Raw genomic sequence first — 131,895 nt, 5'->3', positions numbered from 1 at the left:
TCAAGTTCTCCCTGTTTGGTTCTTGATGTGCTAAGTTTCAGAAACCTGCCTCTTCCTCATAAAGTTTGTCATGCAAGCCTACTGCCTTAATGCAAAATCCTGTTTGATATGGCAGAAATTGAATGTTAATTCTTTCTTTCTCTTTATATTCCTACTGTAATAATCCTATAACCTCATCTCCACCCTCAGCCATATGAATCCATCAGTCTGTAGAAGAAAAACACATGGAAGGAGACGAAAAAGAAAAACACAACATATTTTTAAGAATATTATCCTAGTTGCACTCATATTTAACATCTATAAATATGTGCATATTTTCATGATTCTTGTATGGAAATATTGCTTCTACTTTTTTTTCTTTAAAATGTTTTCCGATTCAACCTTGGAGACGTCCTTTTATCACATATGCCACTTATGAGCTATTAATTTGATCTTTCTCTTGATTAATAATAGGTATATATAAATCTTTACTACTGATATAAAATTACAAGAAATAATTACATTAATGCCAGAAAGTGCTCTTCATCTTATTTTCATCATTTAGCAACAGTTTGCATTAGGTATCATTTCATTTCCGAGGCATTTTTACAATGGTTACTGTCTATATTTTACAGTGTATTCAGTTGGTGTGCATATCCATGGATGAGAAATTATCTCCACAGTTTCTCCCAGTGTCAGCAACAACAATAGCAAGCCAGAAGTAAATGCCTAAGATCTTAACTCTTCTGAAGACAGAAAAATGAATACAAGGCACCAAAGAGAAGCAGCATGATCAACAGTCACTAACCATCAGGGAAATGCAAATCAAAACTACAATGGGATATCACCTCATGCTGTCAGAATGGCTAGTGTCAAAAAGACAACAAACAACAAATGTTGGCAAGGATGTGGAGAAAAGGGAGCCATAGTACACTGCTTTTGGGAATGCAATTGGTGCAACCATTATGGAAAACAGTATGGAGATTCCTCAAAAAATTAAAAATAGAACTATCTTATGATCCAGCAATTCCACTTCTGGGTATTTATCCAAAGAAAATGAAAACACTAATTCAAAAAGATACACACACCCCTATATTCATTGTGGCATTATTCACAAAAGCCAAGGTATGGCAGAAACCAAAGTGCCCATCAATAGATGAATGGATAAAGAAGATGTGCTCCTGCAACTATAGGTAGAAAATGTACAAAAATCCTTAAATTTATGTAAGTTCCCTGTCACATGTTAGCCCATAGCCCAAACAAAATCTCTATAGGGAAGTATTGATAGATGTAGCCTTTCCCCTTCCACTTTCCTGCTGGGCTTTTACTCAGATTAGCACTTTCCTATGTTTCAGCTTCACTCTCCTAACCACACAGAGAAGTCGCCATAATTGTTCCCTTCCATCACTGCTGCCTCATTCTCTCAGCAAAGTGTGGGGGAGTAAAATAAACAGAGTTCTCAGGACTTCCCTGGTGGTGCAGTGGTTAAGAATCCGCCTGCCAATGCAGGGGACACGGGTTTGATCCCTGGTCCGGGAAGATCCCACATGCCGTGGAGCAACTAAGCCTGTGTGCCACAACTACTGAGCCTGCGCTCTATAGCCCGCGAGCCACAACTACTGAAGCCCGCACGCCTAGAGCCCATGCTCCGCAACAAGAGACGCCACCGCAATGAGAAGCCTGCGCACCACAATGAAGAGTAGTCCCCGCTCGCCGCAACTAGAGAAAGCCTGTGCACAGCAACGAAGACCCAACGCAGCCAAAAATAAATAAATTTAAAAAAAAAATAAGGCCACATCTCGATATAATTTAACAAGTGTTTTAAGAAAACAAATACTGAAGTAAACGGAGCTCTCACTTCCTAACAAAGCCTGGAGGCAGGCCCACGTCAGGGACTGTTGGGCACTTGAACCTAAGCTACCTCCTGAAACACTGAAAACTAAGTCAAGAAGATCAGTTAGGAAAGTCAAACCAAGCAACACTTTCAAAAGCTGATTGGAAACACACTAATCTGAGAAAGATTTTGTCATCAGAAAAAAAATTTTAACTAGCATTAATTTACAGGTTCTGTGCTTCAGACTACCAGGTTGTGCCCAGTTTTTCTACTCAAACACTTGAGAATATTCTCCTTTCTCTCATGCTGGGACACTCTTCAAGGAAGGAAAGGTTAACCCAAATACGAATACACAATGCTCCAACCACAAATTGTAGATGTGTATTTTTCATGGTAAAAATACTAAGCTCTCAAACAGACGTTTGTGAGCTCACATTCATAGCAGCATTATTCACAATAGCCAAAAGTTGGAAGCAAACCAAGCATCCACTGATGGATGGATTAACAAATTATGGTATGTATGTATGTATGTGTATATATATATATAAAATGAAATATTATTCAACCTTAAAAATGAAGGAAATTGTGACATGCTACAACATGGATGCACCTTAAAGACATGAAATAGGCCATCCACAAACAGGCAATTATTGGTATGATTCCACTTCTATGAAGTATCCAGAATAGTCAAATTCATAGAGACAGAAAGCAGAACGGTGGTTGCCAGGGACTGAGGAAAAGAAAGAATGGGGAGTCATTATCTAATGGGTACAGAGTTTCAATTTGGGATGAGGAAAAGTTCTGGAGATGCATAGTGGTGATAGTTGCACAGTACTGTGAATGTACCTAGTGCCACTGAACTGTACACTGAAAAACTGTTAAAATGGAAAATTTCATGTGGGATATACATTTTACCACAACATAATCACACATGCGCGTGTGTGTGCATGTGTATGCCCGTGCATGCGCGCGCGCGCACACACACACACACACACACACACACACACACGGCTGTGTCCTTGCTCTGAATATAAAAACTTCCTCAGCCATGCTCCTATACTTGCTGTGTACTACTTAGGAACTGATTTTCTTTTTAGAAAAATTGAGGCATACTTTCACCAGTTGCAAACCCCCCCTTCCTCTGTCTCGAGGTCATGCTTTATGACCATGCGCATTGGCAGCCTGATCTTCATCCTGGATTGGAGGAGGCAGAGGAGGACCCCAGGACCTCAGCTTGTCCAGCTAAAGCATCTCATTCCACTTGTGCTACCTCCCTGTTTTCCCCAGATGACGGATTCCATTCTTGGTGCCAGCTGAACTTGGTGAACTCCTTGTCCGCTCAGAAAACATCCTGACTGTGAGATGGTATCACGTGGACATGCATAAAAGATTCTGAACAAGTTGAAACTTTACAGTGTGAAGCAGGGAGGGAGGAGAGCCAAGATCTCCCAATGCTCATCCCAGCTCCTGACTGAGGAAGGGAAGTAAAGGGTCCTGATCATGAAGTTAGAGACTCCTCTAGGTCTCCCTTCAACACCTGTCCTTGCACCAGACCACATGAATTCCTTCAGGCTTGGACTCTGACCTGTTCTGGAAGTATTATATCACCTCTGGGCTCAAATGCCTTTCCACATGAGTTGGAGTAAGGGTTAAAAACTGAGGCAGTAAGTCCTCTTACCTGCAGCCTTGAGAAAGGGCTTTCTATCTGGAATTAGAACAGAAATATATGTTGAGGTCCAGTCATCCAGAAAGCCCCACATACCTGATCTTCATTCTGGCCCCTCTGTCAACATATCATCTGAATGAAGGACTCAGAGTTAAGTTTCAGAGACGCACTTCTCCACTGTCATAAAATATTATTACATGCATCCTCATATCTGTTATTCTTTCTTAAGGGTTTTATGCACTCCTCCACTGTCATAAAATATTATTGCATGCATCCTCATATCTGGTTATTCTTTCTTAAGGGTTTTTATAAGCAGCTTGTAAATTTCAAAAGAAGTATGGGATGCAAATTTCTTAGCTAAACCAGTGTAACAAATGGACTTCTTGACAAGGGTAGGTCAGTCCTGGTGTCTGTAGAGTTTGTACGTTTCAAATATGTCTTCATTGTTCGAGTGCTCACAGTGACAAGGTCTCAGACCTGAGACCTGTTGTAGGAGATTCAAGGAAAGAGGTAAAAACAACACAATCTGAACTGGAATAGGAACGCATATGAGATTGATTCAGCTCAGTCTTGAATTAAACCTCTGAATTAAAGCTCTGAATTTCCTCTAAGCATTTGGCAGCAATTTCACCCACAAATGGCTTGCAGTATCACTTAATTTCCTATTGGAACTTTGGGGGAAATAATGATGCTAACAATAAAGTGAAATAATACATGTGCAAGAACCTAACTCAGTGCCTAGTAACATGTCAGTGCTTGGATGAATTTGAAAAACAAAAATAACTTCTTGTATTAAACCAGCTGTAAAACATTTTTCTATACTTTATAGCAGTGTTGAATGGGGATGATCATTTGTCTGTTGGTTGCTTCATCTGCTTCAAAGTGTTCAGGCTGTAAGAGTGGATCAGTCTCAAATAGATATGACTCCTGGATGTGGGAGGGAAGGCATGCGCAGGGCTCCTACACCCTACCAGCAGAAAGTAAACTTAGAGGATTCGATTCAACTCTCTTTCCTCAATTCCAAAAATGGTAATGCTCCAGAAATGGGACAAGTCTAAGTCTGGGCAACAGGATGAAAAAAATAATATGAATCCACTCTCCCTCCTCCCCAGTCCGATCCAAAATAGAATTAAAAATGCTAAAAAGTACTGTAGACCCCATGGAATCACAACCAACTTGTATTACTGACTTAGGGAGAGAGCTTCGGCCTCCTTTCACATCATTTGCACTCTGAGTGCCATCCCAAGTGAAAGAAAATTGACAGAGCAAGGCACCTTTATTGATAAAGTCTTGTTTTTTCAAAAGATTAAACCTTAAATGACAGAGCTTGGTTTATGAGTCCTAAATGGAAAAAGATTCACAAACAGGTGTTGAATTCCTCCCTATTCACAACTTGCTCAGCTTTATGACATGCCTCTTGTGTTCCCTGAACTGCTTGAAAGTTTTTATTTTTAATTTAGTCTTTTTGCTTTGAAACAGGCTTCATTTACTGTGTGCTTTTGGCATTATTTATTTTTCTAAATTTTATTTTCTAAGACACTGTGGTCCTAAGATTCTACTCTACCCTGGAGCCCATTTTTATGTTTTAAAACTGATTAGGTGGTTTATTTCATTTGTTTGCTTCTGTTTCCTGATTTTATGTTTAGTAGAAATAAAGCATCATGTTAGGGTATCTGATGAGATAAGCTGGTGTCCTCTTATTATTCACATTCTTACTTCAGAAGCCTCTAGAACTACTCTAGAGAATGTGCAAGCAGAGAAGAGAGAAACTGCAATGAAGTCATCACTTGTGCAGGATCTGCAGAGGAGACAGATGTCTGAATATGTTCAGAACTTCTCTCCTGATCACCAGAAGCACACTTATTTTCTAGGGTAAGACATCTTTCTTTATCCCATAACTGTGTTCTCACCTTCTTGAGAAGGTAAGAAGTTTGCATCCCATAACTTCTTTTGAAATTTACAAGCTGTTTATAAAACCCTTAAGAAAGAACCATTTTAAGAAGAGATTGGAGCCTCGAGGAATGGCTCTGAGTTTGTGTTGGAGCATACCTTCAACACTCAAGAAGTTACAACTCTGCCTTAGCCTTCACTTTCTGCTTGCCCATGGCCTCAAAGGCAGCCAGAGGGGAGGAAATGAGGCCCTCTCTGGCCTTTCCTGGATATGCTCACAGTCCCACACATGCACATGGCATTCTAGATTACCAGAAATAAATTAGAGTTTTTCAAAACCCCCTATACATATTTTGTTTCCCAGATTTTCCTCTAAAGTTTCTGGCCAGGCTTGTTTGCCCCAACTGGCATTGTAGCTTCAGGCAGCTGAGATGTTAAAGACTTGCTGCTTATTGTTTTTGTCAAATGCCTTGGGGACAGAGCATTTCCCAATAGATTAAGTTCCTGAGTCAGGTCAAGTCATAACAATGCCAGTCATCTCACTAATTGTATTTTGTTTGAAATACACATAAGTATGCTATTTATGTTAAAATGTAACTAGTAATTTTTCAATGAAGTAATACAATTATTTTTTAATCTTTTTTTCAGTTTTAATATCAATTGCATTAAATATTGATAGACATAATCCACAAAAACAGTATCTCTTTAGAGTCCTCAATGATTTTTAAGAATGCAAAGGAGTTCTGAGATCAAAAAGTTTTAGAACAAACAGTTTAGCTAAAAATAAAATTCTAAGTCTAAAGGATTTTTCCTTTAACATTTTGAAGACACTACTTCATTATGTTCTTGCATTCCATGTCATTGAAGAGAAGTTCAGCATTAAATTTACTCTTACCCTTGTACTGTTATGACTTATCTGCTCTTTCTTTCTAGAAGCTTTTAGAATTTTCTCTGGTTCTTATTTGTTCTTAAAGTTTATGATAGTATGTCTAGGTATAGGTATCTTCTTATCTATCCTTTTTTATACTCAGTGAATTCTTTCCACTTTCTCTCATTCTGGAAAATTCTCAGTCATTATTTCTTAAAATATTTACTTCTCTGCTTATTTTTTTCTCTCCTTTGGGGCCTCCTATTTTTATACAGATGTTAACACAGTTCCTTCTACTATTCATATCTCTTGGCTTTCTGTTTATATTTCTTACCTTTTTATCTTTTCCTAACCAGTGTGAGCTCCTCAAAGTAATCATATTGAGTTTTAATTCATTCTTCGTTATTTTTGAGTTCCCATTTTATTCAGTTATTTTACTTGTTTATTATGAAACATAGCAAACAGAAGAAAGTGCATAAAACATAAACACCTAGCTTAACAAATTATTATAGAGTGAATACTCATCCAATCACCGCCAAGGCTGACTCATATGCAGTTACACAGAGACCCATACTAAGGTCCCCATGGTTGATCTAATGTCACTGTCTTGAGATTTTTAATAATCTTTAAAACAAGGGACTCCACATTTTCATTTTGCAATGGCTCTGCAAATTATGTAGCCCATCCTGATCACCATCCATGTCAAGAAACAAAAAAATTGCCACACTTCAGAAGCCCCCAAATTGTCCCTTCCCAATTACAATCCCTTCCCTCCCCACAAAGATAAAATCTATCCTGACTGTTATGGTAACCACTTCATTGCTTTTCTTATAGTTTCATCACCTACATATGATCCTGAATACTGTAGTTTAGTTTTCCCTGCCTTATGAATGTCTCACGTTGTTGCTCATCAATAAGATGGAGTATACAGAAGCTACTAAAATTTAATTATGAAAGTCACAGGGAATGGAAATAGGGAATTCCTTGTTCCTGACAAGATGGCTAATTATCATAGGCTCTTACTTCCTCCTCCAACTCAACTCTGAAGATAACACATAGAAAAGAGCAGTGAATGAAGCCAAGGCATTAATGTAAAAAGAAGGGGGGAAAAGGCTACAATGTCCCAGGTGGCATGCTGCAATAGTGCACCTAGTAGATAGGGTTCCTGCACAAACACTGAAAAAACGATCACACAAGGTATATGTCTCATAAATGTTCAAAGAAAAATACCTCGTGCAATAAAAGCACATAGTGGGGATTTGACCAAGCCTGAAAATCTGAGAAGGCTCCAGGAGTAACTTTTGCTCTGAAATCTGAAGATGTGGACTGAGGTGAGCCCTGCTGTGGGAAGGAGCACATCTCAGACGAAGGATTTTAAGACAGTGTGCAGCAAGTGAAGAGGAGGTGTCAGAAAAACCTGGACAGGCAAGCAGGGGCCAGATCAAACAGACTTTTATGCCAACAGCAAAGATTTGAAATAGGTCAGGGATGTAATCCAACTTGGTTTTAAAGGGTCTCTTGAGTTGCAGAAGGTGGATTGGAATGGAAAAATGGAAATGAAGAGACCAATTAGATGGCTACTGAAGTACTCCAGGTAAAATGTGAGGATGGCTTGTCCAGGGCAGTGACAATGAAGATGGAGAGAAACAGATGGATTTGAAAGATATTAAGAAGTAAAATGGTCAGTTGTGGCTGTAGAAGGTGAGGCAGAGGGATGTATCCAGATTAAGAATAACCCCTTGCTCCTGGCACATGCATCCGAATGAACTGGGGTGCCATTTGCTGAGTTAGTAAATCAAAAATGAGGAACACCTGGAGGGGGTTGTGGAGTGGGGGAAGGGGGCATCCAAATAGCGAACTTGGTAGTTTTAGACATGGTGATTTGTTTCCTTGGAGACATCCAGTGAAAATAGGCAGTGTGGACCTTAAGCCTTTCATATGGCCTCTGATCACACTTGGAAGTTTACCAAAGAAAAAAAGAAAGAAAGAAAAAGGCACCCAAACAATATTCTTTTCATGTACCTATCTTACTCCTTTCTCCATTTTCCAAGGAAATTAATGAAGCCAGATGTATGATTCTTACTAGGACAGCCTCATTCTCAAGCCATGACTCTATCTGAAGAGCACTACAACCTATAATCTCTGATAAACAAAGATTCCTGATCCCTGGACATTAAATAATAATTATAATAAAATATTTAATGCAAAACAACTTGAGGAAGCTCTTTAAAAAGCATTGTATACATTCTGAACTCTTATTACTGGGTGCCTACAATTGTACTGAACATTGGGTAACTTATTGAGAATGATTCCTTACTAAAGGAGAGGGATTATGTAGAAGAATATGACTTTGTACAGCAACAATTTTTCAGAGACAATATAAGTATCGCTTTTCCTTAAAAGGCTGCAGATGTATTCTGCATGAATTTAATACTTAAGCACTAATCATTAACAATAATTCAGGAGTTCCCATAATATCATTATTCTAATAAAGCAAGATAACTTCCATAGCATCAGTGATCAGTGTTTAAATGAACAAGACTTATTTTATCATCACAAATGGTGGGAGGTAATCAATCTAATATGCCAGTATGTTAGCCAAGGTCCAATCACCCTTGAAACTTTTCTTTTGTTCTAATTGCGTGTCCCTTATAGACGCATGTGTTTCTGACTTGCTGCTTCTGATTCTCCTTTCATGATACATTAAACTCCCTTAGCAACAATTATTAATTTATTAATTATCACCAAGTAAGAATTTGTTAAAAATGCCCGGAGGATATGTACTGTAGGTTCACAGCTGTAGATCCAGCAGAGCTTATGAACTCATTTTCAGTGAATTAGGAGACTTCTATATGCTCAGAGGCCATTATTTGAACCAAAAATAAAATTTCTAATTATTTCCATCTATAAAATGTCCAGCAGAATGCTATGCTATGCTAATTTTAAGAATATAGAGTAATGTAACAGGTGTCATGGGTGGGCTACCACCTAGGAGAGACAAAATCCTTCAGTGAAGGAAGCTTTCTTTTTGGCATTATCATATTTCATTACTTATGAGCTCTAACCACTGAATTAGCAACAATAGTATATTACTAGGATGCCCTCTCTGTCCCAGACTCTGAACCAGTTGTTTTCTGTGAAATGCTGTTTAATCCTTACAACAAGCTTATGAGGTATATATTATCTGCATTTTACAAAGGCAAAACCTGAACACATTGGGAAACTTGCCCCAGGTCACACAGATAAGTAAAGGCAGAGCCATAAATTAATACCTTGCCTTTGGACTACAGAATCTCTATAGGAAACGATGGTAAGGAACAACTGGTAACCTGTGTACACCAGAAATCCTAGAAGCAGAAAAAGAAAACACCCAATAACAAAGATTTTCAATATGATTTTCACCTCCAGTCAACTCTTGATCATCTCAGGATACAGAAAACAGAAATTACCTAAACGATGGGAATTATAGGAAAAGCTTCAAATTTGCTTCACCAGTTCCTTTTCTTACTTAGTGTAAAAACGTGTTTAGGTTGCAGAGAACTAATGCCACAAAGATCTAACATTAATTATAGGGAAACAATAATCAAACAGAATTAAACTATGTGTATTAGAAAATGACTTCAGAAATTTTTCATTTTTCCTCTTTCTCCATGTCCAGACCAGGAATCAGACATTTCCTCAAGATATAATAGCACTGACTAGTACCACATTTTCACCATTAATTTATTTCTTGATCATTTTATTGTCAAATCTACTTGCTTTAGAATATCTCTGCCACAACCTCCATTTTCCCTTTTTGGAATTTTGGGTTTTTATTTTTTATTTTTCTGCCTTTCCATAGAAACCTAGGCTTAATATAAAACTTAATATAAAACTCATTAACTCTCTATTGTATAAACATTGTTTCTGTAAGGTAATCTCTTAGGATCCTGGTCATTCTGAAAATTATCCTAGTCTGGGAGCAGATCTTAAACAATAAAGACTGTGTAGGTACATGGTCCCTTTTAACATCATCTCCCTTGTTTTTGGGAATAGAAACATGCTGCAGTCAAGGTCCTCCCTACTTCTCCTTGATCCACCCATAGGATTAATCCTTACTGCATCAAGTTAAAGGTTACTAGTGGGGCTCTTTTTAATCCACTAATTTACATTTTGAAATCTGCCAATTTCCCAATATCAGAGGATATAGGAGTCAGCTCTGAGCATCCTTTTTCAATTTAGTTCAAATGATGTTATATCTAGAAGATATTCCTTCATCTGTGATGTGGAATTTAGCTGTTACCTAGTTTCCTCTATATTTTTTCCTCTACATTTGATTCTTTTTGTTCATTTTGTGGCTTCAGGGAGAGGAATAAGGCAAACCTACTTTTATTTTACTATCCTTCCAGAAACTTATCTAATTCGAATATTTAAATACCTTATCCAATATTCATCAAAATATTGATTAAATAATGCATATTTAAATTGATAGAGGTATATTCTATGGAATTAAAAAAAAAATTCAAACATCTAAAGCCTCTTCTGATATTCATTGTTAAGAGTACTTACCCAAGCTTTGTTCAAAATGTGAACCTTTGACACAGATATGAGAAATCACATCACTCACTCCCTTACTAACCACTGGTTAATAGGAGTCTTGGTCTTCTCTACATTACACTAGGACCCTATAAGAACACGGAGATAACAGGGGGGTAACTACTTAACCTGTACATAGTATGCATATCGACTGGCATGGTGAGTAGGTAGGTAAATTTGTTTGAACTATGAGCAGGAACCACAAATGATGGTTTGCACATGATTTAGGAAGAAATAACTTAAAGAGCAGCAGCAATACTTTTTTTTTTTTTTTTTTTTTTGTGGTATGCGGGCCTCTCACTGTTGTGGCCTCTCCCACTGCGGAGCACAGGCTCCGGATGCGCAGGCTCAGCGGCAATGGCTCACGGGCCCAGCCGCTCCGCGGCATGTGGGATCTTCCCGGACCAGGGCAGGAGCCCGTGTCCCCTGCATCGGCAGGTGGACTCTCAACCACTGCGCCACCAGGGAAGCCCAACAATACTTTTTAAGAGTATGAATTCCATGGTTAGGCACTACTTATTAACAGTGCCTGGACCACAATATGAACTAGCCCCAAGACCACTTGGCCTGGGTCACCAGACTACCCCATAACTCTTGTCACAATGGACTACTCATTCCTTTATATGTTGCACAAAAGTGCCTTTCCCCACAAAAGTCTCTCTACCTGAACATTTCTGATTCTGCCTGCCAGTTTTACCCATTGCAATGTCCAATGTAAATGCTTTCTCTTCCATGAAGCCTTTATCATTGTTTTCTCCAGTCAAAATTAACCTTTCCCTACTTTGCATTTCTATTTTTCCATCTGCCCTTTGTCCTCATTCATTAATTATTATTCAGCATCTACTATATGCCAAGCACTATTCTAAGGATTATGGATATAGTACTTTAAAGGGTACAATTATTGATCTATTAGCTCATATTCAAGTGGATGATACAAAGTAACAAACAAAAATAATTGAATTTCAAGTACAGTTTGGTGTTATAAAGAAAAATTAAACTAGTTAAAGAGTTAGGTGAGTAGAATGACTGTATGGAAAGGCTTGGGGAAGAACCCTCTGACTAAGTGACATTTGAGCAGAGACCCACGTAGTGAGGGAGTGATCATGGTAAAATGAGGGAAGAGCCTCCCAAGCAAAGAGAACAGGTGCAAAGGCCCCACGGCAGGAATTAAATGCTTAGCATACTTAAGGAACAGCAGGAAGGCTAGCGTGGCCTAGAATGTTGGGGAGGGGGACAGTGGAAGGAGATGAAGTTTAGAAAGATAGAGGCCAGGTCAAGTACAGCCTTGTCGGCAATAATAAGTACTTTAGTAACAAGGACTGCATCTCCAACTGCACCAGACATCTCATCATCCTTTTCTTTGGTGAACTCTCACCCTCCCCCATAGGGTTCTGTTAAATCTCCGTCACAACACCTTGCCAGTTCCCCTGCTGCAAAGTACATGATCCAGGTCAGGTCCAGCACTATCCCCTCCCATCCAGTCCCCAGAGAGTAGATGGTCATGTGACTCAAGCAAGGTCAAAGTTTTAACAACTGCATTGCTACCTTGTGCCAGGGGCTATCTGCGTTCCATTTACCACCAGTCATGAGAGTCCTTTTTGTCAACCAAATGGTGCATAATCCAGATCCAACATCTTCTGCCAGCATCTACATTTTTGGATCACTCCTGGCACCAAATGTCACAGGTTGGACCCAACTCTGAGAAGGATTATGGCATGCAGGAGTGTTCTTGTGATAAATACCTGAAGAGGGGAAGCAAAGAAGCAGAGTTGGGCAGAGGGAGAAGATGAGCCACCATGCAATCTCAGTGGAGGTCTCAGCCCTCTCTACAGAAAGTCTTGAAGCTGGAATGACCCTTCAGAGTTGTCTCAAGTTGGGACAAGAGGCCTAAACATTTATACCCCAAACGTCAATCAGTCACTGGAGATGGGCCACCCTGGAAAGCAGGCATGGCTTGGGCAAGGCAGTTCTCTTCAACTGAGGCAGTACCCACAAGGGGCTGACATCTGAGGGCTTTCTGCCAGCAGCCCAGGCAGAAAGGGGACCTGTTTCCTTCCTAAACAGGTATCTGGGTAACATACCAGAGTGCCTACATAGAAACTATGACTAGCAGTAAATAATGGATTTTTATGATAGTATTTTAAAACACACATACAAATACATACACAGTAAAAAATGTCAATGTTCAACTATTATGTTAATGCCTAAAAAGTTTCAGCTATAAAGCCCTCAGTTCAACCTAGAGGGTTGTGATGAGGATAATACATAATGAGAAACTGAAGTGCCTCATTTTGTCAGGGAGGGGAAACTTTACCCTTACCCCTCTTGGTTCTTTTGGCTGGTCTAATAATTAAACTGACATAAGGCAGATTAACAGGAGGAAGGAAAAAAAAAACAAATTTAATTTTATATTTAGGGTGGTCCCATAGATATATGATCCATAAAAGTGACAAAAGCAGGCAGCTTTTACACCTTTTAGACAAAGAAACAGTAAATTCATGAAGAAATGACAGGACAAAGGGATTTGGGCTTGGAGTAGTAAATTAGTAAAGAAGTAACAAGGTTTGTTTATACAGCCTTCTTGGCCCTGAATTCCCTGTCTCTAGTGATCAGGATGTCTCTCTCCCTCCTGGTACAGTGATGGTACCTTTCACAAGGGAGATTTATTTCCTGCTTTCAGGGGGACAAATGGAAATCAAAGTGTCCTTCTTGCACCAGCTGTGTCTTAAATAACTTTAATTCAAAATGATTAATATGCCAAAGGGCATATTTTGAGGCAGCATGGCCTAAGCCTCATCAATGCCATACCAGTAAATGTTTTCAAATTAAATCTAATAAAACTTGACCATTAATGCTCCAATTTGAAAATTCACATATAAATCCATCATCACAGATGTTAAGAAGGAATCTCATACTACAGAAATTCAATAAAGTTTCATTGAACAGGTCAGGGTTTTGACTGAAAACAGATGGAAATATTGAAGAGATTTTTATGAAGTGCCTATTTACAAAGGACTCAGGGTTAAGGAAAAACAACAAGGGGGAATGAAGTACCCAATGACTGGCAAGAGCAGGAGGCTACTACCACCCCTAGACCAGATGGAGCAAAGGAAGGAACAAGAAGTCGCTGGAAACCAGAAAGTCCCAGCTGTAGGATAGAGCTATCTGACAGGAGCTGTGGCTTTTAGCAGAAGATCAAGGACACAGAGAACCTGCCCAATGACCTAGCAGACGGATGTAGGGAAATAAATTCTCAGCTCTCTATCTTCTCACCTTCCCATTTCTCACTGTTGCCTTCCATTGGCCAAGCCCAACAAGAAGTCAGAGGACATAAAAGCCAGTATCCTGGGCACAAAGGAGAGTGATCTGTAGAGTCAAGGTCTATCCATCATAGCAACCTTCACAATTGCTCACTATAATTTAAGACACAACATTGAGTTTTAGATATAGTTAGGTATGTTTATCAGTGCAAATGAAAAGATTATTCTTTTAAAGGACACTTTATTGACTCAATATTAGCTTCAGTGGAAAGAGGTGTGAACAGTGAGCACTTTAGTTCCTGTCTTGGCTGGAGTGTGGCTGAGGATATTACCAAAGTCAGAAAGGACTGGAGGAAAAAGAGAACAAGGAAGTAGAGGGGAAAATAGCACATCTTTTGGAGATTTAGGCACTTCAAGAATTTGGGGGGAAAAAGGGGAATTCCCTGGCTGTCCAGTGGTTAGGACTTGGTGCTTTCACTGCCCTGAGCCCAGGTTCCATCCCTGGCCAGGGAATTATTTAGATCCTGCAAGCCACGCAGTCTTGGCAAAAAAAAAAAAAAAAAAAAAAAGAATTTTGGGGAAAGGAATATGGAAGGGTTATACTCTAGAGAGGTGGGTCCTGAGCACATGCCACGGCTCTTCTTCATGCCTTTGTTTAATGGTTTGTACACAAGGGATGCTGCAGAGAATCTGTATAGCCACTTTGCCCAAGTGGTCTCCCCATTTGACTTGGGTTTTCTCTCTCTTCATGTCTGAGGACTCCAAACACCAGTATTTATAATATGTTCCTTATGTGTCATCAATCCTCCGTATCCACACATTTATAGTGTTACCTTTGGCTGTGGAGAGAACATAAAGCACATAACTATAAGGTACGTGAAGGGGGTAGGGAAGGTTAGTTACAAGGAAGGCTCTGGGCAAGCTCCCTCCCTAACCAAAGCCTCTCAGCATTACTAGGACCCCTTCTGCCTCAAGGGAGAAGGACCGGCTTTTAAGTCATGATTGTAACTGAAATATAGACATGTCTCAGAGCCAAAGAATCCAAGTCCACAACCAGTATCACCCTGGTCCCTCAGCAGCCAGAGGCATATCCTTAAAGTATGTTACGACTGAAGAAGAGCCCCAGCTCCAAGTGTTCCTCCCCATCAGGGCATCCTTTTGACTTTTCCAAAGTCCTGTTTTCCGTCAAAGCTCTCCCTTAACCTTTGGGCATTAGGTTCTTCAACTGTTAAAAAAAAAATCATGCACTTTGTGATTTCTTAAATTCCTTCCAACCCTAAAATGTTCTTGAGAACGTGCCATTTAAATCACTGCACTTTTTCATTCTCGTCTATAAAGCTTACGATTGAAGTTTGAAAGCACCATGCAATACCACCATCTAGTGGAAAAAAGGAAATAATACTAGGGATAATTAATACAAACAAAATGAAATTTCACAAGGAGGAAGTAATTATGTAGAACATTCCAGGCAGTTTTTATTTTTAATTATTTGTTTTTGGTTGAATTGGGTCTTTGTTGCTGTGCGCGGGCTTTAGTTGCAGAGAGCGGGGGCTACTCTTCAATGCAGCTGGGCGGGCTTCTCATTGCCGTGGCTTCTCTTGTTGTGGAGCACAGGCTCTAGAGCGCAGGCTCAGTAGTTGTGGCACACGGGCTTAGTTGCTCCGCGGCATGTGGGATCTTCCTGGACCAAGGGCTCTAACCCGTGTCCCCTGCATGGGTAGGCGGATTCTTAACCACTGTGCTACCAGGGAAGCGCCTGTATTTCTTAACTTTTTATACATTGTGGGCCTCTTGGAGATTCCCCCCAAAATGATAAAGTCATATATACCTAAATTCTGCATACAATTTCAGGGAACATATGGCCCTGTCGAGGCCTCTCCAATCATGCATGGGCCACAGGTTAAGAACCTCCACTGTTTACATTATTTCAACCATTGGGAAAATAAAAAATGATACTATAATCATCAGGAATCAGTAGATGCTATAACAGATCTATGTCTCCCTTAAAAAAAAAAAAATCTAACCATAATTCAAACCTCCTTGTTCTTGGGAGGGATACTTCATTGTATTTGGGTGGTTGGGAGGCAGGGTCCCACTGTCCATGGCAGAAGAGGCTAGATGCTTCTGCTTCCTACTCTTTGACAGGAAGGTTACCCACTTGGCCAGTCATTCGCTCCCACCAATTTTGATTCTTGAGAGGGTGGGGAAAAGATACAGGGGAGACTGGGAAAGTCATTGAAGAAAGAAGTGGGAATCTAGCATTGTCAGTGTCCAGTGGCAGCAAAGCCAGTGGTAAGATCCTGGACTGACTTTTCCTTGGCTCTAACTCCATCTACACACTCCCCTGCCCATTTCCATATATTTAATCCTATCAGTTCTCTAAACTGTTTTGACATCCTTCAAATAAATTCCTTTACGGCTTAAGTCAGAATGTGTTGCTTACAATTAAGTTACACCAAACTTTTTGATTGATACACACACCAAATTCTTAGGGGTGACCCAAAAGTTAACTTTCATTCAATACAACATATTTTATCATTTACTTACCAGCACTTCTACTTAAAACAAAAGACTGAAAACTAAAATTTCCAGAAGCCACATCTCTAAAGATGATCAAGTATTGACAGCGCATTACAGCAGTATAAGTCAGTCTTATATGCACACTTCTCTTAACTGATGACCCTATGTTTTGCTGTTTATACAATAAGTCATTTCTTATTTTGTTATTTTCCCCTCTGTTTCACACCAGGATTTGTTTAGTACAATCTCAAATACACTTTGGAACAAGATAAAGGATTCTATATATTTACACACTCACATAAGTGTTTCGGATGGTTAACTAGGATGAATTAAGGGTAAATGAAACATGTTCTGAGAAAAATTAATTGTAACTATAGAATCATTTTTTAAGAAACTGCCACACGAAAGGGAAAGAACCACCAACAGGTTTGTGTGTGTTTTTCAAACCCAAACAGAATAGGACTAATTTTTAAAAAGATTATTTCCCTGATTTAAAAATAAAATTTTTTGTTCACTAAACTTATTGTGATAATCACTTCAAGATGTATGTAAGTCAAATCATTATGCTGTACGCCTTAAACTTATACAGTGCTATATATCGATTACATCTCAATAAAACTAGAACAAAAAATAAATAAAAGAAATTAAAAAAAAAGTATCCAGGTATAGCTAAGACCATTTCCATACCCAAATCATTCTGTTTAAGGAACTATATCCTCCACTTGTAGCTAAGTATACCTTGAAATACATAGTAGAATTGTTCATACCCTCTCATCTAGTAATATTACTCCTGGGTATCTGTCCTAATGAAATTATTTAAAATAAGAAAATATTTGCAATAATACTATTCACAATAGGGAAAAATAAATAATTTTATTCTAAAAAAATGAAATGTATTCAATATTATATAGCCATTACTATGAATGAATCAGAAGTCTGCAATACCATGGGGGAAAATCATCATATAATTTTAAGTGAAAATAAAATATTATACTGTACTATAAAAAAGACTAGGTAAAATTCATATTCAATAATGACTTTTTCTCATTGCTATTTTCATTATTGCTAAGTAATTTCTTAGCAAATATTTATTAAATGCTTACTAAACACTGGGCAAGAAACTCGGCATATAAAATTGAAAGATTCCTCACCTCCAAGGAATGTCTGTGGACAGAGAAGAAGGCAGACATGAAAACAGTGAATCATAAAGCAATTAAAGTATCTGATAATAACTATAATTAAAATATGCAAAACAGTGAGGAAAAATTATGTCAATACCTAGGACTGGAATGTGGTAAGTGTATGTTTAAAATTTTAAGAAAATGCCAAACTATTTTCTAAAATGGTTGTATCATTTTACATTGGACTGAGAAATCCAATTTCTCCCTGTCCTTGCCAACATTTGCATGGCCAGTCTTTATCATTTTAGCTATTCTACTAGATACATAATTGTATCTCATTGCGGTTTTAACTTCCTAATGACTAATGGTATTGTGCATCTTTTTCATGTGCTTATTTGGCTTCTCTGTATCTTCTTTGGTGAACTACCTGTTGAAATGGCCCAATTTTTAAATTGGGTTGTTTTTCCTATTATAGATTTTGGAGAATTTAAGTGTTCTGGATACCAGTCCTTTATTAAATGTATGTCTTCCAAATGTTTTCTCACGGTCTACAGCTTGTGTTTTCATTCTCTTAATAGTGTCTTTTAAAGAAGAGAAGTTTTAAATTTTGATGAAGCCAAATTAATCCTTTTGTTCTTTTAGAGATAGTGGATCTAAAAATTCTGGAAAACCAAGAAAGATTTTCTCCTGTTTTCTTCTACAAGTTCTATAGTTTTAGCTCTTATATTTTAATCTTATGATCCATTAGGAGTTAATTTTTATATATTATGTGAAGTATGGATCTAAGTTCATTATTTTGTATATGGATACCCAATTGTTCCATCACATTTATTGAAAGGGGTATACTTTCTCCACAATATTGCCTTTGTGCCCTTGATTTATTTATTTATTTTAACATCTTTATTGGAGTATAATTGCTTCACAATGGTGTGTTAATTTCTGCTTTATAACAAAGTGATTCAACTATACATATACATACATCTCCATATCTCTTCCATCTTGCGCCCTATCCCACCTCTCTAGGTGGTCACAAAGTACTGAGCTGATCTCCCTGTGCTATGAAGCTGCTTCCCACTACCTCTCTATTTTACATTTGGTAGTATATATAAGTCCATGCCACTCTCTCACTTCGTCCCAGCTTACCTTTCTCCCTCCTGGCGTCCTCAAGTCCATTCTCTACATCTGTGTATTTATTCCTGTCCTGCCCCTAGGTTCTTCAGAAACGTATTATTTTTTTTGTTTTACATTCCATATATATGTGTCAGCATACAGTATTTGTTTTTCTCTTTCTGACTTACTTCACTCTGTATGACGGACTCTAGGTCCATCCACCTCATTACAAATAACTCAATTTCGTTTCTTTTTATGTCTCAGTAATATTCCATGGTGTATATGTGCCACATCTTCTTTATCCGTTCATCTGTCGATGGACACTTAGGTTGCTTCCATGTTCTGGCTATTGTAAATAGAGCTGCAATGAACATTGTGGTACATGATTCTTTCTGAATTATGGTTTTTTCAGGGTATATGCCCAGTAGTGGGATTGCTGGGTTGTATGGTAGTTCTATTTTTAGTTTTTAAGGAACCTCCATACTGTTCTCCATAGTGGTTGTATCAATTTACATTCCCACCAACAGTGCAAGAGAGTTCCCTTTTCTCCACACCCTCTCCAGCATTTATTGTTTGTAGATTTTTTGATGATGGCTATTCTGACTGGTGTGAGGTGGTATCTCATTGTAGTATGGATTTGCATTTCTCTAATGATTAGTGATGTTGAGCATTCTTTCATGTGTTTGTTGGCAATCTGTATATCTTCTTTGGAGAAATGTCTGTTTAGATCATCTGCCCATTTTTGGATTGGGTTGTTTGGTTTTTTGATATTGAGCTGCATGAGGTGCCTGTAAATTTTGGAGATTAATCCTTTGTCAGTTGCTTCATTTGCAAATATTTTCTCCCATTCTAAGGGTTGTCTTTTTGTCTTGTTTATGGTTTCCTTTGCTGTGCAAAAGCCCTTAACTTTCATTAGGTCCCATTTGTTTATTTTTTTAATTTCCATTTCTCTAGGAGGTGGGTCAAAAAGGATCTTGCTGCGATTTATGTCAGAGAATGTTCTGCCTATGTTTTCCTCTAAGAGTTTTATAGTGTCTGGCCTTACGTTTAGGTCTTTAATCCATTTTGAGTTTATTTTTCTGTATGGTGTTAGGGAATGTTCTAAGTTCATTCTTTGACATGCAGCTGTCCAGTTTTCCCAGCACCACTTATTGGAGAGGCTGTCTTTTCTTCATTGTATAATCTTGCCTCCTTTATCAAAAATAAGGTGACCATATGTGCATGGGTTTAATTCTGGGCTTTGTATCCTGTTTTATTGCTCTATATTTCTGTTTTTGTGCCAGTACCATACTGTCTTCATTACTGTAGCTTTGTAGTACAGTCTGAAGTCAGGGAGCCGGATTCCTCCAGCTCTGTTTTTCTTTCTCAAGACTGCTTTGGCTATTCAGGGTCTTTTGTGTTTCCATACAAATTGTGAAATTTTTTGTTCTCGTTCTGTGAAAAATGCCAGTGGTAGTTTGATAGGGATTGCATTGAATCTGTAGATTGCTTTGTGTAGTATAGTCAATTTCACAATGTTGATTCCTCCAGTCCAAGGACATGGTATATTGTCATTTGTTTGTATCATCTTTAATTTCTTTCATCAGTGTCTTATAGTTTTCTGCATACAGGTATTTTGTCTCCTTAGGTAGGTTTATTCCTAGGTATTTTATTCTTTTTGTTGCAATGGTAGATCAGAGTGTTTCCTTAATTTATGTTTCAGAGTTTTCATCATTAGTGTATAGAAATACAACAGATTTCTGTGCGTTAATTTTGTATCTTGCTACTATACCAAATTCATTGATTAGTTCTAGTAATTTTCTGGTAGAGTCTTTAGGATTCTCTATGTATAGTATCATGTCATCTGCAAACAGTGACAGCTTTACTTCTTCTTTTCCAATTTGGATTCCTTTTATTTATTTTTCTTTTGTGATTGCTGTGGCTAAAACTTCCAAAACTATGTTGAATAATAGTGGTGAGAGTGGACAACCTTGTTTTGTTCCTGATCTTAGAAGAAATGGTTTCAGTTTTTCACCCTTGAGAACAAGGTTAGCTGTAGGTTTGTCATATATGGCCTTTATTATATTGATGTAAGTTCCCTGTATGCCTACTTTCTGGATGGTTTTTATCATAAATGGGTGTTGAATTTTGTCGAAAGCTTTTCCTGCATCTATTGAGATGATCATATGGTTTTTCTCCTTTAATTTGTTACTATGGTGTATCACATTGATTGATTTGCATATATTGAGGAATCCTTGCATTCCTGGGATAAACCCCACTTGATCATGGCATGTGATCCTTTTAATGTGCTGTTGGATTCTGTTTGCTAGTATTTTGTTGAGGATTTTGCATCTATGTTCATCAGTGATATCGGCCTGCAGTTTTCTTTCTTTGTGACATCTTTGTCTGGTTTTGGTATCAGGGTGATGGTGGTCTCATAGAAGGAGTTTGGGAGTGTTCCTCCCTCTGCTATATTTTGGAAGAGTTTGAGAAGGATAGGTGTTAGCCCTTCTCTAAATGTTTGATAGAATTCACCTGTGATACCACCTGGTCCTGGGCTTTTGTTTTTTGGAAGATTTTTAATCACAGTCTCAATTTCAGTGCTTGTGATTGGTGTGTTTATATTTTCTATTTCTTCCTGGTTCAGTCTCAGAAGGTTGTGCTTTTCTAAGAATTTGTCTATTTCTTCCAGGTTGTCCATTTTTGGCATAGAGTTGCTTGTAGTAATCTCTCCTGATCCTTCGTATTTCTGCAGTGTCCGTTGTTACTTCTTTTTCATTTCTAATTCTATTGATTTGAGTCTTCTCCCATTTATTCTTGATTAGTCTGGCTAATGGTTTATCAAAATTTTGTTTATCTTCTCAAAGAACCATCTTTTAGTTTTACTGATCTTTACGATTGTTTCCTTCATTTCTTCTTCATTTATTTCTGATCTGATCTTTATGGTTTCTTTCCTTCTGCTAACTTTGAGGATTTTTGTTCATCTTTCTCTAATTGCTTTAGGTGTAGGGTTAGGTTGTTTATTTGAGATGTTTCTTGTTTCTTGAGGTAGGATTGTATTGCTATAAACTTCCCTCTTAGAACTACATTTGCTACATCCATAGGTTTTCAGGTGTCATGTTTTTATTGTCATTTGTTTCTAGGTATTTTTTGATTTCCTCTTCGATATCTTCAGTGATCTCTTGGTTATTAAGTAGTGTATTGTTTAGCCTCCATGTGTTTGTATTTTTTCACAGATTTTTTTCCTGTAATTGATATCTAGTCTCATAGCATTATGGTCAGAAAATATACTTGATATGATTTCAATTTTCTTAAATTTACCAGGCTTGATTTGTGACCCAAGATATGATCTATCCTGGAGAATGTTCCATGAGCACTTGAGAAGAAACTGTATTCTGTTGTTTTTGGATGGAATGTCCTATAAATATCAATTAAGTCCATCTTGCTTAATGTATCATTTAAAGCTTGTGTTTCCTTATTTATTTTCATTTTGGATGATCTGTCCATTGGTGAAAGTGGGGTGTTAAAGTCCCCTACTATGATGGTGTTACTATTGATTTCCCCTTTTATGGCTGTTAGCATTTGCCTTATGTATTGAGGTGCTCCTATGTTGGGTGCATAAATATTTACAATTGTTATATCTTCTTCTTAGATTGACCCCTTGATCATTACGTAGTGTCCTTTCTTGTCTCTTGTGATAGTCTTTATTTTAAAGTCTATTTTGTTTGATAGGAGAATTACTACTCCAGCTTTCTTTTAGTTTCCACTTGCATGGAATATCTTTTTCCACCCCCTCACTTTCAGTCTGTATGTGTTCCTAGGTCTGAAGTGGGTCTCTTGTAGACAGCAAACATATGGGTCTTGTTTTTGTATCCATTCAGCCAGTCTGAGTCTTTTGGTTGGAGCATTTAATCCATTTACTTTTAAGATAATTATCAATATGTATGTTCCTATTACCATTTTCTTAATTGTTTTCAGTTTGTTATTGTAGATCTTTTCCTTCTCTTGTGTTTCCCGCCTAGAGAAGTTCCTTTAGCATTTGTTGTAAAGCTGGTTTGGGGCTGATGAATTCTCTTAGGTTTTGCTTGTCTGTAAAGGTTTTAATTTCTCCATCAAATCTGAATGAGATCCTTGCTGGGTAGAGTAATCTTGGTTGTAGGTTTTTCCCTTTCATCACTTTAAATATGTCTTGCCACTCCCTTCTGGCTTCCAGAGTTTCTGCTGAAAGATCAGCTGTTAACCTTATGGGGTTTCCTTGTATGTTATTTGTTTTTTTTCCCTTGCTGCTTTTAATATTTTTTGTGTTTAATTTTTGATAGCTTGATTAATATGTGTCTTGGCGTGTTTCTCCTTGGATTTATCCTGTATGGGACTCTCTGTGCTTCCTGGACTTGATTGATCATTTCCTTTCCCATGTTAGGGAAGTTTCCAACTATAATCTCATCAAATATTTTCTCAGTCTCTTTCTTTTTCTCTTCTTTTCTGGGACCCCTATAATTCGAATGTTGGTGCCTTTAATGTTGTCCCAGAGGCCTCTGAGACTGTCCTCAGTTCCTTTCATTCTTTTTTCTTTATTCTGCTCTGCAGTAGTTATTTCCACTATTTTATCTTCTAGGTCACTTATCTGTTCTTCAGCCTCAGTTATTCTGCTATTGATTCCTTCTAGAGAATTTTAAATTTCATTTATTGTGTTGTTCATCATTGTTTGTTTGTTCTTTAGTTCCTCTAGGTCCTTGTTAAATGTTTCTTGTATTTTCTCCATTCTATTTCCAATATTTTGGATCTTATTATCATTACTCTGAATGCTTTTTCAGGTACACTGCTTATTTCCTCTTCATTTCTTTGGTCTGGTGACTTTTTGCCTTGCTCCTTCATCTGCTGTGTGTTTCTCTGTCTTGTCATTTTGCCTAACTTACTGTATTTGGGGTCTCCTTTTCACAGGCTGCAGGTTCGTAGTTCCTGTTGTTTTTGGTGTCTGCCCCCAGTGGCTTAGGTTGATTCAGTGGGTTGCATAGGCTTCCTGGTGGAGGGGACTAGTGACTGTGTTCTGATGGATGAAGCTGGATCTTGTCTTTCTGGTGGGCAGGACTGTGTCCAGTGGTGTGTTTTGGGGTGTCTGTGACCTTATTATTTTAGGCAGCCTCTCTGTTAATGGGTGGGGTTGTGTTCTCGTCTTGCTAGTTGTTTGGCATAGGGTGTCCAGCACTGTAGCTTGCTGGTCATTGATTGGAGCTGGGTCTTAGCATTGAGGTGGAGATCTCTGGGAGAGCTTTTGCCATTTGGTATTACGTGGCACCGGAAGGTCTTTGGTTGACCAATGTCCTGAACTCAGCTCTCCCACCTCAGAGGCACAGGCCGGACACCCAGCTGAAGCACCAAGACCCTGTCAGCCCCATGGCTTCATTTCTATAGATTAGGGCTTTCCAGATGGTAGAATTATAGATGTCCCTCAATATATTCGGTCTTCTTATCCTTTGGGAAGTCCAGGCAAGTAGCTTGATCCTGAGCTTCTCAAATTTGGGGCTGGCTTAAAGTCAGGCAGGCTGGAGATGTTGGGCTGCAATGTGTCTCCTCTGGATAGTGGTTCTCCAAGTGTGATCCCCAGACCCTCAGCCTCAGCCTCACCTGCGCATTTCTGTGCCCTTGTTTTTTTTTAAAAAATCAGTTATCCCTAGATGTTGGCTTTACTTCTGGACTCTCTATTATGTTCCATTGATCTACCTGTCTATCTGTATGCCAATATCAAGCTGTTTTATGTACTATAGTTTTTTATGAATCTTGAAATCAGGTACTGTGAGTCCTCTGAAGTTGTTCCTTTTCAGAGTTGTTTTGGCTACTCTAGATCCTTTGCAATCCACATGAATTTTGTCAATATCTACAAAAAAGGCTTATGGGATTTTGATTGAGATTTTGTTAAATAAAGAGTTTGAAGAGATCTGACATCTTAACAATACTGAGTCTTCCAACCCATGAACAAGTTTAAGTCGCAAGTTGCTTTTTAGGTCTTCTTTCTCTCAGCAATATTTTGTACTTTTCAGAGTACAAGTTTTTCCACATCTTTTGTCAGTTATTCCTAGGTATTTGATATTTTTAATGTTACTATAAATGTTATTTCTTTTAATCTACAATTGTATAGAAATACACTTTTTAAAAACTGACCCTGTATCCTGCAACCTCGTTAAACACACTAATTATTTCTAGCAGCTTTTGGTAGTGGATAGCTAATAATTTTGCCTTCCCCAGAATGCTTATTCTGGTAATATTACTTTGATATCCCTTTAGAGGATCATTTCTCTTCTAGTCTTGGTCCATGTGTTTGGGGTGAATATTTGACACAGATTTGGCCAATTAGCATAGTGATTGGTATAGAGATAAGCACATGACCAATTGATCCAATGAGAGTCAATCCTGGAGCTTATGAGGAAACTAGTGAGAAAACGTTGCTTTTTCTAGCTGGTTTAAAGTAGGACGTTACTCATTTCTAATTTAAGTCCATTGTGGTTAGAGAACATACTTTGTATGACCGGAAACATTTTTAAATTTATTGAGATTTCTCAAAAATAGAATTATCATATGAGCCAGCAATGCCACTTCTGGATATATTCAAGAGAACTGAAATCAGGATCTCAAAGAGGCGTGCACTCTGTGTTTACTATATTATTATTCACAATAGCCAAGATAGAGAAACAACCTAAATGTCTATCAAAAGATGAATGGATAAAGAAAATGTGGTACATACCTACAATGAAATATTATCCAGCCTTGAAAAGGAAGGAAATCCTGCCAAACACAACACCATGAATGAACCTGGAGAACATTATGCTAACTAAAATAAACCAGTTACAGGAGGACAAATACTACATCATTCACTTTATGAGGTATTTAAAGTAGTCAAAATCATAGAGACAGAGAATACAATAATGGTTGCCAGGGAACAGGGGGAGTGGGAAATGGAGATGAATAAGTTCTAGAAATCTGCTGTACAACACCATGCCTATAGTTAACATTATTGTATTGTACACTTAAAAATTTGGTGAGGGTAGACCTCATGTTAAATGCTCTTACCACAAGAAAAAATAAATTAATAAATAAATGTATTGAGATTTGTGTCATGGTCCACAAAGTGGTCTATCATGATATTCTGTGTGTACTTGAAAAGAGTGTATATCCTGCTGCTGTTGGTTGGTAAGTTCTATAAATGTTAATTAGGTCAATTTGGTTGATAGTGTTCTTCAAGTCTACAATATATTTGCTGATTTTTTGCTTACTTTTTCTATCAACTATTGAGAGAGAGGTATTGAAATCTGACAATATTGTGAATTTATCCTTTCAATTCTATCAACTTTCACTTAAGTATTTTGAAGCTCTTTTAATTAGGTGCCTAAATATTTAGGATTATGTCAATTGATCCTTTTATTATTACTAACTGCCTGTCTTCAACCCTGTCTTTATAGTCATTGCTCTGAATTCTACTGCCATTCTAGGTTTTTGTTTGTTTGTTTACTAATAGTAGCATGGTATAACTTCTCCCATTTTTTAAAACTTTTAACCTATTTGTTTTCATATTTAAAGTATATTTCTTGTAGGCATCATGTAATTGAGTCTTGATTTTTTTTATCCAGTCTGACAAGCTCTCCCTTTTAACTGGGATTTTTAGACATTAATATGATTATTGCTTTTGTTATGTTTGAGTCTATCATCTCATTATTTGTTTTCTATTTATTTTGTTTCCATTTGTTATTTCCATTTGTTCTTTTTTCCTCTTTTCTGCCTTCTTTCTAATTTTTACAAGTCTGGCTAGTGAGAAGAGTTACTATTACTAGCCTTTTATAAGCACCAGGCACTATTCCCTTTAATCCTTTCAGATGGTTCTTTTCCTGACCTCAGGCAGTTTCTGTGCATGCATGACCTGATCGGCACTCTGATGAGTGTTCCACGGAGACCGACAGATCTCTGGGGTTCACCTGCTATGCAGTTCTACCCTCTCTGGTCTTCTGTTCTATGAACTCTAGCTGCTCTGGTTTCCCCACTCTAACCTCTGTCTCCTCAACTCAGAAACTTCCAAGTTCTGCTTCAGTTCCCCTCCCTATGCCACAGCCTGGAAACGCTCTGAGGCAGTAAGCTTGGGCAATTGTAGGACTCACCTTGTTTGTTTCCTATGTCTCAGGAATTACTGTCCTTCACCTGATGTCCAGTGTCTTGAAAACCGCAGCTTCATGTATTTTGTCTTATTTTTTTAATGTTGTTTCAGGAAAGAAGGTAAATACGGTCCATGTTACTCCCCATCTTGGTTAGAAGTGCAAGTCCTCACTACCCAATTTTTAAAAATTACTCTAAAACACCAATAATCAAGACTTCAGTATTGAAGGACAAATATATAAATCAATGGGACATAATAGAGAGTCCAGAAATAGAGCCAAAGAAATAGGCAAACTGATTTTTGTCAAAGGTGCAAAGACAATTCAATAAAGGTAAAGTTTTCAACAATGGTGTTGAAACCACTGGACATTCATATGCATTAAAAATAAACCTCAACCTAAATATCACAACCTGTACAAATATTAACCCAAAATGGATCATGAATCTAAATATAAGACATATAACTACAGAACTTTTAGAAGGAAACATAGGAGAAAATCTTCATGACTAAGGATTAGGCAAAAGACTTCTTAGATATGACACCTAAATCATGATTCATAAAAGAAAAAAAACTGATTTTTTAAAAAAATTTAAAAATACAAAAAATACTGTTATGAGAATTAAAAGCTACAGAGAGAAAAATAAATTTTTAATCACATATCTGACAAAGAACTTGTATTCCAAAAATATAATGAAATCCCCAAACTCAAGAGTAAGAAAACAAATGATTTAATTTTTAAATGGTCAAAACACTTGGACAGGCACTTCACCAAAGATGGAGGGTGACTGCTAGAGGCTGAATGTTTGTGTGCCCTCAAAATTCTTATGTTGAAATTCTAATGCCCAATGTGATGATATTAGGAATCTTTCTGGGACCTTTGGCAGGTGATTAGACGATGAGGGCTGAGCCCTTATGAATGAGATTAGTGACTTTAAAATCCCCTTCTACCATGTGAAGACACAGTAAGAAGTCAGCAATCTGCAAGCAGGAAGAGGGCTTGCACCCAAACTCAACCATGTTGGCACCTTGATCTTGGCCTTCCAGGCTCCAGAACTATGAGAAATAAATTTTGGTTGTTTACAAGCCACACAATTTGTAGTACTTTGTTATAGCATCCTAAAGAGACTAAGAGAGCACATGAAAAGATGGTCAACATTAAAAGCCATTAGAGACATACAACTTAAAACGATGATCAGATGCTATCACACACCTAATAGAATGATGAAAATAAAATATACTAGCAATAGTAAGTACTGTCAAGTATGTGGAGCAACCAGGAACTCTAAGACATCGCTGGTAGGAATGAAAAATGGTACAGCCACTCTGGAAAACAGTTTGGCAGTTTCTTATAAAATAAAACATACACTTACCATATGCTCCAGCAATCCCAGTCCTAGGTATTTACTCAAGAAATGGAAACATATTTCCACACAAAATACTGTACACAAATGTTCAGCTGTTTTACTTATAATCACACACACACACAAAATGGAAAACAATCTAAATACCATTTGACAAGTAAATGGTTAAAAACAAAATGTGGCACATTCTATACAATGTAATACTACTCACGATAAAAAGAAATGAACTTCGATATACACAACTTGGATCACTCTTAAAGGCATTATGATGAGCGAAAGAAACCAGACCCAAAAGGTTACATACTGTATGATTTAAATGATATTCTCAAAAGGAGAAAGCTAGAAATGTCAGAGAACAGACCAATGGCTGGCAGGTGTTAAGGGTATATAACTACAAAGGGGTAGCATGAGGGAGTTTTGGGGGTGATGGAACTGTATCTTGATTGTGGTGGAAGTTACATAAATCTGTACATGTGTTAAAATTCATAAAGCTATACATCTAAGAAAAATTTGATTTTACTGTTTGTTAATTCTAGAAGTTAAATAAATTTTAAAAAAATTTACAGTAAACCTAACACTGAATGATGACACAACTAACTGGCCAAACAGATATTCTGAGAAGAGTAGGCAGAGTGAATAGCTAAAACTAGTCTCTGATGCTGGAAGGTGCCTGGTATATTCAAGGAATAGTGAGGAGGTCAATGTGGCTAAAGTGGAATGAGCAGAGGAGAGTAGAGAAGTTCAGAGATGTAACGGGGGACCAGATCATAAAAGGTGCTTATACCATTATAAGGACTTTGGCTTTGAGCGAAATGGGGAGCTGCTGAAGGGTTTTGAGCAACAGAGTAATATGAACTGATTTAATGTTTTTAAAGGACTACTGATTTCTGTGTTGAAAACAGATTGGTGGCATGAGGAACAGGAGAAAAGGGAAGACATCTTAGGAATGATGGTGGCTCAGTCCACAGTAGTTATGACACATGTGGTGAGAAACAGCTGGAGTCTAGATATATTTTGAAGGTGAAGCCAAGAAAATTTTCTGATGGATTAGTTTGAGAGAAATAAAGGAATCATGGATGACTCCAAGTTTTCTGGTCTGAACAACCAAAAGAATGAAACTGGCATCAATTGAAAATAGGACAGCTTTAAGTGGAATAGACTGTGGGGAAAGAACTGTAGTTCAATTTTGAATATACATAATTTGACATTTTATTAGACAGCCAAGTAGAAATTCATTTTTGGCTAGAAAGACCATGATGCATCCAGTGGCCTTGGCTATACTGACTGCACTGTATGGTCCTCTGGGTAGAGAGGAATCATGGAGAATTCAGGAGCACAGTGAGGATCTGTGCTGCGGGAAGCTCATTCGGACTGAGAGGTGTGGCCACTTGTGAATTATGTGTCCAGTTTTTCACCCTGGTGTTGATTCAGGGGTTAAGTTCATTTGACTTATTCCTTAACACTTTCTCTGTCTCAGGATATAAGATTTTAAATGGTGAAGAATGAGTCTCTGAGCATAAATTCTTAAATGAACATGTCTTTTCTTGAAGTACTCATTTGAGATTATTCTTTCCTTATTGTCTATCTTTGCTGTAATTGGTAGAGTGAAGCTGGGTTGTTCGGTGGATGCAATAATGCAGTACCATCATGCAGTGTCCTGAGAACAAAAGGTCCACGGCTACATATTCTATTAATAAGCAAAGGATTTTATATAAAAACACGTCTTGGGATTTTCCCCATTCCCCTGTCGTAATAAGGCAATTTTTTTGAAGGGGAGGTATTGATATGAGGCCATCACCTTCTTTTTTTTTTTTTTTTTTTTTTTTTGCGGTACGTGGGCCTCTCACTGCTGTGGCCTCTCCCGTTGCGGAGCACAGGCTCCGGACGCGCAGGCTCAGCGGCCATGGCTCACGGGCCCAGCCAATCAGCGGCATGTGGGATCTTCCCGGACTGGGGCACGAACCCGCGTCCCCTGCATCGGCAGGCGGACTCTCAACCACTGCGCCACCAGGGAAGCCCAAGGCCATCACCTTCTATTGCAATTTAGTATTCTTCAAAGTGTATGAAATTCATTAATATCTCAAGGGGTATTGTTGATCATTGTTACCTTAGTCCTACTATATAGTGTCAGAAATAACAAAATTTTAATGATTTAACAGAACTTCATTTAATAAGTATGTTTAAAGTTCATCTCTTCCAAAAAACAGCATTTTAATTACATTCAAATTGTGTTCATCTTAAATATCAACAAACTCATCATTTACATACAGGGATATATATTAGAAAACAGATGGAAATTAAAACAACTTCTATTTTTTAGAAGTTCTTACTTCCAAATTAGGACACTGTGAACTGCTAAATATGTGCCTAAACAAAATGTATCCATTATCAGAAAACCACAACTTGCTCTAATAGGAAAAGAAGCGTAATATACATATAGTGGAACATAATTCACATAGGCTTAATTTACAGGTATGTTTCAAAGTATAAAACAAACAAAAATCCTGTACCTACAAATACAGGCAAAAGTCACAGCCGACATTTTAAACTAATGCACCAACATATAATGCTTTCCCAGAGAAAGTAGAAGAGTTCCCAAGATTTTATGTTGACCCATGATTTTTCACTTCTTTGTTATCAAATACAGAAGAAGAGGACTTAGAGTTTTCTTTTTGTCTTTAAATCATATTCATGTTGGTTTTTTGTTACATGGCAATGACCCAACTGCATCATGAGAAGTGCTATCAAACCAGATAGAACTCAGTAACCAAGACATTTCTTTGATTTCTCCCTGTACCTCCATTTCTCTTCAGAAAGCGTCTAAGGAAACTTCATAGACAATTGTGGTAAAGAGAGCAAACCAAATAATTCTGAGATGGCAAAGAAATATATGAGAGTTGGCACTAACATGGGTTTACAAAAAGTTACCCACCATTTATTAAACCACAAATGCAAACAAAGAGAAATCTTACCTGGAAACATAAGTAGAATAAAAAGTACTAGAAAACAAATAGAAGGCATTTAGAATTGTGGCGTTTGGAGGCTTCAGTTTGGAAGACATAGAGAAACCAAGCTACCAGTAACTGTTAAGAGCATTTCTTTTCAACTTGTATAATTTACTTAAATTTTTAACTTGTCTAAATCAACTTTCTCTAGCCAAAACAAAAAGATCATAATCACTGTTTTTATATCAGAGATGTGTGACTGTAATGTAGGAGAAAAGAATGTTTGGGACACATCAGGTTAAAAGAGGTAGCACCAGGAATAAAACTAAGCACTTAATCTGATCAAAGTCAGGGAGGAATTCTGCCTTTCTTCAGTTTTTACTGCATTTCATAGTTGCAAAAAAAGAACATCCTTTCTTTTTTTTTTTCCTTAATGTGCCTCAGGTTAAAAATGGCACAATGAATAGTCCTTAATCAGCACACATTATTTTTGAAAGGGACATTTTTAGATTTTGGTCATTTGCTTTTCTTTGCTTGTTTTTTAATGATAAATCTTTAGAGTCGACTCTTCTAAAATGTTGCTCAGATGGACAGATATAGTCAGACCTTTCTTAAAAGTAAACAATTTACTCTGCATTAAAAAAAATCACCAATAAGAGTTCTAAGTCAGTGTTTCAAACAAATGAAATGTTTAACTTCAAATTAAGTATGTTTAACTGCTATTGTGTTAAATAATGAAACTAACTCTATTTCATTCAATTATAAACATATTAACAAACATATAATCATTCCCTATGATCACTATAAAAATTAAATTATCCTTTTCTCTTTTATATGAAGATGGTGGTTCTAAAGCAACACTTTCAACCAGAAAAGCCCATTCAGAATAACACACAACCCCATTTCAGTTTTTGGAAGTCAGTGCATTCAGTGGTTATGAGTAGGCATGATGTTCTTCTGAAGCTAAGAAGTCTGGAAGGGTTAAAAAAAAAGAAGAAGAAGAAGAGGAAGAAAAAGAAGAAAAAAAGAAAAGATAAATAATCTGAAAGATATCCTTAATGATCACAAATACTGCCAGTACTCAAAGTCAAGTATGTTATAACCTGAATGTCAATCAGTTGTGGTTTTTTCTCCCAATGAAAGGCGTTCCCATAACTGGAGCAACTGTTCACCAACCTGAGGTTCTAGTTCCTAGATAAACCAAAAGTCAGAATGAACATAAAAAGGACCAGACTGAATTTTTTATCATCAAAACCTATACTGATAAAAATGTAAGAAAATCAACTCAAATTCCATGTTTCTACAAGAACATGCTAAACTCCTATGCTATGCATTGCTCTAATTCTTTTCGTTAAGATTCAGAGTTGACTTCCAGATTTCCAAGATTGTAGTTAACCTGAAAATATTGCAACTATCTGTGACAAAATGGTGAGAAATTTCCAGGGAGTTCTTCTGCAATTTTTTCTATCTGGAAATAATGAATTTTGTTTTCGTGGAGATTTAGCAAAAGCACTCAGCTTAAACTTCCAAAGGTTTATGGTGATACTTAGCATATTAGATGTTTGGGGTATTTTTCTCAAGAAAGTATCTTGGATGACTATAAGGAATGTGACTTATTTCAAAATCATTATTATAGAATAAAAATGAAAATATTTTTATATATTTGAAAAGAGCATTTATAGTCCCCTTGTGACATCATGTGCACTTAAAAGGAACCCTAACACTTTTCATATGGTGATTTGAACTGAGTCACACTTGTTCAAATAAAGTATTAGATGTGACCTTAGTCAAGACTAGATAGATTCTCTGAATCTATTTTCTCCTATAAAATATTTGGCTAATGACTCATTTTAGGCCTAAGAATTGAACTACCTCATATAAAGAAGCTAGCACAGTAGTCAATATATCAATATATGTTAATTCCCATCACCTTAACTAGTTTAAAATACATAGCAGCATCATGAAGGCAAAGCAAAGCATAATAGAAATAAAACAAGCCACAAAAATATTAAAAGGTTATTATTTATGTTATATTATTAGTTAAAGCCACAAAGAACTTAGATACTGTTGTTATCCTTAGACTTTAGTGAAATTACTTCAGAATTACACTAGGTTTTGATCATATCTTTAGTTAAACAGGAACCTCCAAGAATTGACTTATGAAAGATTTTATATATGCAATGACAGAGAGAAGTCAAATTTACAAAATGTTAAAAAAAACAATGAGCTCTGTCAGGCACATTTGAAAGTAGGCTTTTAACTAGCTCTTTTACAAATCTGAACCATTATCTCCCCATGTGCACATAGAATATACAATTTGTATTCTTGCATTTGCTCCTCAAACAAATCACTGAATAACAGCCAAACAAAACAAAAAGAAGAGTGGAAGAAAAATATTAAATGCCATTGCATACCTGCCCATCTCTGCTTATCTGGACTTTCTTGTTGTCATTCCAAGGATTGAGTAAATGGTGTGCAAACTGAAAGGGAAGACTTTCTTTTCGTATCCACTCCACCTTAAACACTCCTCCTAGTCCAGCTGAACCCCAGTCCTGACTCTTCTCCCTTCCTATCTCAGAAGACATTCTAGAAAATCCCTGTGGGTAAAATGAGGGGAAATGGTGAAGGTGAGGATGACATTAAGACTCTGAATTCAATTTATCTGAGAAACTCTGAGTTGTTTTTTTTTATTTTAAGGTAAAAATGTAATATAAAAATAATAGATATATAACAAAAATCCAGAAAGCCACCCATTGTTTTTTATAAAAAGATGAATTAGCAAATTTTAGAGGAAAGACCAATTCCAGCCTTCTAATATAATTTCAAATACAAACAGATATTTTCTAAATAATATATCATAGTTCTAAACCCACATTTATCCATTACAAATGGATACAATCTTACTTCTAGGTTTATAATTCCAAAAATGATAATAATATCAAATAATAATTCATTATTTTATAAATTCAGATATACATCAAGTAAAGATGAGTTAAGAAACACACTCAGTTTCCTGACAGTCAAAACTAATCTCTTTGGCCTATTTAAAATAAACATTTTATCAAAAAGCCACACTTCTCATTACTTTTAATCCACCTGAGAAATAGTAAAATCTAAAGTCGTCTCAAAAGGAAAAATTGTTTATCTGGAAAAGCTCTGGTAAAACAAGGCAAAAGTAAAGGGATCCCTATACATCATTCCTTTGAAGAGGTGCAATATATTCCTCATCCAAGCACAATGTATTCTTGCATTCCAATGCAATAAAAAGCCAGCTTCTTTTTAACCTCTATGATTTAAATGATCTAATCTGCAGACAGAAGAACAATGCCCTTTTACTGCTTCAGGATGGCTCACCTGGAAATGTCCAGATCCTTGAACAGAAAATATCAAGTAAACCATGCTGCTTTCCCAAAAGGCTCGGTTTAGCTTCCTCTCATTACTAGAGGTTGTAGACCAGATACCCTTCTGTTGAGAAATTTCAAGGTTTCTCAGATTGCTACTCTTCATTATGAAGTATCGAATAGGCATGTTTGGTCTTGGTGAAGGAGATTTTGAGCCCTAAAAAAGGAAGTACAAATTCTTGAAAGGTAATTTGACCTTTCAAAATCAATAGGCTCCATTAAACATCAATATAAACCAAAATATTTTACCAAATAGTCAACAAATGCAAATAGCTCTATAATGCCTGAAAACCTACACAAGGCTCAGTCAAAATGAGGTTAAAGAGCCAAAACCAAGCACTCATTTTCAGAGTATTCAAAATCCCTTATCAAGAAAGGATCCTGGGCTTCCCTGGTGGCACAGTGGTTGAGAGTCCGCCTGCTGATGCAGGGGACACGGGTTCGTGCCCTGGTCCGGGAAGATCTCACATGCCACGGAGCGGCTGGGGCCGTGAGCCATGGCCGCTGAGCCTGTGCATCCAGAGCCTGTGCTCCACAACAGGAGAGGCCACAACAGTGAGAGGCCCACACACCACAAAAAAAAAAAAGAAAGAAAGAAAGAAAGGATCCTGGTTTGCCAACTTTGATTTACACTCCAAATGTACTTTCAGAAAATATTTTAATAAACTTGCGAAGTCTGAAAACAAAACAAAAATTGCTCCAGCTTACTGCCTCCATACAGTTTCCAGGCGGCAATGCGGGAAGGGAAACACAAACAGAATCCAATGGTCTTACTGAATTGCAGACATAGACCTTAGAGTTTAGAGGCCAAGGTAACTAGATTTTCCACGGCAGTGTACTATATAGAAGGAAGCTTCATGGGAAGAGAACTCCCAGGGAACTGCAGAAGGGGTTCCCAGAAGTTTTGGGGTAAGTAGTGACCTGCACATAGGTAAGAAAAAATGACCTGAGGCCAGGAAAGATCCAAAGGAAAAGAGTTCTTAGAGCTCACACACGGTTGGGAATATTTCATCTTATTCCAGAGAGAAGAGAAAGAACTTGTAATACATAGTGCATTAGCCCACAGAAGGATCATACTTTAGTACTGGAACTAAATTAGTATCAGAATAAAAACTGCCCTGGATCCACCCTAACACTGCTTAAAAGCAAATCCCGAAAGGATTACACTGATTGCAACTAACTTAACTGTGTATCAGAAAAATGTCTAACACTATTTAAAGAAATAGGACAAAAATATAGCAGCCAAACAAAATTTTAAGGAATGCAAACAACAGGAGAATATGACACACAACCGGAAAAAGATTAATCAACAGGAACAGAGTGAGATCTGACAGATGATGATATTAGGAGATAAGAATTTAAAGCAGCTATCCTAAATCTATGTGCTATGTTCAAGAAGGTGGAGGAAACATAAATGTGATGGGTGGGGAAATAGAAGGTATTTTTTTAAAGACCCAAAAGAAGTTCTGGAGATTAAAATATAATATATGAAGTAAAAATACACTAAAAAGAATGCACATCAGATTAAACATTACAAATAAAAACATCAGTGAATTTAAAGATGTAGCAATAGAAATGATCTCAAATGAAGGAAAGAGACAAAAACAACTGAAAAAAATGAAGAGAATATCAGTGACCCATGGAACAATATCAAGTAGTCTTACATTTGTATACCTAGAGTTCCAGAGAAGAAGGGGGAGAGATGAGATACAAAAAAATATATGAAAAATAATGGTGTTAAATTTCCCAAAATTGATGGAAACTATAAATATACAGATTAAACAGGAAATATAAAGAGAACCAGACCGAGTCATATCAAAATCAAATTGCTGAAAACCAGTGAGAAAAAGAAAATCTTAAAAGCAGCTAGGGAAAAAAAGACAAATTATATATGGAGAAAGAAAGATAAGAATGATAGTAGACATCCCATGAGAAACTATGTAAATTACTAATACAGTATTATAATAATGAAAGAAAATCACTGTCAACCTAGAATTATATACACAGTAAAAATATCTTTCAAAAATAAAAGTGAAAAAGAATTTTCACACAAAAGCTAAAAGAATTCATTTCCTGCAGATCTGTACTTAAAGAAATGTTAAAAGAAGGTTTTCAGCCAGAAGAATATGATCCAAGACAGAAATTCGTGTCAACACAAAAGAATAAAAAGCACAGGAAACTGTAAATATTGAGTAAATATAAAGGACATTTTCCTAACTTTTGCTAAAAAGATAATTGACTATGTAAGTAAAAAGCAATACATTGTGGCATTTATAACATATGTTGAAAAAAATGTATGAAACCAATAACATAATGGATTGAAGGGTAAAATAAAAGTACATTGTTGCAAGGTTCTCAAACTGTAACTGAAAGGGCATAATACTGATTCAGGATACATTAGGGTAAGGTAAAAATGACTTAACTAGTGAATTCTATCAAACATTTAAGGAAGAAACAATACCAAATCTATACATCTCTTCCAAAAATTGAAGTGGAAGGAACACTTCCCAACTAATCTTTAAGAGTACAGCATTATTCTGATACCGAAACCATCCAAAGATAACATAAGAAAAGATAACTAGAGAATAATATCTCTCATAAACAAAGATCCCTCATTTAACAAAATTTTTGATTGAACAAAATCAAATCTAGCAATATTTTAAAAGGATAATAGATTATGACCAAGAGAGGTATAAACATTAGAAAATCAATCAATGAAATCCATTATATTAACAGACCAAAAAAAAAAAAAGAATTGTGTTATCATTTCAATAGATGTAAAAAAAAAAAACACTGAGTATAATTCAATGCTTATTCCTAACAAACCTTCTTATCAAACTAGATCCAAAAGAAAACATCCCACTAAATGGTGGAAGACTTAAGATTTACCCTCTAAGGTCAAGACAAAGAGGAGGACTATCAGCATCTTTATTAAATATTTTATTGCAGGTTCTAGCCATAGATATAAGGCAAGAAAAGAAATAAACAGCGTTCACTTTGGAAAGGAAAGAAGTAAAACTACCTTTATTAACACCATGATTGTCCATGTAGAAAATCCTGAGAAATCTACCTAAAAAGCTAATAGAATTAATAAGTGAAGTAAGGTCATAGGATATAGGATAAATATACAAAAATCAAATGCATTTCTATATGATACCAATGAACTGAAACTTAAAATTTAAAAAAAACAACAGCATCAAAAATATAAACTATTTAGGAATAAATGTAACAAAAAAACTGTAATATTTGAACTCTGAAATTTACAAAACACTGTTGAGAGAAATTAAAGAATATTTAAATAAATGCAGCTATGCTTATGGATTGGAAGATTAAAAATTGTTAATTGTAGATTTTCAAGTTGATCTATAGATTTAATGCAATTCCACTCAAAATACAAAAAGTTTTTCTGTAGAAATTGACAAGCTTCTTCTAAGTTTATACAAAAGCACAAAGATTGTAGAAGAGCCAAAACAATTTTGCAAAAGAAGAACAAAGTTGGAGAAAAATCATTAACTGATTTCAAGACTTACTAGGAAGCTATTATATAATCAAGTCACTGTAGCACTGGCAAAGAAGAAGTATGCAGACCAATGAAATAGAGTCCAATAAGTAGAAAACATATTTATGGTCAATTGATTCTTGACAAAGGTGCCAAGGTAATTCAATGAAAAAAAGATCTTTTCAACAGATGGCTCTGGAACAACTGTATAGGCAAACACCAAAAAATTATTGTTCACCCACCCATATTATAAACAAAAATTAACTTGAAATTAATTAATTCAAGGTATATGAAATAGATCATATACCTATCAATACATGTAAAAGTTCCAACTGTAAAATCTCTAGAAGAAAGCACAGGAGAAAATCTTGGGTTAGGCAAGGACTTCTTAGGACACCAAAAATATGAACCCTAATACAAAAAACAGATGAAACCAAAATAGAAAAAAATAGATTAAATGGATTTCCATCAATATTTGTTCTTTAAAAGACAACTGAATCACTTTGCTGTACACCTGAACCTAATACAATATTGTAAATCAACTATACTCCAACATATAATAAAAATTAAATTAAAAATATAAAAAATAAAATAAAGTAAATAAGCAACAAGGATACATTGTACAGCACAGGGAAATACAGCCATTATTTTGTAACAACTTTAAGTGGAGTATGATCTATAAAAATATTGAATCACTATGTTGTACACATAAAACTAATATACTATTGTAAATCAAGCATACCTCAATAAAAAATAAAAAAATTTTAAAAACACTCATAAATAAATAAAGTGATGGGTTACATGAGAAAAAAAAAAGACACCATTAAGAAAATGTAAATGCAAGCACAGACTATTAGAAAAAATGTTCAAAACATAAAATTAAGACTTGTATCCAGAATATACTAAGAAACTCTTACAACTAAATAAAAAAAGACAACCAATAAACAATGTAAAGAGGTTAACAAAAATTTGCACAGATATTTCACCAAAGAAGATTCAGAAATAGCAAAAAAGCACATGAAATGATGCTCAACATCCTTAGTCACTGGGGAAATGAAAATTAAAACTACAGTGGAGTATCACTATATACCCACGAGAATGGCTAAAATTAAGAGACTAGTAATGTTAAGTATTGTTATGAATACTGAACAAATGGAATTCTCATAGATTATTGAAGGGAATAGAAAAGGTACAGCTATTTCAGAAAACAGTTGAGTAGTTTCTTGTAAAGTTATACTTACCATACAACCCAACAAACCTACTCCTGGGTATGTACCCAAGATTAGAAAACATATCTATACGTAAAGATTTGTACCTGAATATTATTCATAATAGTCAAAAAGTAGAAAAGATCCAAATGTCCATCAATGGTAAATAGATAAACATACTGTGGCATATCCATACAATGGAATACTACTCAGCAATAAAAATAAACTAATAATACACTCAATAATACAGATGAATTTCAAAAGTGAAATAGCCAGTCATAAAAAGCTATATACATTCCATTTACAGGAAGTTCCAAAAAAAGCAAAATTCCCAGAACAAAGAGCAGTTCAGTGGTTGCCAGAATCTAGGGGTGATGCGCATGTTCTCTACATGACTATAGTACAGTTACATGATCGTATACATTTGTCAAAATTCACTCAATTGTACAGTTTAAATTCGTGAATTTTATTGTGTAAATTATGCCTTAATAAAGGCACTTTAAAATTAAAAACAAAAAAATCTTAAAACCTAAGAATGCAAATCTGCAAAAACACTGCTTTTCCTCTTATTTAACAAGAGTAGTTCAGCAGACATTTTCACCAGAACCACATCATATAGCTAACGAACACTAAACGAATACTCAGGTACTAACAATGCAGGAAAGTAAATGTAAACATATCCTAGACATTTGAAGTCATTCGTATTACAAATTTTTTAAAAGATACATAGTTCTCAATTCTTTATCAACATTTCCTATCTTCCTAACCCCATCCAGTCTTGTGTTTTTTAATATAACCATTGAATTGGAGAAATCAATTAAGAATTGAAAGAAACTATTGTTTTCAATTCTGAAGGTATGAACCAAAATTAATTTAAGAAAATCTTCTTGTCATTTGTTTTGAACAAAAAAAGGTTCTAAAGATACAGAAAGGAAATCATGAACTGCCTAGCTACATGCCAGCAGTGAATGACCTATTAGGTTTAAAACACCCCAAGATGATAATAACCTAAAATACTTGGCAAGCAGGAAAAAACTAAAAAATTTACTGTTTGTCAGTTTCTATTTATATCTAGAACAGAGGCCATGATTAGTCACTTAAAAACAATTTTATAATTTTGTTTAAATATGTAACATCAGATTTGCTACAAATCCTTGATACTCTACCTTTCCTGAGGATGGAGGAGAAGGACTAGCACAAGGACTTTGATAATTATTGCTGTCTGTATTCACAGAAGACTGATCTGACCTGTCATCAGTGCTTCGTTTAGGATGTAAAATTCCTCTGTCTTTGTACTTCTGAGGTGGGTGCAGTGCTGGAGATGGAGATTTCATCAATACTCTTGAGTGAAAATGAGGAAGCAAAGATCAGTTATACATAAGTTCATAATACAGAGCACAGTCCATTTCAAACCAAAGCTCCAATGACACTTTGATTTATGGAGTAGTATTTAAAAAGGCAATTTCATTCTTCAATTACATTTAGATGAAAGAGTTGTATTATTACGGTATACTTACAAAAACAACATTTAAAATAATACAAAAATACATTTAAAACAACCTATAAAAACCTTAACTTAATATTAAATACATTCCCTTACAAAACTGCTAATCTCTTTTAATGTCAGTCCAGGAGAAGTCCTTAACAATTATAATGTCTTATATTGATGTTTAATGTCTTTTAACATTATAAAATTAATTAAATATACTTGTGCTAATGGCCTTTACTAGAATATCACTGACTCCGCTTCCGTTCCACTTTCATATAATATCGTAAAGCCAAATACAATAGATTTCAAAAGCATACTAAAAATTACAGTATGGTAAAGTGGAAATAAGACAGGACTAGAGTCAGGAGAGAAGATTTTTGGGACAGTACTAAATTTACAACTAATGAGGCAGGTGATCCTGGGCAAGTCTTAATTTATCTGAGTTTTAATTTCCTTACCTGTTAGATAAAGGGAGTAAATTAGATAAACGCTAAGATTCTTCTGTTTTAAAATTCTATCAATAAATGCAGCAAAAACGGCAGTCAGGAATTTTATAATTTTTTAAAAAGTATACATCTTAGTGGAACAACCAGACATTAAAAAAAAGACATTAAGTACTTCCTAAAGTAGTGCAATATAAAGTTCATAGCACTACCTATAAAATATTCTTGCCAAAACACTGGATCTAATCAAGCCCTGAGAGCTAACCACCATTTTCCATGAAATACATAGGGTATAGCAATAAAAAGAAACCAATACAGAATGTGGTACATCTAATACCACTGACCTCGTTCCCTAAAAAAAGTCAGCAGAGGAACTAACTGCTCTAGATCACAAGAGAGTCAAGAAACAAGACATCCTAATACAATGCATGAGTCCTCCCTAGATGTTGTTTCAAATAAATCTATAGTTTGAGAATTGGGGAAATGATTATTTTATTGGGACTGATAATTGGATTTTGATTATGTAGGAAAAATCCCTCTATTTTTAAGAGATGCATATTTAAATACAGAAGGGTAAAATGACATGATGCGTGAGACTGATTTTTGAAATATGTAAACAGAAAAAGAAAAGAAGCAAGAAAAAAATAATTGGGGTAGATAAAGCAAATAGGTGAAAATCTTGGTAAACTACTGAAGCTGAAATATGGAATTCACCATGACATATCATTTACTTTGCTATGTTTAACAATATTTATAATTAACAAACGAAACAAAAAAGGCCAAGTCATCAATAGTACATAAACTTCCACTGAGTCTTGCAATTATAATTATTCTGCCTTCAAAAGAATTTAAAATAGCTTATCCCCACAATTTGCTTCTCTTTCAGTAAGTATCTTAGATCCAATACTATTTCGTTCAAAAATGAAATAAAATAGCTAAAACCTAAAAATATTAACGAAAATATATAATGAATAAACATCTGAATAATTAATAACAACTTGATAAATGTAAAGAACCAACTTTTCAGGTTTTTTTCCCTCTCATGAATTGACGTTCAATGAATTATCAAGTTACACCTCTAAAATTCCATCATTCTTTCCCTGGTACTTATTTACCTGAAAATTAGGTAACAGAACTTAACTGAGTGTAATACCTTATTAAAATAAAAATGATGTTTTCAATAGAACTAAATGTCTACTTTCGTGGTTTTCAATTTGATCTTTGACTCTGTGCTCTATTCTAAGCTTTTCTCTCATACTTGGCTTCCCCCCCAAAATTTCATGCACGTAGAAACAAAACATTCGTGTAAACCCTTCCAATCTAAATTTTTATTTAAGAAGAACAAAGAGTTCTGATAACTCATTTATATCTCATTTTTCTTATAGAAAAGATATGTTTATTCTCTGTAAATGAGCAAGTTATTATTTAGAAAATGACAATAAAAATTGGTTTAATTTTAAGGTGGGATGTGGGCAACTTCTATTTTTAAATAGTTTCTTAAACTTTTAAAAAATAGTTTCAATAAAATGCTTTTATTAAAAGAAATTATCTAATCTATATCTTGCCATGCTAGCATGAAAACTCTAACTATAAATCCCTTTTCTCCAAGAAGTAATCCTAGAAAGATTATAACTTCTCCATTCACAAATAAATCTTCCTAAGAGTCCTCATTCTATTCCTCACCAAGCTACAACAATTCCAGGCCTTATCTATTAATGCTACCAAAAGTCTAAAAGTGGATGAAATTCTGTATCTCACTGTTCAACAGACAAGAGAATGAAGAATGCAAGGCTACAACTTGTAAGGAAAGGAAAATGGTAGACACTGGTATCACAGGTGGAAAAATGAATTTATAAGATAATCAGTTTCTAAAGCATAACTAATATTACACTTTATAATTCTGATTTTCTTCTTCTGTATTTCCAAATTTTATTAAATGAGTATGTCTTACTTTTATAAAGAAAAAAAATGAAGGTTTTTTTCCCTAAAAATGTATGTGTGTAGTATGTGTGTATGTATATAGACACATGTGTGTAAAAAGTCTCTGTGAATATAACAGGTTTTTTTACAGATTAGTCTATAAATAACTCTACCACATAATTTCTATGCAAATGTATTCTCACATTCTAAACAATCATTGTTCAAGTAAACTTTTAGAACAATCTTTTTAAAAAGTGAGGCATGTCTAAGTAGAAAATGTGTTTTTTACTATTTTCCTTTCACTTGGCAGTGTCTACATCAGAGAAGAAGGTTCAGGGATGCATATTATGAGAAGGTTTTCTAAGCAATTGGTTGAATTATTCCTAAAATGTAATATATGAAGAACTTGGAAACCACCATGTATTATTCCTTTTCAACTGAAGTCTTAACTGATAACATGCTTTTATGCTTCATTCAAATAAGTAAAATCTGATCAAAAGAAGGCAGGTACTATATACTCCATCTGATCCTTGAAAAACAATAAGCACTACATATCTTTTTTTATGTTTCCATTGATCCTATTTTCAGGTTTTTAACAATGAAATCATATTCTTATCACAGAAACTATCTACCATACTGCCAAAATTAGCATTCCAAGCAAGAATTTTGTCTCTGTTATCAATTCTAACCTGGTTAAAAAAAAAAAAATTAACTGATATAAAGAAATTTAAATTTGATTCTAACAAATATTTTTACAACCAGAAATATTTCTGAATCATGACCAACAATTCATTATAACCACTATTATACCACAATACATTTTTGGATAAATAATTCAATGTAAGAGCTCTCATTATTATTACTAATCATATAATAAACAAAAAATCGCATCTAATTGCCAAATGCTAGAAAAGATAAAAGAAGTTAAACTAAAAAATTTTGCCAAGACAGTAAATTTATTTTTAATTTACATAATATATGTATGCCTCCCCTCAATAAAATGTAAACTCTCTGAAGAAAGAGATTTTGTCTGTCTTACACGTTGCCATATCCCTCACACTAAGAACAACAGGCATTCAATGTGTCCCTGTATGAATGAATGAATAAAGTATTTTTCTGTAGGAATACTAGTCAGTGTTATTAATATCTAGGTAAGGCTTGTGGGGAGGCTGTTCTTCTAAATGGCCACAGCCAACACTTCTCGTTGTGAAGTATCTAGGAAAGATATGGCTTGACATATATCAACTAAAATACATAATAAAAAATGTTGCTATCTTTTTCTCAGACCCTAAATTTGTAAATTCTGGAAATTAAATGTTTTAAGCTTTTCCTGACAAAAAAATTTCCTTGTTAAATAACTCAAGACCCCAGGAGCTTGAAATCCTTAATATTATCTAACACTTGAAAGAATTATCTTTTGAAAGTAACTCTTCCCATTTTATTGTGACCTTTTTGTGTATCTTAGATTATAAGAAAGTAATTTTTAAATATTATAAAAGCATGTGATTCTATGATAAATAACTATTTTCCTAGAGAAAATATCTCGTTTTGATAAAATGTTACGAATTTACCTTTCTGCAGTAGTAGACTCATCAGAAAATTCAGTATCTGCTGAAATTTTCCTACTATTATTTGACCTCCAAGATGATGCCAAAGGAAGTTCTTCTGAAGACATAGGCCTTGGCCTTTGGCCAATCCCAGATGGTTGTTGTAAACCTGCAGACTGTTCTTCAGTGCTTAAAACAGCTATAATTGCTCTTATGGTAGCGTCATCAACTTGGGACCAAGGTTTGGATGGAGCTCTCATTCGGCGTAAAAATAAGCTATGCCACTTCTGTCTAAGCTGCAGCAATAAACTGGCTGCCTATAATAAAATGGTTTCTTCAGTTCAAATAGATACAAGCAAAATATCTATCACACTTGCAAGACAACTATTTGTTTATTAGTTAAGGTCTAAAACTGTTTCCAAAGAACACGTTTTACATTTCATATCATTTACTATCAATTTCAGTCTTTCTGTTACATGAAAGAAATAAAATATCTTATTTACCATTTTGAGGCACTAGAGACCCAAAATCAAAGGAAACACTCCAATGAGAGAGAAAGTAAACAATGTGTGGTAGAGTGTGATTATGTTTAATACTGGAAAAGTAACGGCAGGGTAAATAAAGAAAAATACATTTAGTTCCATTCATACTTTATTTTTACTGCCAAATGATGATGTCCATAAGGCAGCTGAATTCATAGGTCCAGAGAAAAGCTTAAGCTAGAGATACAGATAAGATGTACCTGGAAGTTATCAATGCATAAATGGTTACTAAATCTACACATAGATGTAAGGTCCTTAGAGATTGTGCAGAGACAGAAGAACAGAGTAAAGAACAGACTACTAGAGAACATCTAACATTTAAGGCACAAACACATACAGAAGAGTTAGTGAAAGAACCTAAGATGGAATGACCTCTCTAGATAGAAGAATCAGGAAAGAGTAATGTCATAGAAACTAGTGACAAAGAAGTTGGGACAGGAAGAAAAATGGGGAAGGGCAGAATCAATAAAAACAAGGGTATGGACAATAGCTAAATATGAGAGAAAGGTCAAATTTATCAAGGACAGCAGGCTGGCTTTGATAACCTGGAGGAGACAATATTGACCTTGGCAAGCACAGTTTCAGTGAAGCGAAAGATCGATGGGAATGGAAATGAGACTGCAGTAGGTTGAAGTGATAAATGAATGTATGGCAAAAAAGTAAACCTAGCCAGTATCGACTTTTAACAGTTGATATTGTCCCAGAAAAGGATATAGAATGATCTTTAAAAGTAAAGATGGAATTAAGGGAAGGCTTTATCAAGAAAAATTTTAATTTGAAAAAAAACATTCATCTTTCCTACTCCAGAGAAATATGAAAAGAGAAAACAGGATGAACTCACACCTTTCCCTTATAAACAGAGTTACATGAAATAAAAGGATTTCTTGTGTACCCAATATTCAATATTTTCTTATATACACAAAAATATTCAAATATTACCATGCTCAAATACTGAGCCACACCTAGATTTTTCAAATCCTCTAGAGAATAAACCCCAATATGGCAGAGAATGTATGAAAACTGAAAAACAAGCTGTATTCTCTCATACTAAGGGCTCAATTTTAAAGATATAATTTTCATCACACTGTGTATCAATTCATACAACTGAATAAAAGAAATCTATCACACTACTAAAAAGCAACTTACCTCTGGCTCTAGTTTGAAATTGAGCCACTCATCAAGTTTTAAAGCTGCCAAATTAGCAGTAGTTCTGTCTTCCATTTCACTATCACTACTGTCATTAGGAATACCATCTGCTGTTCACACATATTGAAAGGAAAAAAAATTCACTTTTACTATCTTATATCACAGACAAAATAGTAAGTCAATATAGATACTCTACATTTACACATATCCTCCTGATATACTAACAATTTGTGTGGGGAGTTCTCCAAACACAACAGGTCACAAATTAAAACTCAGCATCTGGCCATTGTTTATTTCTCTACTCAAATTCTAAATACAAGAATTTTTCAAATTTTGTCAAGAACCCTCTTCTTTTTAATATCATTTACAAGCTGATGATTTCCAAATTTGTATTGCTAGTCCAAACTTTTTCCCTGAGCTCCAGATATGGATAATAAATCCACTGACTCCAAAAGAAAAAATCTTACTTACGATTCCTTAGCCATCTCAAATTTAACATGTCTAAGAGGACCCCTGACTTCCCTACACAACCTGCTCCTCCCAGTTTTCTGAATCTCAAATAAGTGGCACCAATTATTCAACTAGCTATCACAGCCAAAAACCCAAGAATTAATGATTCCTCCCTTTCACTCACCACCCACATTCAATCCAGCCATTACTAGTACATCCAAAATAATTTTAAATCTACTTCTTTTCATATCAGATGCCATCACTGTAGCTCTGAGCCATCATTATCTATCATAAGACCACTGCAAAAGCCTCCTACTTGCCTCTTCTCTTCCGTTCTTGCTCCTTCAAGCAATCCATTCTCACAGCCAAAATGATTTTTTTTTAACATAAATCACACCATGTTACTCCCTTCTTAAAACCCTTCAACGGTTTTCCTTGCATTTTCCTTTACAAGTCCATGTCTTTCTTTCAACCTCAGATCATCCCACTCTCACTTTGATCACTGTGGTCCCAATCACACAATCTTTCTGTCTGTTCCTGTATCATTTCCTAGTGCAGAATCTTGGTCCTTGCCATCTTCTCCTACCTAGAGCATATTCCTGCATCTTCACATGGCTGATTTCTTCTCATACTTTAGAGCTCAGCTTAAATCTCATCTCCTCAGAGAAACTTGTCTAAGGTCCCTTTCTAAAGTAGGTCACTCCTAAGGAGACCCTCTTCATTTTCTTCAAAGTACCATGCATGTTATTTACTTTTTTGCTATATGTCAACACCCACTAACAGGTGAACTCCTGAAGACAGAAATACTTTGTATATCTTGTTTTCTGTTATATCCTCAATGCCTAGCACAATAACTGACATGTAATAGTTGCCCAATAAATATTTGCTGAATCACCAAATAGCAAAAAATTGGAAACAATCTAGATGTCCGACTATAAAGGAACATTTCAAATGCATTATGTCACTATAATGTGATAGAATATTTTCCAGCCATTAATATGAAATATTAAAAATGTTTTTTATATTTTGTGAAATGAAAATAGCAGAATATAAACAGTATGGGTAAAATAACCTAAAATATGTAAACATACAGAAAAAAATGTATAATATTAAAAAGTGTTTGCGTAAGGGTAGTGGGATTATGGGTAACATTTCCTTTAAACAATTACTTTTTGGTTTTCTTTTTAACATCTTTATTGGAGTATAATTGCTTTACATTGTTGTGTTAGTTTCTGCTGTATAACAGAGTGAATCAGCTATACATATACATATATCCCCATATTCCCTCCCTCTTTCGGTTCCCTCCCACCCTTCCTATCCACCCCTTTAGGTGGTCATAAAGCAAGGAGCTGATCTCCCTGTGCTAAGGGGCTGCTTCCTACTAGCTATTTTATATTTGGTAGTTAAACAATTACCTGTTTTTTATGTTAAACTATCATTTAAATTCAAGTGGAAGAAAAAAACAGACTATCAACAAGATTAATCAAAAATGCACAAATGAATATCAAGTTACCTTAGAAATCAATTTCAAGAACAATGGTACACTTTAGTAATTTTTAATTAGTCTTAATACATCAAAAGGGAGCTACTACCACATAAATTTTTATAATTTCAAAATTTGTTTGGTTTAGTAAGAAGAAAAAATTTTATTTTAAATAGATTTGTATTTCCTTCAATAATATATTTACCTCGAAAAGATGAAAGTTCCTGAAGAGCATTACTTGCCAACCTAGCTGGTCCACAAAATATCAATACAGTGACAGGTGTCACTGCTGAACAACATCTAATATTAGCTATTCTATGAGCTCTGGTCATTTCATCATAAATAAGCCAATCTGTGGGCAGTGCCTGAATTGCTGCAGCTTGACCATTAGCTGGAGGAATCTATTAGGAAAATAAATTTTAAAACTGTTAAGTAAATTTATCACTTAATTTACTGGTAATACTTTTAAAATGTACAAAGTCCCTCAGCGAAATAGATGTTGTATAGTACCCAAACAAAAATTAAAGCAAGTCATTGGTCATGTAGTTTGTACAAAAGTCCTCAATACTTAACACATTACCTCTTCCAACTTTAAGACTCAACCAAAATATTGTTCCAATGTTGAATTATACATACATAACTAATTAATTTCTTAAAGCAGGTTGGCATTGGGAGCATTTTTTTACTGATCTTCAACTATCTAAATTAGATTAGTTTTACCTCAAGGCCTAAGAGCATTCAAAAAGTTTTACCTTTTTATAGTGAGACTGACTGAGAACTGAAGTGGGATGAAACCGTACTTTTTTCTCCTTTGGCCCTGTCAATACTACATTCTCTCTGTCCACGTGGACTAAATGAGGATACATGCCTGCAACCAATGCAGCTTTAACGACAGCCCAGTTCTCAGAATTTGTGTTAACATCTCGAATGTCACCACCACCTCGTGCTCTCACAAAACCTAGAAAGAGGAAACAAACCACACCAACTTTTTCTATTGCACAAAATATACTTTTAAATTTGGGTTTTTAACAAAAAATTGTATAATCCATACAAGTTTAATGATTCAAATGCCACAATAATTCATAAAATCTCCTCTGAAAAGTTTATAATATAGTCAATGTTCGAAGAAAGTTTAAGTTTGCTTAGGCTAAAGTAAGCAGAAGATTCATTGAGGAGTTAGGGACTTCAGAAACAAATACATATTCTTGCAATAAAGTTCTTCATAAGCTGCTATCAGAAACATACTAAAATAATAGCTGAAAACCTAAACTATTCTGCTGAATGGTATTAATAACATCTTGGTTGTGACAGAAACTAATCCTGGAAGTGAAGTCAAGTAAATATAAAGTATTCTTGCTTGAATTTCAAAAGTCCTTCATATTTCCCCATATTTGAGACAACTCTGAATCCTCTGGTTCATTCCTTATATTACTTTGGCACTTCAGCTATTCCATAAATCCAGGCTCTGGTACTTTTCTTCTGTTTCCTCAATGTACTACGCCACTCAAAAAGAAATTCAAAGGAGCAGTTCTAAAATGAAATAGCAAAACTGACATTCTCTTTAAAAAAAAAAAAATCAAGTGCCTTCAAGTGATTACTAGTTGTTTTATGTTCCAAAAATATAAAGGCCAGCTTTCATATCAATCTACTTAAATTTTTGTAATTTCTCTTTCATAGAGCTAAATATTTATTAATAATGATAAAATATAACAAGTACAATCTCTAAATTGATTTTTGCCAACAAATATATTATAAATTGCTCATTGCCAACAGTATCAAAAAGCATTCATATATTTCTCAACTATAGCTTCTACAATATCATTTTTTTAATCAACAAACAAAAGTTGAGGTCATGCAGAAGTCTACAAAGCAGTTCATGAACATAAGATATACAACATGATAATGTCATAAAAATAATATAAGATGGCATTAGTTAACACTAGAAATACTATAACGTATAGGCAACTCTCAGTAGTTTAAATAGGTTCTTTGGAGAAAAACTTTACCTGATGCTCTAAGTTGACCAAGCAACTGAGTTCTCATGCCTATGATTATTTCCAGAGTAGCTTGTGAAAGAAAATTCTTTTCACAAAAGGCTCGCTCCCACCCATCACTTCGAGCCTTCTGCCATGCCTATAAAAATATAATTACATAACAAGACACATTTCTAATCACTTCTTAGGAACCAAAGTAACTGAAAATCACTACAATAACCACTCAAGGTCAGTTTTCCTTTTTCTAATTACTTTATAAAATCTAAGACTATGAAAAACAAAAACAAACTCATAGATACAGAGAACAGATTAATGGTTGCAAGAGGCGGGGGCTTAGAGGAGTGAGGAGGGTGGATGAAATAAGTGAAGGGGATCAGAAGGTACAAACTTTGAGCTATAAAAATAAATAAGTCCTGGAGACATAATATATAACATGGTGACTATGGTTAATAACACTGTACTGTATACTGGAAAGTTGCTAAGAGAGTAATTTTTTTTCATTTTTCAACATCAACATTTATTTTTTTAATTAATTTTTATTGGAGTACAGTTGGTTTACAATGTTGTGTTAGTTACTGCTGCAGAGCAAAGTGAATCACTTATACATATACACATATCCACTTTTTTAGATTCTCTTCCCCTATAGGTCATTACAGAGTACTGAGTAGAGTTCCCTGTGCTATACAGTAGGTTCTTATTAGTTATCTATTTTATATATAGTAGTGAGTATATGTCAATCCCAATCTCCCAATTTATCCCTCCCCTCCCTCTTTCCCCCTTGGTAACCATAAGTTTGTTTTCTACATCTGTGACTCTATTTCTGTTTTGTAAAAAGTTCATTTGAGAGAAATATTTTTTTTTTTGCCTCCACCGAGTGGCATGTCGGATCTTAGTTCTCCAGTGAGGGATTGCACCTGCACCCCCTGCACTGGAAGCGTGAAGTCTTAACCACTGGATCGCCAGGGAAGTCCCTGAGAGTAATTTTTTTAATAAATATTTTTATTGAGACATAATTGACATATAACATTAGTTTTAGGTGCATAACATAATGATTTGTATTGTGAAATCATCACAACTCTAGTTAACAGACTAGAGAGTAGACCTTAAAAGTTCTCATCACAAGAAAAAATTTTTTAACTATGTGTGGTGATGGATGTTAACTAGACTTATTGTGGTGATAATTTCACAATATATATAAATACTGTCATTAGGTTGTACACCTAAAACTAGCATAATGTCATATGTCAATAACATCTAATTTTTTAGAATAATTTTAAAATAAAATCTAAGACTTTATGACCAAATAGAATTTATCATTTTCAATTTATACTCAAATGCTATGAAAGCCATTGAGTTTATAAAATCCCAATGAGAACAAAGTATCAGGCAACCTAAATACCTAGCTATGTAAAAATATTTACCTTTACAAATGTGCCTGCTAACTTTCCTCCACTGAAGTATGGGAGATTTTCAATTAAGCCATCATAATACCATTTATATCTAAGAAACCTGCCACTTCAGGCCTCTAAAAATAATCTTTATATCACCCTCCTAATCTGTCTGAGAATGGAAAGTGGGATTCCTAGAAATCACCTATATGTAGTATAATGGAGCTCTCTTTGAAAATGAGTTCTCTTGTTTTGGAATATAACTGAAAGACAAAAGCAGTAATTTACCTTCTCTGTTTTTGAAGGAGCTGGGGAAAAAACAAAGAATAGATAGGAATTCTACTCCAAATCTCCCCCCAGTTATAATCACTCAACTGATCTACTATAATATATGGTATCTAATAGACCAAATTAATAGCAATGCATCAACCACTATTCAATAATGCCCACAAAAGACCTTATAATTACTTTTTTAATTGTATATATTGGAAAAATCCTGTATGCCTGGAAAAGAGTACTTTCTGCAAAAACACAATCTTTTAATGTATAGATACAGCCTACATTCAAGAGAATTGAAGGATAAATAACATGTCTACCTTTTCAAGAAATAACATATTCTTCCCCCACATAGCTGAATTTCTAAATTATATATCATTTCCTTTACTCAGGCTCACTATACTTATCTTTTCTTTCCCATTTATCACTTTCCTCAATTTCTCACTATTATTATCTTAAAATTTTTAAGTGATTTTTGGATTTTGCTTTATAATATTAAATTCTTAACATAGTGTCTTGAGCACACAAGAAAGGAACGCACTGTAAAAAATCAATAAATGGATATTAAATTCAAGATAATTTTCTTCTAAGTTTTGTTCTATATACTTTGAATAATATACAATGTTTCTTAACTAAAATTTTAGAGCATTCCTAAACAAGATATGATTAAAGATAAGGAATTTGGGTTTATAAAAAAGAAATATACATATAAGTATAAATAAAAATATATACATAGTTTTACAAGGAGAAAACTGAGAAAATGAAAGAAAAAAGTAGAGAAAAATATGATAATTTTAACATATTAACAGTTTAGGAAGGTATTTTTCTGAGCAATTAATAAAATGTGACTTTATAATGAAACAAAATTAACAGAATCATATCTATTTTCTAATTTGTTACACTTACCCTAGAAATGTGTTTAACCAGCAACACTTCAAAAATAAAATGACAATAATAGTACCTGGAATGCTCTGAGAAGTGCCATGTGGTCACTGAAAGTCCCTGCAGTGAAACGTTTCCTACAAAGCATAGCTGCACGTTTTTGAGAGGCCTGCGTTGGCAGGACAAAAGGATCTCGATAGGCTAGTGTGCAGGCAATTGTAAGGATGGGGTCCAGACACTTTAACACCACAGCACATAGGACCATTTTACCAAGATGTGGTTCTACTGGCAAGTCAGCCAAATGATATCCAAGTTCAGTGAGATCTTCCCATGCATCCATTGCATCTATTGTCTAAATAAAAGGATATAAAATAGAACTTGACATGACCAAAAACTGTTTAATCAAACCACATACTTAAAAATCCGTAAGTAAGATACAAGAACATAAATTTTCTTTTGCTACTGTACCTCATAAAAAATATATTTTGCTTCAAATATATTATATAAAAATGAACTATACCTACTGTGTTGCTATAATTACCACGAGAGTATTATTCAAAATACATAATATGAAGATAATTTTTTTAGGTAAAAATTTAGTTAAGACATATTCTCAATTGGTTTAAATTTCAGGTAAAATGAAACTATTAAGACACCAACCTTAAGCATGTGCACAGCATTTCTTACAATTAAAGTTGGTGGAGGTTCAGGAGCTTTCATAAGGAAATCAGCAATAGGACAATTAACTGGGGCTAAGAGCTTGGTATGTAAACAAAGTTCCTGTAAATAAGAAGAGCAAATAATTTTGAAATACTGACACTTATAATTGATATTTATTTTTTTAAAAACCCTGGGAACTATAGTTTCCCAACACAGACTAGTAGAGTCTCTGATTAAAATGAACAGCAAAGGGAACAACGTCTTTCTATGAAAGATGGGCTCATACTTTAGTGCGAGAATCTTAATAACCATCCTCCATCAACAGCGGGCAATGTCTCCTCACACAGTTCTTATATATACAGTCACTGTCCAAAAATCTTTTTTTTCCCTTTATATTACATTCTAGAATCTTTTATCCATTCAACAAATATTTAAGTGCTTGCTAGGTGCCAGGCACCATGTATCAAGTTGGAGAAAAAGAAGAGGATAGGCAGACACTGCCCCCATGGATTTTCACTGTGTGTGAAAAACAGAATAATTATATAATTAACTACTTAATTACAACTGGGATAAGTGCTATGAAGGATACAGGGAACTAAAGACGTAAACACAAGTTCAAGAAAGAGTAGGAGGAGGCAGCCATGGGAAGTCAAAGACAGTTTCTGCGAGGAAATGACACTTAAGATGTACAGATTAATTAGGAATTAAACAGAAAAGGAATAAGGGGGTGGTTTCAATGGAGAGGGGATAGCACATATGAAGGCCCTAAGATAGAAGGAAACAAAATGTGCTTCAGAAACTGAAAATACTGGTATGAGCAGAGAGAAGAGGAAAGGCAAGAATTAAAAAATTAAAACTGGAGACACAAGCAGGAGAGATAATTTAGGCTTTTGTTAAGAACTTTGCATATCCTAAGAAGAACAGAAAATGGCACACAGGCATGGAGAAGTGGGAAGTCATCCAGGTACCTGGATGCCAAAAATATGACCCAGTGTCTCTTTAAGGTTTGGAAGCCAGCATCTAGCTCAGCACACCAGAGAATCAAATTAATGCACTTCTGATAGTTTTCCCTAGAAAGTACATAGTGTTTGGCTGTTCCATGAAGTCAGAAAACCAAAAGGAAAACAATTCATACAGGCCAGGAAATCTCAGTGAACTCAATTCCAAAACTACCAAGGTAAGATCAGCATCTTAAACTGAGATTTTGGTATTATCTTTTGTACTTTAAATGATTTGTTTTCTACTTCTCATTGAGAATTTAAAAGGTGAACACTCATGTGGTTGACAGACTCCTAGAATGTTACATTAAAAAAACAATATATCTATAAACCATACTAAAATTCAAATGCACTCAAGTAATCCTTTTAAATTTTGGAGGTTTTTGAGTTAAATTTTCTTATACAGAAAAAATATTAGTTATATATAACCACCCTCAATAATATATACTTTATAATTTTATTTTATAAATTGATTTTTTAAAAGCCCAATCAGTATAAGTTGAAATGGTCCCTCTCCTCCCTCACCCACAAAAAATAGCCTTTTAGATAGAGTTAAGTAAATTTCCACCTGTAATGGCATTCTCAAAAGTTCTGGAGTCTGAAATTCCAACATATTCTGGAATCGAAGTCTACTGAACAGCCGGAAACAAATTCCAGGTCTGCATCGCCCTGCCCTTAAAATTGAAACACAAAATTAAGGCTCAAACCAGGAATAAAGACTATAATAAGGAAACTGTAAAAGCAATATGATTTAGGAGACAGAACAAAGAACCAGTATCAGGACATGTGAGTCTGAACCTCTACTCTGATACTGATCCCCTAACCTTTGAAAAGGTACTTCACATCTGTGGGACTCAATTATTTCATTTATAAAGTGAGATTCATGAATGACAAGTAATACTACCTGACAAGTAATACTTCTAAGACAGTGGTAAAAATTTATATACTATATATATATATATATATATACACACACACAAAAATAAAAGTGAGTAAAAAATAAGGCATGAATAAATATATGGTAATTTAAATTTAATCAAGTTTACAGAGCTGATATTAAGCACTGTGTTTAGGCCCACTAAACACAGAGTTGTGGAAGTTATGCATTACACAACTCTAAGAGAGTGTCATTTACCCCACGATCATAGAGACTTGCATAATTTTCTGGAAAGCACTAGAAATACGCCTTGAGGAAAAGCAGTCACTTTTAATTTCATCCAAAGTCCCTGTATCAGCTAATAGCAAGGCTGAATATGCCAAGTGACAGAGATACAGAAATATCCCTATGTAGCCTCACAAAGCTCATAATCCAAAGAGACAAACCTAACTATAACACAGTGTGATACAAGTTAGAAAATCTGACATTGTTGGACCATTCCTTCCTTCATCAAATATTTCCCTCACTACATACCCATTAGCTTTCCCACCTATCCAGCCTCCTCTGAAAGATTTCTATCCTTCCCAGTTCTTAAATGTTGATGTTCCTCTGAGGTCAGACCTTAGCCCTTTGCTCTCCTTATCCTGCTCTCTCCCAAGTGATATTAATAATCCTCCTAACTTCAAGTTCCGTCCATCTAGGTTTCCTTATCCTAATTCTAGACCTATATTTCAGAAGGCTCTTAGCTCTACTTGGATTTTCCAGTCAACTCAAACAACACAACCAAAAATTAATTCTCCCCACATAACCACGCTTCACATTTTCCCCGACAATAGCACCACCATCCACAAAATTTTCAAAGAAACCTGTAAGACATCCTTCATTCCACTCTATTCCTTACCCCCCACCCCCTGGACATACAATCACCAATATTACTCTCCTGGATATCTCTTGAATTAGTTACTTACAGGCATACCTCAGAGATAGTTCAGGTTCAGTTCCAAACCATGGCAATAAAGCAAACATTGCAATAAAGTGAATCACAAGAATGTTTTGGTTTCCTAATACACAGAAAAGTTATGTTTACACTATACTGTAGTACATTAAGCATGCAATAGCATTACGTCTAAATAAACAACGTGCATACCTTAATTTAAAAAATACTTTATTATTAAAAAATGCTAGCCATCATTTGAGACTTCAAAGTCATAGCCTCTTTGCTGGTGGAGAGTCATGCCTCAGTGTTGATGGCTGCTGACTGATCAGCTGAAGGCTGAAGGCTGTCGCAATTTGTTAAAATAAGACAATAATGAAGTTTGCCTCATCAACGGCCTCTTCCTTTCATAAACGATTTCTCTGAAGCATTCCACGCTGTTGGATGGATAGCATTTTACCCACAGAACTTCTTTCAAAATCAGAGTCAATTCTCTCAAACCCTGCTGCTGCTTTATCAACTAAGTTTACGTAATATAATCCTTTGTTGTCATTTCAACAATCTTTACAGCATCTCGACCAGGAGTAGATTCTATCTGAAGAAACCACTTTCTTTGCTCATCCATAAGAAGCAACTCCTCATCTGTTAAAGTTTCATCATGTGATTGCAGCAATTCAGTCACATCTTCAGGCTCTACTTCTAATTCTAGTTCTCCTGCTCTTTCCACCACATTTGCAGTTACTTCCTCCCTCAAAGTTATCCATGAGGGTTGGAGTCAACTTCTTCCAAACTCCTGTTAATGTTGATATTTTGACGTCTCCCCATGAATCACAAATGTTCCTAATGGCATCTAGAGTGGTGAATCCTTTCTAGAAGGTTTTCAATTTACTTTGCCCAGATCCATCAGAGGAATTACTATTTATGGCAATTATAACCTTACAAAATGTATTTCTTAATGAATAAGACTTGAAAGCTGAAGTTACTCTTTGATCTATGGGCTGAGGAATGAATGTTGTGTTAGCAGGCAAGAAAACAATATTAATCTCGTTGCGCATCTCCATTAGAGTTCTTGGGTGACCAGGTGCATTGTCAATGAGCAGTAGTATTTTGAAAGGAGTCACTTTTTCTGAGCAGCAGGTCTCAACAGCAGGCTTAAAATAGTCAGTAAACCATGTTGTAAACAAATGTGCTGTCATCCAGGCTTTGTTGTTCCATTTATAAAGCATAGGCAGAGTAAATTTAACATAATTCTTAAGGACCTTAGGACTTTTTAAATGGTCAATGAGCATTGGCTTCAACTTCAAATCACCACTTGCATTAGCTCCTAACAAGAGAGTCAGCCTGTCCTAGGTGGCATTTTCTTCCAAGAAATGGCTGTTTTCCAAGGAAAATCTGTTTAGTGTAGCCACCCTCATTATCTTAGCTAAATCTTCTGGATAACTTGCTGCAGCTTCTACATCAGCACTTGCTGCTTCACCTCCACTTTTATGTTATGAAGATGGCTTCTGTCCTTAAACCCCATGAAACAGCCTCTGCTAGCTTCAAACTTTTCTTCTGCAGCTTCCTCACCTCTCTCAGCCTTCACAGAATTGAATAGAGTTAGAACCTTGCTCTGGATTAGGCTTTGGCTTAAGGGAACGTTGTGGCTGATCTGATATTCTATCCAGACCACTAAAACTTTCTCCACATCAGCAATAAGGCTGTTTCAATTTCTTATCATTCATGTGTTCAATGGAGTAGCACTTTTTATTTCATTCAAGAACTTTTCCTCCACATTCACAACCTGGCTAACTGGTGCTAAGAGGCCTAGCTTTCGTCCTGTCTTACCTTTTGACATCCCCTCCTCACTAAGCTTATTCACTTCTAGCTTTCGATTTAAAGTGAGAGAAGTGCGACTCTTCCTTTTACTTGAACGCTTAGGTGCCATTGTAGGGTTATTAATTGGCCTAATTTCAGTATTGTGTCTCAGGGAATGGGGAAGCCCAAGAAGAAGGAGAGAGATGGGAAATGGCTGATCGGTGGAGCAGTCAGAACACACACAATATTTATGGATTAAGTTTGCCTTCTTATACGAGCACAGTTCGTGGTACCCCAAAACAATTACAATAATAACATCAAAGACCACTGATCAGAGATCACCATAACAAATATAGTAATAATGAAAAAGTTTGAAATATTTCAAGAATTACCAAAATGTGATACAGAGACAAGAATTGAGCAACGCTGTTGGAAAAATAGTGCTGATAGACTTGTTCAACACGGGGTGCACAAGATTGCCATAAACCTTCAATTTGTAAAAAATTCAGTATCTGAGAAGTGCAGTAAGGGGAGGTATGCCTATATTCCTCTTTATTTCAACCACCACTATAATAATTCAGGCTACTCTCATCTCTCCCTTATTGTAAATGACAGGATTAATGAAAAGAGTCTCCTACTGGGGTCCTCCTACCATCATTTTTGTCTCTACCTATTCATTCCTCAAAAAGATGAAAGAATACTATAACCATGTTATTAAGAAGAAAAAGGAGAGAGAGAAAATACAAAATGGTCCTAAACGACCAGTCTGCAACTTACCTCTTTCCACTCATTTTTCATTATTCTCCTCTAAACTCCATCCAAACAACTTTCTTTGTCACTCTTGCCTTTAGGCCTCTGTGAATGTTTTCACTCTGCCAGAAATGCCTTCCCAAAATAACTATTTAATCATATTTGTCTCGGATTCTATCTTAACTCCTCTAGAAGCATTATCTAGTTACAGTGCAGATCACATAGTATTAAAATTGCTTAATTTATTGGATTCCAAGATGGACTGCAACATTTCCCCATCTCAAACTTTACCCATCAGACCATAGTTTATTCATCATTGCACCCCTAACACTTGCACAGTGAAGGCTGCCAAAAAACATCTGTTGAAAAAGATGGCAAAGAAAATTTCTATAATTTCTGATTTTTATCCCTGATAATATACTATTAACACGGTGTAAGTCCAGCTCAATGTGCCAAGCCACACTTGTCATAAGAAGACAACTGACACAATAACAACAACAAAGAGCATTCTATAAAGTTATAAAGTACAGAAATCAATGTATCCACCATCTTCAGTAGGCAGCACTCTTAAAGTCAGTATCTGATGTTTTCTTGTTAGTTAAAATGCAAGAAAAATTAGTCAAATAATTACTGAAAAATATGACTCTTTTTAATCTTGCCTTTTTAAAAATGAAAAAGTAATGCAAGTATGTGCTAAATAACTGAAATACAAAAAATACAAAAATAAAAATTGTCTCCTTCCTCCAAGAGCCCCACAAATCCTCCTTCTCAGAGTCAACAATCACTGTTTTGTAATGTTTAGCTCAGCCTCGACAACATATGTGTGCCTAAATATACATGCAAACATACACATGCATAGATATTTTTTAGAACAAGAAAATACTAGATACATGTTTTATACCTTACTTTTTTCAATTAATATGAGCTTCTGAAAACTCATTCCACATAAAACACATACATCTACATATTTCCTTTTAATAGTTACTTAGTATGACATTGTGTGACAATAATATAATTTGCTTAATCACTTCACTACTTATGGATACTACAGTGTTCCTAGACTTTTCACTACTACAAATAATACTGCAAAAAACATTCTTAAACATACATCTTGGCACACATACTATGAGTGCCACATACTTGGCACACATTTATCCTGAGTACAAGTATGCTCAGGATAAATTATGAGAAGTAGAATCCACTGCTAAAGGGAAGAACTGGATAAACAGTTTCAAATCATCCTCTGAAGAAGTCACATCAATATAAACTCCCATCAGCAAACTGTGAAAGCCTACTGGCCCATGCTTTTGTCAACTCTTGTTATGTGTGCTGTTAAAAATTTTCACTGATGCCAATCTGATAAGTAAAACATAGTACCTCATTAATTCGCATTTCTTTAGGTATATATGAGATATATGTGGTATATGTGAGGTTAATGTAGTGGTCTTTGTTTAATTGATTTTCATGGAGCTTTTTATGTATTGTACAGAAATTAGTCCTACATCTTACACTGCTTTTATTTTTGTTTTTTAAGTTTCTTATGTCTTCTGAGTGTAGATCATACTAGACAAAAATTTTTATTTTTAACATAACCTAAATTCAACTTTTAAAATAAGTATTAAAATGGTATGCTTTGCAAAAATAATATAAAAATTAAGACTAACACGAAAGTTTTAACATTTTAGAGAAAGTAGAATATACATTAAATATGTAATACATATGAAAATGTTTCCATTTTATAGGCAATTGAATCAATGTCCATTAAATATACATTACCTGCCTTTTCGCTGTATGGCACTAGCTTTGGAAATCCACACCATTTTTAACATTGTAACAAAATTCAGTGCATCGAAGGATTTCTGTAATATTTAAATCACCTTCATGTTAATACATAAAAGGTATTTAAGAAGAAATAGCAGAAAATATTATGAACATATTTTAGCACATCGAGTTTAATTCAAAGTCCCTTTTGATTAATTAGAACAGAATACTGATTTTAAAAAAAAATCCAGATTTCTGGTCACAAACATTCTAAGGAAAAAGAATGAAAACTAAACTTAGAAGAGCTGTAAAACTTCCTCATTCTGTGCCTTGCTAAGCTACCTGTTTTTCTCTGCTACACTTGGATAATGGCAGTCAGTTCTCAGAAGGCATCAAGATTGGAGAGAACTGATCTATTCCTTGAGGTCATTTTCTATCAGATTTACATCACTGTGGGTAATAGGAGTGACCAGGGAAAGACGTTTTCTGAAATACTTTCCAGGAAGTTGATTGGAAGAATAACAATAATCACTAAAGTAATCCTATTCCCAACTGAATAATTTTTAACCCCTTCCATTTTACCTCCTGCTGAACTACTAATGCAGTTAGCCTATCCAGAATGTTACAAAAGAGAAAGTTAAAAAGAACCATTACTATCCCCATACTTTCACTTCTAAAGTGGAAACTTATGTAGAAAAATATTTTAAAAGAATTCATTGCTAGAATATATACATCAATCATTCAGTGACTTTACACTTTCCTTTTCATAAAATTACTACATAGAGCAAATACAAATGTGTTCTCATAATTGTTTAATTATGGGATTTTTAGAAAAGATGCTGCTTATTTTGTTTTTAATAAAATGTTACATTTAACAATTTTGTATATAAAATAACTTTTGGCACTACCATCACAGTTTACTTGATAAATAACACCTAAAGGTAATTAATTTTTTCACATTAAAAATGATCATTCATATCCACTAGAACAGATATAATTTGCTTTCCCAACATGGATAGCACTGCTCTCCTTGAAAAATCAATTACCTCTATCACTTTCAATTATTTCAGTGAAAGGATCGACCAAAATTAAGGGTGCTGAGAATTGCTGGGCATTCCAACACTAAAAGGAAATAAATGCTGCCTTTTATTTATATCAGGAATTGGCAGTAAATATTTTAGCCTTTGCAGAGGGGGTCTGTTGCAACTACTCAAATCTGCCACTGGAGTGTGAAAGCAGCCACAGACGATGGGTAAAAAGTAGACATGGCAGTATTCCAACAAAATTTATTTTTACGAAAGCAGATGATGGGCCCAATTTTACTGCTAGCCATCATTTGCTGAAGCCTGGTTTTATGTTTGTTTGTTTCCTATCAGCATGGTTCTCTTGAACTAAGTATCTTTTGAATACCTACTATATGTGGAGCACTGGAGATATAACAATGAACAAGAGGGACACGGTCCATGCCCATGAGTAGAAAGAAAACATACAAAATATGTAATCAAATTCCCACATTGACAAAATTTTCACTGTAACTAGCCAAATCCTTTATTTTATTCCTAATATTTAGTGAGCAGAGGCTAAATTTTTTGTATAATTTGTTAAAATAAGACAGATCCTACAAACTGAGTTGTTTAAGGTAGAATATTTACTTTAGTGAAACCAACATTTACTACGTTAAATTCATCTTAGAACCAGAAATTTTCCCATTAAAATGAATTCTGCTTATAAAAGCATTTATTGTTATGGAACTTAACCTTTGTCATTTAGGTAAAAATACAACTTATCCATACATACCTCTTTCACTTTACCAGAATCAATAACAAAGACAACGTCATTGACTGTGATGCTGGTTTCAGCAATATTGGTGGAAAGGATCTGCAATAGGATATTATGTTATCGTTAATATGAAAGCAAAACCAATGACTAATAAAATGGAAAAAAGAAGATTTTATGAAGCTTACTATTTTTCGAACACCTGCAGGTGGGTTTTTTAATATCTTCTTTTGATCAGATGTTTGCATATTTGAATGAAGCATAAAGACTTGGTACCTGTCGACAATTAAGAGAAAATATACTGTGGTACCTAACTGTTATTTAATGCAATAAATATAAAGCTTTAGCTTTTACCTATGAGTATTGTCAGCGAACCGCCTGTCATCAAACAGGATGCGATCCCTCAGACCAACAATTTCATCATATCCAGGCAGGAAAATCAATATTGCACCTTGAAGAAGAATGACTTTTTTTTAAACATTAAATCTCTTTGTAAAACCAGAATCAATCAAAACAACTAGCTATAATGAACTACATCATGTGTTTTCAAGTACTGATAAACTCTAATACTTATAAAATGACACAAGAGATTATTTGTGCATTATTATCAACAAAATTGTATAAAAATTTGTACACACACAAAATACTAAATTTAAGTCAAACAATATATTTTTGCTTCAGTTCTTTTAGACAATACTTATTTACCAGAATCACAACTATGGCAGATATTGTATAGAAGATGCATGATCAAATCCAAGTCTACTTTTTCATCATCAAAACTATGATGATAAGCTTTCAGGAGCTCTCTGTCTTCTGCACTGAGATCACTCCCATTTGTTTGAACCAAAGAACTTTCATCTAAATTTCCAAATTCCAATGAAGCACTAGAAAAGAAAAACACAGACCAAGTCAAATTTCATTAAAAAGAGTAACGCTTAAAGGCCAATGATTCCCATTATGTCCATGTTCAAATTTTCAATATACTCTAAAGAGGGTAAGTGACAATTAATACACTATAATGTAATTCATATTTTGGTTTCAAGTATATTATTCAAAGTAAAATTTGGCAATATGTGTTTTTAAAAAAACTCTATCTGAAGACATTTCTCCAAAGGAAATATACAAATAGCCAATAAGCACATGAAAATACATTCAACATCATTAGTCATGAGAGAAATGAAATTCAAACCACAATGAGATACCACTTCACACCTACTAGGATGACTATAATAAAAAAGACAGATAATAATAAGTGTGAGAGAGGGTGTGAAGAAATTGGAACCCTAATACACTGCTAGTGGGAATGTAAAATGGTGCAACCACTTTGGAAAACAATGTGGCAGATCCTCAAAACTGTTAAACATAGTGTTACCATATGGCCCAGCAGTTAGACTCCTAGGTATATAGACAAGAAGAAATGAAAATATATGTCCACATAAAAATCTGTATACAAATGTTTATACCAGTACTATTCATAACATCCCAAAAGTGTAAACAACCTAAATGTTCATCAATTGATGAACGGATAGACAAACTGTGGTCTATCCATAGAATGGAATATTACTCAGTCGTTAAAAAGATGCTACACCATGTACAAACCTTGAAAACACTATGCTAAGTGAAAGAACCAATCACAGAAGATCACATATTATATGATTCCATTTATAGGAAATGTCCAGAACAGATAAATCTATAGAAATGGGAAGTAGATGAGTGGTTGCCTAGGGCTGCTAAAGTTGGGGGAAATTAGAAGTGACCTCTAATGAGCACAGATTTCTTTTTGGGGTGATGAAAATGTTCTCAGAATTGGCTGTGGTGAGGACTGCATAACTCTTTGAACATATGTACTACAAACCACTGGATTATACACTTAAGTAGGTGAATTATATGGTATGTGAATTTTATCCCAATAAAACTTAAAAAAACACAAACTTTTGGTTGTCATTTACCTTTTCTTAATAGGTTGTTTCTAATTGTTCATTACTATAAACAATGTTCTGGAGAATAGTTCATACATAAAAAAAAAACAGTCTACAGGTATCAGCTTAAAATGACTAATTCAGTTATCCTACACTAAAAGCAGGTTGATTATGCTATTTCCCGAAAGCCAAAATCAGTAGAAATTACTGAAATAACCCCCTTGCTTCTTCATCCTGTAAGTGAAAATATAAAACTGCCATCACTAGTAATTATCAATATGATTTCTAGAAAGTTCAGTTCAGCCCAATCTTTCTTAAAGAGCTTAGCAGAAAAATAACATAAGACTACTTTCAGGGACTTCCCTGGTGGCGCAGTGGTTAAGAATCCACCTGCCAATGCAGGGGACACGGGTTCAAGCCCTGGTCCGGGAAGATCCCACATGCCACAGAGCAACTAAGCCTGTGCGCCACAACTACTGAGCCTGCACTCTAGACCCCATGAGCCACAACTACTGAGCACACGAGCCACAACTACCGAAGCCCACAGGCCTATAGCCCGTGCTCCGCAACAAAGATAAGCCACAGCGATGAGAAGCCCATGCACCGCAACAAAGAACAGCCCCCGCTCGCCGCAACTAGAGAAAGCCCATGTGCAGCAACAAAGACCCAACACAGCCAAAAATAAATATTTTTTTTAAAAAAAGACTGCTTTCAATAGGAAAAATATGAAACTTCTGCAACGTTATAATTGTAGTATTTAAAATTTTTAAATCCAATTTAAAACATTCCAAGTTTTTTGTTTTCTTATTTTTACCACGTAAATTAAGGAGGTATTATGTTCTTTGTTTAATGCTATAAACTTTAGATATCAAGTATCAATAATCCAGCAAACATAATAAATTTAATTTAAATGTTTGAAATTTATAGTTGATAACATCATGATCTGTGGAATAAAAAGAAAGCTGACTTAGCTGGGATAATTAAAATATTATCCAGATAACTGTTTTACATGGTAATCTGTAGTACATATTGAGCTACACCTAACACCGTAACAGTATCTGGAACATTCGAAGTGTTAGCATTAAAAGGAAGTTCTGGTGCAAGTTCTGGTGCTATTAATGAAATGATAATAAAACCCACCACACCAGAATTAGCATTTGGATCTGCCAAGACTTTGAGACTCTACATTATCATTTAATGAAATTAAAATGATAAAACTAATTTCATATTTCAAATGTTTACTTCATCTAATACCCGAGACTTCATCTATAGACTTAAATACAAAAACCCAAGTCAAATAAAACATTTTGTATGTTCTTGAATAATAGATGTTTTAATATATTTTAACTTCATACTCTATTATTTTTTTGACAGTCTTATCGGTTGAAAATAGATAAAAGCTATCAGCGTACTATAAAATACATTTCCTTTAAATTTCTTTTAAATATATTTTTTCTTTAAATGTCTAATCTAAACTCTGTATAAACATCAAAATTTATCTAAAATAATTATCTAAAAGAAGAATTATAACAGTTTCATAGGATTTTGAAAGTATTGCACTTTTTTTTTTTTAAATCAAAGTAATACATGTACATAGTGTTAATAAACAAGGGTTTTATAGAAGTTATAACAAAAACCCTTCTCCACTCCTAGTCACACTGCCTAGGACCTTTTTCAATTCTTTTAGCCATTTCTTTTGGTATTTACTGCCGTATTTCTAAGCAACATGCATCTTCTGCTATTTATTCATTTAACAATTTAGTAATTATCTGTGAATCTCCAATTAATGAAAAATGAGGTCACCACCCCCACCCCCATATAGTTTCCACACACATAAACCCATACAATTTTCGTTAAATCTGCATTCAGCTTTACTTTGCTATGTAAACATTATTTACCCCTGAGCTAAATAGTAAACTATGATTACACTCCCTTTCTTCTGTAACTTTTTGGCTTTCCTTGAGTAATTACTGTCTAATTTTTATTTGCTTAGTTTTCTGTGTACTTAGCACTAATTCTTCCCAAAGTGTCCAACAAATTCATAAAATCTTTTTAATATGATCAAAACGATCAGGTAATCCTTTTTACCCCAGAGGGAGTTTCCTCCTGGAGCTCTCTATCTTCTGTTTCTATGAGACAAGGCCTACTGGGCAGCTGTCATAGGAACAGCCCTGTGCACCAACATACTAAGCATTTCTTTCATCTATCTCCTGTGCTGGATCTACTGTATTCTTCTGTTTTACTTCACTTCCTCATTTTTGTAGGACACATTCTCTAACAGCTTCCTCATAAAAAAATACATAGGAAATAAATTTTCCTATCCTTTTTCTACTATTTTCTATTTTTTTGTCTTTTTTTCCTACTCTGTCAGCAATTTTTTTCAACTTTATCTTGCAACCCTTCTGAATTATTTTTCTGCTATCATATTTTAATTTTCAAGGGCTCTTTCTTCTTTATTCATTCTTTCAAAAATAATCACTGAACATCTATATCCAGACACTGTCCCTGAACAAAGGAGACAAGAAGCTTACTAAATTCCAATGGAGAGAAGAGACAGACAATAAACCAATAAATACAGTAAATAAGTAAATTATATAGTTTATTAAAGGATGGTAGGTCCTATGGACAAAAGAAAAAGTAGAACAGGTTAAAGAGGATCAACTGTGGGGGAGGCAGATTGCAATAGATAGGTAAATTTGGGTAGCCCTCATGAAGATGAAATTTGAACAAAGATTTGTGGTCTGTTCCTTTTTTTCTTTTTTTTAAGCACACTGTTTTCTGGTTCATGAATGTTATTTTCGATTACTATTTTTGAAGTTTTCTTCTGGTCACTGATGCTCAGTTTTATTCAACTTCTGGGGGTTTTTTGTTGTTACTGTTTATTTGATGTTTGAGTGCTTTTTCCACTCAAATGCCTGGTGATCAATCCTTGGCAGTTTGTTTATTTTTAAAGAGTAAAGCACAAAAACCTCCAGGTGTACAAGTGGGGAAAATTGAGTTATCTGGTTTAAAGATGGTCATTTCATTGAAGGAATACCAAACCTCTTAAAGTTCTAAATCTTTTCTCTAGGCTTGGTCTGTTTTTCCAGGAAGGAATTCTCAAGTTTTCTGCCAAAGAACATAAGCTTCAAACAGGAAAAGGAGATAGGGACAGCAGGGGAAGGGAGTGGATGGTATCTCAACTTTTAGTCTTTAAGTAGACTTTCACTTAAACCCCTTTTCTGTTTGATACCTTACTCCCACTCTCCCACTGTACCTGGTCACCCCAAGTCCAAACTCTAAATGGTTTAATTTTTCAATAAACTTCCTACATCCTGCTACAGTGGGAAAGAGGTATCACCTGAGGGCAGGAAAGAAGGGAATCTGAGATTCCAAATATTCCTCATAGAGAATTTCAACTAACTCTGTTATTTTTTTAGCCCTTTCTTTCATTGCTTCATTCAGAAGTAGTTGAATGAGCCTCTAAGAAGTTCAAAGCTAAAATGAGGTTGTTTCTCATTGGCACTTCCCTCTTTAGGCACTCAGGCTTCAGCTTTCTAAGCTTTGCTAAGTCAAACATCAGTAATCCATTAGCCATATATCATCCAAAAATTTACTAACATCTTTCATCAGTTGCATATCCTCTTCCATTCTCTTTGACTTTGTTAGTTTACACATTTTATATTCCTTCCTTACCATTTTAGTGAGGTTTTGGGGAAATGCAGAGAGACAAATACCAAGTTTAACTGGAGATTCCCCTTCTTCTTTTTTAAGATAAAATAAACAATAAGGTAAATACTATAATACAGTGGATCTTACTAACAACCTACAAAATAACTGAAAGCTGTTATTAGAAAAACTCCTTAGAAACACACACAAAAAAATCTGGATAAGAGACTATAAATAGCCTTCATTTGTCACATTCTATGATTTATATGGCTAAGTTTTTTAAAAAGGAGTCAGGATTAATTAAAAATAGTATAAAGTGTTACCTGTAAGATTCTAGAAGATCCACAATTTCAGTCTGTCCAAAGTGTTTAGCCCAATCTAAAGCCATCCTGCCAAAATTCAAAGATATCGAATTAAGAAAGAGAAATAATATTCTCAAAATTATAAAACCAGTTACTCAAATTTATTCATTCACCCATTAAAGTAGAGATGTATGAGCAATTATTACAAATAGCTTTTAACATAAAGACATATAAGAAATCAAAAAAGATATGTGTAGTTATACAAAGATATACAAAGAATGAATGCAATTTAAAATTACCAGCCATTTGATGCTTTAATATGAATATTGGCTCCCATACTAATTAACTGTTCTACTTGACTTGAAAAACCTCGTCCTGCAGCAACCATCAAAGCTGTTGCACTGGTTTCACTATGTCTGTAATCCACTAAAAGAAGGAAAAGATACATAAATGTTACATTTCCAAATTACTTTGGAAAATCATTTTAATTTTCTTGAATGTTAGGAGAATTAACCTGGGACTTGCTCCTTTACCTAAGTATATAACAGCATTGTATAACCTTTAACTCAGTTGATCCAAGAAGATCCGATACTGATGTGTCCTTAGTATAAGCAGGATGAAATAGGTACTATCAGTTGGAAGGCAGGAGAAGGAAAGATAGTTGTTAATTAAAACAGAAAAGGAAAGCTACTAGCTTTGTAGAATCCTTAAGTAATCTTCCTAGATATGCCTTGACCAAATGACAAGATATAATTAAAGAAGAATTAAAAAGTTAATTTTCATCAGTATCTGGTAATGAATACTTAAAAGGGCAAATGAAAAGTTCAAAATGATTTTTTGAGGTCCTTTTGTTTTGCTTTTATTACCCCATCATGCCAGGTTCTTATTATCTTAGATGCTTAATGAGAATAACACTGGCAGGAAGTTTACTTCCCATAAAACCCTTCCATGAGAAAAAAATTAAACTTTTATTGAATTTAAATTCATTCTTAGAATATATTTCAAGCAATGCAACATACTATAATTACTGAGAACTAATTTTCATAAATTACAAAATTACAAAATCTCAGAAAGAAATCACCACTGAAAAAAAACCTCTGTAGTAAAATTTAAGATAATTACAAAAGGAAAAATTTAATTTTCCATATATACCCAATTATCCTCATAATTTAACAACCCTCTAAAACATGGTATCCGTTATTAATATAAGCCAACGGTTTTAAGGTGGGGAGAGGAACCTATGGAGAGAATTACTTCAGGCTTTTTATTTCTGAAAACACAGATAGCTATGCCTTACTCCTAGATTAAGATTCAGTAGGTCTGGGATGGCCAGGAACATGCATTATTACAGAGATCTGCAAAGATTATGATTTGTACTCAATATATGGGAATTACTGTTCAACGGAATATTCAATTAGGGGTATGGATAAATGTGGGAGTTTGAAAACATCCAAAAATTCTTTAATACTCTTCCCTTCAAGGGGTGGAGCCTAATTCCCTTCTCCTTGAGTGTGAGCTGGACTAAGTGACTCATTCTAGCAAATAGAATAAAGTGGAAAAGACGGTGTGCAACTTTGGAAACTAGGTCATGAAAGGTACCTATAGCTTCCTGCTTGCCTTTTCTTCTTCTCTTCTGAATCACACACTCTGGGAGAAGCCAGCTGCCACATTCTGGGAAGAATAAGGCAATCCTATGGAGAGGTCCAGATGGCAAAGAACTGAGGCCTTCAGCCAACAGCCAGAGACAAACTGAGCCCTCTAGCCAACAGCCATATGAGTGAGCCTTCTTGGAAACAGATCCTCCAGCCCCAGTAAACCTTAAGATGACTGAAACCCTGCCAACAGCTTAACTACTACTCCATGAGTGACTAGGAACCAGAACCACTCAGTTAAGCCACTCCCAGATTCTTGACTCTCAGAAACTATGTGAAATAATAGATGTTTCAGGTTGCTAAGTTTGGGAATCATTTGTTATGCAGCAATAGATGATTAGCATCCAGCGTTCCACAGAATGCCTAGTCTTACAAAACCAGCTAATTACTACCTGGTTATACAACATCACAGAGGGAAATTGATATGATTAAAAAAAAATCTACCAAGCCCAAGGCTTCCTGGATCACATGAAGTATTCTCAACTCTGGTGCCAATTAAGAGTTGAGATTTTAGAAGAGAAATAAAAACATGGGAAGTAAATTACTGTTCATAGAGATACCATAACATTTTAGTTTACTACATACACATGGCCTAAGACATTAGAATACTGGGCTCCGGAAAATGTCCAATAAAACTATAAAGGAGAGGGACCTGGATGGTCATAATGGATGATCATTATCAAAGTAATAGTCTAGTTCTCTCTAAAGAAATATCTAGGAAGAGGGTCAAAGATAATACAAAAATACTTTAAAATGTTTTATAAATATTTTAAAGCAACATGTCTCAGAGTTCAAATTTCCTAACTTATGGATAGAAACCTAAATGAAGTAGGCATTGGGCCATATGAGTATCTGTGGGGACCGCGTTCCAAGCACAGAAAACAACAAAGGCAAAGGCCCGAAGATGGGAATGGGCCAGCATATATGAAGAGCAAGAAGACAAGAGTGGCTAAAGCACAGTGAACAAGGAAAAGAGTAGTAGAAAATGAGATAAAAAAGACTGTCAGAGACTAAATCAGGGAAAGAACTTTGATTTTTATTCAAAGTGTAATTGAAAGCCATGGGACAGCTAAGAGAAGAGAAGTGGCATGATCCAATTTCCTTGTCAAAAGGATCAATCTGATTGTTCTCTGGAGAACAGACTAGTAACATAAGAATAGAAGCAGTTAATAGTCCACTGTAATAGTCCAGGAAAAAATGTTGGCTTTGACTAGGATGGCAGCAGTAGAGGAAGTAAAACATGTGAGATTTGGGATTTATTTAGAAGGTAAAACTAACAAGATTTGCTAATGGATTATATGTGGGGTATGAGAGCAAAGTCAAAGATGATTTTATATTTTGTTGCCTTAGCAACTAGGTGAATGGTAGTACCCTAGAGTTAGATTCAGTGTGCCTGGGATGGCCAGGCACATGCATTTTTAAAGAGGTCTACAACTGATAATGATCACTAAGGGAACACTAAGGAAAAAGCAGGTTGAGAGAGAGGTAGAGAAACAGAGAATCAAGTTGTTTGGGGAATATCTAGTTTTATTCCCCTAACAGACTCCCAACCGGAGATGTCAAGTGGTGAGGTGTATTGAAGTGAGGGGGGAGTTCAGGATTGGAGACGTAAAATTAGGAGTCATTTTAAATAAATATTTAAAGCTTCGACTAGATGAGATCCATCTAAGGAGTAAGCGTAAATAGAAGGAAGGTCTGAGGATTGAGGCCTGGGACATTCCATATTCAGAGGTCAAGAAAAAGAAAAAAATCCTGCCAAGGAAACCAAGACATACCAGCCAGGGTGATGAGAAGAAAATAAATCAAGTATGGAATATCAGAAGTTAACTGAAGAACATGTTTCAAGAAAGGAGTGATCAAGTATAGTAATAATAATGCTGAGAAGTTCAAGTGAGGGGATAAACTACTTGACATCTAAATCCCTTCCAGTAATGACCTTTTATTATCATCATTCTACCTTTTGCCTAAAAGCCTTCAGGGTCCTAAAACTCACCCCTGATTGCCAATATCCATTATAACCAACTAACGAAATCAGAATAAATCATTAGTGAAAATATGTCATGTGACATAATGCAGGTACATGTGAATCAGAACTTGAACCTATATAACTAAAGGTATACTAAAATTTTCCACTTATTGAATGAATAATCTAGAGTTAAAGTTATTAACATTTTTCCCCTGTTTTGAAATAACAAATCTCTTTGAAAACCCAAGATACTCCAGGGGTAAAGGTGATACATAGGGGGTAGTATATTTATGTCACAAATTTTATACACATAAAAATACTTTTGCATATAACTGTCATATATTCACAGACCCCATGAAACTATTCTGGAGACATTAGGTTAAGAGTCCCTGATTTAATACAATACTTATCTATTCTACTATGCTAATAAGAAGATCCTGATTTGTACATTTGAAATAGTACTCCAAAAGAACAAAATATTGGTTGTGAACAAAAAGTGAATTTTGAATTTTATGAATTAAGCTACACTTCTATCATAATAAATAACTTCAAGAGTAATACAAAAACCTTAAATAAATTATACTTACCACTAACATTTTCAGTTAAAATAAGGTGAAAGACCTGAGCAAAGGCATCAACATCTTTACGCAGCCATATGTCAGAAAGACAAGCATCCATTTCCTTTATTAACCATGGTTCAAGGCAATTCACATCTTTTTCTGTCTTTAAAAAGAAGCAAAGATTATAAATTACTTAACAGCTTAACCTTTGCTTGCAAAGAACATGAGATGGCCATAACGGCCACAAGAACTACTAACCATTTGGTATTACAGCAAAGGCTTTGACATAAAAGTTTCTCATCTCATCACAAACATAATCACTCACAATATTGTATCTTGTTTTCACATTCATCTTTTATCTGAGAATGACTCTGTCAACAAAGGAGTATGATACAGTCACAATATTAACTGTGCTTCTGACAGAATGTTGCTAAATGTACCTGTCTATCAGTGGTCTTATGTCCCAACTGCACAACAGAGGAAACATCACCTGGAGCTTTTCAACACTGAAGCCACGTCCCACCCCAGAGCAAGTACTTCAGAATCTCTGGAATGGAGGCCAGATTCCATAGGACTTTAAAAGTTCCTTAGGGGATGTTACTGTGCAGCCAGGCTTAAGAATCACTAATTTAGGGACTTCCCTGGTGGCACACTGGTTAAGAATCAGCCTGCCAACGCAGGGGACACAGGTTCGAGCCCTGGTCTGGGAAGATCCCACATGCCACGGAGCAACTAAGCCCGTGCACCACAACTACTGAGCCAGTGCTCTGGAGCCCGTGAGCCACAACAACTGAGCCCATGTGCACAACTACTGAAGCCCGCATGCCTAGAGCCCGTGCTCCACAACAAAGAGAAGCCACCACAATGAGAAGCCCACGCACCACAAAACAAAGAGTAGCCCCCACTCGTTGCAACTAGAGAAAGCCCACACTCAGCAATGAAGACCCAATGCAGCCAAAAATAAACAAATAATTTTAAAAAAAAAAGAATCACTAATTTAAATGGTCAAAATGCTGTTCACTGAACCAAATGGATGTTCCCTGCACTAAATAACAATTTTTAAACATTCTTTAAAAGTACACATTCTTTAAAACTATAGTTCATTTGGATGCATCAGAACTTTAAACACTGGGAGAAAACTGCAAGCATATCTGCATTATGTAGCTTCTCATGCTCAAAAGAGTTAAATTCTTTTTCTAAAAAGTGCATAGTCCCAGCCATCTCACTAATCACCAATGCCTTTTAAAGAATTCTAAACCAGAATCAAAGACCAGAAGGGACCTAGGAAATCCGCTGGTTCCAGTTTTCAAACAGACTCCAAGGAATCCAAAGTAGCAGAAGCCCCGCTTAGGGGTGGGGATGGAGAGTGATGGATGAGCAGGCAGGATTTCTACAAAATATTTCATTTGTAAAAGATACTGTGGCAAAATAGAAGGGAGAAAAGCAGAGAGAAAAAGAAACTGAGGTCTATAGTGGGTAATTGATTTTACAGATTCACATGGCTTTGTGGTATAAACATCAGTCTTGATTACTTGCCCTAATACCAAGAGGTTTTTCTCAGTTTTTTCCTAACTTAGCTTATCTTGCATTGCTTAGCTCATAGGTTCTTAAACTTCTGAGATGATAAAATATCTAGCAATAATAATGTATGTATATATACATAATATCTACAACTATTTTCTTCACAAAATTTATAGAAAATATTGAAATAGTTTTAACTCAGAATGAAACAATAAAAGATGTTGCATTATTTGAAAAAAAAAGTGTGTAGAAAATTATTCTGAAAAATGTGTTGTAGTCTAAGATAAACTAAGGGAATTATGCCTTAATAATGTAATAAAAAATATAATCTCATAAAATGTTCTTTAAATTACACAATTTTCACTCAAAATAGCAGTGTGAAACCACTGAGGTCTTACCAACTGACTGAAGGCGGCATCACCACCATCATCCAATAAATCATTTTCTTCAGTTACATTTGGGACAGCTCTCTGTCTCTGAGATTCAGGCTTGAAAGTATTCTCTTGAGCTGAGTACCATTCTGTAAGTGTGGTTTGTTGTCTTTCTTCTAAATTAATTACCAAAGAAAATAAGTAGATAAATTCTTTGCTTTTTGAAATATATTTCTTTGTTTAAAAAAATTAAGTGAACCTGAAAATACCTAAAAGTTGGCCTTATTTTAAAGTTACTTTTTAAAAATATATTAATTAAGAACATTCAATAAAATGTGTTATGCTGAACCAAAAGGACACATGAAACTGCTTTATAAAACCTCATCTATTCATCTACTAGTAAGAAGTTTACTTCTGAATCAGGACATAATTTGATGAACAGTATTTTAGCCATATAACAAATACTGTTTAAATCAATGACTAATATGCATATAGCACTTTGTAGAAAATCATTTATTGAATTTCTACCACCATTCTGTTTGAGACACAAGTTATATTCAATTTTCATCTTCAAAAGTTTTGAGAACCAGAAGTTTTATAATTTACCTATTAGTGATTCAGCACTGCACTGTGACACAGGCATTGCTAATTGCTTTTTTCAAGTGAAGAATCCAAAGAAGGTAAGATTATTTGTCCAAGGTTATACTAACTAAACAAAGGAATCAAAGCTTGAAGCCAAGTCTTCCATCATGAATAATGTAATTAAAAGTAAGCAAAAGGAACTTAACCTTAATTCAAAAGCTGAGATATAGTATAAATCATAAGAGATGTATTAATAGGCAAGTAATGTTAAATTCAAAATACTGATGCAATTCATAACAATATCAAGATTTGAAAAACTCAACAATTATACCAAAGATGAGCCTGTTATTACTCATATGCTACTCTTTTCACTTCCTCACCCACTCCCCACTCCCACTCTATAACATATGCTGGGGACAGCCAGCACAAATCTTCTGCCTCCTTAAAATAGTGGTTGAATATTTGGATACAGACACACTCAGCCTCCTCAACTCTGGCATCCCCTTTCAATTCCCCTCTATAGATTATAACTTCTAGACATAAACCAGAATGTAGAACTTCCATATGGGACAGTATTCTAATATAATATTCTACAACTATACACAGAGAGAAATACTTTCAAGTGTCCTTGTATCTGCATAGTATAAGACTGGAGTACTCCAAAAAGTCAATATCAATAGTAATTTTCTTTTATATTTGTTTGATAAAAAGCTTACCTCGTTGTTTTTCCTTTTTGTATTTTAACATTTCTTTGTTTGTGTATCCAGTAGTTCTTAAAATGTCTTCCAGAAACATTTCTTTTACTTCAAATGGTCTTCCCTGTACTAAATAGGAATTTTTTTAAACAGTCAATTTGCATCTTAGAGATAATTCACATAAAAACATGAGATTCTCAAATTAATAAATCTGAATATTAATCCAAAGGCAATTCCATAGGTCAAGTGATCCTCATATTGTCCTTTAAATATAACTCTGATCTATATTTTAGACAACTGTTCATTTGCATGTTTTTTTCCAGTGTTTACTATTTACTTGATTGTTTGGCATCATGCTAGGCACTAGGAATATAAATGGTAAGCAGAAACAGAGTTCCTCCTGCTCTCTTGAAGCTTTAAGCTTGTAATCTAGCAGGGGAATCTGACATTAATCCAATAATCCAAAACATCAATGTAAAAATAAAGTTGTAAAAAGTCCTGTGAGAGAGAAGTACAAGATACCATGACAGTACATAATAGGGGAATTTGAAGGAATCAAGAAAAGCATCCTCACTGAGAAAAATGAGAACCAAGAGAAGGGAGTAAACAAAATAAGCTACAGAGAGGAAAGAGTATACTTTGAAGAAAAAAACAGTATGTACAAAGCCCCTATGGTGGGAAAGAGTATGATGTTCTCAAGGAACTAAAAGGCCAAGCTAGTTGGAACATGATGTGAAGAGGGGTGTGAAGAAGGGATTGTAGTTCAAGATGAGGCAGAAGAAATAGATAAGTCTTATTAAGGGTTTAGGTCTTTATTCTGAGGTAAAGGTTGTTCAAAGTTTCAAGCTCATGAGAGTATTTAACATCATCAAAATTCCACTTCAGAAATCTGGCTGAAAATTCCACGTTGGCTGCAACATGGGGAATGGATTTAAAAGAAACCAGAGTGGATGAAACAGACCAGGTAGGAGCAATTACAATAGTTCACGCTGAAGAAGACAATAACCTGAACAAGACTGGTGATAATAAAAATGGAAGGAGACAGACAGACTAGATAGATGGGAAGTAAAATCCGCAGAACTCAGCATTAGATTGGATATGGAAGAATGATAAGGAAGTGTCAACCACAGTTCTTGAAAGTCTGGCTTACAAAACTCAATGGATGATGTTGTCATTTTCTGAGGCTGACAAGGAAAGCTAAAAGAAAAACAGGTTGGCTTGTGGGAGCCGGGGTTTGGTTTTAGACATGTCAAATGTTAGGTGCCAAAATGACCTTCAATTAGCAGATGCATAAATTTTATGTGCCTTACCACCCAGTAATATTATGAGCAAAAAGACTTACAGGTTTATGACTTAGGTGATTAGGTCAATGGTATGATTAACCAAAACAGGCAACACAAGAGAAGCAGATTTTTTAGAAAGGATTAAGTATTCAGTTTGGGCATATTAGAGGTGAACTGCTTATAAGCAACCAAGTCCAAAGCTCTGGAGAACAGTTTGAACTGGGAAATAAAGATTCAGGAGTCATCAGTGCAAGAGAAAGTAGAAGCCAAGGGCAAGAATGAGATCTTCCAGGAAAACTAACTGTGCACCCCCAGTACCTAGTAGAGAACAGCATAGAGCAGGAAAGAGAGAAAAAGCAAAAAAGTCAAAGAAGGAAGGGAAGGGAAAGGGGATGGGGAAGGGTGGGGAAGGGCAGGGAAGGGCGGGGAAGGGCAGGGAAGGGCGGGGAAGGGCAGGGAAGGGCGGGGAAGGGCAGGGAAGGGCGGGGAAGGGCAGGGAAGGGCAGGGAAGGGCAGGGAAGGAGGAAAGGGAAGGGGAGGGAAGGGAGGAAGAGGAAAAAAATGGGTCATGGGAAAAATCCTCAAAAATATCAATATTTAAGCACCATGCAAAAGAAGAGAAGCCCACAGAGGAGACCAAGAAAGTACAGGCTGTAATACAGAATGAGACTTAGGAGGTAGTTCTGGCAAATAAATTATGGGATACGAGCATTTCACAAAAAAAGGGTAACGATTATGAGAAATACTACGGAAAATATAGGTAAGATTTTTATGTAAAATTAAATCAATTTCAAAACAATACTGGTAAGAATGCACAAATGAATAGCCCCATAAACTGCGGAAATGTGAATCATTTCAGCCTTTTGAAAAAGTAAAATGACAAAACCATCTTACTGTTAAAATTAAAAATAGATACATTCTTTTACTCAACAATTTCACTTTCAGGAATCTATCCTTAGAAGTAAGAGCACCAATATATAAGAATATATGTAGAAGGATGCTCATAACAACGATGTTTATAGTAGGGGAAAGGGAGAATCCAGGACCAATCTAATGTCCAAATATTAAGAAATGGTTAAATAAATCATGGTACATTCATACTAGGAAATATAAAAGCAGTTCTTTAATATAATGAACTACATCTAGAGCTTCTAAACTGGAGAACTGCTCATGATATACTGTCATATGAATAAAGGAAATTGCAAAACATTGTATATGGCATGTGCCCATTTATGTAAAAACCATTTTCTATAAACCCAATATATATGTATATATTTACATATGTTGTATGAGCATGGACAAGGTGAGACAGGATATACACTAGGCTTCAACATCAAGTAATCTCAGGGAAGAAAAGATACGAAATGAAAAGAAGACAGGTGATTGTGAACTTTTTCCCTGAATGTCTGTACTATTTCACTGAGGTAAACACATACAACTTTTTCAATTTTTGAGGAGGAAATCAATAATTTTTTTAAAGATTGGTGGAAAAACCAGATTTGATTAAAGGATAAGGACAAAAATTAAGTGGCAACATATTTAGAACTACATGGGAGGTAAACACAGGCATTAAGACTACTCTTTGAAAGAGTCTAGCAATAAAGGCAAAGCTATAGGACAGAATTTAAAGGGGAATACAAAATAAAGCATATCTCCTTTTAAGACTAGAGAGCAGGCTCACTACACAATACCAAAGAGTTGTAGATGGAAAAGGAGAGGATGAAAATACATAGAGATGACTGATTAAGTATATTTCAGAGAAAACATAAACAGATGCTCTATACATCAGAACATTCCCCACTTTCTATTATAATAAATAAAATCAAGCCAAAAAAGTATTCTTTCATACAAATCCTAGAAGAACTCTGACAGTTTAACTTACTGTATGTCACTGGACAACTCCCGAAATATCTCATAAAAAGGTTTACATCTAAGGCAGCACTAGAAAGAATTAGTTTCAAAGTTGGGTACTTCTGCAACAAATCTCTTAACTTTGTAAGTAAAAAATCACTAAACCGATCCCTTTCATGTACTTCATCCTGCAATAAACAAAAACAAAACCATGGAACAGTTAAAATACAAAAATAAAGTCTTTAAAATTATGGAGCTGCTGGGTTTCACACTAATTCAAGTTAAATGTAGACACAGCCAATTAGTGAAAATTTTGTATTATGGACAACTTAGAAATAATCAGACATTAACGACCTACTGTGGGTAACAAAACACTGCCCTTTTTCCCACAAAAACTACAACAAATGCTGAATTAGTGGAGTCTAATTTAATGTAATTTTAATAAATACAAAATCTATTTTAATAGGTTTCTGTTAGCATCAGGACCAGGTGCATCCTGTGGTTTGAATGCACAGAACTAGTAAGTTTCCAAAAGCTGCTCTATCACAAGCTTATAAAACTTAATCTAAGTTTTCTGACACAAACTGGATAAAAGCTTAGAATTCTTTAACAAGGTGGTAATTCATCTACTTATTTCATCAGGAGCTAGTTAATTTAGCAGCTTAACCATGAAGTTAAATGACTTTAAAGTATGCCTCTAAGATTTGGAAGAGAAATCAGATGACTAAGCACAGAGAAAAAAGAAAACTTTCACCATTCTGGAGAACTCTTAAAATACATGTGCCATTTTCATATATAAAAAGCACTTTTTAAAAAACTATCTACTTATTTTATTCTCACTCATAAAACCTGATGGTAAGAATATCTTTATTTAATATAAAATATCTATTTCTAACAATTATGGACAATAAAAAGTAACTTGAGGGACTTCCCTGGTGGTCCAGTGGTAAAGAATCCACCTTACAATGCAAGGGACACGGGTTCGATCCCTGGTCAGGGAACTAAGATCCCACATGCCGCAGGGCAATTAAGCCCGCACGCCACAACTACTGAGCTCCTGAGCCTCAACTAGAGCCCACATGCTCTGGAACCCGCACGCCACAACTACAGAGCCCACGTGCCCTGGAGCCTGCACACCACAACTAGAGAAGAGAAAACCTGCAGGCCACAACTAGAGAGAAGCCTGCTCCACAACGAAAGATCCTGCATGTCTCAACGAAGATTCCACATACTGCAACTAAGACCCTAAGATCTGACACAGCCAAAAATAAATCAAATAAATAAATAAATAATAAATAAATCTTTAAAAATAAAAAATAAAAGTTTTTAAAAAAGTAACTTGAGGGCTTCCCTGGTGGCGCAGTGATTGAGAGTCCGCCTGCCGATGCAGGGGACACGGGTTCGTGCCCCGGTCTGGGAAGATCCCACATGCCGCGGAGCGGCTGGGCCCGTGAGCCGTGGCCACTGAGCCTGCGCGTCCGGAGCCTGTGCTCTGCAACGGGAGAGGCCACAACGGAGAGAGGCTCGCGTACCGCAAAAAAAAAAAAAAAAAAAACCAAACAAAAAGTAACTTGATTAGAATAGCCTGTTTTAAAAAAATTGGTTCTCATTTATATACTATTCTAAAAATTTAATTAGATATTTAAATTTAAATATTCTTACCACAATAACATGTGTCACGGTTGACAATGAACTATCTCCTGCCATCAGAGTACGAAGCAGTACCCCATTGGTGCAAAACGTCAGAAGTGTCTTTGGAGAAACCCTTTTTAAAAAATCAAAATAAAGTTCACAATTACAAATCTTTTATGTAATTAAAACAAGGTCATATATTAAATGCTAGTGTCCTTTGTACTTTAATAAGTGTTACTAATATAACAATGTACTAGTATATATGCTTTATTAGCAAAGTTATGTGAAATATGTATTTTATGCCTGATAATCTCACAAATTTATTATTACTAACAGCCTTTTATTAATTTAGTAATTATTTTGTTAAAGAACTTAAAAAGATTTTTTTTAAAGATCTTAAACATTTTTTACTTGGGGGAAACAAGTGTATCATAAATGAGATTAGCTTTTTGAATCACTGTATCCAAATAACTCTGAGCAAAGAAATGGTACTACTTCTCAAGAAGGTACTACTAGCATTACTACTACTACTACTACTAATCAGTTCAGTCACTAACATTTACTGAGTGCTTACTATAAACTTCACATCAAACCTGTGCTCTAGATGCTTTCATTAGCCCCATTTTATAGATGAGGAAACTAAGACTCAAAGAGGTGAAATAACTTGCACTTTATCATGAAACTATGAAACAGGATTTCTATCTACGGCCCAAACTCTTTTTCAAGCTATTTATTTATTCAAAACCTCAATAAATTTAGACATGAGCTCAATGGCCTATTATAAACTTACTTGGAGCAAAATGATCATCTAACTTTTCAACTAACACATGCTCTATATTTAGTGAAATATAAATATTTAGTCTTTTCTGAGAATGATAAAAAGCTACAGGTGAATTGTCTTTACCTGCTTTCTAAACGGATCTGATACCCAATTGTCTGACCAATCCTTTCTCTTCTCTCTGCAGCAACTCTTTCAGCCACAGCAATAGCTGCTAATCGTCTTGGTTGAGTACAAAATATACGGCAGGGGATACCATTTTTAAAGCAATCATCTAAAAGGAACTGAGGAATCTGAAACAAATTTTAAAGTACTATAAGACAACATAATTGTATATCCAGAAAATCCATGTCAATCAACTGAAAAACCATCAGAACTAAAAAAGTTATGTAACATGTCCAAACATAAAATAATCATAAAACCAGCAACTTTCATGTAACTGCTAATAATCAGCTAAAAAATGTAATTTAAAAAGATCTTGTTCACAATAGAAACTAAAACTAAAACACTTAAAAACAAAATTATAAAGAAATAGTTAAGGTTTACATGAAAAAGATTATAAAACACTACTGAAAAACCAAGATTATAAAACACTACTGAAAAACATAAAAGATGGGAATATACTAGAAAAATACAACATATTCCTGGATAGGAATAATCAATATTGCAAAAATGTCAATTCTCCCCAAGTTATCCTATAAAGTCAATGAAACAACAATCAAAATTCCATTGGAATTTTTTAAATAGTGAAAAATATAAAGAAACCAGAAATAGTCTAATACCAGGATTGCAGACACTTTTCTATAATTAAATTTAAACAGGTCAGAAAGATTTAAAATAAAAAGTAAAAGTCTTCCCCACCCATACTACTACCAATAGACCTCTCCATGAAAGTAACTACTGTTAATTTTCTTATAAACTCTTTTGGGGAAAAAAAAAGTTTATACAACTTAAATTATTTGTGTATATAAACAGGTTTTTATTCACACAAAGTCATTATTATACTTAATGTTTGTAATTTGCAGATTTCACTTAACAACACATCAGATCTACCTAATCCATTTTAATAGCTGCACATTCCATCTTATGGATGTGCTATAATTTAACAAATATGACTATACATTAAGTAATTTCCAGTTTGTTTAGGCTTGTTATTTTTGATGCTGTTGCTTACTATTAAAAAGAATGCTGCAGTGAACATCTATCTTCACATACTTACACAAAGACAAATACATGTGGAGTCAAAGAGTATATAAATTTAAATTTTCATAGAAAAATTATCAATCTGCTCTTCAAAACAATTTATACTTTTACCAACAGAGCAGAAGATGCTGTTTTCCCAACACCTATGCAAATGCTGGATTTCATCAATTTTTAAATTTCAGCCAATCTAATAGTTGAAAAATATAATTATTGTTTTGATTTCATTTCTTTAACTATGAGTGAAAAGGACATCTTTTCATGCACGTCTTACCCTCCAGGATTTTTAAAAATTTGACCAGTTCATTCGGAAGCATAAATGCAAACAAACTACTAAGAAATATCTAAAAAGAGAAGCTAATAATAAAGAGGAATATTATGCTACATACTGTAAAACTACAAAATGCAAAAAGTGAGATCTTGGTGTAGGAACAGATAATTAAAAATACATAACAAAAATTCCAGAAATATACCCAGGTACTATAGAAATTTAGTATTTGATCAAAAGTAGTATCTCAATACATGCACCCCAATGTTCACAGCAGCACTATTTACAATAGCCAAGACATGAAAGCAACCTAAGTGTCCATCAACAGGTGAATGGATAAAGATGTGGTGGGTATATATATATATATATATATATGTATATACACACACACACATACACACACACACATATGTACACAATGGAATATTACTCAGCCATAAAAAAAGACTGAAATGTTGCCATTTGCAGCAATATGGATGGACCTAGAGAATATCATGCTAAGTAAGTCAGACAGAGAAAGACAAATATTATATGATATCACTCACATGTGTAATCTAAAATATAATACAAATGAGTCTATTTACAAAACAGAAACAGACTCAAAGACATAGAAAACAAGCATATGGTTACCAAAGGGAAAAGGGAAGAAGGGATAAGTTAGGAGTATGGGATCAATAGATACACACTACATAAAATAGATAAGCAACAAGGATTTACTATATAACACAGGGAACAGTATTCAATATCTTGTAATAACCTATTATGAAAAATAATCTGAAAATAATTATATATATATATAAGTGAATCACTTTGCTGCACACGTGAAACTAACACAATATTGTAACTCAACTATACTTCAATTTTTAAAAAGTAGTATCTTAAAATCGGGGGAAGGGATAATTAAATGAAAATTATATTGGAACACTAGATACTAACATAAGGAAAAAAGTTAGATTCCTACCTGATATGACACAATAAAATAAACTCCAGATGGATTTTTAAAACTACAAATATAAAAGTATTAGAATAAAATATTTGTAGGAAAATGTTCTTTAATCTTGGGGTAGAAAGTGATTTTCTGAGCATGGCATGAAGCCCTAAAAAAAGACTGACAGATTTGACTAAATAAAAATGTAAAACTACTAATCAAGATACCATAAGCAAAGCTAAAAAAGCAACCAAAAAATTGGGAGAAATTGTTTTTAAGATATCTAACACATAACAGCCATGTATCCATAATGTACAAAGCGTTATTAAAAATAAATCCAAAATGATTAAACCTAAAGAAAAATAAGATATAAATAAGTAACTCACAGAATATAAATAGATAATAAGCAAACGAAAAGATACTCAACTAAGAATCAGAGAAATGCAAATTAAAACATTATTTTTTGCTTATCAGATTGATAAAGGTAAAAAATAAATTATATCCATTGTTGCCTAAGTTTTAGAGAAATGGGGACTTTCAATACATTCAGTACTATTTTAATACGATAAGTCTTTTTTGAATTAACAGACAGTAACTAGTTAATCTAGCTACTAAAATTTTAAATGCAATATTTTTGATCCAGCATTTCCACTTCTAGGAATTTATCCTATTAAAACATTCCCACAAATTAGAAAAGAAATATTAGGATGCAATATAATAAAGTAAGTACTGAGTAAGATTCCTGCTCTGCCACTTCCTAGTTATGTGAATTTGGGTAGATTAACATCTGTAAGTTTTAGTTTTTATTCCACATCTGTAAAAAGAGATAATAACAAGCCTACATATCTTGGGTTAATAAGAGGTTTAATTAAGATAACTGTTGTAAAACTTCAGCACGCAGTAAACAGTCATTTATTTTATCACTGTTATTACAAAAATGCTCAGGAATGCTACTCAATTGTTTAAAAAATGAGGTCTATCGCTAGGTACTAACACAGAAAAATATCCAATATCTATTAAGTGAAAAAAGCAAGATGCAAAGCATATACATATTATCCCATGTTTGTTTTAAAAATAATCTATATCAATACTGTAAAGAGAACAAAAACAAAACAAACAATCCCCCGAAAAACCCAGAAACATATACTCCAAGTTTCTGACAATAAACCAGGGAGAAATATAAAAACATTATATTTTCTATAATGTTTGAATTTTATATAATGAATATGAACATTCAAAAGGCAAACAGGGGTTTCCCTGGTGGCGCAGTGGTTGAGAGTCCGCCTGCCGATGCAGGGGACACGGGTTCGTGCCCGGTCCAGGAAGATCCCACATGCCGCGGAGCGGCTGGGCCCGTGAGCCATGGCCGCTGGGCCTGCGCGTCCGGAGCCTGTGCTCCGCAACGGTAGAGGCCCACGTAACGGAAAAAAAAAAAAAAAAAAAAAGGCAAATAACTTCCTAATGCTCCCAAAGGAAAGATGAAAATGGCTAATGATATTAACTTCAAACTGTCATATTTGTATTTCATAGGACAGGAACATTAGTAATTTTACTTGAACTCCTTGAACAAGATACAATTATTTCTTAGGTTTAAACCCATTTAGATTAATAGTTTCTTTTGAAAAGCAAAGAGAATAATATTTAATTCCTAACTAAATTCTCCAGATCTTTTCATACCTAGTAAAATGATACACATAATTGTGAAAATAGACATCCATAATTCCAGTATACAAATATCCTTAGGAAGAACACTCAAATAATTTAAATAAAACCATATTTGTTATATTTTATCAAAACTTTCATTATCTCTATTTGATATAATTAAAATGGCTACAATTAACATCAACTGGCAAAACTTTCTAATACTAAAACAATTATAACAATCTAAGACATCTGAACAGATTCTTTGGCATGACTCCATGGAATTTCACTTAATCATAATCATATTGAAGAAAAATCTTATACACTGTCTTCATATAAAAATTTCATCACGTTTGTAATTAGTTTTATAGGCTCAAGTTTTAGGTATAAAGAGTTACACTTCTGTGAAAATGATTAAGTCCCACAAGTAAATAACTGATAAAGTTTATAGTCAGCCTCTCCTACCACCTTGCCTTATTTATCTAACTTTATGAAACCAACCAATATAAGCATAGGAAATCTTAAGCAATTGTCAAAAGCAAATTTATTTGTCCATAAAAGAAAAGAAGAAAATGTAAAATTATACTGACAATTCTATCTGCACCTCAATCAAAAGCAAAGTAATTTTACTGTTTCAACGTGCTAACATGTTAAAAAATATAAACAAGAAAAGGTCATATCATTGTACCATGCTTACTTCCAACCTTGTCAGCCTATGAGTGAAACTTCATAACAATGAAGTACTATGATTCCAAACATCCAAGTCAAACATGTCATATTAATCCCACTTTATGTTAACTTTATATTAACACTTCTTGTTGTTATAAATATTACTTTTAATTTAGCTATGTAAAAACACTATGCTAGGCACTTCACAGACATTACCTCTAAACCCCACCTCGAATGGTAGCAATTGTTAGTACCATTTTATAAATGAGGACTCTGGCTTCAAGAGTTACAAGTCTAGCCTAAAATTTCACATTCAATAAATGTGGAAGCTGGAATCTGAACTGAAGGTCAAAGTCCATTTTCCTTTCATGATACCAAATCACAACCTCACCTCTGTTTAAATAAAGCCCTTATGTACTAATTTAAAAATAAATATTTTAAAATATTACCTTTCTACAAATTCTCAAAATGTACTTCCAGTAATAATTTATTTCTGAAATAACCATTAAAATAAACAAAAGTTCCTTTTTTGTTTTTTGTTAAAATACATGTAGTGTAAATTTGATATAAAACTATCACGAGATAAAATAATTTTTTCTTCTATAAACAAAAAAGAAGAAACAAACCTGTGTAGTCTTTCCAGACCCAGTTTCTCCTACAATCAAAACTACTTTATTTTCCTTAATTATTTTAACAATTTCTTCTTGTTTCTCAAACACTGGCAGAGACTGCCTGAAAGAATCAAATTCAGATTCTCCTCTTTTCACTGGAATCTGAGATAAGCCACTGTTGAGTCGCCCACTTGTCTTGCTCATTTCCCGGTTTTCTTTGAAAATGAATAAGAGAACAAAAAAATTTATGATCAACAATAAAAAGAGTTAAAAAACAAAAATAAGTAATTTCTAATGTAATTCCTTTCAAGTGCTTCTTCTCTACTCAGTCTAAAGTTAAAAAGCAATGCCTCAGTTGTTGTACTGCCACACAATATTCTTAGAGAATGTTACACATTTTTATATCAATCAGAAGGCAAATTTCCCAAAAGTATTTCTGGTGCACAATGTTTAAAAATGAACAAAAATCAATCATTCAAAAATCATTAAAAATAAAACCCAATTTTGATATCCTAAAATAATTTTCAGCCTTGTTTCTATCAATTATAACACAGAAAATTATAATTTTAGAGTAGGAAACAATGTATATTATACTTATAAATTCTGTTACATACAGTATGAAAACACATATGAAAAATAAAAAACCCTCTATGTTTAAAGTTAGCATGTAAGATCATGTGATCAAACAGAATAATATGTGTAAATATAAGGTCCTAATGCTTAACAAATCTAATTCTGCATTTTAGCCAACATCTACATTTAAGCAGATAGGAATACAAAAGGCATGATGTGTTTTATACTCTTCACATAACTCAAAATATTTTTATGTGCATGTATTTTTAAAACTCCTTGATAGCTAGCACCATGCATTTCTACATTCTGCAAACGTACTCCACCAATAGAAATTATGCAGATTCTTTCACTGGAGATAATAAAAGAAATAACTTTCTCATTAGAAAAGTTATTTTTCCAAATAGTAAAATTACTTCATTTTATAACCTAAATATATTTATTTATCTACCTTTGAACAAGTTAATGTACTGAAGACTCTGTCCTGTCTCTTTCCAGAAGCTAAAGTCCCAATTCAAAATCCCACTCATTAGTGTGTCACAGTAGCATAATATAGGAAAGTTCAGACTTTGGAGTCACATCCCAGCTTTGTGGTTTACTGGCTGGTTGAGTGGCCTTGAACAAATTTAACTTCTCTGAGCCCCAGTTTCTTCACCTGTGAAATAGGGGAAATTCTTACCTTGCAAGGGTTGCTATGAGGCTCTATGTAGAGTTTAGTATACTGTCTAGCACACAATAAGTGCTCAATAAATGTTTAACTATTACTGTAACACTTTACAAAAAACCGTCTAACTTAATGACATGCCTTAACACTGCAATTCATTCCAAAATCTTCACAACTTTTAATCATTTCTAACCAACTATTCAAATTGAGAAGTCATATTTCATGTTAGTTTTTAAAAATAAATTTTAAGTGGAAAAAGAACAGTCAAGAAATAATAGGATAAACAAGGAAGCTCCCCAGAAAATACATACCAGCTTCAACTGCAAACACATTTCCTCTTTCTGTTTTAGGCAGAAGTTCAGTACGCTCTTTACTGGTGACAGGAAATCTTTGAATTAGGCTCCTAACAGCATGTTTTGTATTATGAGTCAAATTACAGGTCATCATTGCATGAGCTGTTTCTGATCCATCTTTCTTCTTCACAGTTAGGTATCTACTTGCTCCCTTTCTGAATATTAATAAAAATCATTTATTTACTATATATACTCAATTTGTTTACATATGATGTATGGCTACTTAGAAAACATGTCTCAAGCAAAACACTGAAAAAAATCAAAATGCTTTGGGATAAGATGCTGGAAATCCCAGAAAATTCAGTAAAGAGGAATTTAATGCTAAACTGGCCACAAGACCATTTTCAATTAAAATTTCAAAATGCTGCAAATCCAATTTTAAATCAGCAAAAAAAAAAAGGCTTACTTACCCTTAAGTGTGAAAGTTTGTCTTAGCAGACTTCATGGTGGATGAAACATCACCAGTTAATACATGCTGGGAAACATATAGAGGGAGAAAATCAATTTGAACAATAGAATCTAAAATTGATAATGAAAACATTATGGTGGTCCAATTATAACAGTGGTCCAGACTAATATATCCCACTGAATGTTTCTCCAGTATGCTGGTAATGTCACACTCCCATGAAAACCTGTTAAGAAAGCCAAGTTTAGTGGTTGGACCAAAAAAACATAAATCAGCACTACTGATAAGTATTTTCAGATGTATACTGGGGAAAAAAAAAAAGAAGTTTTTCAAAGCTTCTGACTCTAGCCTTCAGTTATAAGGTAATGATGATTTATAACTGTTCTCAAGTTACCTGATGTAGGTATATTTACTTCTTTAAATGGTCCTAATTATGTCTTTGATGACTTCTGTAGCTTTAGGAGTACTAAGTACAATGTTATACACACAGGAAGTCCTCAAATGTATTTTGAATGATTTAATAATACATGTCTATAATCTAGTACAATGTGGTACTGTAAAGAGCTTGGGTTATGAAAGCAAACAGACTTGGATTTGAATCCTATCTCTACCACCTACTAGCTGTGGGACCACAAGCAAATTATTTAATAGCTCTGAGCCTAAGATGATGATAATAATAATAATAATAATACCTGCCTCAAAGAACTCTTCATATGATTAAATAAGATAATGCATGTAAAGGGCAGTATCTGCTACAAAGTACACATTAAATAAATGAAAGCTATTATTATAATTATAGCCAGGAAAAAATATCGTTTCTTGTACCAAAAAAAGTTACACAAAACATTTCATAAAATGTTTTGCCATTTGTTAATGCCACTATCATATTATAGAAATGAGCAACAAAGCCACAAATACAATGAAAATTATATATATAATTTTACTAATTCTAAATTAAATTTTAGAATTTTCCTAATTCCTAAATCTAATTTAAATATGTTCAACAATATCTTCACTATAGAGTGACATGAAACTGAAGATTAACCTATACAGCTTTAGCTATCTAAGTCTTCTAAGTGAGGCTTTCAATTTACCAAGATTTTTAATTTCTGGAAACTCCTCAATGAATTATACCCTTTCTATGCCATCATCTACTCCTGGACAAGTGCTTAGTGATGCTTAAATGATGGCATAAAGATGAGCTTATTAAAATCTAACTGATCTAGAAATTTTAGTCATTTCCATGGTAAATCAGAATTATTGGATTCTAGAAATGTTCTCTGTAGTAGGTTCTTTTCCCATGGACTTTTCTGAAACTTCAGTACAGTCATGATAGACTCAATCATTCATTCCCCTTCTGTTCCATGTACTTCATAAAATTTTAACCATAGAAGGCCAGAAGTGTGCTGAAATGAGCACTAGAGCAACAGTCAGGAGGCTTGTGTTCAGCTAGTAATAATCTTTCAATTAACTAGCTATGTGATCAAAAATAATCATTTTACTTCTCTGACACAGAATTTTAAAACCTCTAATATTTCTATCAGCTCCAAGATGCTTTAATTTTCTCAAAAATCATCTCAGGAAAGTTTTGCTATATTTCACCTTTAATTTTATTTTATTCATTCATTCAATCATTCATCATATATTGATTACCTACTGTATGCCAGGCACTATGCTAGAAGCTACGATTACAAAGTTGAGGAAAATATACTCTTTCCTCAATAAGCTCACAACTAAAATAACAGGTCAGATTGAAACTTTCCTAACATAGGTTGCCTAATAATAATTCAGCATTAATCTATAACAATAACTATAACTAAGCAAGTGTGAGTACTTAGTCATTACCATTTACAATTTACTAAATTCAGTTTGAACCCAGATGGTGGGACAGAAAGGGAATATCAACTTGATAGTTTTTATGTTTTAGTAAAAAAATTCTACTATTAGTGCTATTAGGGCTCACTCCTACCCCATTCAGCACCACAGTGACACTGATATATAATTAAAAAATTAGTGAAATTTTGGCAAAATATTCACCTCATTATTGTGTGGATGAAAACATTCAATATAGTAGAGTTGTCCTACTATGTAAACTAACACACTGAAATCTCATCATCATGCTTTCATTCCAAGGTAACCAACATTATAATTTGATGAATATCTAGTAGTTCCCTTTACACAGCAAAATTGACTAGAAACTACCTGCACAACATGGAAAAGATGCTAGATAAATGAACTTCACAAGAATTTTTTTAAATAATAACATGTAAGCCCTATATGCCATATTTAAGTATAAAAGTAAATGGCCTACAAATACAGATAAGAACATCATAACTTCTAACTTTCAAAGGGAAAAGTAATCATGCATGTTATAATGAAGTTATGACATTTCAATAGCTTCTTCTTTTTAAAGAAAAATGATGATATAACTAATCAAATTTGATGCAATTTTAATATTAATAAATGTTTCATTTACACAGCATGTTACTGAGTAATCTACCTCAAATACAACCATACACCTTGCTATTCCCCACTTTACAAACCTGAGAACAGTTTAAAAATCTGCTAAAGAGCCAAAATCTGAAATCACTGCTTAAAAAGCTCACAGCCACCAAGGAGCTAATGCCTCTAAAAAAATACACATTTGTTTGATGTCTAGTATATACTTAATTTCATATCCCTTTAATTTATACTTCCACTAAGCAGACAGATGCAAAGATCTAACTCCAAACCATTTTCTCCTCAATACTGTAATACAAAATTACAAATTTATTAAAGTTTGAATCATACAAATTTGTGCTTTATTACGATTACCTAGAAAATAATAAACCAAACGAGTTAATTTTGTCACTAAACACAATTATTTTCATGTGATGCTATGTTTGTGGTAAATTTTTTTCTTTTTGTGACTTAATGGACAACAAGCAACTTAGAGATGAGCTTTATCCAATATCTCTGTCTTAACTCCTCGCAGTTCCTAAAACACTGTTATGAACTCACTGTGAAAAACAAAAATTAATTAGCTAAACATTAACTAGGTCTGATTGCTGGCTCTGCCACCTGCTAGCTGTGTGATCTTCGGAAAACTATTTAATTCTCTAAGCTCGAATTGCCTCATCTGTTATACAGGCACCAGGTATTGAAAAAATGGAACCTACCATACAAGACTGTTGTGAGGATCAAATAATCTACTTAAAGCACCTAGCACAATGCCTGTTGCACAAGAGCACTTAATAAATGTTAGCTACTGTTACTATTATTACTGCGCACTGTAGGGGTTTATTTAATGGATATCCAAAACTTCACTAACAGGGTTCATCACTTTTAACCCATTTTCTGTTTTAGCTAGGGGAAGAGAGGTGGAGTGCGGTATGCAATCTTCCATGGCAGGAGGTAAGGGAGGCAGTAACGCAGATCTGAAAGGGGGTCTTGTTGTACAGTAGAGCCTCCTGGTCAGGGTGAGTAGAATAACTGGATACCTATTAAGCAGCACCTTCAGCAATCACAGGATAAAAAACCTGTACTTGGAAAACCTGCTTTCAAACACTTTATATTTTCTCTTTCCACAAGTTTTTAACAAAGTTCATCTTGTAAATTTCTTTTTATCTAACTTGGACTAAGAAGAATAAGAAAGAATTTTGTTTTATTCATGAACAAATTAAAGACTCAAAAAAGTGTGCCCTTAGAACCAAAACACAGTGACATAGGTTGAGGAAAAACAGAACAAATTACAAGGAGGTGAAATTTTGGGTACGGGAAAACTTGACTGGAATGTCTAAGAAAACATTAGGATATAGTGAAGAACACAAAATGGGGGTGTTACTCCAACAAGAGTATTTTTACCAAAAGATGAGCAATTATAAAGAAAATAATCAATTCAAAGTAAACCCAACTCTCTAAGAGGAGATGAAAAACAAAATCCAACACATGTAGCTTCATTTTGAAAGAAAGGAGATTTAAAAAAATTAAAAAGTGATCAGAAAAAAAAAACTGTAAATTATCACACAGTAAGTCTGGAATCTGTTTTTTAAAAACCTTGTAAGAAACTCAAAATAAACTACGGGATCACAGAATCTTAACCAACACATAGAGATTAACTCCTTCATTTTTTACATTTAAGAAAACAGGCCTTTAAAGTTAAGGGACATGACCAAAGCTAAAGAACAAAGCAGTGACAGACTGGGATTAGAATCCAGGTTTCTTGTCCCTTCCTCTACACCTCTCAAATAGGTATTATGGAATCATAATACCAGGCACAAAAAAAAAAAACAAACACACAACAGAAAGACTAACTTAACAATTATTAACTAACTTAACTATCCTAAATTAACAAAGTTAATTCTAGGAGGTTAAAAATAAAAGATCTTTACTCAAGAGTGAACAGAAAAACCCATACAAGTCAGGTACAAATTCTCATATAAATGAAAAGAAAGGATTTAAGAAATATATTCAAAGTGATTTAGTTCTTTATATATGTAAAAAGAAGGAAAGGCATTTGAAAATGACAAGGACCACTAGAAAAACATTGTACTAAGTTTGCTCAGAGATAAAAAGGGATTGGGAAAGAGCTAGGACATTTACTAAGAAGAGGATTTATGGAGCACTAGATATAGGGAGTAGGGATGAGATAATAGGTGGGGTTGCCTTGATTCCCTTAGCATCTCTTTCCTGTTTCCTCTTTCTGTCTCTTCAATGTTTCTTCATCCCCCTTTTTTTGTCCTGATAACTTGCTCTCCCCTTCCCCCCCAAACTTTTTTTCGTCTCTGGACCATCCTTTAAAGGATCATGCTACTGAACAAAAGTAGAGGTAGTCTAGTCCAATGGACTGCTTTTCTAAGAGTAATTTCTAAAGGTCATTTCCAAGTTCACTGTTTAGAATTAAAAACCCATGTAACCACAGAAATGATGTAGCTGCAGAACAGTGTTTATAACAGATATTTTCTAGTGCAGGCCCACAATCTCTTATCTACTACCCTTAAATCCAAACAGCTCTGAAAAGTGGCAGACTTCTGAAAGTCTGCAGCAACTTCATTTGGCAGCAAAGCCTGGTTAAATTAACACGAAGCTATTTATGATCTTTATTTACCTTAGTGTGAATAGTCATACATTTTTCAGCAAGAAATATAACATACTGCTAATATACCCTATTGCCTTTCTGAAATCTGAAAATCTGCATCTCAAAACATATTTGGCCCAGGCCCTTTTGGATAAAGGATTGTGGCCCTGCACCTTATTTTTATTTTCAAGTGCAATATTTTACCTATCCAGATGACTATAATATGGGTGGAACCTTCCCAGGATGCCAACACTGGTTTTAGTGATGTTCAAAGTGCACATGCACCTAAGCTACATCCCTTGTCTCAGTCAGTAACTGTATCATCACTATGGTGGACATTCATATGCAAGACATTGCAACCTCAGCTATTTTCACCTTAGGACCTTCTATTTAGTTATTAATATATTTACTTAATTAAGGCTTTGTTTTCCCTCTTCTTAACCTAAAAGCTGGAAGCTGAAATTTCATCTTTTTTTCCCCCAATCTCAGTGGTTCTCAACCAGGAGCAATATTGCTCCCAGGGAAGATTTTGGAAATGCCTAAAGACATTTTTGGTTGTCACAGCTGGGGGTGGAAGTGTTACTGGCATGTAGTGGGTAAAGGCTAGGTATGCTACTAAACATCCTACAATGCACAAAATAGCCCTCCACAATAAAGAATTATACAGTCCAAAACGTCAATAGCACCAATACTAAGAACTCTATATCAATCCCATCATTCTTATTCCCAAAATGAAATAACTCCACAGAATTTTAGAGTTCTTCAATATGGATGGCTCAAATGACTGTTCCCCACTATGGATAAGTGATCTTCAAAAAATATTTAAGTTTCCTCTTGTTCAGTTTTATTTAATCAGTTCTAATCTTGGTATGAAAAAAAACAACAAGCATGTGTTCTAAAAGCATACCATTATAGTACAGTAGCATCAAAAGAGATAAGTTCTGTAAATAATTGTACTTATTATTTTTAGTCCATCCATTCTTCAAGAAAAAAGTTTTGGTTTCCATACAAGAAGAGAATACCTTTCTCAATGCAATCAACTTCAACTTTTAAACCATTCTCTTTATATCTTAAAATTTACCTTCTTCTCCCACTCTCCCCCAATCAGGGAAAACAAAAAAGGGGGACAGTAAGAAAAGCAAAGAGCTGAGTTTGGTACAGACATGAATCAGATCATCTACACACAATATAATTAAGGATGTGAATCTAACTAAAGCAGTAATAACTATTTAGTCAAAAACATTTCTCTTTTTCGGTAAATAATTTTTTCAATTAAGAAAACTTGTCAGCTTACCCTTTACTTTTAGAAACCAAACCAAGAGACTGACTCAATCGATGAATAAAGGCTCTTTCCGTACTGGTCAAAGAAGAAGGAAATTCCATTTCTACATGGAAAAAAACACAAAGCATCATTTGTGGATCGGCAATTTTCCTTCAAGGTACTTCAATACACATATATGTTTATAAAATATGAAAAATCATATAAACATATAATCAAATTATCATATTTTATGCGAAAAATAGATATAAGCATTCCTAGGAGATACTGTGGGTTTGATTCCAGACCCTTGTAATAAAGTGAATATTGTAATAAAGCAAGTCATACAAATTTTTTTGGTTTCCAGGGCCTATGTTGGTTTGTTGGTTTCCAGGGCCTATGTTATGTTTACACTACACTGTAGCCTATTAAGTGTGCAATAGCATTATGTCTTAAACAACAACATACACAATTAATTTAAAAATCCTTTATTGATAAAAAATGCTAACCATCATCTGACAACATGGAGTTGCCACAAATCTTCAATTTGTAAAAAAACACAGTATTTGCAAAGCACAATAAAGTGAAGTGCAATAATGAGATATGCCTGTACTAATTAACCACTGAATGTCTACCAGAATTCTGATATTAATAACATTTAAACCTAAATGTGATAAAGGACCCTGATGTTCACCAAAGATTAGTCCTCTTGTGCTGAAATCTTGAGCTCCTGATGAACATATTTTACTATCTTACTTGCTTAACCAACAAAATGTTTATTTCCTTCAAGGATGAGGTATGCTCAAGTATTATGAATGCTCAGTATCAGATTCCAGTGTCTTTGCCTTCAAAAACTGCATAGAATCCCTATTTCACTGTCTCAGACTGGATATGATGCTGTATATTTCTGGGGCTTCACCTCTGTTTAATGAAAGCTCAGAATCACTCTGTCCAGGTCCTTTTTTGGGGGGACAGGGAAAGACTCTAAGCTTCCAGAATAAGGGGTCCTCTACTTAGAGCAGCAAATCGGAATGAGCTCTCAATATACTGTACTGATCACAGGTCAGCTGCTGGTTCTGCACTGTGTGACCCAAGACAAGTAGCTTTCCAACCTTAAGAGGTATGGAAGACGTTTCGTCTAACAGAACGAGTTTCTTTTTTTTTTTTTTAAGTGTTTGGAGTGATACTTCCAGGATGTAAACAAAGCAGTACATATTGCCACTGCATTTATTCGTCGAATTTCCTTCTGTTCCTCTACTTCCGAAACTCAAACTAAACGTACCTCGATTAAGGCTACCACCACCTCCTTAAAAAAAAAAAAAAAAAAAAAAAAAGTAGAGTCTTAACAATACCTAAAAGTTGTGGCAAAGCTACCGAAAGGCCTCCCCCTGGGGAAAGAAATGCCTCCTGCAGTGGAGCAACCTGATTTTCGTGCCTTCGGACGCCAGACAAGTGCCCCGTAACCCGGCTGAGCCTCAGGACGCCACGGGGCTCTTCACATCCCCGGGCAAGGCTCACAACTCTGGCCCCAGCCCCGCGCCCGCTTCGCCCGGGCCCGGTGGACCGCCCCCGTCTCCCCTCCCTCCGGTGAGGCAGCCCCTTCCCACGAGGGACCGGGCTTCCGGGAGGTGGGGCAGCCGGCGGGGTCCCTGTCGGGAACCTCACCTCTCTGGTCCCCGTATCGGAAACGCTCCAGAGCGATATTGACCGCGATCTTCACCTCCTCGTCTACACGAATGTCCTTCAGCCCCTTGGCCCGGCCGCCTCCCGCAGGGCCACACGGCGCCGGGCCGCTACCGCCGCCCCCTCCAGGAGCCGACGGCCGCTGGGAGACGCTACTCGGCCTGGGCATGGCCCTGAGGAGGTGTTCTCCTCGCGGTACAGCGGCCAGGCCTGCTGGCTGACGGCCAACGACAGGGAAAGTGGGCCTCGGGGGCCTTGGCGGGGCCAAACGGCTCCACAGGCTACCTGCGCTGGATCGGGCTCACCGGAAAGCTCCCGGTGTCCACAGCAGCCGATGAGGCGCCGGCGGCACTAGAGCGCCAGCCGGGCGGAGAGCGCGGGCGTGATGACGTCACCGGGGCCGGCGCCGGTGACGTCAGCACGCCGACTGTCCCTGGCGTCCTGCGCGCTGCGTCCAAATCTCCAGCTCCCTGTCGAGCTGGTTCTCCCTGTCGTTTCCTGTCCCCACGCACCGCCCCACCGCCACCGTCCCCAGGGCCTCTCGTTCAACCACTTATTCAGTCGCTCGCTATTTGTTTAAATCATTAATTCATTCAGTAAGCATGTGTGGGCTTCTACTATGTGCCCTAGATATACATTGGGGAACCAGACAGAAAGGGCTCCTGCCTTCGTGGATTTTACATTCTAGTGGGGGTAGAGTTGCCGATTTAGTAAACAAAAATACAGGATGCCCAGTTTATTGGAATTTCAGATAAGGAACACAATTTCAGTATAGGTATTTCCCATGCAATATTTGGGCGCACACAGAGTAAAGAATTATTCGGTACCTGAAATGCAAATTCAACTGAGTGGCCTTATTTTATCTGGCAACCCTATATAGGAATAACAGACAGTGGACAAAAAAAATGATTAAAGGTAGTTGTAAGTGCTATGTGAGATAATGGAATAGGAAGATGCAACCCTTTAGTTTGGGATGTCAAGGAAGATTATGAGAATGTCCATTTGCTTGTATACAATTCCACTAACATAAACCTCAACCCAGCCACCCTAATTGCTTCCACTCTAGTCTTCCTATTATCCATTCTCCAGAAAGCAACTAGAGTGATCTTTTTAAAAACACAGTTGGCTTTCAGTATCTTTGGGTTCCTTATCACTGCTTCAACCAACCACTAAACCAAAAAAATTTTTAATTCCAGAAAGTTCCAAAAAGCAAAACTTGAATTTACTGTGCACTGCAACTATTTACATAGTATTTACATTGCATTAGGTATTATAAGTAATTTAGAGATTATTTTAAGTACATAAGAGGATATGTATAGGTTATATACAAATATTACTGCCATTTTATACAAGGGACTTGAACATCCTTGCATTTTGGTATCCTCAAGGAGTCCTGGAACCAATCCCCACAGATAGAGAGACAACTGTACAAGCCAAGTAGGTTAACACCCCTACACAAGGCACTCCAATTGCTCCCCATTGCAACTATAAAACACCCTCAATTCCTTACCATGACCCTGAAGACCCTGCCTAATCTGGCCTCTGTCTACCTCCCACCATTCTCATCCTCACAGTGCTCAAATGCACTAATTTCTTTCTGTCCCTTGAACACACCAAGCTTATTACAGCAGGGGAACTTTCCACTTGCACAGTTTTCTCCTGCACATGACAATCTTCCTCCCAGTACTTCACATGGATGCCTCTTTCTCCTCATATAAGCCAGGATTCCATCCGTTACCTAGATAGGCTCTCCCACATCAACCCATTATCATTTACCACTGTTTGAAATTATTTTGTTTATTTATATATTTATTATTTGCTCTTTTCACTATAATATAAGCTTTTTAGGAGCAGGAACCTTATCTTGTGTGTCACTGTTTCAACAGTAGCTAGAACTATATGGGCATACAATAAAAATTTATTGGTTTTCCATATTGTAGAATCTGGAATTAAGATTTGTCATCTCTATCCTCTGAAAACTTTCTTCATAATCCTTGGGATCCTAATCAATTTGATTTGCTACTAGAAAGAGTTCTGGATAAGCAGAAATAAGTCCTGTGTCCTGGTCCTGTCCTGGTTACCAGTGAACTGTGTGAACATTTTCTACTATGTTGATCCTAATTTCCTTAGCTGTTCGTAATAATGCCTGCCATTTATTAAGTGCCCAGGGTCACTGTCTTTATTTTTCCAATCCTCACAAAACCATATGAAGTAGTTATATTACCTCATGATACAAATGAGTAAACATGCTGGATGAGGTTAAAAACTGGTCCAAGGCCATGCTAGTGATAATTAATGAGGTAATAGAAAAAAAGCCCAGCTGATCATGAGGCCTAGCTTCATTCCAGGACAAATCATAAATAGAAGATAATACCTGGATGCACCAAATATATTGTGATAAAACTGAAAACATTTTATGTGGGGTAAGACACATATTGCTTTCAATTTCACTCGATAACCTCTTTGTTCCACACTTTATTGGCTCCATCATTTATTAGCTTTGTGACTTGACTACTTACTTTGCCTTCTGAGCTTCTGGTTTCCCATCTGTAAAATGAGTATATTTAATATTCATTTTATAGTATTGTGAATTTGACATAATATGTAAGTATTAGGCATTGATCTAATGTGTGCTTCTTCTTTCCTTCTTTCCTTTATTTTGGAATAAATGCCAAAATATTTGTATTCCTAGTACCTAGTAAACATAGGGAATATGTTCATTGAAATAAAAGAGAATATTTACTTAAGTTACATAGCAGTAAATTATAAAGTCAATCAGATTCTACATTATCTAATGTTTTTGCATACTCCTAGAAATTTCTGGTGCTTAGGGTGAACACTGCAATTCTACTTTTTACATGTGCTTCAAAAAAAAATTAAAAATAAGGAAGATATGGAATATTTACAAATGATTTCAAGTTGAACTTACTGTCAGATAGACCTAAAGTTTTTGGGGGTTTTTGGGGTTTTTTTTTTGCGGTCCGTGGGCCTCTCACTGTTGTGGCCTCTCCCGTTGCCGAGCACAGGCTCCGGACGCGCAGGCTCAGCGGCCATGGCTCATGGGCCCAGCCGCTCCACGGCATGTGGGATCTTCCCGGACCAGGGTACGAACCCGTTTCTCCTGCATCGGCAGGCGGACTCTGAACCACTGCGCCACTAGGGAAGCCCCAGACCTAAAGTTTTAATCTTTGTTTTTGCCACTTTATAGTTATGGCCTTGTGCAAGGACTTAATCTCCCTATGCTTTAATTTACCCATCCATAAAATGTGTGTGATAAAAACACCTATATCACAGCATTATTATGGGAATTAAGTTAGACTGTATTACCTTTATGCAGATGAAGTACTTAGTACAATTCCTGGCTCATCCTTAGCGTTCAGTACTAACTAGATGCTTTTGACTTCAAGTAACAGGAAACCAAAGATTAAAAAAAGGCCCAAAATAAGGACATTTATCATCTTACATAGCAAGAAGTCTTGGGATAGGGTGGTTCCAGGAATGATTAGTTCAACATTGTACATCAATGCTCTCAGTCATGCAGAATCTGTTCAGCTTAGCACTCTGCCTCCTAAGAGTGTTTGACACTCCCCTCTTGGTTGCAGATCCAAGTAAGCACATCATCACACAGAACCAGATAAAGGCAAGATAAGTGCCCCCATCTGATATTTCTTTTTAAGGTAAAGAAAAACTTTCCTAGAAGTCCCAGACATAGACATCCTTATGTCTCCTAGCCAGAACATGGCTAACCCAATAATCCGCAAAGAAAAATGGGATTACCATGAAAGGTCTGGTCTTTTTTGAACGAGGTTGGAGAAGAGAATGGAGAAAATTGGGGTTCTCATAGCAAGTAAAAAGGGATGGAGAATGACTACTGGGTAGGCAACCAAAGATATTATGGTAGTCAGCAGTGATGTTTGTCAAATATTTCTGGTTTTCTTCCTTCCCAGGGATGTCCCAGAACTATAATTCCTGGCCCTGTTTCAGTTAGGTGGGAACATATGATTAGTTCTGGGCAATGAGGAGTGAGTTGAAGTGCTATGTTTCACTTTCATGTTGACCTCACTTTTTGCTGCAGTTAGCTGCGAACAACTAACAAAACATGTCTAAGAAAGAAAAGTGAATTTACCTTATTACAAATTATTTAAAAACTCCAAAACTACAAAAGAACATTGCTGAGAAAAACTTAAAGACAAACAAATTAAAACATATACTGTGTTCAGGGATCAGAAGACTCAGTAGTGTTAAGATATCAACTCTCCTCATTAGTCTATGAATTCAACATAATCCCAAGTAAAATCCCAGCACAGGGCTTCCCTGGTGGCGCAGTGATTGAGAGTCCGCCTGCCGATGCAGGGGAAACGGGTTCGTGCCCCGGTCCAGGAAGATCCCACATGCTTGCGTACTGCAAAAAAAAAAAAAAAAATCCCAGCACAATTTTTTTCTAAAAAAGTAACAAGCTGATGCTTCATATGGAAATGCACTAAAATAGCCAAAACAACTTTGAAGCAGAAAAAAAGTTTGAGGGCTAACACAACCTGATTTAAAGACTTATTATAAAGCTGCATTCAACAAGATAGTGTGGTACAGACATAAAGGTGAACAAATAGATCATTGGTACAGAATAGAGTGTCCAAAAATAGACCCACATATATTTGGACAACTGACTTTTGACAAAGGTAAAAAGATAATTCACTGGAGAAAGGCTGGCCTTTTCAACAAGTGGTGCTGGAACTGAATGGCCAAATGCAAATAAGATTGTAAAAATAATCCCAAACTTTCCCTCACCCCATACACAAAAGTTAACTCAAAATGGATTATAGGCATTACCTAAATATAAGAGGTAAAACTACAGAACTTCTCAAAGAAGACATAAGAGAAAATCTTTGTGACCTTAGGTTAGACAAAGATCTTTTTAGATATAACACCAAAAACACAAACCATTAAAGGAAATAATTGATAAATTGGATTTCATCAAAGTTAAGAATTTTGCTCTTTGGGGGCTTCCCTGGTGGCGCAGTGGTTAAGAGTCCACCTGCCAATGCAGGGGACACGGGTTCGATCCCTGGCCCAGGAAGATCCCATATGCTGTGGAACAACTAAGCCTGTGCGCCACAACTACTGAGCCTGCACTCTAGAGCCCACGAGCCACAACTACTGAGCCCATGTGCCACAACTACTGAAGCCCACACACCTAGAGCCCATGTTCTGCAACAAGAGAACCCATGACAATGGGAAGCCTGTGCACTGCAACGAAGAGTAGCCCCTGCTCGCCGTAGCTAGAGAAAGACTGCACAAAGCCACGAAGACCCAACACGGCCAAAAGAATTTTGCTCTTTGAAAGACATTGTTAAAAGAATGAAAAGATAAAACACAGACTGGGGGGGAAAATTTGCAAACCATATATCTGATAAAAGCCATGTCCAGAATATATAAATAACTCTCAAATACCATAATAAGAAAACAAACAACCCAATGTTTTAAACTGGGCAAAGTTTGAACAGGCACTTCACCAAAGAAGATATATGGGTGGCAAATAAACACATTAAAAATGCTAAATACTATTCATCATTAGAAAAATGTAACTTAAATCCACAAAGGGATGCCACTACATACCTATCAGAATGTCTAAAATTAACTGATTTTACAAAGTATTAGAGAGCTAGTTGAGGAACTGGAATTCTCATACACTAGTGATGGGAAAGAAACCACTTTGGAAACAGTATGGCAGCTTCTTTAAAAAGTAAAACACACAGTTACCATAAAATCCAGCCATTCCATTCCTAGGTATTTATCCAAGAAAAATGGAAGCATATATCTGTACATAGACAAGAACACAAATGTTCGTAGTAGCTTTATTTGTAATAGCCCAAACACAGGAAAGAATCCAAATATTCATCAGCAGGTGAATGGATAAACAAATGGTGATACATGCATACAATGCAGTACTGCTCAACTATAAAAAGAATGAACTATATATTGTTACACACAGTAACATGGATGAAGCTCAAAATAAGTATGCCAAATGAAGGAAGTCAGACAAAAAGAGTACATCTATGTAATTTCATTCATGTAACACTTAGAAAGTGCAAACTAATCTATAGTGACAGAAAGCAGATCAGTGGTTGCCTAGGGATAACATGGAGAGGAAGGAATTTCAAAGGGACATGAGGAAACTCTTTGGGGTGACGGATATATTCATTACCTTGATTTGGGTGATGGTTTCACTTATGTATACATATATCAAAGCTTTTAAAATTATACACTGTGAATATGTGCTATTGTATGTCAATTATACCTTAAATTTGTTTTTTAAAAAAGTAACCTACAAGACTCTGAGTCTAGTACTATTTTTTCCTACATATCAGAAGGCATATTCCCTCCTTTATAAAAGTCATTCTTAGACCTCCAGATAAAGAGTTGTTGTGTGATCTTTTATGTTTTAAACTGACATATAATTTCAATCCAAATTGAATGATCAAATATTCTGTATTAATTAAATATTCCCTTATACAAGGTACCAAATTGTAGGTCTGTTTAGCTCAGATAATTAAGTTATTTAAAGTAAACATGTCTAATTATCCACAAAAAAATATCTCGGATATGGTTTTGCTAAAAGGGAAAGAACGGCTATCTTGGAAGGCAGAATATTTTAATTCCCAGAAGATACATTAAGACTTTATAAGAAATTAGAAAGTAAGCCACAGAGGACAGCCATCTCCTTCACTAAAGTAGAAAAGACCACACAACTGCTAATATATCCATATAGAATTTGAATTAGCAACTCAGTATCAGTCAAAGAATAATTATTGTCCCACCATGTTAGTCATTTTCCTACAGTACCTCACAGGATGTCACAGAGTTACAAATAATGATAATTTAGAAACTAAAACCCAAAAACCTAACCCAACAAAGAGACTTACATACATAAACACTCAGATTTTTATTTGTCTTAGAGATTAAGGTGAAGAAAATGTGTCCTGAATTGAAACCTTGAGTCTACTTATTACACTCAAGTTTTGGTGTTTTCCCACTGACTTCATTATTTACATATCAAAAATATTCCCAAATAATAATAAAATTGTTGTGCTCAGCCCTAGATAGATAATATGATTTAATTGGAAGAAATCTAGCTGCTCCTTAATTTTGACAAGTTATTGAGTCTCTCTAGTACTTCTCAAATTTTTCACTTCATGGCACACATAGAAAATTACAATATTTTCATGGCACTGTGGCTATGGCAAAGCTGCTAGTGCTCATAAATTTTCATGTTTTCCTCTTCTTTCTAAGCACACTAGACCACATTTCTTCCATATTCTCCCATGTTTCTGTCCCTATTTTTGCCGTGAAATTGTGACACTAAATAGCTAAGTGCCGGCCAGTGGAATGTGGACAGAAGTGATTTATCCTACCCCTCTTGTGATCCTCCCTCTTCTCTAGTCTGCAGCCAGATTTTGGAAGAAGGAATTACAAACAAGGAAAGGGGGAAAGCCAGAATGAGGTCTGTGGTGTTGGACTGGAATTAGCAGTATCAGTATGAAATCATGGCTTTTAATATACATACACAAAGGGATAGGTAGAGAAATAAAAATAACTATGTAAGAATGTATGTGTGAGTGTAAACACTGAGATGGCCTAGAAGCAGACATCCCAATATTATTGTGTACATCTAGCACTCAGATCCTAGTTTCCAAATTTCATTCTCCAATAAAAAGAACCAAGGCTCCCTAAAGAAATGGTTGACTCCGGGGCTGGGACAGGACAGAAACAAGATGAACCTGAAACATTTTTATGTGTCAGAAGGTAAGGAATTGCTCAAAATAGGATACAGGCTTATCAAAAGAACACAGGAGCCAACCTCAAGGAGCTCTTTCCTAGGGGCTAAAACTGGCACAATCTGACAAATAAAATAGTGATAGTATTGGAATATAACCCATAAAATAAAATAAACATCCATGAGCCCACAGTAATATTAATACATAACTGGATGTATAAGTAAAGGAGGGATAGGACAGCTCTTCCTTACAGAAGGATTCTAATTATAAATGGTGATGGGAAAACAGGACATACACAAACAGAAGAATGAAACTGAACCCCTATCTTACACCATGCACAAAAATTAACTAAAGATGGACTAAAGATTCGCACATAAGACTTGAAACCATAAAACTCCTAAAATAAAATATAGGGAGTAAGCTTTTTGACATTGGCCTTGGCAATGACTTTTTTGGATTAGGCAACAAAAGCTCAAATAAACAAGTGGAACTATATCAATCTAAAAACCTTCTATTCTGCAAAGGAAACTATCAACAGAATGAAAAGGCAACCTATGAAATGGGAGAAAATATTTGCAAACCACATATCCCATAAGGGGTTCATAATCAAAATATATAAGGAACTCACACAATAGCAAAACAACAAATAACCCAAGTAAAAATGGGCAAAAGATCTGAATAAGTATTTCTTCATTTGTATGAAAACATACAAATGGCCAACAGGTACATGAATGGTGGAAATGTAAACTGGTACAGCCACTGTGGAAAAGAGAATTGTTACTTCTCAATAGAACTACCATATGATCCAGCAATCCTCCTTCTGGGTAGAAATCCAAAGGAAACAAAACCACTATCTGGAAGAGATATGTTTATTCCCATGTTCATTGTAACATCCTTCATGATAGGAAACAAAGTGTTTGTCAACGGATGAAAGGATTAAGAAAATATGGCATATACACACACACACAATAAAATATTATTCACACTTTTTAAAAAAATAAGGAAATTCTATCATTTGCAGCAACATGGATGAACCTGGAGGACATGATGCTAAGTGAAATAAGCCAGACAAAGACAAACACTGCATGTGGAATTATAAGCACTTATATGTGGATTTGTTTTTTTTAAGAAAGAAAAAAATGTCAAACTCATCAAAACAGAGAATAGAAAGGTGCTTGTCAGGGGCTGGGAGGTGGAAGAAATGGGGAGACTCAGGGGGAGGAAGAAGTCATGTACTAACGTGCTTGTGAGTCACTAAAAAGGATCCTGAGGGAGTTCCCTGGCGGTCCAGTGAGGACTCCAAGCTTCCACTACAGGGGACACAGATTCAATCCCTCGTTGGGGAACTAAGATCCCGCATGCTGCGCAGCATGGCAAAAAAATTTTTTTAATTTTAATTAATTAATTTTTAAGAAGGATCCTGAGCCCTGCCCTCCTAGAGGAGAACAAAACAGAAACTCCAGATGGTCTGGGAGATCCTCTAAGAGCCTGACCTGTGCAGCTTTCCCAGGTGGATCCCCAAGGAGGCAGCCTGGGAAAGTGGTGGTGCGGCCTGTCTAGGCAGGTGGGGCTCAGTGTGGTGTAGAACAGCAGGGGATTCCTGGTGCCCAAAAGGGGCCCAGAATTGGCAGAGACATACACGAGACCTGAAGGTTTTGTGCGGCTGGGAACAAGGAATGAAAGACTTAGAAGTGACCAATGTTGTTTGACAACAAAAGAGAGAAACCCTTCCCACATTTCCTGATGACTTGATACCCCTTAAGTCCTCCAGAGTTTAGAAGCAAGCCTAGGGGTATATTAGGGGCCACTGAACTGACTGAGATTAAGTTAATTACAGAGAAATGAAGTCCTACATATCAGAATCTGTGGAGTGAAATTTGTCCCCACTACCTGAGTTAATTGTGAAATTTCTTCCAGCTCAATCATTTATTACATGTATAATTACACAGACATCAAAAATATATATTTTGCTAATACTCTGTATATCTATCTACATAAAGGTATATTAAAAGGTTGGCCACAAGGTGGTACTAGAAAATGATCTTTTGCTCTAGGCCCTCCTTGACCATCACTGGTTTTAATATACAATTGTGAACAACTATAATCGCAGTAATCAGAGTAGAGGTTGAGATGGCAGAGACTGGGTTCATGTGAGGCAGTGTGCATATTTAAAAACCATAAAAATAAACCCTTTCTCTGAAAGTTTCTATCAACTATTTTGTATTCTTCCTCTTTTTCTTATCCACTATCATGTCATCATAGACTATTCCAATTGTTACCTGAAACATCGAACACTATATATTCAGCACTCAGGGAAAAATTTAAATACACACGGTGCTTTAGATCTCAGAGTGTAAATTTTAAATGAATATTTTTATAGGATGTGCCTCAAACATATCTGGGACACACTTAAACCTCTCCGAAATACTAAAGCTCAGTGCCAAAATGAGAACACAATAGACCAGCAAATGCACTGTGTAACTAAAACAGCACCTGCTATCTCATGCTGAGGATAACCGAGGAGAGGAGGAAGGTCATCTCTTCCAGGTGAAGTCTTGCTAGGTTTTTTTTTTTAAGTAGATGTAATTTTAAAGAGATGCACAGTAAAAAAAAAAAGAGAAGAGGTATGGAAAAGCTCACAGTTAAGAACTTTCTAAGCAAAGGGGTGGTGTCGAAGACAAAGTACCATGTCACAACCCTGAAGACTACCCACTGGGAACAAGGCGAGGCAGGTTGAAGGAAGCAAGGAAGAAAGCAGTGACCTGAGGGGAGACGTGTAAGTCTAGTCTATGGTCTGGCAGAAGAGGAAACTGATTTTACAGGGAAGCAGAACCACTATGTGGCTTGAAGATAGGAGTGATAAAAATATGCCCACTGGCATACATCCCTGTAGAACTGTAAGGAAATGAAGCTGTTAGGAGGCCAGTCAAGAGTAGGCTGTAAAAATCAAGGATTTAGCTGTGATTATAAGAAGAATCAGATAAGAATCTATGAGAGGAGATGCAGTAGGGTGAGGAGAATGAATGTCCCTAAGTTTCTCCCTCAGGAGAATGTTCAAAAGAACTCAGATATGAAGAGGGAGAACCTGTCTATTTGTGGAGACCTCTCCTGGAAATCACTTTCTGGGACATTCTGAAGAGAAGAAAAATCAAAAAAAAAAACTACTGACAGAAAAAAAACTTATCACTAAATATTTACTGTTTCCATTTTATTAAAGAATCTAGTTTTTAAAGCTTAGGCCAAATTTACATGTAGTCGAAGAAGAATTAGACACATTTTTCTCTACCATAACACTATATTTACACTCCACAAAATAATGACTTTACTTTCCCCATGGCACACTTAGTACTTTGTAAATATAATACTTTGTCTCTCACTGATATTTTTCTTTAAAACCTTCACCAGCAAAATCCCGGTAATCACTGAATCTGGGTAATGAGTATAAGAGTTCTCTTTGTACCATTCTCTTTACTTTGGAACATGTTTGAAAATGTTGATAATTTTTTAAAAAGTCTTTCCAGCTCCAACAGGTATCTAGTTAATAAATCTACATCACATGTAGGACAGGTTAAGAGAGTAAAAATTGCTTTAAGAAATGCAACCACTTTGTTTGAATAGATCATCTGAAAGTAGTCAACATCATCCAAAAGTAGTCAACTTCAGCAACAGCTCCAGAAGAAAGACCAACCTGGTAACCTCTGGTTGAGGAATAATGTTTAAGAATAATGCTTTCAAATGTTTTGAGGATTTTTCTGTCATGCTTACTTTGGCAAACTGGCTCATGGCTAACACTGGAAGGGAAGGGGGCTACATGATTAAAAGGAGATTGTATTAGTCAGCTCAGGCTGCCAAGACAAAATACCACAGGCTGAGGCTTAAACTAGAAATTAATTTTCTCATAGTGCTGGAGGCTGGAAAACCTAGAATCAACATCCAGCAGGATCCCGTTCTGGTGAGAGCTCTCTTCCTAGCTTGCAGACAGCCACCTTCTCACCACATGCTTACATGGCCTTTCCTTGTTATGTGTGTGTGGAGAGAGAGAGAGCAAACTCTTTCAAGTTTCCTCTTATGCAGGCACTAATTCCATGGTGAGGGCCCCACCCTACGATGGGGCCCTCATTGAACCCTAATTACCTTGCAAATGCTCCATCCTCAGATATCACAGCATTAGGGATCAGAGCTTCAACATGTGAATTTGAGGGGATGCAAACATTCAGTCCATAACAGAGATGGAAGGAATTTCAGAGTCAAGTGCTAAAATTCATGTTGACTCCAACTGATTCAACCCTCCCCAAACTATTGTCTATCCTTAATCTCTCTATATTACCTTTCCCATAACAACTAATCCATCACTCAGGGTAGTGGAGCCCAAGAAGTGCACTAGATTCACATTGGTGTTTGGACTCTTCTTCAGCCCCTTCCTCTCCTCCTGCCCACAAGATCTACCTAATGGACTACTTCCATAAAGTTTTAAATCAGTGCTAAGGACTAAATATTCTTCCAGGGACATTTCCATTTTAATAAGGGAGTCTTAAAGAGAGATCTCCAAAGTGCAAAGACATAAATCTCTTTTGTGTAATTCAGGAAATGCTATAGCTAGTGAAGAGTTTGCAAATTTGGGATTCCATCTTATTATGCCCTAAATAATCACATAGAAGTAATTATTACTCTCCCTGTGAGACTGACTCTTATCTGAAATTAATACAGTATTGTAAATCAACTATACTTCAATTCAAAAAAAAAGAATTAGGGTAATGCATGAGCAGAGAACAATTCTGTCTCATTGATAATTTGCCAATATAATGGGTATGGGTGAGTGAAACTTTAACTATGGCAAATGAATCATGGAACTTTTGAAATAAAAGGGACCTTTAGAATTCAACCGAATCATTTTGCATATGAGGAAAGGAGAGTATAGCTTAGCTGGATGGATTGTCCAATACTGTATGGTTACTTGAAGACTCAAGACTAGAATGCCTTTCTACTACATCATTTCACATCAGTGCTCCAGTTCTGCCTCATATCATTAGACATCAAGATCAGCCTCTGGCAGCACAGAGGACCTGTTAATGAGGAGGTAGTTGAGGGGGAGCATTTCCTCACCAGCAAGGTTTTATATTCCTAGCCCTGAGCAAGCAATTCTGCAGGTTTCATGCTGTGTTGGGCCTCAAAGATTAGTTTGTGACTTCCTGTTAGAGCAAACCACATGTGTTGAATTGCCAGCTGTTGCCACCTTCTCTAGTCATAATTCACAACATCGGGTACTTTCTAGGTAGTCATAGGTCTTATTGCCTCCTTAATTATCAATGCACAACTGAAATAACAAGCACAAGTCTCTTCTTACCTACATAGACTTCTGGAAAGGTCTAACATTAAAGAGATTTGTGGAGCCCATGGAGAAATGCTGGATTTACTAAATATTTCAGACACAAATCTACTGTCTCTCTTAGATCTCTTCTGATTGCCCAATGTGACTATGGTTGATATGCCTCTCCTAGAGAGCTTGATCTCTCTTGACTTCAGGACTTGGCTATTGGGAGCAGTTAAGAATGTAGAAAAAGTGTAACCCATTCATTGCTTCCATGTTGGTTTGAGGTTATGGAGAAAAAGGTAATATCAGCCCTTGGATGGATTAATTACAAGGAAGACTATTAAAGGCATTTGAGGTATTATGGAAACTTTCAAACACAAAGTAAACAGAATAGTATAATGAATCCCCAAATCAGCCATTCTTGACCCATTTGTTCCTCCATACATTTCCCGCTCTTATTCAATTTTATATCTATATATAACAACAGAAATTTATTTCTCACGGTTCTGGAGGCTGGAAGTTTAAGATCAAGGCACCATCATGGTCTCCTTCTCCGGTGAGGACCTCCTCCCCAGTTTTTATAGCTGGAGCAGTCTCACTGTATCCTCCCATTGTGGGAGGGGCTTATTGTTTTTTAAAGTAAAATGTATACATACTGAAATGCACAATTAGCTATATAATTTGGAAATGGATACGCCCATATAACACACGCCCCTATTATCTCCTTCTGGTCACATTTAAAACATGTAAATGTATAGATAAGGAAACAACTTACAGGTTTTTAGCTTTTCTCATTTTCAGATCATGAAGCATTGCTGTGGATGTTCCTCATTTTGGGAATTCTTCCCTTTAGCCTCCCCTCCTCCTATTTCAACACTGCAAGATCAACCCTTCCAACTCCACTTTTGTTTCGAACACTGTTTGCCTCTGCACGTTGGCTCCAGATTTCTGTCTAGCAACCTAGGTTTGAGGATCTAAATGAGATTTTCTGTAATTCCTTCATTGGCGTCACCTATCTCAGATAAGACAGCTGCTCCAACCCGCTCCCAGAACCCAGCAACCTAGCTCACTCTTGACTGCTTTGCCCCAGAGGAGAGAGAAATGGAGCAGTCCGGCCTTCTAGACCCACCTGGAAACCACCTGGAACTGAGAAGGGGCATAGGAGGAACAGAAATAAAAAGCATTCTTCCTTGATTAACCCAAGTGTGATGAACAGAAGGTGAATGAAATGGACAGGATTAAGAGAAATGTCTCAAGCCTTTCCTCATCAAAAGAAAGGAAAGAAAAGTAAGGCTTCCTGGCTCAGAGTGTCAGGGTAATTGTTCTTGCTACAAGTATCTTCTCCCTAAGGTTATGTATTTTGGCCAGATATACAACCAGATACACACTCTTTTTACATTGTATCCCCAAAAAAGCAATATATGCACAAATGAAAAGGTTTTCTGAAACAATATATAAGACTACTAGGTTAAATACATTCAGATGTTTTCTATTTCTTTAGCTCATTTAAAAAAAAAAAAAAAAAGCTGCTCACCATCCACTAAAATGATTTGGCATTTTATGGGTTGCAATCTAAAGTTTGAAAACCATCGCCCTAGGGGCTTTGCCTACGATGTTGGGTTGGGCTGCTTCTCTCTGGGGCTCTTGGTCTCACTGTTTCCTTCACGGGGGGCCAGTTTGAGCCCTCACAAAGTATGGTGGCTCAGCTTAAATCCAGGATACCTAGGCTCCTTACAAGAGATGATATTTAGCTAGGAATTATTTAAAGCTAACCAACATTGAGTAACTGCCAGATAGAAGGCTCCCCTTCACAGCCTGCCAGACTCGCCATAGCTGGGGTGGAGGTGGCTGGAGAGCCAGTCATCATCTGAGGTCAGGAGAGAGTGATGACGATGCACAGCCATCCACACACTCAGCCTGCTCCAAGATTCCATGTTGTGTTTGCCATACTCTTTAGCTGCAAGAAGAAATGCAAGCCTCTTACATACAAGAGGTGCTTTGTGTGCAAAGAAAATACCAGACTGCTTCTCCAGAGATTTGAATCTAAATACTGTATAGCTAACTTCCTATACCTAAACACAGACAAAAAAAATAGAAAACATTTTAAAGGAGAAGGTCTGACGATAGCTATCCAACAATAAAGGTCCTGGTAATACTATGATGCATAGCCTGATCCAGTTTTCTAATAAAAAATAATAATAGTTAAGTTTCACTGGGCTCTTCCTAGTGATCCATATGATGTGCTTTACATGAATTATGTCCTGGAATTTCACAATATCCCTAGGAAATAAATAGCACTACGACCCCCATTTTACAGATGAGGAAACCGAAAGGCAAAACAGTTAAGTAATTTGTCCAAGATCACCTAGGAAGTAATCAGCATAGACAGGACTTGAACTCAGGCTATCTGATTCTGTGTGGACACAGAGATGTGCCACCCAATCCTCCTTCAAGAGAAGACTTGTTGTCCAGCTGCTGGGAGTGTCATCAGTGGCAGCCTGCAGCTGTCAAACTGTTCAGGGGTTGACGCAGCCTCAAAGAAACTCCTTGACCAGAGTCATGACTTTCTCAGAGCAGCCGAAACCCAGTGACTGATTGAGGTGGAGATATGAAGGCCCAGCCATGACAGACCAACAAAGGACAACTCTAAAAGATTACTTTAACTCCAGAGCTTCCTATCAGATTGACATTAGGCCCACACCAAGCTATACTTCTCCCTTTACCTAATCTTGCTTCCTTTCTCTTTTTCCCACAGTCCTTTCAAGGACAGTCCTTAATAGATATCTTGCACACCATATTCTACCTCCAGGTATCTTCCCTGGGAACCAAAACTGTAGCAATGAAAAAAATCTTCCCAATGGGCAGAGCTTCAAGTGGTCATCTACTATGTATAGAGAGAAATGGCCCAAGTTAGAATATATACAACTCATAGGTAGTGGCAAATGGTCTAGCCAGCTGGTCAGGAGCATGAAAGCAGGAAAATTGGAAAAACAGGGAGACAAGAAGGACTAGATAGAGACATATGAAAGGACACATGGGAGTGGGCAAAAGATGTGAAAACCTTTCTATCATATTTTATAGTCCACCAAAGAGGATCAACCACAGAAGAGGCACTAAGCAACAAAGTAGACAAAATAACTCAGCCAGATGACACCAGCCAGGCCCTGTCATCAGCCACCCCAGTGCCAGCAGCCATGGAGACAGAAATGGAGGGTATGCCTGGGCCCAGCAATATAGGCACCCACTTAACAAAGGCTGATGTTGCTGCTACTGCTGCCAGATGTCTAGCCTGGCATTAACAGAGACTAATACTAGAGTTCCAATATGGCACCATTCCTTGAGGAGATGAACTGACCATCAGTTCACCTGTTGGTCAAGTTGACTACATTGGGCCACTATTAGTTTGAAAAGGCCTGAGATTCATGCTTACACTAGACACACATTCTTGGTATAGGTATGCCTTTCCTACCTGCAGGGCTTTAGCCAGCATTACTATCCAAGGGCTTACAGAGTGTTTGCTCTACGGGCATGAGATCCCACATAACACTATGTCAAATCACTTAACTCACATTACTTGAAGCACAGGAGGGGGCTCATGATCATGGGATCCACTGGTCATATCACATACTGCACCACCAAGAAGCTTCTGGAAAGAGAAGTAGAACAGCTTCCTGGAAGTACAGCTAAAACACCAGCTTGAGGGTGATACTTTATGAGGACAGTGGACCCCCCTCCAGGACACAGGATATACCTTGAATCAAAGGCTTCATATAGTGCTGCATCCTCATTAGGAAGACTACATGGGTCTAGAAGCCAAGGGGTGGAAGCAGAAGTGACCACACTTACCTTGACTCCCCATGACCCCTTTGGGAAATGTGTGCCTCCTGTCCACAAAGCTCTTGCCTTTGCAGGGTTAGAAATCTTGGTCTTCAATGGAAGAACTCTTCTACCAAGGGATACAGATATCAGCAGGCAAGAAGAAAAGTCAACATCTTTGCTGAGGTCATTGACCCCAGTCATTAAGAAGAGGCAGGGCTATAGTTATACAATAGGGGCAAAGAGGAATATGTTGTGTGATTAATTTGGGCACCACTTTCATACTCCCTTGTTCAGTTATAATTAAATGAACAAGTGTCACAATCAGAGATGAGGATCTGGGTTGTGCCATGAGGTAAGCCACTGAGGCCAGCTCTCTGAGGGTAAGGGGAATCTAGACTTGCTAGTTGGGGAGGGGGACAATGAGTACCACTTGGGACCCCAAGACCTGCAGCAGTGGTCAGAATTGTACTTTTTCCCATCACTTCCTCTAAGACTCCCCCAGATTAAGAGACACACCAGAATCCAAGAGGAGCTGTTCCCCAAATAGCTATGAAGAAGTGGATCCAGATGGCTCAAAGAGTGAACTGTGATGAACATGGAGATGCACCACGCAGTTCTTCCTTCAAGAAAGGAGCTTACTGTCCCAGCTTCTAAGAGCGCTGTCAGTAGACAACATTCAGCTGTCAGCCCATCAGGAACCAACTCTGCCGCAGAGACCTCACCAAGGTCACAACCCTCCTGGGGTTTAGATCCAGTGGGATGTGGCTCTCCATCCAATAACTAATTGAGGCAGAGGTAGAAAGGTGCAGCCATTTCATTTTAGTATAGGACAATCTGATGGACCATGTGGTAAGCAGAATGATGCCCCTCAAGATATCTACATCCTAATCCCTAGAACCTATGAATATGTTATGTGCATGGCAAGGGGGCTCATAGAAGGTGGGAAGTGAGGGGCAGAGGGAGGCAAGGACTCTGGGGTTTCTGGCTTGGAAGACTGAGTGGATGATGGACATAATAAGAGGAACCAGCTGTGGAGAAAGCAAATAAGTTTAGTTTGATGTGTGCAATATTCAAGTGAAGATGTGAACCTACCCAGTGGCAACCTAGATATATAGATCTAGAACTCAACTGAAAGTTATGAGCTGCTGATATATATTTGGGGGTTATTAATACATGAAGATACCCAGGGATAACGGGTAAAGGGATCAGAAAAAGTAGAAAAGAGGATCCTGGGAAGTGCCAACATTAAAGAGAAAGGCAAAGCAAGAAGGAGAGCTGGAAACCAGGAGAGAAATGTTCTCAAGCCGTGGGATGAAATGATTTAAAGAAAGAAGGTGTGGCTGTCCATGTTGAAAGGAATGGTTCTCATTTTGGTGAGAAACTTAAACAGCTGTGGAAAATTACCACAGATCATAGAGTAGAATATTGTGGAAGCCCATCTGTTTGATGTTTTATTCAACTCAGTACACATTTATTAGACCACTCCCCTATGCCTAACGGTGTCTTGGAGAAAAGTATAATCTAGATACAGTTTGTGCTCGAGAAGCTTAAGATCTAAGAGCAGACCCTGAAGTCAAATATAAAAATGACTGCATGTAAGAAAAACCAGATCTATTGGACTGAATTCTTCAATTTTCATTTGAGTATTTATTTTTTAGATAGAGGCTTTGCCTCTGTTATGTCAAAAATACGACCAACGAATGGAAAGATTAATTTAAAAATTAGACTCTGCAATATCAATTTTCTTTTAAAAAGCAGTTAGTTTGGAGTCATATAGATTCAGTCATGATATATTCCTATTTGGGATTATACCACAGTCTGATTGGTCATTTCATTATATAGTAGCAGATCTTGCCAACATTTAAATGCTTCCAAATTACGTTTATTAAAAAGTCATATGTCAGGGCTTCCCTGGTGGTGCAGTGGCTGAGAATCTGGCTGCCAATGCAGGGGACACGGGTTCGAGCCCTGGTCTGGGAAGATCCCACATGCCGCAGAGCAACTAGGCCTGTGAGCCACAACTACTGAGCCTGCGCGTCTGGAGCCTGTGCACCACAACAAGAGAGGCCGCAACAGTGAGAGGCCCGCGCACCGCGATGAAGAGCGGCGCCCGCTCACCGCAACTAGAGAAAGCCCATGCACAGAAACGAAGACCCAACACAGCCAAAAATAAATAAATAAATAAATAATTTTTTAAAAAGTCATATGTCGTTATTACAATTTTGTAAAGGGACTTTGAAGAAATTTTATAAATCAAACAGTCTGTTTCTGTAGGGCCTATTTCTCCAGTACTTAGATTTATCACATTCCTACATTTTACACTGAAGAGCATTCAAACAGAAATCAAAGAGCCCCATTATTGACTCAATTACCTCTGAAGAAACTGCTGAGAACATTTATCAATATTATGTAAAGGGGAAGGAATGTGGAATCAGGAATTGGGAAACTGGGTTTTCAGTCTCAACTCAATCACTTACTATTTGGGTAACTTTGGGCAAGACACCCAACTGCACTGAATCCGAGAGTTTTTAATCTATAAAATGGTAGTCACAGTAGAATTGCATTGAGGCTATAACAAGGTGTAAAATTCATTATATTAAATAAATGTGTAGAACTGCTCTACAAACTATAAATTCCTATACAAATATTTATCATATTATCATTACCATTTCCTTGAGAGAAAGGTTAATGTGAAAAAAAATGTTCAAATATGAACTCCCATTTGAGGCTTATAGATGCATACTACATAAGTTTAAATGGTGTATAGAATCATTGCCAAGTTGTAGAGAGAATCACCAAATAACCAATCCCTTTTAGTAGTAAATGGAATAGAAATAGCCACGTGGGGCATTTTGCTGATCTTAATGACCAGATATCACTCTTTGGCACTTGACATTCATGACAGATATAAGAAATTAATTGATACCTAAATAAATCAATTATGTAATTGAGATCTTAGGATTTTTAAAATCATCTCATATGTAGAATTACATGAATATACGTGATCTATATATGAATGTTTATCCTAGCTTGGAAATAGATGATAGATATAAGATAGATATTATATTCATATAGCATAACTCCCTCAATTTTCATCAACATTTTTACCAAATCTTTTAAGAGATTGAAGGAAAAAATAAAGATGTGAACAAGAGAATAGCATTTTGAATAATTTTGAATATGAGGCAACATTTTTACCACAGAATCTTTGAATCTTAGAGTTGGAAGGAATCCTAGATTTTGTATATACACACCATCCACTAAATTCCTTATCAGTGGTTTTCTGGCCTCTGCTTGCACAGAGAATAAAAGAGTAAATATTCTACAAGGTATCTCATTCTTTTTTCTTTTTTAACAGTTTTTCTCTTCCATTTTTAAACAAAATTAAGAAAATTCTTCTTTATATTGAACTGAGATATCTTAATACTTTTAAAGCTTTCTGACGACATTTTATGGGGCAAGAAAATCATTCATTCATTCATTCATTGAACATTAATTGCCCGTTACCAGCTGGCATTCATACAAGTAGACCCCACTCACAAGCCAAGGTGCAGTCAAGTTGGAGATAGGTGTAACTCAATTGTAATTGATTTTGTCCAACACCAAACCCCAGCCTCATTGGAAAATCTCTTTCCCTACAACAAATCTAATTGCCTCTCCTAAAATACTTCCCTCAGTTGATTTTGCAATTTAGTCATTATCACATTTTCCTGTTACTTCCCCAAACCAAATATTGAGGTAAAATAGGGATATCCAGAGTGTAGCAGGCAAACAAAACAATTTCTATCCTTTTCCCTTCTAGATTTTCTCTAGCTCTATGTAAAATAAAGAGTAAAATGGATAAACCTGTGATCATTTTACTTGCCCCTCAGGACACAGTGCTCTGAAACTTCAGCAAGCATATCTTCTGTTTGTTTTCAGGCCATGTTATCAGAAGGCTATCTGACCAATCGGAAGTTCACACAACCAGTCAGGAAAAATTCTACACTTTTAGGGGTCAAGGGAGGAGAACTTCTCAAGAGCAGAGGGAAGAGGAAGGAGGCAGGACTCACAGCAGATGTCAGTTCTGCACAAACTAGCTGTGGGATTCTTCCTGCCTCAATCTCCTCATCTGTAAGGGTGCTAATAAGGAACCTTTAAAGCACCTTACAGTTTAAAAAATCTACAATTTCAATTTTTATTTGACTAAAATCAAATAAATTTGGAAAAAAATGCGTTTTCAACATTCCAACGTATGGCAAGCTTATTAAGGACTTTTCAGCTTGTTAATATCTTAGAACAGATTTCTTGACACACATTCAAACGAGATATTATTGGAGGAGGTCATCGAGTGGGTGTGACTGCCTGGTGACCTGTAAGCTGAACCCAGGCAATTGGAGGCTCCCCACGCTCTTCCCTTCCTTGGAATATACATTCCACCCACCGTTCCCACAGCTGGAGCCATTTTCAGGGATGCAGCCTTGAGACAGTAATGTGTTGTTGAGACCATGTGGATGGTATACATGACTGAACCCAGTTAAGACCCCATATAAGCTCATATTCTGGCTATCAGGTTCAGAGATCTACTGGTCTTGCAGCCACCCAAGACAAGCCTCCTACGTAAGTTTTCTTGCTTATGAAAACTGCCGCCTGCCAATCTGGAGTGGTCTTCCTCTTTCTTCAGTTTCTCCTTGTCCTCCATGCACCGGGGCCAGTTTACAAACCAACAGATATATAACATTGTTCTTAATAAGATTTTATGCATGTGGTTTTTATCATGCATATGATCCATTATTACAACATACAAGAACACATTTACAAATTTATTTCTCAACTGATTTAGTTGGAATTGTGATTGTTTTATTTATTAGCAGATCTATGCTGTCTTATTACCCTGAGGTTTTCAGTGACTTTTAGCTTATAAGAAAAGCTAGAGAAAATAAGGGAAGATGAGACAAACATTTGTGAATATACATGATAGTTGAATTAAAACTTTCCATCATATTATATAGCATCCTAAAAAAACAGATAGGAGGGCTTCCCTGGTGGCGCAGTGGTTGAGAGTCCGCCTGCCGATGCAGGGGACACGGGTTCATGCCCCGGTCCGGGAAGATCCCACATGCCGCAGAGCGGCTGGGCCCGTGAGCCATGGCCGCTGAGCCTGCGCGTCCGGAGCCTGTGCTCCGCAACGGGAGAGACCACAGCAGTGAGAGGCCCGCGTACCGCAAAAAAAAAAAAAAAAAAAAAAAAAAAAAAAAAAAAAACAGATAGGAAAATATATGAATCATTCCCTTGTTTATTTGTTTTTGTGGTACGCGGGCCTCTCACTGTTGTAGCCTCTCCCGTTGCGGAGCACAGGCTCCAGACGCGCAGGCTCAGTGGCCATGGCTCCCGGGCCCCGCCGCTCCACGGCATGTGGGATCTTCCCGGACCAGGGCTCGAACCCGTGTCCCCCAGATTCTTAACAACTGCGCCACCAGGGAAGCCCCTGAATTGTTCCTGTTATCATCATTTTGATGAATGATTATATAGTTCTCTGCAGTTTTCAGGTCTTACGCTTGTGTTACAGTTTGTTAGTTGTAACAGATTTTCCCTCTGTAACTGGGAGCTTTCACCAGCCAACCAAGAACCAGCTTTCTGAACTTCTTTTCCTTCTGACACAGCGCTGGGACCTGAAATCCTGTAGTTACACCCATTTGCTTACTGGTCAGGAGAACATATGGTCACAAACCGATTAAAACAAGATTTTCTACAGAATGGGGCTGATTTTCCAAAGTGCAGTGATGCAATTCCCCTCTGCTCCCTATCTGCACCATACCCTCTCTGGACTGGATTTGTGAGAAGAAAATTATTCCATAACGGTACAGCACATCTTTCATTTGAAGAGACTTGAGCAGTTAAGGAAACAGCACCAAAGCAGGTGGGTGTAGCTTTTCCTTCTTGTCCCAGGCTTGCCACTGACCTTGGGAAAGTCTCATCTCATCTTAGTTTCCACAGTCGGAGCTGAATAGTTAATGAAGCTCCTCATAGCTCTTTCATCCTGTGACTGACTGTTTATCCCATTTTTTCAACTTCTGGTGATCTTCCCTAAAAACTAACTCTATTTTAAAATTTAATTTAATTTCCCCAAATGATCATGCAGTAAATTTGACTTTTTTTGTTTTGGAGTAGAATTCTATGAGATTTAACACATGGATAGATTCTTGTACCACCACAATCAGGAAACTGTATTGTCCCATCACCCAGAAAACTCCCTTTATAGTCACACCCTCATCCCCTAGCCCCTGACAACCACTAATCTGGTTTCTATCTTTGTCTTTTTGAGAATGTCAAATAAGTAAAATCATACAATATGTAACTTTTAGAGACCAGCTTCTCTTAATCAGCATAATGCTTTCAAAATTTTTCCAAGTTGTTTAGTACATCAATAGTTTGTTCCTTTTAACTACTTAGTCGTGTTCCATTGTATGGATATACCAGTTTGTTTATGCCTTCACTCATTGAAGGACATGGGGTATTTCCAGCTATTAGCTATTACAAACAAATCTATCAATATTATGAATATATGTGTGCAGGCTTTTGTGAGAATATAAGTTTTCATTTCTCTATGGTAAATACCCAGGGGTGGGGTTGCGGGGTCAGTGGTTAGAGTTTGTTTAACTTCATACAAAACCACAAAACTGTTTTCCAGAGTGGCTGTACTATTTTGCATTCCTACCAGCAATGTATGAGAGTTCCAGTTCCTTGTCAGCACTTGGTATTGTCAGCATTTTTTCTTTTAGCCATTCTGATAGGGGTTTAGTGATATCTAATTGTGGTTTTGTATTTGCATTTATCTAACGGCTAATGATGTTGAGCATTTTTCGTGTGTTTATGTTCACTATCCTTATATCCTCTTTGGTAAAGATTCTGTTCAAGTCCTTTGCCCATTTTTTAATTGGGTTGTTTGCTATCTTATCATTGAGTTTTGACTTTTTAAAAATACATTCTGAATACATGGCCTTTGTCAGAAAGGTGATTTGCAAATATTTTCTCCCCATCTATAACTTGTCTCTTTATTCTCTTGGTGATATCCTAAGCAGAGCAAAGTTTTTAAATTGCTGAGGTTCAAATTATTAATTGTTTTCTTTACAGATCCTATTTTGGTGTCATTCTTAAGAACTCTTTGCTTAACCCTAGGTCATAAAAGATTTCCCTAAGAAAATAATTTTAAAGAAAGAAAATGTTATATGCCTAAGGACATTCTTTATGGCACTATTAGTGAACAGTGAAAAAGTGGATATAATATCATGTTGCCACCATAGAGCAATGGGTACATAAACTATTCCCCTATCATCATAGGGCCATGAAAAATATTTATGGAGAGTATATAATAACATCACAGGGAAACAATTATGGCTTAAGTTAAAGTAAGATACAAACGCTTTGTGCCATATGCCACAATCACAGAAAAAACAAAATACTGCTTAGAAAAAGAGATAAGAAAAAGAGATAATACTGCTCAAAATATTATCAAAGGCTACAGTGATTCCAGGTCTTTTCTATATTTACTTATTTTTTTAAAAATAGGTTTATGAAATAAATCAAATAAAATTTTATGTTTAAAAATCCATTTTTGACATTTTGTCTCTGCTGTGAGACCAAGCACTGTCCTATATTGAATCTGACTGCTCTGTCCTTGAGGGTTGACCAGCTGGCCAAGGGATAGATGTTTGAAAAGAAAGAACTTCCTGCCCTGGCTAGAGGAGAGTTTCCCCAGAGTTGGGGCAGGGAACGTGGGGGGTTGGGCAAGAGCAGGAGTACACCTGATAACACATGGAGACAGAGGTTGTAGCCTCCACACTAGCAAACTCCATTCTCTTTTCTCTCTCCAGTCCACTGTCTCAATTTACTACATTCCAAGAGCTCTGGAAAGAGTCTCCATTTTTGTGTGGATCATAGCGATTCAGCCACTATCGAGGTCCCTCTGTGTGTCAGAACCTGTGTCCTGGAACACCAAGAGGACGGAGGCACAGCCTCCACCCTGTAGGACCTCAGCATCCAGTGATTCCAACTGCCATGCTACACAGGCAAGCTCCTTGTCACTGCTGCAGCTAAATAAGCTCTCCTCTGCTGGACATGGGCTGCAGTTTTCAAAATTACCTTTCACTTAACATCTCCTCAAGTAGCCACACAATTCGCCTTTCTTGGTCTCCTGCCCTGAGCTGTAAAATTGTGCTGCGCTTTGTTTCTTAAACATAGTTGCCCCATTTCACACCAGGGCATTGATGGCTCCAGAGGAGATAAGTGATCACCATACTCTTCTCCAGGAGGAAATCCCCAATCCTCGTGGATCAGGAGTAGAACTGACAGGCTTTCTGGGCCTATTTATCCCAATTCCCCCCTTTCCACATGGCAATCTAAGCAAACTGAAAAGCCTCCATCCACCAGGCCTGACAAAGGTAATTTGTTCTGAGTTCCTCTTAAAATCCTTAGGACCCACTTGAATATTTCAGATAGGAACTGCTAGAGCCACCCGCAGTGTCAAAGAGAGGAAACAAAGCACGATGGCACAGAGTCACCGTTCTGAGCCAATGGGCAAACTAGGCTGTCGCAATAGATTACAAAGTAACAGACCTCCCACCAGAGGGAGGCGCTTTCGGACATGACCTGTGGCTACCTACATCTTGGTCCCTTTGACCTCAGAGTAGGGCTGTGCTAATAAAAAAGGGAGAGGCTCATTAGCTTTCTTTTCCATTCATGCTTGTTTTGAAAACATTACATGCCTTGCAGATTACATGATAATTATACTTAAGGGCTGCCAAGGAACTTCAGGAATAATTATCATATGATTTGCAGGTTTTAGAGCTCATGGTAACACTTTGGTGCTGGGAGGCCTTCTTTAGTGAGTCACAGCAATTACCCTACTCTCACAATCTTAGGTTGTTCCTTGAGCCCTATGAGAAGACAAGGAGGCTAAATATTCAAAGAAGAGAGATATGGGGGATGTGAAGCTCCACGGTGGTGGTCCTGACTAGAGGGCCGGCCAAATCAGATCGTTTTACTGGAGCCACATGAAGGCCAAGAATTAATCAAAACTAAAACCTGCTCAGGGATCTTTCTTGCAGGAGACACAAAAGTGCCTACTCCTTCCTTCTTCTTCCTAGAAGCCTCCAAATGTGATTAAAAGTAACAAGCCAGTCATTTTCACCACTCAACTGAAATTGCTCGTGATGATGTTTCTAACAATGACCACCTAAGTGGTAAAGCCTTTGAGAATTTTGCCTTCTCAGCAGGTGAAGTTTCAGCGGATCATACCTCTCCTGTGTGATCCCCTTTCCCCCTGTGGCGCTGTAGCCCCAGCTATATTCTACTTCTCTTTAATTTCTCTGTTGATTCCTTTTACACTGCGTCAATTTCTGTGTTTGACACATAGTAGGTGCTGGGTAGTTGTTTACTAAACTGGTGGTGATCAAATACTGCCCAGGAGTTGTATTGAATGTGTGTGCATTAGTGTTTAAGGAGTGTGTGCAGTGTTAGAGAATGGTGTCTTGTTGTGTGCCACTCATTTATTCATCACCCAACACCTATTTAACACCTATTAAGTGACAGACAACAGGCTGGGCACTGGTGTCACCACCAGGAACAAAATAGGTAGCAACAGAATTTTTGCCTTTGGGGAGCCTGGTCTAGTGGGAGATGCTGATAAATAAAAAGGTAATGAAAACAGAACCCAATAAGAGCTATGTCTGGGAAGCAAAGGGCACTGTGGATGCTTGTAGGACATGCCCCAACTCCAGGCTTGGAGGAGGAGAACAGGTCTCCCCAGATTTTTAGGCTGAGACCTGAAGGATCACTAAGATTTGGAGAAGGTTAAGAGGAAGCGTGTTTCAGATAAGGAAAATAGCCTGTGAGGGAGCCTGGAGGCAAAAGCGAGTTGAAAGACTGCAGGAATGAAGGGTGAAGGCCAGGGAAGAGGCAAGTAAGGGACAGATTAACTCAGGGTTTTGTGCATTTAGGAGAATTCAGGAGAATGAACGAGGAGGGTGCAAGCAGTTTGTGTTCAGGACACTCACTTTGACAGGGAACTGGGTTACCGGTTTAGAAGGATCTCATAGAATTGAGAAATACACCAGTTCAGCCACAGTGAGAAGAGAGAGGAGAGATCAGTGCTGGATGAGACTTGGTCTTTGAGGTTTTATAGGAAACTTTGGGAATCTTCACAACTGTGCCTTGTGTAAGATGACAGGGTAGGTGGACAGCCCCTTCCCTTGCAAGATAATTAATGAGTTTCCCACCAGAGGGCGCCCTTGCAGAAGAAAGTCCTCATTCATCCATTCACATCCTTTGTGCCTGACGCCAGCAACCCCAGAAGAAACGGCCCCTCAGAAGAGCCCAGCAGGAAGACATCCCCTGATGAAGACAGAAATTCCGTGGCTCCCTTAAATTCCTGTGGAGCTGAAGCACAGGTGTTCCTGTGAGTCCAAAACAAAAGACTCCTATTATCACCTCAGGGCTCTATTTTCTTATGTCACATCACTCTTTAGGAGTCTCATACTATTTACAATAGCTCCAGTTAAATTTGTACTTATCCTCTAAGCAATGAGCTGCCTGCCTTTGGCGTCTAGAAGGATTCAAAGTGAACCTTTTGGCTTCTTTCAGTTTTATACCATACACATCACCATCAGGTCTGCTACAAGACCAAGAGATTGTGTCTTATTTGAGGTGACATACTATAGTCATGTAGGTGTCTCTAGAAATATGCCTGTCACCTTAACGTCTCTTGGTTTCTTAGTAATATTATCTTGGAATTTCAGCCCATTTCCTCAGGAAGTGCTATTAACAGTACAGGATGCAGCATTTAGTCTAATGAGCAGACAACAGTGTGGGTGTTTTAAGCCCAGGCTACATCTTGGCTGACTGCTTAAATTAAAAAGAATAAATGGACCCTATTTTTTCTTGCCTAAGGACCCCTCAATGGAAAGGCACTCCCCTGCCCCCGCAGGTGTTGACATAATAATATACGGCAGGTAGTGAATATTATCTGACATGCTCCTCGCTTGCCCAGACCTTTCCAAGGCTCTAGGAGGGTCTTAGCAATTTTGTATTGTAATTCTGTTTTTTTTTTTTCTTAAATGGGGCTTCCCCAATTATATAAACTTCAGGCTGTCCCCACAAAATCTTGATTTCCCCAGATATTATTTACATGAAGCCATACCTAGGACCATCCTTTCAGCAGCAGAACACCTGTCAGTCACTGCTAGATTGACCATGTCTAGGACAATAGCAATTGTTTCAAGTCTCACGCATTTCCACCAGCTTTTCTCCCCTGGTCTTTCTTTAAGGGCCTATTGTATCAAAGAGAAGGAAGGAAGTGACTAAGAAAAGGAAGCTATGCCTAAGTCATTGGAAAAGTGTATTTGTCAAATGACACAACCTTTTCCCAAAGTAGAAGTTTCAGGTGAGGCTAAGGACAGCATGAACTGAAACACGAATCTTAGGAGTTGAATTCCTACTCTTCTGCCTATGGATTGTCCTTTGAGCTTTTACAGATTTTTCCCAGGATCCCCTATATTCCCAAACTCAATTCATGGTCCATCTACCTCTCTGTTTCCTTTTTCCTCTGCGCCCCCAGAGATATGCATGCCTCATTTTCTGCATAGCTGGCTTCATTTCCATCTTCGGCACGTGAGAGTGTCTGTGATGGCTGCAGATAAATTACTTCTGTTTTCCTGGAGTCATTCCCATCCCTGCCTGTCTCAGACAGCTCCCTTCCAATGATTTTATTCTGTATCATTGCCCTCAGCCACATAAGCTAGCAAAGCTAACGGAGACAGTGAACTTAGCCTTCTTGTCCATCCCCGCCATGGGAAATCATTTCCAACGGCATTGACTCTTTGCAGTGGAAAAGCAGGAAAGAATCTTGTTCTTTGTGGTCTCAAGCCCACAGTGGCAGAGACTGACTTACTATGAAACTTCCAGCTTCAGGCAAAGAGGGGAAAGAGAGCAGGGCACGTGTAAACTACAGGAATGCCCACATGTGCACACACATTGAAACATGCCTTAGGTTTTCACAGTGATTGATATGCACATGGGTACAAGCCCCAGTTTCAAGCTCTTTCTACATATTGGATATGTTCTTGTGAGGGAGCTCCCCTTTTCTTTCTTTGACATTCAGTTAAACTAAAAGCAAAAACGGCCATCTGTACTGCCTTTGATACAGTAGATTGCTAAAAGCTGTTCCCTGTCAGACCTCTTCTTTCAGCCTTGGCAGGGAGACACATACACATATGACACTTCTCTCATGCACATATGAGACACAGATTTCTACAGGGCCATAGGTCTTCTATAAAACCATCAGGCTAAATACTAAATTCTTCCCAGTGACTGGCTTGCCTTCTATGGCCATAGCAGAAAGGAAGGCCTTCATTTTGCTTTCAGGTTTTCTGGTTTGTGTGTTTGTGTGTTTTGTTTTTGCCGCTGAGGGCACCAAACCTTCTCTCTGATCCTCACTTGTGTTTCACATTTTTCATTAACACTTGCATTTAAGCAGCTCATTCTAATTCTTTCCGTTGTTCCTGTTCTGCGTGAACTATCTGCTGGCAGTTGCCATGCCAACCCCAAATCCTGGGGTCCTGCTGCTAGATCACAAGCTGCCATTAGCATATTTTTATTAGCACCTGATTGCCCTCCAAAGACCTTCCAGTTGCTGAACGCCATTAGCTCAGAGTGTCATGAGATTTGGCTGCATATTTACAGACTGGATCAGGAGGAGAACAGGCTGAACTGCACAGCCCTTCTCCAGGCTTAGTTTCCATAAGTGCCAGGTTGGTTCCCTGGGTCTCGTCCACAGGGAAGATCATCACAATTGTGTGGTCCTTGCAGGTATCAGTTCTTGCTTCCTGGAGGTGACTTACAATAATGTGGATGCCAGCATGACCCTCAAGCTGGTGGAAGACTTCTCTCACCTGTATTGCAAAATAGGCTGCTCTCCACTGTCTAGGGACACGGGCAGGGGGGATGATGCTACCATCTTGCTCTTTCTAACTTTCACCGAACAGAATGGAGCAGGCAATACTGATCAGAAGTCAGTTTCTCTTCAAAAAAGAGTTAGGGAGCAGAGAGTGAATGAGAAGTGTTTCGATAATTAAGAGTTAAGAAGGCAGATTATTTCAAGGTATGTCCTTAAGAGCTTTTGAAATTAAGTTGCTTTGAAGTTCTGAAGACTCTCAGCAAGCCAGTGAGCTAGGTCAGAGAATGTTGACACCTAAAGTGAAGACAAGAGGAACTTTAAAACTGCTACTAAAATCTGAAGAAAGCAAAAAGAGTTAGGCTAAATTGTAGGTAAAAACAATTTAGAGAAAAGGGACCTTGCAAACTCAGATGCTTATGGAGACAAGACAGATAAGGCAAATGGATGAAGTGAGATGCTTGGAAGATGATGGAAGGCAAAGGGCCCTCAGTTTCCGTGCTGTAGAAACACGAGTGACATAAGGACTGGAGCAATCGGAGTGCTGACTCTATCCGGAGTGAGCGTCCCTCCTACAGGTAATCAGGAGGGCCCAGTGCCACCAAATCTTCAGAGAGCTGAAGCAAAGTTAGAAATATATATTTTTGAGGAAAGTTCCAAATTTTAAAATATTGAGCATATAATAATTTGACTTGATTAAAACATTGGGCCACCCAACACTGTGTAGGGCAAAAAAAACCCATTTCTTGTGTTGAATATTGTCCACAAGCTGCCAGTTTGCAACCCATTTTAAAAGGAAGCCACACTTAATCCTAGAACTAAGATATCATTAAAATAAAAATCCAAATTCCTAAATAAGTAACTGTATTTTGATAGAAAGCACGCTAGATGAGGTCGTATGTTGATCTGTATCCCCGGGTAAATTTTCATGAGCTTTAATATTTGGTTCGTATAATCAAGCAATGCTAGAAGAATGGGAAGTTCAATGATCAGTACAAAAGCTCAAAAGATAAGACAAAACAAAACATGCTTGGCTGATAACATCATAGAAGGCTTCAAGGAAGAGGCAGGACTTTCACTGTCCTTCAAGGATGGTTGGATTTGGAAAAACAGAGATGAGAGGGGAAATTTCTTGGGTAGAAGGCACAGTGGAACCACAAGTCCAAAGGAAGAAATTATAAGATGCTTTATTCTCCATTGTGCAGGCTGAAACATCACAGAGGCAATGCTGGGCTAAATAAATAGTAAAACACAATGAAGAAAAACATTACTGCTCACTTACAGTCCTTAACTTCACATATTAGGTCTGAGAGGCGTGAAAAACTGAATTTATCTTGGAAATGCAGACTCCGGTATTTGAATGTGTCTGCCTGGAAAGCTGACAATCTGAAAGGCATTGCGTTAGTGCTCAGAGTATTTACTTAAATTATGTTCATGTGGATACAATTTCAATTTTCTTCAGAAGATTTGTATTTCTTCATTTTTTTATTACCACTATACACTGCCACTGTAATCACAAGCCTGGCTGTGAATTCCATTTGTAAGCCTGGGATCTCAAGCCTGGATTTTCTTCAAAGACTTAAAAGTTTACTTGCCCATCAAAGTCAGTTCTTTGACACTTGCCACCTGTGGTCCTCTAAGGGCTTGGTGGTTTCAACATTAATTTAATTAGTCAATAGACTAAATATTACGATAGTCTATCTGTTGACGGAGAATTTGGGTCTGTTAAGTATAATGACTCTGGCTTTCTCATATAACTTGATTACACATCTGTTTCTGCAGAGCTGCTTCCTACAGCCTTCTCAGGCAAAGTCAGATGCGGGAGGGATGGTGAAGTTAGTTCATCCCCAATCAGGCTATCCTGGAGAAAAGTCTGCAAGGGTGGGAGGGAGCTTGGAAGGGTGCCAACAGGGGCTTGCATAGGACTAGCAGGAGGAAGAAAGCTGATTAAAAGTCCAGTTAAGTCAAGTCAAAAGAATAATAAATCAAAAAGGTCATCAGGCTAGAGGAGCTGAGTGGGACATGAGCCAAAGGATCAAAGTGAGGGTCAGAAACAGGATGACTGGAAACAAAGCCAATTCAGGAACTCACCCTGGGAAAGCTGAGACAATGCTCTGGCATATCGTAGGCACAGATGGGTGAGCCCAGCTGGACAGGACCTGTGTTATGACAGTACCAGAGCCTGGATGGAACCTCCGAACCTGATGTGAAGAAAACAATGTTGAGAGACAATTCTGCAAGCACTAGTTTTGGAGCATTGTTTCCCTAGCCTGTTGAACGAAAGATTTGCACTGACCATCTCTCATGTCCGTGTGAATGACAACGTTCTCTGATGCCATCTGGCTAAAGCACCGTTAGGCTCAGGCCCCTCCTGGATCCAGCCAGTCCTCCCTCAGCCTTTGCAAATCTGTCTCTGGTGAACATGCCAATCATCAGCACTGATCCACTTGCAGGTAACGTCTGAGGAGAGCAAATAGCCAGAGCAGAGCCCCAGAACACCCATCCTTCCGCGGCAGGGGAAGGTACCTCAGTTAGCACCTCCTGCAGGAATGAAACGCCTGTAGAGACTGCCTTTCCATATGCCCCAAGATCAGGCCCTAGAATCTGGAGAAATGTTTGTAATGGGAATGTACCATCCTATAAATTCAAGTACACAGATCAGGCTGAAAGAAAGCAAGGAAAGTGCATGCCAAGTTTGCCTGTGGTCACATAAGCGAGCCTTAGCTGTTTCCTGAAGATAGGAGCTGGAAGTCTCCTGGGTAAAGCTGACTGAGCTCACACATTTCACCCTTGGCCTACTTTATTTATCTTGAAACCACTGAAGCATTCAGTCTAGACCATACAGTATTTCCAGTATCTCCTGTTACTTCTTTCCCAAGCATCTGGTTTTTCTCAGGCCCCACATGACTCACCCTACATGGCCTCGTGCTGGGATCCAAGAACTCCTGCGGAATGTCCTGCCCGTGCTTGGGTCACTGAAGACAACTGCTGAAGTCCGGGGTCTGTCCTGCAAGGTGACCTGTCAAACAGTACAAACCTGAGTTTTCTTTCTGGACAGTGAGTTTGGGGCCTTTGACTAGGACTTTATACTGGACTTCCGAATTCAGGGAAGGAGCAGCCAGGGAGCTCCTGCCCTGGGAACTCTGCCTCAGGCCTGGCATCTGGGAACTTCTTGAGAAAGAAGCCCTGAAACTCCTTGGGAGGCCTCAGCTCCCATACAAATTGGTTTTCACATCGTTCATGTCTGTTGTGTCACAGTGTTTGTTATTTTAGTTTTTCTTCACTTCTACAATGTTTAAAACCCCACCCATCAACAAGTGTGAGTAGCTGCCACATAGCTGTGCTAAGCTAACTGCTTTGGTGAAGGCTTCCAATCTCAAGAGGTGAGATAATAAAAATAATTCATAAAAGGGAACACTGAGTAACACAAGGCTGTGTGTCATGAAGGTATTCACGTGAGTGGCAGACAAGTTCTGTAAAGATGGAGCCTAAAGGGAGAGCAGTGGATGCTTCCGAGTAGAAATAGATTTATAGTAGGCTTTGTAGGATGGGTAGAAATTGAATGGTGGATGGATACTAAAGGCTTTAATGCAAGAAAAATTATCTGAATTTATTCAGATAGATAGAAATAGTGAACTAACTAAAGCATAGGACAACAGACCAGATTGGGTTGATTTATCATTTTGTCTCATTATCTTGTATTACCTTTTTATATGATGCAAGATAAGGAATTTGATTTCTATTCGATACAGATTCAGATAATCCCTAGGTATTTACTTACATCTGCCCTTTGGGTTTAAGGATGACACTCCCAGTTCTCATAAACTTTGGCCAAAACACCATATCCTCCTTCAATATCATCATTTTCTTTCAGCCAACAATTTTATGCTATTATGCTCAATATTGTCTATTTGGGATCAGATCCATTTCCACCCCAGGCTTTGCGCAGTCCTTGACATACCACTTTCATATAACATTTGCTTCTCTTGCCTTATGAATGGTCAAGTCAGATAAGTTCCTATTTGTCAATATTTACAAATATTTATGAATATGTAATTCATGTCCATCTTGGGTTTCAGAAAGTCTCAATGTCCTTCTATTATTTATTCTATTTCAAACTAAGAAACAATTAACAGCCAATAACTGACATCCAAAGGAGGTATACAAGCAGCCTCAGGAGACACTGAGGCCAGAAACAGGCTGGTTCTGTTGACTCCCTCAGGGAACTGTCAAGGGGTTGATGTCACTTCACTGTTGAAGACAGGTACCAGAAAAGATAGCCATGATGGAAACAATGTGAACATTTGGAACCAGAGAATGCTTCATATGGGTAGTGATGTGCTTAATCAGAACTGCAAGTGATGGCCCAGTTAGTCATAGGGAAGTTGATGGCCTGCAGAGAATACACCCAAGCCTTTGCACTTGGACAGCCTACCCATAAAACATGTTCTGACCTGTGCCAGATGGCTCCCAGTTACAATCAAATCTTTATCTCACACAACTTTGGATGTTAGAAGGCTAACATCCAGTCATGGCCACAGGGAAAAGAAAGAGGAATTATGTTAATAAGGATGCTATAGCTTCAACATGCCCAGTGGGGCTGTTTCCAAAAACAGAGGAGGGTTTATAGCAAGGTGTTTGGAACTCATTTGTAGAGAGTGTGCACAGTGGAGCAGGATTTGGAGGATATACAAGAGCCAGAAATTGTGGCCGACAAGTGAGCAGTTTTGTCTCTCATAAGCAAGACAAGTCCCATTGGGTATAATTTGTCCCTTGGCTGTGTTAGCAAATACTCCTAAAAGTGACAGCAGCTGAATCATTGGGACATTTCTGGTACCCTTAGTTTCACAGAAGAAGAAGCATTATCCTGTGATCAATGAACATGAAGTTCACTGGGTAAAATTTTTAAATGCTGGACCTGATTCTGGGAGTGAGATATAAACATTCTATCAGTGTACATCCTGTTCTATTGCATTAAGTGCTATGTAAGGTCTAGAACAAGTGCACCCCTAAAGTGAGACATGTGTACCCCTGAGTGTCTTTCTGAGATGTAGCTTAGAGATTAGAAGGCTTTGGGAGAATGCTATAGGGTAGAGTTCTGACTGGATGAGTAATACTGCCCTCTTGATTTGACTGCCAAGGACCCTGGAGAATAAGTAGTAAAGAGTATAAGAAGCAGAGATTGGTTCAAGATGGCTGAGTAGAAGGACATGTGCTCACTCCCTCTTGCGAGAGCACCAGAGTCACAACTAACTGCTGAACAATCATCGACAAGAAGACACTGGAACTCACCAAAAAAGATACCCCACATCCAAAAACAAAGGAGAAGCCACAATGAGATGGTAGGAGGGGTGAAATCACAAATCAAATCCCATAACTGCTGGGTGGGTGACTCACAAACTGAAGAACACTTATACTACAGAAACCCACTCACTGGAGGGAAGGTTCTGAGCCCTGTGTCAGGCTTCCCAACCTGGGGATCCGGCAATGGAAGGAGGAATTCCTAGAGAATCAGACTTTGAAGGCTAG

General features: G+C 36.4%; 1 protein-coding gene across 4 annotated transcripts; it reads right to left on the bottom strand.

Moving 5' to 3' along the window:
- Positions 1-30,445: 30,445 nt before the first annotated feature.
- Positions 30,446-96,935, bottom strand: YTHDC2 (YTH N6-methyladenosine RNA binding protein C2). 4 transcript variants are annotated; one of them, XM_022591022.2, is made up of 30 exons: positions 96,519-96,935; positions 94,890-94,980; positions 88,092-88,288; positions 86,562-86,761; positions 81,356-81,522; positions 80,482-80,584; positions 78,851-79,007; positions 75,707-75,814; positions 74,436-74,584; positions 72,544-72,679; positions 68,638-68,764; positions 68,360-68,425; positions 63,175-63,353; positions 62,824-62,920; positions 62,658-62,745; positions 62,491-62,571; positions 60,709-60,791; positions 55,143-55,248; positions 53,577-53,696; positions 52,996-53,268; positions 50,383-50,509; positions 49,129-49,334; positions 48,582-48,777; positions 46,444-46,553; positions 44,780-45,072; positions 40,523-40,697; positions 34,603-34,806; positions 33,663-33,845; positions 32,352-32,439; positions 30,446-32,220 (listed from the first exon to the last, which is right to left on the bottom strand). In XM_022591022.2, the coding sequence occupies exons 1-29, from the start codon at positions 96,703-96,705 to the stop codon at positions 32,359-32,361; spliced, it is 4,290 nt and encodes a 1,429-aa protein (XP_022446730.1). In that variant the 5' UTR covers positions 96,706-96,935; the 3' UTR covers positions 30,446-32,220; positions 32,352-32,358. The 4 variants fall into 4 exon arrangements, with proteins under 4 accessions (XP_022446730.1, XP_022446721.1, XP_022446747.1 ...); XM_022591013.2 differs by having other exon boundaries at positions 30,446-32,439; XM_022591039.2 differs by having other exon boundaries at positions 30,446-32,439; positions 46,444-46,550.
- Positions 96,936-131,895: the final 34,960 nt, after the last annotated feature.

The sequence above is a fragment of the Delphinapterus leucas genome, chromosome 3 (genome assembly GCF_059928025.1).
Source record: "Delphinapterus leucas isolate spDelLeu-1000000601 "Yukka" chromosome 3, BTC_Dleu_Yukka2, whole genome shotgun sequence".
NCBI lineage: Eukaryota > Metazoa > Chordata > Mammalia > Artiodactyla > Monodontidae > Delphinapterus > Delphinapterus leucas.
The sequence above is the reverse complement of the archived record's forward strand: the minus strand, read 5'-3'. Positions and strand labels throughout refer to the sequence as shown.

What these genes read in the sequence shown, in the direction of transcription:
- YTHDC2 (XM_022591013.2), bottom strand. Translation starts at nt 96,705, where the DNA reads ATGCCCAGGCCGAGTAGCGTCTCCCAGCGGCCGTCGGCTCCTGGAGGG. An exon ending in TGTGTTTGCAGTTGAAGCTG is followed by an intron (nt 86,762 to 88,091) that starts GTATGTATTTTC and finishes TCATTTTCAAAG; the next exon opens with AAAACCGGGAAATGAGCAAG. An exon ending in CAGATCCGTTTAGAAAGCAG is followed by an intron (nt 80,585 to 81,355) that starts GTAAAGACAATT and finishes TTTTTTAAAAAG; the next exon opens with GGTTTCTCCAAAGACACTTC.